Below are 144179 nucleotides of genomic sequence, written 5' to 3' on the forward strand. Positions count from 1 at the left end.
ATGCCTTAGACTCGTGGAAGCACTATTTATTGGGGACTCCTTTCATTCTGCGAACGGATCACCAAAGTCTTAAGTACTTCATGAAGCAGACCAAGCTCTCCGATAGAAAAATGAGGTGGGCAAATTTCCTTTCGCAATTTCATTTTCATATTGCTCACATTGCTGTCAAGCATAATCAAGTAGCAGATGCACTCTCAAGACGGCCGAGAGTGAATGCGGTTTCCATAGCAACTCACAATTATCTATCTTCAATGATAGATGAGTATGCTATTGATCCCGATTTTAGAGATGTGATTTCAGCCCTTGCATTAGGGAAGAAAGAAGAACCATTTACTTTACAAGATGGTTATCTTCTCTATGGCAATAGACTATGCGTTACTAACTCACTACGTGAGAAAGTAATGTATGAATCTCATGCTCCTCCTTATGCGGGGCATAGAGGGATTCAGTCTACCCTAAAGGTAATTGAAACATATTTCTATTAACCTACCATGAAAGTGAACATACAAGAGTATGTTTCTAAATGTGTGGTATGCCAAAAGACAAAATTTGATAGAGGGAAGCAACCTGGATTGCTTCAACCCTTGCCAATCCCTAATTCACCATGGGAGAGCATATCCATGGATTTTATCTTTGGATTGCCTAAGTCTATCCATGGGAATACGGGAATATGGACGATAGTAGACAGGTTCAGTAAACAAGCTCATTTTATACCTGTCAAAAAGACTATCAAAGCCCATCAAATGGCCACCCTCTTCATTGCACAAATTTTCAAGTACCATGGCTTGCCAATGTCCATAGTGTCGGATAGAGATCCTAGAATGACAAGTAATTTCTGGAAGGGTCTCTTTGAGAATTTAGGGACAAGGCTCAACTTCTCTTCGGCCTATCATCCACAAACCGATGGCCAAAGTGAAATAGCTAACCTAACAATTCTCGATCTACTAAAATCCTATGTAATGGAAGTAGATCAAAGATCCCAATGGGAGAAGTACTTACCCTTAGTGGAGTATGCTTACAATAACACTGTACATACTTCCACGGGATGTATGTACATACTTCCACAAGAAAAGCACCTTTCGAGGTAATTGAGGGAAGATCAAAAAGTCCCTTGCTACTTAAGGTACGTTGGAAGATCTTCGCTACAGATGAGTATAGCCGAGACCTACAAGAATCTTTTCAAAAGATTAAGGATGCTATCTCTATCTCACAACAAAGGCAAAAGGCTACTGCTGCTGACAATCACAGAAGAGCCCAAGCCTTTAAAGAAAATGATTGGGTCTTATTAAAATTTCCCAAGGCTCGATTAAGGCACACGACGGGCAAGAATCCTACGGGACACCAAAAGTACTATGCTAAACTAGCAAAAAGGTACTATTGTCCCTTCCAAATTCTTAGGCCAATCAACGAGATGGCCTATCAACTCAAGTTTCCCAATCATTGGCTCATACACAATGCTTTCCATGTGAGCCTATTAAAGCCTTACAAAGGAGAGCCACCTCAAGAACCAACTACTGAAGACCCACCGGAGATCGAGGACCAAGAAGAGGTGCTGCAGCCCGAGTCCAAACTCCGACATGAAGACAAGGTACTAAGAGGCGGTAAGACTATCCGACGATATCTTATTAAGTTTAAGAATTATCCTTTTGAAGATGCTAGATGGATGCAAGGCATACAATTAAAGGATAACCTAAACCTTGTCAATGCTTACAATGCTTCCCAAGAGTAAGAAAATGTACAAAATGTTAAAAATGAACAAATTTTTTGTCTTATAAGACTCTCTTTTTCTTTATTGTGCACAAAAATGAAGTAGTTTGCATGCTTAGATCAAGTTTGCGGAGACGACGTCTCCCAAACACCAAGTAGAGCTTGTCACTCTACTATGGAAGATTGATAGGACTAATGCGCAGACATGCTTGCGGCAGCCTCAAGCTCTCAAGCGCCAAATGGACTAGTCATCCATTGTGGAATGATGTCGTAGGGTAACATAGGGATCCTCTACCCGCTAAGAAAAGGACTAATGAATATGCTTCATCTTCTCTACCCCATAGTCGAGGACGACTATGATTTCAAGAGAGAGGTAATGTCATAATAATCAATATCTAATTCTCCTAAATGATGTTAAACTGATCATTTAATATGGGGAAGTGCCACGGGAGAAAAAGCTAGAATATTGGTTAAGCTAGGAGACCGGCCACAGTAGGGATCCAAAGGGGGGCCATCTGCAAAAGAGCCATGTGCAACAATGGGCTTAAAAGACCCTAAGGTTCAGCCCATTAAGACTTCCAAAATGCTAAGGTTCCAAAATTCAAATGTTGTGTCCAAAGGTCAAGCATGGGGGGAATTGGATGCTTTGTGTGTGTCCCCAAAAGTCTTTATCAATCCCTACATAGGAGGGGGTGAGCCTTGGGAGTAGGGGATGAGAGAGAAACTCACACACACACACACACACACACACACACACACACACAAGCTCCCTTTACACAAAGGGAATGAGGGACACATGTCAGCTCCCTAGCCCAGATGCCCACAAGGTGTACCCAAATCCTATTGGATGGCCTTGGAGGTGGACCAATGAGAATTAGGCTAGAGTAAATCTAGTTTAATTAAATTAAAAACACTTAATAAAAGAACCAATGAGAATTAAGCTCTCTAGAAGACTATTGGACAGTCTCCCAAGGGGTCCAATGAGCATTCAGCAGCCCAATGGCTTGCCTGATTCCTATTGGCTAGGAGGCAAAGGGGTCCAATGAGAGTTCAGTTGCATTTATTAATTACATAAAGCTCTCACAAAAAGGGAAAGGGGGACACATGTCAGAAGGCTATCACTTATACTGCTTAATTATCATTGGCTAGCCCTAGGGAGGTCCAATGAGAGTGGAGCATGAGCAAATAGCAAGAGGGGTCGACCAAGAGAGAGAGGGGGCTGATTTTTGCAAGGCATTATCACACACACACTCACACAATATCAGGTGTGAAGTAAAGAAGACTCCCTCTCCTTCTCAAGCTTCAATGGAAAGCTTACCATCTACTCCAAGCTTGTGAGAAAGGAGGCCTACACCAACAACTCTTGGCTTTGTGCTGCAAATCCAACCAAGAGACAAGCTTCAATGCATGCTCATATCCTCTACCATGCTAATTACTAAGCTAAGCTATGCTAATATGAGTGATTATGTGAGGAGATGTACATCTTTCTCGTAAGAATACTCCTTCCTCTCAATCTACTCTCATACCCTGCTAGCTCTCACCATCTTCGAAGGTGTGTGAGGTCTTGGGTGTGAGACCGGAGAGAATTGATGTTGTGTTTGATAAGTGTTTTACTTAGTGCATGAAGCTCTCATCTTCATTGCACTAGCTAGTCTTGAAGGAACACAAAGAATTGTATTGTACAATAGCTCTCTTGATGGGAGAAACCATAATACAAATCCTTTTGGAGGGGGGACCAGCTCCATGTAAATCCGGTCCTCAACTGTTGTCAATAGATTAATTTCTCTCTCTTTTGAAAGTATTGTTCATGCTATCTAACTAGGTGTTATGCTTATTGTTGCTCTCTCCACCCAAGCACTCTTGTAATTCTCATTAGGAATCTATTCTAATAAAATGCCCACTATGTTCATGCTAATTTCCGCTACACACAAGTTTTTAGGCCATTAAATGTTACAATAGAGATGTTTTCTTGCTTCTCTTTCATTGATGAAAGCTGAATATAATCTCCAGCAGTAGCCAAACAATCCGTCTCTCCCATCTCCAATAAAACGCAGTAGCTCAGTGAAATTACGAAAGGGCGGTGATGCATTGTTCATCGGAGTGCCATGGTAAATATGGCCATCAACCCATAAGTTGATTGCCTTGCACCCAAGGTTCCGTAGCCGATCTCGAGTAGTGGGATTCGATAGTGGTAGGGGAATGAATGACATTTGTGTTAGCTAATCAAGCAAATTAGAGAGAGAATGTGTAATGGTGACTGCTACAAGCAGGTGAAGGTGGTTATGGAAAAAATAAGTGGGGGGTACTCAGAGATAGGAAAAAAGGATTATGTTGTGTAGGGAAGAAAGAGAGGGAGTGCAACTCAATCTCCTTTGGATTCAAATTGTTGATCAGGAGTGTAGAGAGAGAAATGATGTTGCACATAGAGGTAATGCAGTTTTCCATTGCTCTCAGCTGGAGCTGGAGTGGGAGAAGCATGAGAGAGAGAGAGAGAGAGAGAGTGGGAGAAAGAAAGACAATAAAGGAAGAGAGAGTGGGAGAGAGGGCAGATCTTCTGCAACCTTTGAGGATCTGCACTCTGTCAGAAGTAGGCAGCAAAGAATGTTCCTCAATGATTGGGAGGGGAAATGACAAGCGAGAAAAGGGGGGAAAGAAAGAGAGAGAGTTGGCTCACACTTTAGAGAGAGAATACAGTGAGAGAATGTGGAAAATCTGTTTTTCTAGCAAGGGGGGGCTGAAAAGTGCCTCCTTTAATGAGACTTAAGTGAGAGAGTGTTTTATATATTAGAGAGAGAAGAGGGGTGGGAAAAAGACATTTCAAAATTCATTTACCACCTCTCTTTTGGGTTACTAAATAGACTATTTTCAAATATAAAATATGGAAATGGTTTTTTTTTAAATCTCAGCATAGACCTTTTTGCCCTCTCTTTTAGGCTTGGTTTTCAAACACAAATTATGGAAATAGCTTTTTTTTAAATCTCAAAATAGACCTTTTTGCCCTCTCTTTTAGGCTTTAAGCATTCCCTTAAACTGCCAAATAAAGAGGCCCTCCTATACCCCATTCACTTCCTGATGGCTTCCAACTTCTTTCACATTTAGTTTGACTATTTATTTGCTCGCTTTCCATAGCTCATATATTTTTTTATTTATTTTTTGCAAAACTCACTCACAAAGTATATTTATATTAACAACAACCTACATCCCTCCATGCTCAACATGAGCCATGGAGTTCAAAAAGAATACACCAATTCAAAGATCACTTAAGAGACCATAAGAGACCGGGTTTTTTAAATGGAAGCCGGAAACCCATACAAACATACCCAAATAAAACCAAACTGGACTAGAGAGGTTTCCACCACACAGGATCCCCTCACATAGAATCAGGAATGCTCAAACTAGCTAGCAAAACAGAAACTGAGTGTACCTAGAGCCGAAAGGAGAAGACATTGCCAACTAAGGGGAACATGTCTGGAGAGTGCCACCAAGGGGTCTCCCTTGCCACTGGAGACCCACTTGCAGCCCAGACATACCCGCCACCATCACCGAATGATTACTAGAAAATTCCATAGCATCCGAAAGGAGAAAATGATAGATCTTTACAGTCTAGACGTACATGCCACCAAGCGCAGATGAAAACCGGTCCATAACACCCGAGTAGATGGAACAACAAATATTCGCACACCTTTGGCCAAAACCACCCAACATCCGTCGGTACCACATAGCAAGACTTCCAATCCAACTTGGCAGGGTGAGCACTTAATCTCCGAGGAGGAGATGGACAGCCACCAAGCCCTTAAGACAAAAATATACCTTCATTTGGTCCACCAAGTACCACCAAGGAGGGTAAGGACAACCAGAAGCTCCATCCTAGGAGCACCCCTGTCCCCTAGAACTCGCCAAATCTTGGCAATAATCGAGCCTAAAACACACTCATATCCATGCACCAATAGCCCCGTGAATCCCCAGGCAACCCCCTTGAAGGGCCCCCCAACCCAGTGTGGCATCGATGAGGCTATCTAGAGAGCTGCCCGTGTAGAGCTTGGCAAATTCTACGCACAGGTTTTTTGCATAGTAGGAAACATTGCTCGTATATTCTGCTAGCTAGTTGTCACCCAATGTATTGACTGCCTCACCCCACCCCAAGATTGGTATAACCCAAGTTACCTTTCTATCACCCAATTTGACCACTCGTGGTAGATTGGTTACCCCAATTCCCTCTTATCAAAACTTGAGTTCAAGACTCATCAAATAGATCTTTGAGGTCTCTTGAAATTGTTCTACGACATCAAAAAATTATATCCTCTCTCTCTCTCTCTCTCTCTCTCTCTCATTCATATAATAAAGTACAATAGTCAAAAGATTCTCTAAGAAGATTCTATCTTTTGACTCATCGCCCTGATAATTTCCTTGATGCCCTCTACCTTGCCTCCTCTTACCCTTGTCACCTCGCCCCCTTTGCCCCTTTTGCCTCCCCTTCTCCCATCCCCCACCGGGCCCCCACCCCACCCACCCATCACCCCCCCCCCCCCCCCCCGCCCCACCCCACAAAATGGCACTCACAGATATATATATATATGTATGTAAAACATTGACAAGCACAACACATTTCTCAGTGGAATTGATATTTTGGTGAATTAATGGAGCGGACAAGTGGAAAAGTTTGACCAAGCTATGGACTAGGCAAAAGAATATAACTTTTAGGGACATCTTATTATTCAAGTGCTCTTTATGAGAAATGTTATGAGCTATGGCCATTTAATTTCTGGCCACCACTATGTATTCACTTTGAGCCTTCAAGAAATCTATAAATAAATACGTGCAAGAGGGAAATGATCACCCTTGCACGGGGGGAGATTGGACCCAGTGTCTGCGTCAATTCTTCTCCCTCCTCCTCTCTTGTCTCTTGTTGTGCCTGTGTACCACTCTGTTTTAGGAGGTGCACTTGCACGTGCATGTTCCTCTCTCTCTCACCCTCTCTATCTTTCACATTTGTGCAGTGTATGTGTGATTGCCAGGTATGCAAATTCGTGTATTTTGTTGTATGTAGCATGTTATTGGTATATGTTGCAGGCCCGTCCAAGTCTCTGTTTGTAGCAGTGGTATCAAAGCCAGATTCTACATTCTCAGGCTTGCCACAACCATGGCTATGGAATTTACCATGATAATGATAAGTTGTGCTTACCTCGAACTTAAATTTTATTTATTTTTGTTTACAGTTGTATGTCAGTGATTATTTTTCATTTCCTATGATTGTAAATGCACTTGGATTGTTTAAAAATTATAATTTCTCATCACTCAACACAAATCTTCTTCATGATTGTAAATTACCACATGACTAGTATAATTAAGGATCTAATTATGATAAATTGGAGAATAATAATCAATAACAGCGACTCTTGCGATTGCTCTTGTATAGGAAGAAAAAGATTTGCATGGTTGTAATTGCACTGATTAGTGAGATGTACGACACCTAAAAGAATAAGCAGAAGAAGACAAGAATTTGAACGTCTTACGAAGCTATCCCAAGCGACCTCAAGCACTCCCTACATGTGTTGATGTCTAGTCAACCACCCCACTCCGTGGGATCCACCTCCAAATTTTTCTTTTATATATCTTTATATATATAATTGCACATGCGTGTGAGACCCCGCCTGCATGGGGACGACACTTCCTTTTCCCCCCTGCACGGATCTGCCATGCCTCCAGTCTAGACTTAACAATGCACCACCATGGGGGCCTATCCGCAACTGCATCTCCCTCCCTCCACTTTCGTGGGTTTCACACGAACCACAGCCGCCCAAGCTCGGCTTGTCGACGCTTGACAGATTCCATGCATGGTGCACCCTCCTCACCATGCATGGTCCACCCACTCACCGAATTTGGAGTGGAGTGTTGTCGACGGCATGGACTGCGAGCGACCGGCGGCAAGAGCCGATGCTCATCAAGCACCCACTACAACCCCCTAACCCGGTGCGCATGCAAACTAGCAAATTGCACGTCGCCTGGCCACATATCGACCAAACCAAAGACAAACACACACACAAACTAAAAAAAAGAGGGCCACGCCAGCTTTCGGCTCACCAACTATAGAGCTACCAGTACTTTCATTGTAGCTTGCACCTGCATGTAACCCACCATAACCACTGCCTCTTGCATATCCCCATGGCCATCGCTTTTCCCATGCCTCAATAGCACCAACTAAAGACTCCCACAAAAAGCGGCGCCACCAACCTTTACTATTACTTGCTTGCATAATTTGTTATATTTCTAAATTTTTTTCATCATGAATTATTGGGCTGACTCACCGCGCTTCCCTCATGCAACTCCACAACCACACCCTCATGGCCTTACCTGCTTTGCATGGGTGATACACACAACACACCTCTTTTTCAAAAACCAAGAACTACATCCACACACCCACGCTACCTCTCACCCTCCTTCTCTCACACCCTTTTTGAGTTCACCCCTTGCAGCCTCCATCCCCACCCACCACCCTCACTTTCAGTCATCGCTCGCCCATACCCTTGCAAGAGACACTACACCTTTGTACTCTCTCCTATGCTCCATCAATGCGGCATGCCATGCCATCTTTCTCATGAGACTACTCATATCACCACACTCCTATTGATGGCGTTCCCTAGACCTCCATCCCCACCTACCACCCTCGCTTTCAATCATCACTCGCCCATACCCTTGCAAGAGACACTACACTTTTGTACTCTCTCCTATGCTCCATCACTGCAGCATGTCATGCCCTCTTTCTCGTGAGACTACTCATATCACCACACTCCTATAGATGGCGTTCCCTAGACCTACAACGACAACCATCGCGCACCACCACTAAGAAGTTGCTGCTCTCATCACTTCAGTTACCCTCTCCAATTGCCACGACAACACACCGCAAGGGATCCCATGGTGCTAAATACATCCATACCTCAATCTTGAAGAAATACGTGGTTGGAACCAACATTTTCTAGGGCATTCAAGTTGTTCGCACGTTTTTTTGACAGTCACACCACCACGGACTATCTTGTCCCTAATACCCTACGCGCATGGCATGAGTACGTTGAAGGCCAACCCAAATTCCACGGTGTTTCATATTTGGACACCCCCCGCCCAAGCAACATCGAGTGGGCTCATGCGAAGCTTCACACTGGGGCGAAATCTGCGTCCCTTGGTACCATACTTTACATTAATGCCTACGATCTTTAGCGTTCACCTTTCGTCGAAACCACCCGTGCACGTAAGGTAATACTCTTGAAATAAGCTTGGGGATGTTTTTCGATCACTATGCTTTGCGTGTGGGACCACACGATAAAAAAGAATGTCTTCTATACTTTTTGATATGGACCCCCTGATCTTTTCCACCTAGTTTTTGGCACATTATTCATAATTCCGACCACAATGTTGTTATGTGTGACACATTCCATAAACCTCACATGACCTTCGATTTTCGGGACATTTTTCTCGACACCGACTGGGATTACCACTCCCCATACTACTCCGATGACCTCACCAAAGAGAAAGTTGAAATCCACAACCGTGAACATGTTCCTCCCACCAAACTCACCTTGTCTAACCAATGGTAAGGTAATCACAAACCCTATTTCTCCCTCCTAGAATACGGCCCTTGGCTCTCACGCAACCCTCAAAACACCCGACCCGAATGGAAGGCCATGACCCCCCTCGCCGCGGATACAATTGGGAAGCTCATCCCCAATGCATTTATGGTGAATCCAAACCTGTGTCAAATCAACCTATGTAAATAGTTGGTAGCCTCCTCGCAATTTTTTTTGTTATTTGTTTTCAACACGCTGAGCATATCGCTTTATTTGTTTTTAATGTGTCCTTACTTTAACCAAACACTAGCATCTTTTAAATTGTTTACTTTGAGTCATGTTTCTTCTCAAAACATTTGTCTCCTCCCCCCCCCCCCCCCCCCCCCCAAAATCACGACCACTTGCCACAACTAACTTAATAGACATACTCTCCAATTGCAACTCCCCCCACCCCACCCCCCCAACCCCTTCCCCTCTAACTTAGTTAAACAACACACAATTGATCACAATAATAATTTATTTTGATTACAATTAACAAGCTAACTTACAAGGGATAAATAAACTTTTTTTACCAACTCTTTTATTTTGTTTATCTCAAATCAGTATGCTTGTAGCTTGCCATCATGCCCATGCCATATACGTAATTACATCACATTTTAAACACACACATACCCGTAAATGTTTCACTTCAGAGAGCTGCACCAAGATGATCTAAATTGTCTTTGTAAATCAAATCCCACTCAGATTATCATGTTTTAGCACCCCATGTGCCTAGCCCACACAAGTAGAATCCCAACGCATTTGATATGACACCCACCTACAACCAATAAACATAATTATTTTTATGTAGTAACAACACGTACAGAACACCCCGTGATAACCACAATTTAATACAAGTTTACCTTAGGAGTCTTGCCATTTTTATTAGAATTCTCATATAGCTATGCGAGCAATTCCCTACTGACAACAAGCAACAACATTTCATAATTATCTCTTTTCAGTGATGTACTTTAATGGACTTTGCAGTTTGTAGTTGTCTTCCATGTTATAGTATTGAAGTCATTACTGTATCTTGCTTAATCTAGCTTTTGTATGACCTGTCTCCTCTTACTTTTATTACTCCTTTGCAAATAGCTACATTTTAGTGCAGGATACTTGTTCCTTTGCATGATTTTGATGCCAGCCCCTTTTGCATTATGTGCTTAATTTTAACGTGTTTGAATATGTCCTCATTAACCGTGTCATCAAATATCTAATATCTAACCAACCCAAATGATTTTCTCATATTAAACTGATCATTTAATATGGGATAATAAACGGGAACAAGGGTTAGAATATAGACATATGCTTACGGATCTATCTCAACACGGAGCCAATGGTAAAGGGGCCCAAATGAGAGATGGTCTGCCAAAGAGAAAGGTTAACTAATGAAGCTTAAAAGACCTTAGGGTTAGCTTCACTAAAGACCTCCAATGGTTAGTGTTAAAAGTCCTTTTGACCTTAAGCAAGCTAGCGTTGTGCTTGAGGTAAGAACCTTAGGCAAGCTAGGGCTGTGCTTGAGGTGGGAACCCGATCTAAACTTAGGCAAGCTAGGGTTGTGCTTGAGGTGGGAAGCCAACTTAAACTTAGGCAAGCTAGGGTTGTGCTTGAGGTGGGAACTCCACCTAAGGTGTTTGTCATGCTTGATGACTAAGGTACTTGAGGTACTTGTCACATTTAATGAGGAAGTTGCTTGAGAAGCTTCCTATGCATGGGGGGTAAGATGCTTGATTCAAAAAGAGAACCTACTCACACTTAATGAGGAAGTTGCTTGAGAAACTTCCTATGCATAAAAATCTCAAAGTTAGGGGGATTCTAAAAGAGCACATGGGACACATGTCAGACTCTCACTAAGCTTAACCACATCGGTGCTTGAATGGTATTGGTTGGGCTAAAGAGGGGTCCAATGGGCTTTTACTTTCACCTAACAAATATCGAGATATTTTCAAGCTCTCTCTCTCTCTAAGGGGTAAGGAGGACACTTGTCAAAAGACTACCCATATGCTTGACTGCATGGTGGATGTGATTGGCTAAGGGGAGAGGGGTCCAATGAGCTTGTATCAAGTAGAATTTTCACCCAAAGCAAGAAAGGGGGGTGCTAGGGGGATATAAACCATCACACACACTCATTGGAGACACCATTCTCACTTGGTGAAAGTTGAGGAACACCACCTCCTTCTCCAAGCTTGTGAGAGTGAAAGCCTACACCAACACTCTTGGCTATGGAATGCAAATCCAACCAAGAGTCATGCTTCAATGCTTAAGCTTGCCATCTTCTCCATCTCCATTACTATGCTATTATGTATGCTAGCAAGAAGAGTAATGATAAGTGAGGAACTACTTCTTTCTCCTATGGAATGTTTCTTCTTCCTCTTCCCTATCCTCATTCCCCGCTAGCTCTCTCCACCTTCGAAGGTGTTTGAGGCCTTGGGACTGAGGCTTGGGATAGTTAACGCTTTCTTCAAGTTTATGTTATGTTATGTTTGTGATGCATGAAGCTTTCCATCTTCATTGCATCACCAAGTTCACAAGGCCTATTGAAGGGGGGACCGGCTCCATATGAATCCGGTCCTCAACTATTGTCATGTTCTCTAAACTATCTCTCTTGAAAAAGTATTGTTCATGCCAAGTTAACTAAGTACCATGTTTATATTGCTACCATCAATTAAGTTCACCCACTATGCTCACAAAGTAATCTCTTAAAAGTGCTTCACCTACTTTCCTAATTCCGCTACTCTCAAAGTTCATAGGCCATTTCCATTACAAACCGTCATATATATGTGTCCTTATTCACGTAATCCATTGACTTTGTGCCCTAATTTTGCGCTTACATTTTTGGTCTTCTAACTCCTTACCAACGGTTGTGTAGGTAAATCATCATATTTAGAAATGGCCCTCACTATTCCCTACATACACCACCATAATGAGGCTATTTGTCTAATATCCATTACTCATCCTGGTTTATATTATTCTATACAATTTTTGCTTTCACATTATCAACTCATATTATAGGTAAATATTTGCTTCTATCACATAGAAATTTGTCTCAAATGTTGAGAAATACACTGCAAGAAAATCTAACTCAAACAATGTAAGAACTGAAAGAGCTTCACGGTATGGATTTTGTAATGATTGTTCTCTTTCTCATCGCATTTCTCTATTTCTCACTTTGGTTACTAATTGAATACCAATGCTTCCTCTTCGCGCACTTTACTTATTAGAGGATGCTTCCCATTTTCTTTGAAACTGTTCTCATTGCTCACAAGACTTTCCTATGACCTACTTACTTAATAGTCTATCTCCACTGGCTGCCGCTCAAACAACCTCTATATTTCCTAGTTTATCGATCATCCTAAGTATGTATATTTCACTAATAAGTATGATAATTTTCCATGAAGCTCACTAATCACACCATAAATCCCCTTCTTTTATTTTCACAGTATACTTATCACATTCATGTGATATTCCACTAACACTATTCTAAAAGATTCTCGTCTTACATTCTTTGTATATTGATCCACTACCTAACCTAATCTCTTACTCAGCACTTCATTTGTTAAGTATGCTAACTCTCTTGTCTACAACTGCAACAACCTCTGGAGGTGTCTACTGCTCCCATTCAAAAAGAGGACAACACAGTTACAACCCCCTCCAACTTGTACAAGCATTCTATTTTTGTGCGACCCCCTGATCCAAATTGTCATTCTTTCAGTTATAGCTCTCTATGCACGCACGCACAGGTACATACATTTTCAGATGCAGAATATCCTCTAGGTATGTCCCTCCAGTACGTCACTCTTTTTTTTCCTACTTTATTTATCTGCATTGTCTTGTCAACTAAATACTCCAGAATTGCTACAGTCATGACTTACTACTCGTATTGTATGAAATTTTTATTGACATGATTATTCATTAGCTATGCAACTCCTCATATGAGCTAGGGTGCTTTGGGATATCGAGCCACAGTTTGTAAGTGCTTTGCTACTGGAACATACTCTAATTTGGTGTCAAATAGGTGGAAAATGTTTTCTTTCTATGCCTTGCTTGGTCCATTGGTCACAAGCACACAGATTTACCGATTTAGGTAGTGTGTAAACATTCATCCTGTGTAGATTCGCAAGTTTAGGCAGCACTAGTGCAGATTCGCCGATTTAGGTAGCACACAACACACAACAGATTCAGAAGTTTACATAATATCAGTGTAGATTCGCCCGTTTAGGCAGCACAAGTGCAAATCCTCCGCTTTAGGCAGCATGAAAAATTGGTGTCAATTCGCCGATTTAGGCAACACCGATTACAAAATCATGCTGCAATGGCTGGCCACCATTGCACCTAGTGTGATTTTATACCCGGGTATGGAACTGAAAGTGGTTTGGATGTGAGTTTGGATTTGGATTTGGATATGGTCTATGATGATTGATGTCAACAATATTTGTGGGATTGGACTTAAACTTTATGAGGATTGATTGTTCAATGATGGCTGTGACCAATGATATCCTGATAGACCAGGGTATGACACATACTGCCTATTCTCGTCATGGTATGGGACATTAGAATATGCAGTATGTGGATGACGATAGGCATAAGCAAACTTTTCTATTCAAATCTATAAATTTTAATTTTGATACCAACCTTTGCATATTTTTATCTTCACAACTGAGGACAATTGCTTTCTAACGGGAGAGGTATGTAGTGGAATTGATATTTTGGTAAATTAATGCAGTTCACACGTGGAAACGCATGACCAAGCTATGGACTAGGCAAAAGAATATCACGTTTAGGGACATCTTATTATTCAAGTGCTCTTTATGAGCTATGTTATGAGTTATGGTCATTTAATGTCCGGCCACCAGTATGTATTCACTTTGAGCATTCAAGAAATCTATAAATAAATACGTGCAAGAGGGAAATTCTCACTCTTGCATGGGGGGAGATTGCACCCAGTGTCTGCGTCGATTCTTCTCCCTCCTCCTCTCTTCTCTCTTGATGTGCATGTGTGGCTCTTTATTTTAGGAGGTGCCCTCTCTATCTTTCAGATTTGTGCAATGTATGTGCCATTGCCAGGTATACATATTCGTGTATTTCGTTGTATGTAGCATATTATTGGTATATTTTGCAGGCACATCCACATCTCTGTTGGCAGCATCTGCGATGGCCTATAACTAGCAATCTCTTCATGGATTCTATCACCCATGTCTGTTTGGTAAAACAACCTTTCCTTCACATCTTTGTGAAATAGCCTTCCCTTGATTTGTCAACGGATGTGCCACTGCTTATAGGGTACTCATCAATCATGAAAAATTGAGGTTCTTGCATTGACTCTGTGTGTGTGTGTGTGTGTGTGTGTGCGCGCGCGCGTACACGTGAGTAAGGGGGAGAGGAGGTTATTGCGATGGGAGAGGCAAGGGGACTAGTTGCAGCATGCAAAGAGGCAAAAAGGGGGAAGGGAAGTTACTACGATGGGAGAGGCAAGGGGACTAGTTGTGGCATGCAAAGAGTAGAGAGAGAGAGAGAGAGAGAGAGAGAGAGAGAGAGAGAGAGAGAGAGAGAGAGAGAGAGAGAGAGAGCAAGAGCAACTCCATGTAGCCAAAACCCTCTGTGCAAGGAAAGAGAAAGAGAGAATCTTCCTTGATTCGCCTCTTTCATATTTTCTTTTCAAAAACGACTCGCTCTGTGTGTGTGTGTGTGTGTGTGTGTGTGTGTGTGTGTGTGTGTGTGTGTGTGTGTGTGTGTGCGTGCTGAGATTAAATGAGCTGACAAAAGAGAAATTATGCCATCATGTCATGTGCTCATTGTTCAAAAAGAGAACACATTTTTGGATCCACAAGAAAATAGTCCAGCTCCCCATCCCCTAGGAAATCCTCTTTTTTCACTTACTTTGTTGTAAGTTGTGTGGAGTACGCAGATTGACTACACATGCCTTCGCCTTTTATGAATAAGGGGAGAGGTAGCATAGGCAAAGTGGAGCTTTGGTCGTGCCTTAGATGGGCTCAAACGGCACAGTGGTAGATATAATTATAAGTGTGTGTGTCCCCATTTGCGAACACAAATTGGGGGGGGGGGGGGGGGGGGGGGATTTGCTTGCTTCTAGACTCACCTCAAATGAGCTCTCTCTCTCTGTGTGTGTGTGTGTGTGTGTGTGTGTGTGACTAAGCTGAAACAACACATTTTCAAGACCCACAAGAAAATGGGCGAGTCCTCGTCCTCGCTTGAAAATCCTCTTTTTCCACCTTCTTTTGCAGTGGCTTTTGCAAAAAATGGAGATTGAGGAAAAATCAATGGCCTAAGTTGAAGAGCTCAACTACCAAGTATTAATCATTAGATCTACATTCCCCTTGTTACAAGACCGGGCATTATCTTATTGTATGTGGTTAACTACAATTGAGATAGCTGGAGCATAATGGGTAATTAATGTGCTATCTTTCTATATTTTTACTAACGGTGAGTTGATGACTTGTAGATTGGAGTTCTGGAGTTGAGGAGAAGGCGTTGGCAATAAATAAATTCATCGACCATTTTATATTTGCACAGTGTTTTAGGTCTTTTATCAATAAGCCACTATGGTTGCTTTGTAAATAGAATAGTGAGAACTCACCCTAAGAGGGTCATGCAATAAGTGATATGCTCCACAAGGGGTGCTGTGGAGTTTGGGGAAAATTTTAAAGAGCATCTACACAAGAAAGGCAAACTGAAGCTTTTGCTGCCGCTTTAGGTGGGCTTCATACAACATGATGGTAGAGATAGCTACAAAAGCCTACACCCCTACTTGCGAACAAGATTGGAGCAAAAAAAACAGCTTTGCTTCTGGACCCCACCTTCAATTGAGTGAGCCCCTTTCCCTCTCAGTCAAAAGCCTTACTTTGCCGTGCACTTTATCAACCCAAGACACGGAGAGAAGCCTTCAACCTCCTTTGCTCGTCTATACTAATATATAAAGGAGGAGGGGATTCCGGCTCCCCCCCTGACATGCATCAACAGGAGATCAATTCGACAGTGTCGCCTGCAGGTCCGAGTAACACAGTGACGCATGGAGAGGGAGATGTCTATACTAATATATAAAGGGGGAGGGGATTCCGGCTCCCCCCCTGACATGCATCAACAGGAGATCAATTCGACAGTGTCGCCTGCAGGTCCGAGTAACACAGTGACGCATGGAGAGAGAGAGAGAGAGAGAGAGAGAGAGAGAGGCGACGAAGCTGCCGGCTACCCTAGTCACACTAATAGTCTCATGCTCCACCATAAGGGTAGACTTGATTGACTGACATTAATTCATTGAACCCGCCCTTAGCAAAGCTAGAAGCAAAACATAATTAGGTTTCCTAGCTACATTGTAAGAAACTTCATAGATGACTTCCTTTTCATAGGTTAGTTATTTTGTATGTCTTGTCTAGTTCTATATGAGTCATGATTAAAAGGTCCTTCAATAGTTCAATAGGCATAAACAAGACGTGTCAACAACTAGTTGGCTTTACAAGTTCCAAGGAGTTGATTTAGTTTTCTTTAATTACTAGTTGCTTTTAGACGGGATACTTCACACTAAGTTACCTACAACACTTGGAGCTAAGAGCACATATAAGCTTTGTGGAGCAAGTGAATGTCTACTTTACTTATACCAACCACAAGGGATATAGGTCAATTGGTAGAGCACTCCAACGATCGATTGCAACACTACCTATGCACGGAGATTTTAAAAAAAGAAACAAAGAGGAGAATCAACAGCGATGCTATGTCAACATTGAAAGAAAAAGAAATGAAGGGGGAAAGGGGGACAAATAAGGAGGCGGAGGAGGTGACGTGCATAACAAGGGGAGCCATGTGCTTTTTTTTTAATTTGGCAAATCCCTCCTACTGTCAGCGTCATACGTTAAGGCATATGGTTACGTGAGTTCATCGGATCGAGTTTGAACGCCTTTCTTCCCCCTTTAAAGGAAAATTGAAAAAGTAAGGTCCTTAAGAAGAAATGACGGGATTTGAAGGAATTTAATGAAGAAATGAATAAAATAGAGAAGCTCCTAGTATGTGCTAACGATTTTAAGAAAAGAAAATAAAGTAGAATCGAAAGAGATTTGGGCTATATAGAATAAAAGAACTAAGAGTTGTTAATACTAAGCCTAATTATAGCAGCTCGTTTTCCAGCATTTGCATGGTATGCATAACTACCATGCAAACAATGTTTGCGTGATGCAGACTGTCGCGACAAATTCAGCACAAGCCTACACCTCTAACCAAGAGAGGCATGAGAGAGAGAGAGAGAGAGAGAGAGGTGTATCTTGCTTCCAGGCTTGCAAAGAGCATGAGGAATGTATGCTCTCCTCGACCATCAGAAAAACCTACCGAGATGTATGCTTGTCGTGGTGTTCTCAATTATGGAACATAGCAAGGTGGACAGAAGGATAGAATCCTTGGAAGGGACTTTTAGATCCCTCCACAGAGACTCCAATTTCTGACAAGTGAGAGGATTCTTGCTTACAAGAGTTGCTAACAAGCAAGAGAAGGGTATGAAATAGAGGGGAGTAGGGGAGAAGGCAGAGGAGGGAAGCAAGGTAGGCAGTAGAAGGAGGCAAAACAGGTGCATGCATTCGAGGCCAAGAAGGCTTAGGGGGCAGAATAATTGATACTAATCGATTTTTTAAAAAGACGAGCCGATATGTATATGCTACATATTTTGAAAAAGAAATTGAGAGTAGAATCCACTGAGATTCTCTCTCTCTCTCTCTCTCTCTCTCTCTCTCTCTCAGCTTGAGTTTTGCATGACAATATCTCTCTCTGTCTTCTGTTTTTCATAAGGATATCTCTCTCTCTCTCTCTCTCTCTCTCTCTCTCTCTCTCTCTCTCTCTCTCTCTCTCTCTCTCTCTCTCTCTCTCTCTCTCTCTCTCTCTCTCTCTCACACACACACACACACACACACACACACATTCACAAGAGGGAATGCAATGACATTTGGATACGATTGCACACATTTGCTAGTGATAGCGGCTTATCGGTGAACCTTGGCAAAACCAAGGTTATGGTGCTCAACACCACACCACAGTGGGTTAGGCGGTCTGCACCTACCTTTGCATATGGTCAGGAGACGGTGGAGTATACAGATGCATACACTTACCTTGGTGTGATATTTAGTGGCCCAATGTTATTCTTTGAGGAGAGCAATAGAGACTAGGCTAATGAGGGCTTTAGGGAAGATGGAGAGGATGTGTTCGCAAGTTTAGTTTCAGGAAACTCGAACAAAACTATGGCCTTTTGACACTTTGGTCACATCAGCTATGCTTTATGGGGTGCAGATTTGGGGGCCATCAGTGGACCGCCATAGCCGGGCTGGCAGTACTGATGGATGGAAGTGCATGGAGAGGCCTCTGGTCTCTATGATTTCTCAGATGATTATGGCCAAGCCCTCTTTAGCACATGAGATTATTCGCGTAGAGCTCACTGCTCCACCATTGGTCATCGAGGCACTCACCAGATCCGTTTCTTTCATGCACAATATCTGGGATCTCCCCAGAGACAGATATGCCCATCTAGCTTTGGAGTCTTCTCGACAGATTGCCTCATAGGGAGACACCTATTGTTGGTATGCACAAATGACAACTTGGTTCAAGCTGCATGGTTTGGACATGGATAGACTACCCCCTTTCCTGGACGCATCCTCCTTGTCTCTCACATGGATCGAGATCACTCAGCTCATCAGAAATGACTTGATTCAGTTAGACACTAGGAGGACATGGATACAGCCTATGCGTGTGCTTGACACGAAGATGGATTTCTACAGAGAGCATCTCCTTGAGCCTACAGAGGATGGTTTTGTGATCATACTTGCCTACATGGACAATCGTCTATCCCATGGATTGAGATGTGCTATTGGACACATGCGCACATCGTCACATCAGTTAGAGATTGAGATGGTAGATTTAGAGGAGTACCAACAAAGGCCAGGATTTGTCAGCGATGCCATATAGAGCCAGAGACAAAGTTACATCACATCTGTTCACTGCCGAGTCTAATATGAGATACGAGGCCGTTTACATTGCCTATTCAGAGAGGGTTTTAGACCACTGGCCAAAGTTATGAGATATCAAGAGCAGAGATGCCTTGGGCTATTTTTATTAGAGTTGCGCAGACATAGGGAGAGCCTCTTGAGGAGACCAAATAGTAGGAGACACTCACAGAGGGAGATTACTTATTTTTACAGACTACATGCACGACATTCAAATCAGCAGGCATCACAACAGACTTCAGACTCCACCTGTACCAGAGGTACACTGACTGACAGGGCCACTGAGCTTGGGAGATCCAGATGCCCACGATTGCGAGGGTCATCGGGACATCGGTGGAAGCTGCATCGGAGGATCCGGACTATTCTGGCACGACATGGGAGACTCCCAGTTGAGGAGGACATGATGAGCTCCACCAAAGACCGATGCTGGATATCATAGGATAGGATCTCAATTCCAACATCTCAGCCTTTCATTTCATTTTGTTCTATTTCACTTAAGCCGAGCTCAGTTTCAGTTTTTCACTCTTTTACACAGACATTGTATCAGATTCACCATTTGTAAACTCTTTTGTCTCATAGGTCACTCTGGCCTTTTGAAGAGATTAATATATCATCTCATTTCTCTCTCTCTCTCTCTCTCTCTCTCTCTCACTCTCTCTCTCTCTCTCTCTCTCTCTCTCTCTCTCTCTCTTCGTGGAGCAATACTTGCTAGACAGGATGGTCGTGATGGGAAGGCCCTTCTCTCCATGCAATCACCTATAGTTTCACCTTACCTGTGGCGTTCCATCCCACTTCACAACAGAGATTCCCTTCTCTACAGCACATTGATTGTGCCTTCCTTGTTACGTTCTTGCATAGGGTAGTGCTTGGGTGTAGGCAGAGGGAGGCAAACAGAGGAGCTGCATGGTGAGAGCGCCAATTTCCATTGCTGAGAAAGTAGAAGAACCGTGAGAGGGGTGGGAAAGAGAGTGAGGCAGACACACAAGTAAGAGGAGAGGAAGGGGGGATATGAAGGGAATCTTAGGACATAATGAAATTTATTTAGCATGAGCCAGTAGGTAGTATAAAAAGACAAACTAGTAGGGTTGCACACATTTCTTATAAATGGAAATCAACAAATATCCCTCTAGTTGAGTTCAAGAGCAAAAGGCAAGCCTTGCCAATTGGCGGGGCACGCAGAGACAAGAAGTGGCAAGCCAACAAACGCAGACGATACAGTCAAGCCGCTCTTTTTCTTTAGAGGAGCAGGTCACACATGTTGCAGGCATCCACTTGTGGTGGGATGGCTTAGGAGAAACGCCGTTTCTGATTGTCAAGTAGCCCGGTTCGATTGCGTCTGACTGAGCGAAGGTTTATGTGCAGATTATGTGGCTTGGAAAGGAATCTTATTAGATTCCATCTAATGAGAATGAAAAGGAGCGAGTAAAATCTTTTCTTTTTATTTTTGAAACCCCCCTTCCCCCGCGGTCGATTTTTTAGTCATCTATATGTGCATTGTGCATTCAAGTTAGTTATAAGATTCCCAAAGTATTTCAAGATTCCAAAATGTGAGCCTTGGCCCTTGAGAATATTATTAACCAGTAAATGTTTGTTGAAGATCTACGGCGTATCTAGGGTGAACTGGCAGCTACAGGTTCCATGGACCATGGTGGAATGCGCTCTTGTCCTCTCCCGCACTGTATGATGGTCAAAAGGTATTTTTTTTGGTTTCAACATCCCCATCATCACCATCGCCGTCGTGAATCGTCAGCGCACGTCAATCCATAATTTGGAAAAACTGGAGTCTGGAAGGCAAGCGAGGCAGCTTTCATGGCAGATGCTTAACTCTTTGTTGGCGTGTAGCGTGCATTTGCAGGCGATGGTGTGTGGGAGAGAGTGAAAAAGCAAGCTTGTGTAGCAGGAGCGACTTGGTGGCTTATCGGAACAGGTGGGGGCGCTGGGGGGAGCCTCAGGGCTTGAGGACAATGAGGAGAGGTGGAAGAAGAGAGGGGTAAAAAGCAGAGGGAAAACGTGTGGAAAGCTGAAGGAGACAAGATGCAGGAGAGGCAGAGAGAGAGAGGAATCAGGATTATGTGTGCGTGTAAAACTGTAGTATCATGTATGTGTGTGTGTGTGTGTGTGTGTGTGTGTGTGTGTGTGTGTGTGTGAGAGAGAGATGCAGGCATTAGGCGATGGTGACTTTATGACATTCTTCCTTGCGGACGCTACTTCCCGAGAGCATATTAACCAGGATACCAGAGCGCAATAGTTTTCGGTGGGAAAATCTTGATTCTTCATCTCTCCGGGAGGCTCTCTCTCTTCTGCGCAGTCATAGAGTTTAACCCTCTCCCGACTCCTGAGTCCTACTTGTACTTCGCCTCAGAATCAGGACATCTCATCGCTTGTGCCCAAGGTACGCCTCACAACGAAAAGAGAAAGGTCTTCAAGGGCCTCGTCCCTCTGATGTGCGCGTTCTTGAATATCTATTTATAATGGAATGATGATGATTTCACTCTGCGGGGCATGGTTTTCTCTGCATGTTTGTCAGCACCCTTCCTTGGAATCCGTTTCTGCAGGTTAACCTCTTCCTCCTCCGCCTTCTCCCCACACAAATACACTCACACACATACCGCTACCACATTCCAATTTCCCACCATTGCGCCCATTCACATCAATGCACAGTGCACATTCTCCCTTAGCTTCCCTATCAACGGTCTACATATCCATAAACCATTTACTGCAAGCTAATCCTTTCCCTTTCCCTCGCACACCCACACAACTACATTTATACACACGCTTACACCACCACCACACTCATTCTTCTTATCCTTTCTGGCAGGCTATTCACTGTATGCTCCGTTGTTTTGCCGTTACCCTCGCGACGCGCAATTCGTCCTCTTCCTCGGGCTTAGCTTTATCTCTCCCCTTTGCCATGGGGAAAAGCCACAAGAAAAAGCACCACAAGCATCGTCCAGAGCTAGCCTCTTGTGCTGCTTCTTATATTGCCCAATGGGCCTCTCTTCGGAAGAGGAGTGATCTCTCCGTTGCACTCATGAATTCTTCAAGCTCTTTGCATGATTGGATCCCAGGGGATGCCTCCTTGTTATCAAGTAAGGCTCCGGTTATTGAGTTGCACACACATTCTACGTGCAGCGATGGAATGCTATCTCCTAATCAATTGGTTGAGAAGGCTGCTGCAAGTGGGGTATGTACTATAGTCTCCTAACCTCTACTCTTTGAGTTTATGCTTGCGTTGTTTACCAGGTGCATTTATTATGTGATTGTATCTATACTTGATTAGCAAAGCTACTGAACTTTTAGATCTGTCAGTCTTGGAGGATGTCTTCATCTGTATGCTGGGTAGCTTTGGAGGAAGAAGCTGTGAGGATGTTTCACTTATGGGTTTTTGTAGCATCAATATAACTATTGCCATCAGCTAATCAGGCTTATTCTATGTGCAACTTGTCTTTGTTTTCTGACGAAGTAAAAATCTTTTGAACAGGTTCAGGTGCTTGCCTTAACAGATCATGATACGATGGCTGGCGTACCAGCAGCATTGGAAACAGCGAACAAATTTGGTATTCGGTTGATTCCTGGAGTTGAAATAAGTGCTAAGGTCACAGCAAAGTATGTAGCTTTTGGTGCTTCTGTCCCTATCAACTTCTTGACAAGCCTTTCCTCTCAACTATGTTTATATAATTTGCTGCCTACATCCATATGTATTCACTTCTTTGGCCAGGACGAAGAATGGCTTCGAAGAGCCGGTTCATATTTTGGGTTACTATAGCTGTTGTGGGCCAACAAGGTGGCTTGAGTTGGAAACTGTTTTGGCACGGATACGTGAAGGGCGGCATCATCGGGCACAAAATATGATAAGCAAGTTGAAACTTCTGAAGAAACCGGTAACTTGGGAAAGTGTTGTTACAATGGCTGGCGATGGGGTTGCGCCAGGAAGATTGCACATTGCTCGAGCTCTCTTGGAGGCTGGCCATGTCTGCAATTTGAGAGAAGCTTTCAACAAGTACCTGTATGATGGAGGGCCTGCCTACTCACCGTAAGCAACTTTGAGCCTTTCCAGTTATCGAAGGGCTGTGATAGTTACTATGAGTTCCATACACCTAAGCTTGACTTTCTGGGTAGGGGTTGTGAACTGGCTGCTGAAGATGCAGTTCGCTTGATTCGTGATACAGGAGGAGTTGCTGCTCTTGCCCATCCTTGGTCCTTGAAGGATGCACTTCCTGTCGTGAAAAGGCTGAAAGAGGTTGGTCTCCATGCCATGGAAGTGTACAGAGGTGACGGCAAAGCTAATGGTAAAGTTAACTAGACTTCATATCTACGTATTTAGCACCGGTCAATTTTCTGCTCTCAAATGTTGGAATGTATGATAGCACTTGATTGCAAATGGGCCTCAAGCTGATGGTTTGGTCAAGTTTTGCTGATAAGTATGATTTGGGATAGGTAGAAGGACGATTGAATTAATCTTGATATGCAGTAGTACTGTGTATAGAGAAAGATAGAGAGGGTTAGGGGACGGGCTTTGGGCACGTATTGATGCTAAGTTTTAAATCCTCCATCAGGTACTGATGTCATTAGCAGGGATTTTTGTATCTAATTGCACATTTTCAGTATGGAATGGATGTTTGTATATCACAATTTTCACCTTGCTGCATCTATGTATGTTTGCAATACATATTTTCGCTTTTCTCAGGTTTTCTTAAGTTATTGGGGTGTCGTGGGCATTGTAGGATTTGTGGCTTTGGCAGATACCTTTCAACTCTTGAAACTTGGAGGTTCCGACTTCCATGGGAGAGGAGATCCTGATGAGACGAAATTGGGAAAGGTTCCTCTTCCATTGCTAGCTATACGGGAGTTCCTACGTGTTGCAGAGCCAATTTGGATAGCTTCTATTGAGGAGCTCTTACAAAACTTTGCTGAGGAGAGTTTTCAAGTCCATGCCGGGAATGCTGTTGGATCAAAATTTTTCACTGAATTGGAAGGCTTGAAGGGGGATATAGCGCTCGAGTACTCTATTGAGGAGGAGCATTCCAGAGCTTTCCTTAGGCTCTCTGCATGGTTAACAGATGAAGATAGGCAAGCTGTACACAATGCTGTGATGCAGCTGAAACTTGGGTTTGAGGTTGTATCAGAGGATGGGAGGACAACGTGCATTGTTAGTCGGCAACTTCATTAAACGCTTGTGCAGCCTTTCTGAGAAATATGAGAATACTAGAGTATGCTTTTGAAAATCTGGAGCAGGCATCTGTTTTCTTGAAGCTTCTTTCTGTCTTGCGGCATATTTCAGTGAGTTTATTAGTAAAAAGAGTCATTATTATTGAAGAAGCCAAGGATTATATTCATATAGTCAGCTGTTTCGGTTGGCTTTTGGTTTCCCTTTCTATTTTTCTGTGATTGAGGTTTGCCACTGGTTGCAATGAAAATTGGGATCCGATGATGTCGGAAAGGTCAAATATCGTAACCATTTGATGTTGGTTACTTTTGTGTATCGTCATTCATCTACATATAGTCTAGCTAAAGACGCTCATGCAGTCGAAGATACAAGGTGCATAGATTCTGCAACCATGCTGCTTTATAGAGAGCTCTGAACATTTGTTTTACTAGTCCGACATTTAGGGTCTTGTGAGTGTTTCTTATTTTGTGGCATAAATATCCGGAATCCCATGTGCCCACCGCAGAACCTTTTTGCAAGCATATTCCAATTCCAAGTTGAAATGTCCCATGCTGCGACAGCTCACTGATTTTAGATGTACTAGAGAGTTGCCATTGTTTTCATGTCCTCTGGTATATATTTTGTGGGGTACCACTGTTGTCAAGTAATGAATATCAACCCTCTACATGCTCCTAATGAGTTCCTTGACATAGAACATGGAGGCATCTTAAACTTAACATCAGCGTGGGGAAAGGAAGTAGGGAAAAAACTTCCTGTATTTACAACTGCACAGTGCTGTATATCACACCCTCAAGGTGCAACCATGGGAACAACCTTCCCAATGGGGAAGGAAAATACCATGTAGCTTGTGAGCCTCAAACCCTCACCCTTGGAGTAACATCACTAAGGTGTCACCAATTGAGCCACGCTTCTTGAGTAATATTTGAAATCTTCCGAGTGACTGCTTTTAGAAGAGACTTATGTAAAATCAGCTAATTATCATGCCTTCTACAAAAAAGGTTATCATAAGGATATCGATGTGCACAATTATGCCTGTGGCGTGGATTAGTGTTCTTAATGTAAGTGATGGAGGAGCCAGAGGCCTTGAAATGATAGGTGGAATGTCTTATCACATTCATGCACATGAAAGCATAAGTTTAGACCTCTTCTGATATCATGGAGCCCATTTTTATCAGCGGAACTAAATTGGGAACTTTTCCCAAGCATGTACCCAATGCATAGTCAAAATTTGGAGAATGTTACCAACGGCAGTTTTATGAAAATTTCAAATTTCTAGTCTATGGGTAGAGGCTAATAAGGAGAAGTCCTTGGCCCATTTGCTTTCAATTTTCTTAAAGAATGGTAAAAGAAAGGCTTGTAGTTTAGAATATTTGGTATCTGTTAAAAAATGGAGAGTTTCGGTAACTTAAAATTCTTAAAGTTACTTACAGGTTTTATTCCAATTTTTTTCTATGATTTCAAGTATGATTGTAACACAGCTGTCCTTGAAATACTAGCTACCATTTTGTAATCTAAAGCTACCATATGGTCATTTTTTGTTTAAACTAGATCATATTTTGGAACTTAATATGGGATTGGTTGCCATTGTTTTATTGTGATTTCAAGTGATTGTAATAGTTGTCCCTGAAAATTCAGCAATTAGTGCAACACATTGATAGGTTAATTAGGATATAGTTACGAGCGAAGAATTCGTTGAAGCAAAGAGTGTACTTGCATAGATACCTTCCGAGCACCTAGTTTGAAACTACCTAATAGGTACTTTCAAATCACCTAGATGGAAACTACCTTTACCTAGGTACTTTGAAGGTGCCTACATAGGTACTTGCAAAGAACCTAGGTGGAAACTACCTATATCTAGATGCTTTGATGGTATCTCCATTGAAACTATACATAATACATCTATGTTCTTTGAAGGTACCTATGTCGAGCGCGTAGGCCTCTAAAGTACCTATAGTAGGTTTTCAAAATAACTCACATGTTCCAAAGGCAAGATAGGTACTTATCATATCTAATTCTACGTGTCATTGGTACCTATAGATGTCATAGGTACTTGTTTATCGAGTACTTATGATAAAGGTTCAATGTCACGCTTAGCGATCAAGGTACAAATAGAATGCTTGACAAGCCACACTAGTGAGGAACACTCCGGAATTCCTCACTAGGGAATTGCAAGTTAGAAAATCAATAACTGCATAGTCAAATAGAAAAGGCTTTTTAAACTATCAAAGGATCCTTGTTTGAGAATCACCTGCATTCCAATCATTGAGTTAACAAAAACCCAGAATACAAAAACTGAGGAACTGCTAAAAAACCTCCAAGCAGACAAAATTAATTGTTTGCAGGATTGCAGAGAAAAGAAACCAACTCAATGGTCAAATGTGCTTGGCGATTGCATGTACAAGCATTATTGTATTAGTTTCTGGAAGTAGAATTTCCACTGAGCCAAATTGCATAACTCCATGTATCATTAACAGTCGCAGTGAATTTCTCTAAGGGTTGCAAAATATAATACCCGTGTAAAATGCCCACCTCAAAAGGATGTTACAGAAGTTTGAATACAAAATGTTGTTAGTAGCATTGCCAATTAAACTCGTAGATATCAACATACTGTACATATCAGACAAACTGTATAACCATTATTGGTGTGATAAAAACTTTCATAGAATTGGACTATGTCCTGTATGTAAATCGCTTTCCTGTCTTGTGTGTAAGTCACTTTCTTTGATATGCTGAAGAGATATACACAAGTATAATCTATACATCATAATTGAGATTACCCCTGAGAAGGTAAATCTGAAAAGAATCAAAGAAATCGTTTACTGCGCTACGAACATGCTTTTGCATCCAGTATCTTTTGTCCATGCTTAATAAACTCCTTCTTTTTTATGCACCATGTTTCCTCAAAACAGCTTACCTGCAGAGACTTTCACTAGATAATTAGCCACTGCATAACAGAACTTAATATGCACATGAGGAAACTCATTCATTGAAGATGATCATTACATTGCTTAGAAGCTTAGCACCAGACCATGCTAACTCTGCTCCATTTGTTGGAGAAATAACGGTCAGATTTTGCGATATTTGATGTGGAAGCATCTTGCGGAGCTCTTTCTTCAGCCTTTCTGCTATAAACAGAGTTATTATATGGAGAAATGGGCTAGCATATCAAGTACATACATGCTCATTAAAAGCATAGGTTACCTTTACTAGCTGTGGCACATTGTGCTTAAAGCTAGCTAGTAAGGTTGCATTCCAAACCCATACTTATTGATCTTACCATATTATACAATAAATACCGTACCGGTATTCAGTACTTTACGTACTGCTTGTTCTTTATATGCACACACAAATACACATACATGCGTGCATGCATGCATGTATCTAGGGTTGTGTACATACGATACAACATTTTTTTCATACCGTACCTATTGTACCTATCCACCTTGAAACATATGAGGCAACATACCTCCCAAACCAGGTAAAGAAGACGAGCCACCAGCCAGCACTATGGTATTGAACCATGGAATGTCGACGTCATCAGTGATTTGCACACAATGTTCAATGCATAATGCTACTGCTTGCTGAAGGCTCATAGTCCTCCTGTAAAGAAACCATCATCAGATAAAGACTTTGAATTAACCTTAGGATTAGCAAACTGAAAGCAAGGTAAAGGAAAAGCTGGAACAATGTCTCAAGTTTGTAAAAGCATACAGTCCCCCTAGGTAGGGCTGGAACATGATCTCGCAAGCCATGAATCTTTCATGACTGAGCTTGAATTCGCCTTGATTGTTTAAAATGCAGGTTGCTTCAGTATTTCTGGACAGTTCTGCATCATAATCTTGAGCCACATAGCAAAGCCTCTGCTCAAAGCCACAAGACTTTCTTACACATGCCTTACTCCTGAAGGTAATCAACATTGCCAAGGAAAAAAGGGTGCTTTAATTTCAAACCTCTTTCAATGCCTTGACTATTGTAATGTTATCAAAGGAAATGCCATTCTGCTGCATTAATTCACAGAGATGGGCAGTCAATTGTAAAGCACCTTGACCTATCACTTCTACTCCAGCATTCCGCATAATTTTTCCATGACGAACTGCATGGTTGAGAGAAAAACATTAGGACTGTTTTCTGTGCATGCCACATCTGACAGACAGGTAAGCTTTTCCTACTAACAACAAAGACCAAATAATATCACTACAAAAACACTACATGCAAACAGGTATTGACAAGAGAAAATATTTGAGCTACCACAATGTGGGGTGTTTACAGCTTTGTGACGTGCAGCTTTCTTACTTGGAACCACTGAAGTCAATTGGAACCCTATGTTGACAACAATGCCAGATGTCTGCTTGGCAGCAATAAGAGCCAAGACTGCCTACAAGCATCACAACCACCCAAATGAGGCTCTTTCATAGCAAGTAACATTGTTAATTCTGACTTGCTTTGATATTTGTCCTTCCAAAATGCATTTGTAACATTGCAAGTCGTGACAATGTGAAAAGGGGGAAGGGAAAGACGCGAGGGAGGGGGCGAGGGGGGGGGGGGGGCTATTACCTGATCCACTGCACAAATAGCCTTCACACCCATACTGAATAAAACCTTGTGGGTAACGTGCCGCAAGTTTCTTCTAGCAGCTGTGGCAACTTCCGTCTCTGACAACACAATCAGTTGAGAAATAAACACTTGCATAATTAAAGTGGCAATAAATTTTGTATGCCACAACGTGTATACCATCATAGTGACAAATGGGGGTTGATATAACCACAGGCTGCAGACTCGGCTTTGCTGCTAGGCTGAAATATTTAATTTACAAAATAGATCAAGCTACTTAAACCAGATATAGCTCCATGCTTAAATTCAAATTTAAAAAGGAAAATCTATTCTGGAAAGATTACATAGCATAAAATACATATCCATGATAAAATCCTATTCCAATGAGAAATGCTGTTAATTGTTCTAGTATACGATAAAAGTCAAAAAATCTCCAGACATGCATATATAAACAAGCAATAAACATACTTATCAAAAACAATGTTGCGTACTTACCGCTCATATATAGTTGTGAAGAAATCCATCAAAGAATTGTACATTGGGTTCTCAATATTCCCATATGCCTAATCAAGAAAAGGTTCCCAACTGTTAACGAAAACTGAACCAAGGCCAGAATAATAGGCATTTCAATTATACCAAATGGCAATGCCAACTACTAATCAATCGTCTTTTCAAAAATCCCTCAACGGAAGCAAAATGTACAATACAATAGTAGACTTCCTTGCTAGCCATATACTTAAGCAGAACATATGCTCATTGAACTTGTTTGTGCGAGCTTCTTTTTTTGAAGGGAACTGCTGTAACTACTAAGCCATAGAAACATTTTCTTCCTTGAAAAACTCAGCAGACTGCAACAAATTCTTACCAGAAATGTTGGGAATCTTCCAGAAGGTCTATCAAAATTGCTCCAACCATACTTGCAATAACCCGAACCTCCTATACCTTGAAAAATCTTAGTCAATGCACTGTTAAATGCCAGATAACATTAAAATATCAGTGATGGTAGTGAAAACTTACCATCTATAATTACAGAGCATGGTAATTGCTGCCTTGCACCATAGATGTGCTGAAAGGAATGCAATCCATCTTCACATGTTCTGCAATTGCAAAATCTTATGTAACCATCTCAAATGAAAAATTCTATCAATATCATTTAAAGAATTTACTTACAAAATCCTAGAGCAAAATAAATAGAGTATTTTTTAGGGTTAAAGAAATCGATGGACGGCAAATCTTCCAACTATTAGAATAGAAATGGTTCAAGTAGGGCAAATGTTCCCAATGCGAGGAAGTTGTAGCACCCTATATATAGGTGAGGGGCGGTCTTGCACCTCTCTCCTCCCCCATGCATGTGTATGAGGGACATACTGGCAGCTTCGAAATGATATTGCACGCGAATCTCCCCTGATGCCTTTCCTGGCTATCTCTGGCGCACACGGAGCAGCAAAACCAAGGGATCACCGTGGTTTTGAACGCGGACGGACTCAACTCCCTTTCACTGCTCTAACCGCCTGAGCACCAGCTTTCACTGAGTCCTACACCACACCTGTAATTAGAATAGAAAACATTTGACCCCCTCCCAGCCCCTTCTCCATCTCAAGCGCTGGGTGACCTTGCATCCCACGTGCGCGCGTCGGCGTCTGTTGCTCGAGGCATCCACCCGTAATTTTTTTTTTAAAATCTCATTTTCCTCCATCCACGTCACCTGCTTCCACCCATTTCTTTTCAAGGCATCTCATGAGATTCTTACATCTTTTCTTTTTATTAAATCGTAGTCACATACTGGTCCCCTCTGCTGCACTATGATTGAATATTCCCTAATATGCTTGGAAATTGGAGTCAAGGACGATGTCACAAACTGCTTACGTGGCATGACCATTAATAAAGAAACCCCTAATAAGTTGTTCCAACTCATGGGGTAGGTGGAACAACTTATTGCGTAAAAAAAAGAGCACAAAAAATTGTGTAATAATTGTTGACGTGGCTGGCTGTACGGACGCCCGTGATGTGCGCTGCTGATGTGGCAGGTGTACAAAATTTCGCGAATTGCTATGACTGCTTTGGGCGGCAGCTTTTGGCACCGATTGTTTTTTGAACTGAAGTTTTTCATGTAAACTGCTTTTCCACGGCCATGGGCCTTTAAATAAGACCCTTGGGCCTCTCTCTGACTCATTCGGAGTTGATGAGCCGGTCCGGTGAGCAGAGGAGAGCGCAGGGCTGTACTTGCCCGATTATTTTAATACAAAAAGAAATACCGAAAGGGGCGCCAGTCTTTGGGGCCAATCTCTCTTGGAACGGAACTACGCCGGGCCGTGTCGTCTCGAATTGAACTGCGATTTTAAAGTTTTGAAGTATTTAAAGTGAATCTCTCTCTCGTGTCGCGACAGATTTTAGACTTAGGGGTGTCCAAGTTTGTTACAGTGGTATCAGAGCACGGCCAATTTCTCTTCTACCGGAAAACCCGATCCTCTTACCGCGACACACATGGATTCAAACGACGAATCCCGCAAGAATCAGACAAACCCCTTGACACTTCTGAAATGGGAGGCGGTACGGAAAATTCGAATGGATTAGCAGATCACGAATACGGGCCACCTCGGCCTACGGAGTATCAACTAATGGAGATGCAACGGCAACAGCAGGTTGATGAGTGTGCAAAGCAAATGCTCAAGTTTGCAAAGGATCCACTATGCAAATTTTTTTGACCCGACACCCGATTGATGAAGGGCACCCATTGGTAGCAAGCCATTGATACACCAATAAAACCAGCCCTCAAGGAACCCCCTGTTCCACAGATGTTTACTGAAGATGAACTCGAGGACGTGGTCGAAAAACGAGTCAACCAATTGTTGGGGTCAAAGGAGAAGCAACTGAAGAAACGCAACAAAAGAACCGACTTCCCTGGTTACTTGGGCCGAGAATCCTCTTTTGAGAATGCAAGAAAACAAAAGAAGCGTGTACATTTCGAAGGATTGTCCAGTTCGTCATCTTCTTCCGACAACTCGGATAGCTCATCCTCTTCTATCCTCTTCTGACTCGAGTGATGAGTATAGAAAGGGTAAGAAACAACAAAAGAACCATACGTTTTATTCAAAGGAAGCACTTTTACAAAGCCAATCAATATGATTTTCTCGACGACAAGGGCAAAAAGGCCAAGGAATTCAAAGAGGGTGGACAAGCAGTAAAATTTGAATACTTTTCAGGGTTTCAAGATGCTCCCAAGGCTTTAGCCTTTATCCAACAGTTTGACATAGCATTTTCTGGAGGCCACTATATAGAGCACTCCAAGATTAGACGGACAACATCCTTTTTGAAAGGTAATGCACGGAACTATGCCGGGCCGTGTCGACTCAAGTTTTAAAGTTGTGAAGTATTTTAAATGATTCTCTCATGTCTCGTGTCCGATTTCCGACTAGGGGTGCCCAAGCCATATGAATGAGATGACTGGATACTGTGGTGAGCGCATCAAGAGTTCCTGCGGGATGAGATGGCCACACAAGGATCTAGGTGCATCAAGACTTATGGACGGATGAGATGACTAGATGATTGAAACACAGTGGTATCAGAGAATCAAGATTACTATATGAATGAGATGACTAGATACTGTGGTGAGCCCATCAACAGTTCCTGCGGGATAAGATGGCCACACAAGGATCTAGGTGCATCAAGACTTCTAGACGGATGAGATGACTAGATGATTGAAACACTGTGTTCAGTATGAACTAAGAGTGTGAATGAAGAACTTTGAAATGCAATTTTCGAAATTGAACATAAATGATTGTACTCTCCATGTGACTTGCTTGAGTGCAGGAACTGAAAAGACGAAATGACTGCAACATTTCTGTCTCGACAATCTCTATAGACATGATCGCAATAAGGATTAGTTAATCTGACATCAGTGAGGTCCGGGATGGATCTAGATGTGATTACTAAATACGTTGCTGGCAGTCATGGTCTGAGATTGAGAGTGAACTTTTATGTGATTGATTTGAGTGTCGTCTATGTGCAAGTGCTAGATTTGTGTGGGTCTAGTATGTCTGTACGTAGAGTTAGTGTCTACTGAATTGGTTTATAGCCTTTGTCTCTTTTGCAGTAGTAATCGAGGGCGATTATCATTCTTTCAAGAGGGGGTTATGTCACAAATTGCTTACGTGGATGACCATTAATAAAGAAACCCCTAATAAGTTGTTCCAACTTATGGGGTAAGTGACGAGGAGCCAAAGGGACACAAAGAAGCATAAAAAATTGCGTAATAACTGATGACGTGGCTCGTTGTACGGACGCCCGCGATATGCATACGAGAGCCCAGGGCACCTGTACTTGCTCGATTATTTTAATACAAAAAGAAATATTGAAAGGGGCGTCAATCTTTGGGGCCAATCTCTCTTGGCACAGAATTACGTCGGGCCGTGTCATCTCAAATTGAACTGTGATTTTAAAGTTTTGAAGTGTTTAAAGTGAATCTACCTCTCGGTCGCGACAGATTTTAGACTTGGGGTGTCAAAGTTTGTTATAGACGAGGATGTGTTTTCAGAGCCTGGGAAAAGGCCAAGCATCGAGAGGGACTCATTTTCTTTGACAATGGGAAAAGGACCAATTTTATTCACCCAAAGTTGAAGTACATTCGGCCTCAAGCTTGACGAGATGAGACAACATATGGATGCCCTTCACAAGGAGGTACAATGCAAGCGGCATTCATCTATGCCTCTCCAGTTACCCAAAGCATTAAGGCTCCAGACAGGTATTCAGCTTTGTTTACCAAGTATGAGCACCTCTTTTTGCAGGATGATCTTCCACCCCGTCTCCCTCCCGAGCGGAAGGAGGACCATCGCATCGAACTCACGGAGGGGGCACAACCAGTCAGTAAGGCTCCCTACCGTTTGAACAAAACTCAAGAAAAAGAGTTAAAGAGCAGCAACTCACAGAGTTGGTGGCCAGAGGATTCATACGCCCTAGTGCAAGCCCTTTTGCTGGTCCTATCTTATTTGTCCGCAAGAAGGATGGTTCGTCTCGTTTGTGTGTTGATTACAGGGTTTTGAACAAGATGACCGTCAAGAACAAGTTTCCGATGCCTCGCATTGAGTATATCCTCCATAGGCTCAATGGGGCAAAGGTTTTCAGTAAGGTCGATCTCAAAAGTGGGATACCATCATGTAAGGGTATTCAAAGGAGACATCTACAAGACCGCCTTTCGCACAGAGCGAGGGCAATGGGAGTCTGTGGTTATGCCTTTTGGATTGACGGGTGTCGTGGGTACATTTAACCATCTCATGGTAGGCCGTTTTGGCAATATAATTGGCGTGTGTGATTATCTTTTCTTGATGATATTCTCATTTTTTCTGCATCGTGGGAACAACATGAAAAGGATGTAAAAAGGGTTTTAGACCATTTGGATGAGTGTCAGTTGTACATTGAAGCTAAGAAATCTGAGTTTTTTCTCACTCAAGTTACTTATTTGGACTATATCATTTTTGCAGAAGGCGTCAAGCTCGATCCCACAAAGGTAGAACAGGTTCGTAATTGGAATTTACCCAAAACTGCATATGATGTGTGTTCCTTTCTTGGTTTATGTCAAGCATATAGTTCGCACATAGAGAATTTTGCACGCATTGCCGTACCCATGACAAATGTTTTGAAAGAGGTAAAAACTCGCCAACAGCGCGTGGTTTTGTCCGAGGCAGCCACTGAGGCTTTCGTAGCTCTCAAGGTTGCAGTGACAGAAGCGCCGTGTCTCATCCTTGCCTCTTGGGATGACCCCTTTGAGGTATGGACGGATGCGAACAATGTCGCCATGGGAGCTGTGCTTCAGCAGCATGGCCGTCCAGTTGCATTTCTTAGTTGGATGTTAAATAGTGCAAAAAAGAACTATTCAGTGTTACCATATACATGTGGTAGTGATGTGTGTGAACACACTAGGACCGCCGGGGCATTTTTTCCCTCTTTAGGAGGTTTTTTCCCCCAAGCATTGTATATACGCCCATCACTCTGGGGCTATCTATCCTTCCATTGCACACTAAGTAATACACTCGCTATTGTGTGCCTTGAGCTTCCTTCCTCTTCTCCAAGCTGTGTACGTGTCTCTGCAACCCTAATTCCAACAATTGGTATCAGAGCAGGTTGCGTCCTCCCGGGCTTAGTCGCCACCTGCTCCAACACACGCCTGCTCACTTTCTCCGATTTCAGTGAGCTTTGGCAAGCGTTCGCAGGTCGACAAATATTTCGGGAAAGTGAGCAGAGCTTAGTCTGCTCAGATTTCTGATTCGGGCTCATTTCGGCCTCCGTTGCCACTACAAGCAAGTCTGCACAGGCTATTTCGTTGTTTTGTGCATAATTTCTGTCAGTGTCATTTTCTGCATAACAGATGCTTTACAGTCTTCTACGGTTTGTGCTATATAGCACGTGTTGTTCCCGCTCCGTTTCTCCTATTTTCGGACAGTTTTCACGTCAGGCTGACAGCAACACAGATGTGTTCAAGATGTTCGCTGCTGAGGACAGGTTGGATGGTGACAACTACCCTATGTGGGCTTATATGATGCAACATGTTCTTGTGTCAAAGGGCGTCTGGAACATTATGCAGGGCATTGATGTACGTCCTGGTTCTGAGGATGTAGGCGATGTTGCAGGTCTTGCTGCAAGGATTGCTGCTATTCGAGTTGTTTTGCCTACGGCAGAACAAGCTCATTGGGATGTAAAGGATGCGCAAGCTCATACACTGATTGCGTTGTCTCTGAAGCGCACCATTGTTCCTCACATCCGTTCAACAAAATCTGCAAAAAAGTCTTGGGATATTCTAGCGGGTCTTTATGCAAGCCGCAATGAGGCTAAAATTGTTTTGCTGCGTAAAGAGCTGGAGTCGAAGATTATGCATGAGGAAGATGATATGGACACTTTTCTTACTGGTGTCAAGGATATCAATGAGTAACTTATTTCTGCAGGTCAAGTCATTTCAGACAGTTCCCTTGTGCAGACTGTTCTTGATGCCTTACCAGATTCTTACCAAACTTTTGCTAGTACTTGGAGACTTATGACCCAAGGAAATCCTGAAGTTGTCAAGTTTGATGCATTATGCACATTGCTGTTGCAAGAGTCACTTTCCAGAAAAAACAGGACTAGGCAGCGTGCAGTTGAACAGGCTTTTATTGCTTCTCAAAGAAAGGGTGGTAACAGCAATGCAACCACTTCTTATGGTTCTACTGCGAGTGGCAAAACTTCTGTTCCTAATGCTTCTGTTGGCAGCACTTCGTCTGGCATTTCTGGTGATAAGGGCAAAAAGAAGATGCGTTGCCATTATTGTAAAGCTAATGATCATTTGATCAAGTCGTGTCCTAAGTTGAAGGCCAAAGAGGCTAAGAAGAAAGAGGGTGGTTCCATTGCAAATGTTAGTTCCACTACAAACGCAACCATTGTTGAGTCTTCTGTGAAAGGAGACTGTGTTGCTGATGTCGATGCAGAATGGGCTTTTAGCGAAGAGTGCACTTACAATCCTGTTGTCCATGATGCATGCTTGTTAGTTGCTGCAAATTCACATGTGTGGTATTTCGACAGTGGTGCTACAAAGCACATTACCTCACATCCTGAAATGTTCACCTCTCTCGAGTCTGTCCCTCATGGGAATTCAGTCACTTGTGCCAACAATGCCTCTTATCCGGTTCACGGAGTTGGAAAGATTGTGCTTACTGCTGCAAATGACAGTTCCTTCACACTTGTTGATGCACTTTATGTACCTGGGATCAAGAAGAATCTCTTGTCTGTATCCACACTTGCTAGACTTGGACTTGTAGTCAAATTTGTGGATGACAGATGTACAGTTCATGATCTCAGTTTTGGTGATGAAATTGTTGCATCTGGCCTTTTGTGCAGTGGGCTGTATAAGCTCACTTTGTATGACAAGTGTAGACAAAATTTTGCAAATGCTGTTGCAGATTCAAAGGCTATTTCAGATGCAAAACTTTGGCATGCACGTTTTGGTCATCTGAATTTTTCCAGTTTGCTACGTTTGCAGAAATCTTATATGGTTACTTCTTTGCCGCCTCTTGAAGCACCTGTCAAACATGTTTGTGAAGGATGTATTTTGGGTAAGATGCAGCGTTCTAAGTTTCCAAAGGATGGTTCAGTTTGGGCCACATGCAGGTTGCAGCTTGTGCATACAGATGTTTGTGAGCCCATGCAAACTCCGTCCTTGGGCAATTATCTTTATGTGATTTGCCTCCTGGCAAAAAGGCCATTGGTACGAAGTGGGTTTACAAGTTGAAACGCAAGCCGGATGGTGAGATCGATCGCAATAAGGCTCAACTTGTTGCAAAGGGTTATGCACAGCAAAAAGGCATAGATTATGAAGAGACTTTTGCTCCCACTTGTCGTATGACTACTGTGCGTTTTCTATGTGCATTGGCAGCTCATTTTGGTTGGGATGTACATCAATCAGACATTGTTACTGCTTTCTTGAATGGTGAAATATTTGAGGAAGTTTATGTAACGCAACCTCGCGGTTTTGTCATAAAAGGACAAGAGGACAAAGTGTGAAGATGTAAGAAGGCTTTGTATGGGTTGAAGCAATCTCCGCATGCTTGGTATGAGAAAGCTGACACTCATTTGGTTAAACGAGGCTTTCGTAAGTCCAACAGAAAGCACATTGTATGTAAAGCGTGAGGGTGATGTACTCCTCATTGTGGTTCTTTATGTCGATGATTTGCTGGTCTCACTGGACCAAATGAGAGACATTGCTGAATTTAAGGCTGATTTGAATGCTACTTTCAAGCTGAAAGATTTGGGGCTGTTGCATCATTACTTGGGTATATAGTTTAAGCAGTGTGATGGTGGTATTGCCTTGTGTCAGAAAAGTTACATAGAGACATTGCTATGTAAGTTTGGACTTGAGGATTGCAAACCTATTGCCACTCCCATGGAAACAGGTTTGAATTTGAGTCTACATGATGTTGGCGATCCTGCTGATGTCACTCTTTACCAAACTGCTGTTGGCTGCCTCATTTATGTATGCAACACGAGGCCGGATATTCAGTTTGCAATCTCACAGGTCAGCAGATTTATGCATAGCCCAGGGTCTAAGCATTGGCAGGCTGTCAAGAGGCTTTTCCGCTACCTTAGTGGCACTTTACATCTTGGCGTGTTTTATCCCAAGGGGGGATCATTGCCGCCAGACTTACATGCTTTTTCGGACTCAGATTGGGCTGGTTGTTTTGACACGCGAGTGTCCACAAGTGGTTTTTGTTTCATGCTTGGCAGTTCATGTATATCATGGTTGAGCAAGAAGCAACCTACTGTGGCCACTTCGAGTTGTGAGGCTGAGTACAGGGCAGTCTTCACAGCTACGGTTGAGTGTGTATGGCTCAGACGCCTTATGGTTGATTTGGGTGTTGGACAAGACACTGCCAACACTATCTACACTGTCAGTCAGAGCGCATTGGCAGTTGCGAGGAACCCAGCTTTTCATGCTCGCACAAAGCACATTGAGGTGCATTACCACTATGTCAGGGAGAGGCTCTCAGCAGGAGAGATCAGCTTGGCTTATGTGCCAACACAGGACAACCTTGCAGATCTTTTCACAAAGGTATTGTCTCGTGAGAAGCTTGAAGCTTTCCGCAAAGCTTTGGGCTTACTCCCCTTTGTGGACTGATCATGTCCTTAGGGCATGGCACTTCCCTTTACTCATGTGCCAGCTCTCGTTCACCGCATCACTCAAGGGGAGATTTGTTACCATATACATGTGGTAGTGATGTGTGTGAACACGCTAGGACCGCCAGGGCATTTTTTCCCTCTTCAGGAGGTTTTTTCCCGCGAGCATTGTATATACGCCCATCACTCTAGGGCTATCTATCTTTCCATTGCACACTAAGTAATACACTCTCTATTGTGTGCCTTGAGCTTCCTTCGTCTTCTCCAAGCTGTGTGCGTGTCTCTGCAACCCTAATTCCAACATTCAGTTTATGACAAAGAACTTCTGATTGTCATTCACTCTCTCAAGCGTTGAAAGCATTTTTTGTATGGTAGAGAGTTCAGAGTTCGCACAGATCATCAAGCCCTCAAGTGGATCCAGTCTATGCCTAGTGCACATTGGAGTGATCGCCAAGCACGGTGGTTATAATTTTTTGAACAATTTAGTGGTTTGATTGAGTATGTGCCTGGTAAAGCTAACCCTGTTGCAGATGCATAAGTCGCAAAGGACATATCCTGGCTCTTGAGTCAAGATCCACAGTTTCCTTTCAGGGTGTGTCTTTCAACAGCATGAAGAACCAATATGCAGATACCAAGTTTGGTAAGCAATGGTTGCATGCTCTTGCTTCCCAAGGACCCAGCAACTATCTCATTCGTGAAGGTTTGTTGTATTTTCGTCATCACCGTCTATGTGTGTTGCCCTCTCTCAAGACAGCCATATTACACGATGCTCATTACTCTCTCACGGGTGGACACAGCGGAAGGACCACCACTTTGGAAAAGATAGAAAGATTCTTTTATTGGCCTAAAATACGAAAAGATGTTCGTTATGCACAATTTGCCAAACGGAAAAAGCTCCTCGGGGTAAGCAGCAAGGCCTCTTGCTATCGTTGCCTATTCATGGAGGGCCTTTTCAGGATATTTCTATGGATTTTGTGACTAACCTTCCACCTAGTTTGCATTCAAGGAACACTCAATGGACAATTGTTGGCCGTTTCAGCAAATTTTGCATGTTGATTCCTTGTAAGGCCACACTCACTACACAAGATGTAGCACGGTTGTTCATAAAGCACTGGTACTGTCACAAACGGGAGCGCATAGCAATATAACATATATACGGATAAATAGAATTTATCACTTAATACTGAAGCACAGGATATAGAGAGAAATAGATCGAGAAAGAGAGAGAGATAGAGAGTGAGAAGATCGACAAAGTACTGGGGACCAGAAGATGGGCTGGTCCCCCCGTAATAGTATCTTTATTACTAAGAAGAAGTCTATACAAGCACTTGAACCGAATGTATTACCACGTTCATTCTACAATAAGACTTGATGGTTCCCGGAAGCCTCGACTTCCTATTCCTAGGGCAAAGCCCTATTCCAAGGAACTTCCGTTCCTTATTCCAAATCCTCGAGAATCAAGGACCTTCCAGACTCAGGGCATGGCATCCTTGCAACTCTCTTTTCCATCTCTGTTTCAAGAGTCCTCTTCCCACAGAATAACTCCGCTTTCCCGGACACGAAGTCCTTACTTGAGAATCCGAGCTTCCAAATCAAAACTTGAGAGACTACCCCTCTCCGATCCGTGGATCTACTTCCCAAACTTGGGTACAAAACCCTTGGGCTGATCTGGCTCTAGTTCCTCAGAGTGCTTTCTCTTGCAGAGGCTCATGCCTTCCTCTGCTCCTACTCCCTCACTAAGAGGAAGTACACCTGCAAACAAATACTTAAGAGTTCATAACATGAAAATCGTTACCTTCAAAGTCTCGACGCCCGAAACGCAACTTGGTTCTCGAAAAGCAATTCCCCGGAAGAGATCTCTACATAGAATATCCTCTCTTCCAATCCTACACACGAAAAGAGGTGTGTTCTCGAGTTCCTTCTCGTAAATCAGCCCCGTCTACGACGTTTATGGGCTGAAAACAGAGAAAAACGGCAACTTGTCGCGATGGAAACACGCTCCATAGACACTTCTTCGCGAGAGAACTCGCGCACGGGTACACTTGGGATAGTCATGGGCATCATCGCAAACGTCTTCTTTGCGGGTGAACCCTACAGCAACATCTCCTTCTTGCAAAAACTGATCCTCCTCTCTAAGTGAGGGCATGTGATGATTTTATAGCTCCTAGCCACGGGCACAATAGCTGCTCACGTAGGGATCACGGCCGTTTTTTTCTTTTTCTTTTTTCTTTTTTCTTTTTTTTTTTGCGCTGTTCTGCCAAAAAAAGGGAGAGAGAAAACGTTGGCTGATCTGTTGCCTTATTTATCAGATGGCTGCCCACTTATTAAGTGGGCGGCCGGCGTATTTTAAAACAGTCTGAATCTGCCCAAAAACTCAATAAAACCTTATAAGTTAAAAACAATGCTTTTACAGCACTTCCGAGGCGTCCTTGGATGCAATCACATACACAGTTGCAATGCAGACATACACTTCCTCGAGGGAAAGCATCTGCTTTCCCGAAAAGCAATTCCGCTTCCTTAGAAAGCATCTATTTTTCCTCAAAGTTTCCTCTGAACCCATCTTCATTAAAGTGCTTGCTTTTCCTTGTGCACAATTCTAACACAGTTCGGAATTTCCTCTCGACTATGGATATCCCCTTTCCGATGCACTCGTCACCCACCTTGTGACGCATCAGGAATACCCATCACCTAGTCCTTTCCTACCGAACTTACGGTACAATCTCCTTCACGATACTCTATGTCACCCTTCCTATAACGCATCAAAGATGTCCGTTCCCGGATGGTCGGATACTTCTTTCCGATGCTCCATGTCACCCATCCGATGTGACGCATCAGAAGTACCTGTTCTTGGTGGCCTTACAAATATTCCCTTTCTCAATGCTCCCGTCATTACTTTGAATGACGCACTAACTCGGATGTCTCCAGTGAGAAAAACCCTCTCACTTAAATTCCAATAATTCATTTAGAATTATTTTTCCTTTGTGTTCCAAGCGAGAAAACCCTCACTTATAAATCCAATACTTCATTTAGAATTATTTTTCTGTCAGATAAAGCCAATTTAGCAACATCCCTCTCACTTATAAACAGTTGTCCTCAACTGTAGAGATCCAACTGAATTGCCGGGGAGAAACCGGAAAAATTCCAAATCTTGCTCAATGGTGAGTTGAGCTGGTCCTTTCTCAAAAGAGAACTTTAAAATTAAATTAAACAGAAATTCAAAAATTTAATACGTACCTTACCGGTTCATATCCTTCCTCTAGTACCTCGAGGATATCCTTCACCAATCATCAAACTTACGAGCCATGTAAGAACTCGTCATTCGCGTCTTTCCAACAGATCGGAAGTTTCCTCATCCGAGAATCTGTTAACTCACTTTCGCCTTCTCAACCTTGAGAAGAATATTCCTCCTAGAAATCAATCTAGGTATCTGTCCTTGCGCATAATCCTGGGCTGTTAGTCCTGAGGGTATTAAACCTCGTGTCCTCCCACATAGGGTATGTTGTAACCAACCCGTGGGGCGGTAGGCGTTGGCTTTCACCCGAAACTTTAGACACACATAGAGAGAACGTGCAAAGGAAACCTGCGACGGGAATTAACACTTGAATACACACACGGCTCGGAAGCTAGAATGCCCCTGAGAGGGTTTATCTCACTGGAGACATCCGAGTACAGAGTATTCCTAGTGCGTCATTCAAAGTAATGACGGGAGCACTGAGAACGGGAATATCTAGAAGGCCACCAAGAACGGGTACTTCTGATGCGTCACATCGGATGGATGACAAGGAGCATCGGAAAGAAGTATCTGACCATCCGGGAACGGACATCTCTAATGCGTCATAGGATGGGTGACATAGAGCATCGTGAAGGAGATTGTACCGTAAGTTCGATAGGAAAGGACTAGGTGATGTGTATTCCTGATGTATCACAAGGTGGGTGACGAGTGCATTGGAAAGGGGATATCCATAGTCGAGAGGAAATTCCGAACTGTGTTAGAATTGTGCACAAGGAAAAGCAAGCACTTGAATGAAGATTGGTTCAGAGGAAACTTTGAGGAAAAATAGATGCTTTCTAAGGAAGCGGAATTGCTTTTCGGGAAAGCAGATGCTTTCTCACGAGGAAGTATATGTCTGCATTGCAACTGTGCATGTGATTGTATCCAGGGACGCCTGAGAAGTGCTGTGAAAGCATTGTTTTTAACTTATAAGGTTTAATTGAGTTTTTGGGCAGATTCAGACTATTTTAAAATACGCCGGTCGCCCACTTAATAAGTGGGCAGCCATCTGATAAATAAGGCAACAGATCAGCTAGCGTTTTCTCTCCCTTTTTCGCGCAAAAAAAAAAAAAGGGGCCGCGATCTCTATGTGAGCAGCTATTCGTGCCCGTGGCTAGGAGCTATAAAAGCATCACATGCCCTCACTGAGAGGGGAGGATCAGTTTTTGCAAGAGGGAGATGCTGCTGCAGAGTTCACCCGCAAAGAAGACGTTTGCCGGTGATGCCCATGACTGTCCCAAGTGTACCCGATGTTGCCAAGACCCAGTGCGCGAGTTCTCTCGCGAAGAAGTGTCTACGGAGCGTGTTTCCATCGTGACAAGTTGCTGTTTTTCTTTGTTTTCAGCCCATAAATGTCGTAGACGGTGTTGATTTACAAGAAGGAACTCGATCGAGCACACACCCTTTTTGTGTGTAGGATTGAAAGAGAGGATTTTCTATGTAGAAATGTCTTCCGGGGAATTGCTTTTTGAGAACCGAGTTGCGTTTCGGGCGTCGAGACTTTGAAGGTAACGATTTTCATGTTATGAACTCTGAGTATTTGTTTGCAGGTGTACTTCCTCTTAGTGAGGGAGTAGGAGCAGAGGCAGACATGAGCCTCTGCAGGAGAAAGCGCTTTGAGGAACTAGAGCCAGATCAGCCCAAGGGTTTCATACCCAAGTTTCGGAAGTAGATCCATGGATCGGAGAGAGGTAGTCTCTCAAGTTTTGATCCGGAAGTTGAGATTCCCAAGTAAGGACTTCGTGTCCGGGAAAGCGGAGTTATTCTGTGGGAAGAGGACTCTTGAAACAGAGATGGAAAAGAGAGTTGCAGGGATGCCATGCCCTGAGTCTGGAAGGTGAGATTCAAAGGTGAGAACCTTGATTCTCGAGGATTTGGAATAAGGAACGGAAGTTCCTTGGAATAGGGCTTTGCCCTAGGAATAGGAAGCCGAGGCTTCCGGGAACCATCAAGTCTTATTCTAGAACGGATGTGGTAATACGTTCGGTTCAAGTGCTTGTATATACTTCTCCTCAGTAATAAAGATACTATTACGGGGGGACTAGCCCATCTTCTGGTCCCTTGTACTTTGTCGATCTTTTCTCTCTCTCTCTCTCTCTCTCTCTCTCTCTCTCTCTCTCTCTCTCTCTCTCTCTCTCTCTCTCTCTATCTATGTATTTCTCTCTATATCCTCTGGCTTCAATATTAAGTGATAAATTCTATTTATCCAAATATATTTTATATTGCTATGTGCTCCCGTTTGTGACAGTGGTATCAGAGCATGGTTTCGTCTCTTTCTCTGTAAAGGAGGACGACTCTAGGAAGATACGGTAAGAAGCCATGACAAGCCAAGAGAGAAGTAAGCAGGGGGAACCCTAAGCCCTGCAGGAAAAGCTCGTAGAGTTGGGAAAATTTTTCTTTCTGCAAGAAGTCGACACAAGACTTGAGATTCTCTGAGAAGGCGACCAGAGCATGATGCTCAAGAACCTAGAGAATCCAAGGAGCGGAATGCTCAAGATCCTTCAGAACCCGAAAGATATCCATGAACATCAATCCAGAACCATAGCCAAGAAATCCCGTCATTTTGGGAAGGATATGAAGAAGGTCTCTAGGCCTAGGAACACTCTAGTCAAGTTTGGTACTTTTGACGGAAGGGAAGATGTCCCGAAAGCAACCGCATTAATTCGACAGTTTGAAGTTGCCTTTGCAAATGGCAATTTCTTAGAAGCGTCGAAGGTGAGGCATGTGACCAAACACCTCAAGGGGATTGCAAGTACTTGGTGGTATACCAAAGCTTTGCAAGGAACTTACACTAAGACTTGGATTCAATTCAAGGCTAAATTTTCGGACAATTTTTTTTTTCTTTCTACGCTTTGAGGAAGGCATCCAAGAAGATTGGGATCAGTTTGCCCCACAGGAACACGAGCGAGTCAAAGCAAGTAGTGGTTCACTCTTGCCAAGGTAGCTGCACTCTTGATCCTCTTTGAGGAAGAAAAGATAAAGAAATTTGAAGGACTTTTGCCCGAATTTTGTAGACGCATCTGCAAGATACTTTGCAGCAGATGGTGGAGTCAGCAATAAAAGTTGAAAGTGTACACCTTAGTGTACATAGAATCTTCCCCGCAGTGGGACGAGAACCAGTTAACACAGAAACAACGAATTTTTGTTACCTCTTCTCGAAGGATACGTTGCTATCCGGAGAAAGTTTGGAGTAAGGGAAATTCAATCCAAACAACAGACCCTCGAACTTTAAGTGAGAGGGTAGGTCTTTGATCAACGATAAATCTTTGAGGGATTTGAAAACTGCATATTACTTTTATGCACGAGATATGCATGTGTCTAACGAGAACAATCACTCTCGAGTGTTTATGAGAGTAGAATTGAGTTGAAACATTGCTTTATGCGATGGATTGGTTTGCTCAAATATCCGGAAGGTCAATTATTGATCTTGTATCCAGTAGTTCACCAACAAATTACTTGCTATTGCGGATAGGACGACAGAAAGAAAGCAACCATTCCGAGATTTCAACCAAGAAAAGCTTTCACTAAGCTTGAGTACCTTATGAACCAACACCCCCTACCCGGTCAAGGAAGACATGTAGTGCTTTTCGCACAAGTGAATGAACACTCTCTTTACGAGGGAAGGAACAAGTGACGACTACGGCCTGTGCTCGAGGAATCCAAGGCTTAAAATCCTAGTTTATTTGACGATCAGGTTTTGCTCTAAGATCGAGCCAAGGGATCGTCAGGTTGAGCGTCTTCGCTCTAAGGATCTTACGAAGGGAAGGTAATTTCCCAGGTTCACCAAAACTCTAACATAGCTTAAGAATTATGTACACATTTGGGTACATGGTTAACACACGAAGATGCAGACCTATGCCAAGGTGGGTCGTCATCAGTCGATTTTTTTTTATGTTAAACGGAATGAGATGAACCAACTTCCTTTTAAGGAATTGGACGGGAGTTTGTTTTACTCTCTTGAGCGCCTTTTTGCGCGCAAGGATATTCAGACACGAGAATCTCTATTTGAGATGTGTTCGGTAGAAGGAATTTGAGTTTCTCTACGAAGAAGAGGTTTTGTGATGGTCGTTGATCATTGAGTATGCTCTGTGCTTTTACCATTACAGTAGCAGCTTTTGGTTGCGGTATATGTTTCTCCTTCAGCAGGTCAAGTAGCATTTACACGCTGTTGGAATAAATTCGAACTATTATGTTCGTAAGAATGTAATTCGCCAACCGTTTCAAAATGGTAAGAACTACATATGGGAGAACATCCCTGAGAATCAAAGAGGGTTTGCTCTATTGTGAACCGGGTTTGAACGTACATTCAGAAAATGCTATGGCTAGAATCTATCTGCCTGAGATTTTGCAAGTGGTCATTGATGATTGCAAGGAGAAAAAGATTGGAAAGGAGTGCCGTCGTGCACAAGGGATCTTCAGATCAGAACAATTGGCCTACCCCAAGCAAGGGGACTGAACAAGAACCTTCTTTAATGTGATCACAGACTCTGTTTTTGAAAGAAAGACATCAAGATTAATGCTCTATGATTTGGGCATTTGTCACAAGAATGTGGCAGTTGTTAATTATGTCATGAGGACGTGGCAACTGCTAACTTTAGTTGTTGGTTTCTTTCCAATGGGTTTTGTTTTATTTTTGAGACCCTCTTTTTGAAGTAGCAAACGGTCGGACGTTGTATGGCCAATGTGAACGGTAGCTTCATCCGCAGACGGGAAGTGGTCGGCACTGGAATTCGTATAGTAAGAGGATGTCTAGGCTTAGAGCAAGATCATATAGGTCCCCCCGTCGCACTTAGCAAGTTGGTGAATACTAGGAAGTGAACTCAATAAAGGCATAAAGTCAAGGTGGGACTACCGGCAGAAAATATCCGACAGTTGGGCCACATTCACTTTTGGATGCGGTCCCAATGAGGATAGATGGTCAGATGACCACAGGGAGCCCAACGGAATCATTTCCTAAAATTTAGGGAACAGCAATTTTGGGCCGCAAAATGTGTTCGCGTCATTATCTCCCGTATGACTAGGGGAACACTTTACAACTCTGCCGCGAAGTCAACTGGGTGATCAGTCGGGAGATTTTTAGGCGGCAACCCTGAAACGGGCAAAAGCTTTTAAATGTGCCAAGTGTCACTTTTTTATGCACTTGCCCCATCCAGAAAAGTTGGCGTTGAATTTTTAAGCTGGGAAGAGCCTCACTCTGCTTTCTATCACAGGTTAAGTAAGAGCTATGGAGTGCTTTCTTTCCCTCCCATGTATAGTGTGGTGCTAGGAGTGATGCCCTGTACACTACACACTGCTCTCTCTCTCTCCCCTACGTGCAGTTATGTGATGCCCCACAAGAGGGCTCTTCATTTGATTGATGTATAGCTATGTGGGTTCATGCTTTTGTGCTGAGGCAAGAGCCTCCTTGAGCAGGAACCGGGGTAGCTAGCTGCTACTCCAAAGCAGGCACCGGTGAGGGTCATAACCTCACCGTACAGGTGCAAATTCAGCGCTGTGTATGCGCAGAAAATTGACTGTTTTTCAGCCATACGGACGCCAAAACACTTGGGAATCGTGCCCCACTGGCAGAGGACAGCTAGGGGACTGTTTGGGGCTGAAAACAGGGCAAAAACCAGTAAATACAGCGAGCTGAATTTACTGTTTTTGGGCAGGAATCAAAGGGTTTACGCTAGTGCAAGTGAGATCCTGCAGAGGAATTGATTTCGCGCAAGTTTTGGGGTTGTTATGCTGTCGAAATTTGGCCAAATCAGGTAGTATCTAGTGTGATACAGGTAAAAGATTCCGAGGACCTTACTTTGTAATCTACCCTCTCAAAGAATAAAGAAATACCGAAAGGGGTGCCAATTTTGGGGCCTACAGGTTGTCGGGGTTTGCTCGGGGCATTCTAGCTTCCGAGCCGTGTGTGTATTCAAGTGTTAATTCCCGTTGCAGGTTTCCTTTGCACGTTCTCTCTTTGTGTGTCTAAAGTAAAGAATTTCGGGTGAAAGCCAACGCCTACCGCCCCACGGGCCGGTTACATGGTTCCATTGCCAGGATATCAATCACTTTTTCCTCAAAGAGTGAGCCTCGGTTGTTTTGGGTAAAGACAGAGTGCAGGAACGCGGGATTACACTATGGCCGACAAAAGGAAGGGCATTATGGAAGAGGGTCCTCTTCAAAGGATTGACAGGAATTCCTTATGGTTTTCAAGATTGGCGAGAGCTCACGGCCACGTCAATCTGTACCACCTGTCAATGTGAATGTCCCTCCAGTAGTACAGGGCTTTATGACTGGGCAACTTGAGGATGATGCGTTCAGGACTCAGTTAGTTGCCGCGGTGAATGTCTTTTCGCAGCTGGTGCAGAATCCAAGGTTCATGGGGTTCTTGCAAGCGCCACTAGTTGAACAGCAATATAGGCAACCTACGCCGTGTACGGAGCTTGTTGAGGCTCAAGCCCAGGTACTTCATGCGGCTCATGAGGATAGGGAACACTTGCATGTTGCGGAGTCAGGGGCTCCAAAACAGGTTCCTCCCATGCTTGAACAGGTGGCTAGAATGCCTATTCCACAGGTTATGCCAGTTCAGCCCGCCACCTTTCAGAGCCAGCATGCTGCATGCTGTCTTGAATGGACAGGGAACTGGATACCAGGCTCTGCACCCAGTTTTTCCACCACCCACGGTACATCCTGGGTATTTCGGGGGTGGATCAGTGTTCCAAAGTATGGCTGGTTATGCGCCTGGAAGTCAGCCGTACATGCCAGGAACAGTGTTTGGGGGTATGCAAGGCTTGATGCCAAACCCCATGTATGGTAGTATCGGCATGCAGCAGGGTTTTCAGAGCAACCACGGCCAGTTTGGGGTGCCACAGGGTCATTTTGGCATGGCTGGTTTTTCTGGACAGCAGCCAGATATTGCACCTCTGACGCAAAATGTGAATGGCCAAGATGTGCCAATCATGCCTACTATAGTGCCCATGTTGCAAACCATTCCTTTTGACAATTTGGGGGCACTGGAGAAGCCGAAAGCTTACAAAGAAGGTGGTGCAACTGTAAAGTTCAGTACCTTTAGTGGCTTCGAGGATAAGACAAAGGCTCTCACTTTCCTCCAGCAGTTTGATACAGCTTATGTAGGAGGGAATTTCACAGAGGTCTCTAAGGTTAGGAAAGCTGCCACTTTCTTAAAGGACAATGCACTTACATGGTGGACGACATTGTTAATGCAAGGACAGGCACCCGCCACTTGGGTTTACTACTTACATGGTGGACGACATTGTTAATGCAAGGACAGGCACCCGCCACTTGGGTTTACTTCAAGCAAATGTTTGCATCTGCTTGGCTGTCAAATGAATTTGAAGCCGACGTCATGACAGATTGTCACCAACTTACTTCAGCTTTATGCAAGAGCTTGCTGGAGTACAATAGGAGGTTTTGTAAAGCGTTACTCTTAGTGACCTCCTACAGATTTGTGCCATTGACAGAGCATATAACCGGCCCGTACAACGTAGAGGGCGGTACTATTTCAATTACCTGTTAACTTTACACAGAGCACTGAGAAGGGAAGAGAACAAAGTTGCATCCAGCGACTAGAATGTCACTGCGCACACGAGACCGACACCCTGTAGGCCCCAAAGACTGGCGCCCCTTTCGGTATTTCTTTATTCAAATTAAGGTAGACGATCCGACCACTTAGCACAAGCTTTCACAAAGCTGTCCAAACCTGGCGAGGGCTGAAAACGCAGGTTTTCGACCGGATTTCGACAGCATAACGGCGCAAAAACCCCTGTAGGTCAAAAACACCTGTCTAGGACGGATTCCCTCGATATCTGGAAGCTTTCTGGTGAGCTGTCACAGAAATTCAACGGGCTGTAATTCTCTGTTTTTCACTGCCGGGAGCCCAAAAGCCTGTACACGCATCCCAAGGCTCTCACGAGGCTCCCCCGATGTTCCCTTGCAGTTTAGGTGCGAAACCCTAAACCTGCAGAAAAACACAGCAGGCTGTAATTCCCTGTTTCGGATCGTTTTTAGCGGAGCGAACACGCCTACGCGTGTCCCAAGGGCTCCCGCACCCAATGGGACAGTTCCCCTGTGAATTGGACGAGTTTTCACGCGAGAAAACTCTCCAAACTCGCAATCTTTCGTGATGGAATTGTGCGTACCTGTGGGGGATTAGCAATTAGCTAATCCGGTTCCTGTTCAGAAGGCTCTTGCCTTGGCAAACGCGCATAAACCCCCAGAACTGTACATAGGTCAAATGAGAAGCCCACTAGTGGGGCATAACATACTGTACGTAGGGAAGAAAGAGAGCAGTATGTAGCGTGCGGGGCATCACTCCCGTCACCATACTGTGCATAGAGGGCAAGGTAAGCATTCCATAGCTTCTGTACCTGCTACAATCCACCTGAGGCTGAAAATGGCGCCCCCTTTGTTGATATGCAGCTCGTTTTTGCCTCCCAGAGTGGCAGAATCGCTCACAGGCTGACACGTCGCCCAGTTTTCGAGTTTGGGCTTTCCCTGCTAAAAATATCTCAACTTGTGCGTCAGTTGACTTGGCAGCAGAGCAATAAAATGTTCCCCTTGTCATTCCAGAGCTAATGACGTGAACACATTTTCCGGTCAAAAATAGCAGTTCCCTAAATTTTAGGAGATGCTTCCATGGCGTCCCTATCGGTCTCTTGACCATCATTGAAGACTACCATTTGACCAACATCTACAATGTGGGTTAATTGACTGGCCCCTTCCAACTTATAATGTTGCAGTGACTTGACGAGTGGCCCAAATTCCAGTTTGGCGCACACGAGCTTCCATACTCATCAGAATTCAGTGCTAACTGGCTCGGGCAGTCCCTGTCTGACCGACTTAGATCCCCGATGTGAGAAACCCATTTGGCTGCAGCCGTTTCACACTGGCCATGCAATGTCCACTTGCACCTTTTCAAGGGTTTTGGGACAAACAAGTAAAAATAGAATAAATATATCTAATACTTATTTACGGAAGGCAATAGGAAAAATACACCTCCTGGTGACACACCCCACCCTTGAAATATTGCAAGCGACCTCGCTTGCATGCCAATAATACATGCAGATATCTCTTGATATCACATATATTCTATGATGGGAATCCAAGATATACATGCTTCCGGAAATGTAGCGTTGGACGATTAAACAATCCCACCAACCTGGCTACGACACATATATCAAGCATAGAAGTCTTCTAGTGTACTCTTGAGCACAAACTTCTCTAGCTAAATTCTGTATGGAAAGAGTAGATACAATTGCTTAACTACTCTCTTGAGCATCATGAACCATGCTCTTGCCTTGCTCCAAAAAGGTTGCATCAAGTCACTGTGGATTCCATGTGAAAGGCTTCAAGATACAATTGCAATAGCTGAGGTGAATCAAGCAATTCAGACTCTTCCATCCATTTGGCATCTAATGATGGATAGTTCTTGAACTTCACCAAATAGCGTCTTGCAACTTTTCCTCTAACCTTTCTTTCTTTATGTGCCAATATCTGTTCAGGAACAAGGATTTCATCCAATTCTTCCACTTCGGGTTGTTCCTCATCAAGCATATTCTCTGGCACATCACCAACAAAGGGCCTTAGAAGGTTGACATGAAAAGCATTATGTATTTTCTAGCCTTCTGGTAGCTTTAACCTGTAATCTACATCGCTGATCTTTTCTGAAATCTGAAAAGGACCATAATATCGCATACTGAGCTTAGGAAACAAGCGTTCCTTGCCTTTCCTTTTCCTTAACCTGGCCTTTTCAAAGCGCAAAAGTACCCAATCACCAAGTGAAAATACAAGTTCACGACGGTGACGCTCAACAGCTTTCTTTTGCTTAGCCTGAGTCTTCTCAAGAGCAATCTTTATCTTCCTATATGTTTCATCCATATCTTGCACATACTTATCTGCCTCAAATATCTTGTCCTTAGTCTGCAAAATGGGTGGGACTTTCTTTCCTCCTTCCACTATCTCAAATGGTGTCTTACCTGTTGATGTATGCACAGTGTTATTATAAGCATATTCAACCAATGGGAGATGGTGTTCCCAAGTTGCCTTGTGCTCTGAGACATAACATTTGAGTAGGTCCAAGACAATAGAATTTGCCTCTTCTGACTGTCCATCAGTTTGCGGATGAAACGAAGAAGAGAACTTGAGCGTAGTGCCCATGTTCTCAAACAATGCCTTCCAGAAAAGACTCGTCATACGTGGATCCCTGTCACTGACAATTGACTGAGGCATCCCATGATATTTAAAGATATTGCTCATGAATATCTTGACCATGTGTTCTGGCTTTATCTTCTTCCTAACAGGAATGAAATGGGCTTGCTTACTGAACCTACAAATGATAGTCCAAATCCCATCATTTCCTGTTTGCGTCCTTGGAAGATCAAAGATAAAGTCCATTGCTATACTTTCCCATGGCCTATCAGGGATCGGCAATGGCTGCAACAATCCCGGTTGCTTTTGTCTGTCAAATTTGACTTTTTGGCATACTAAGCATGATCTTACAAATGTGTCAACATCTTGACGCAAAGCTGGCCAATAGAAGAATGCCTCAACCCCTTTCACTGTTGCATCAATTCCACGATGCCCAGAATAAGGTGGAGCATGACTTTCCATCAAAATCTTTGGCCGTAACTGTTTAGTAACGCGTAACTTTCCATGCATCATGAGAAAGTCATTCTTAAGCATATAGTGCTCATGATGTTGCGCATCAACAAGCTGGTCATAGATCCTTGCAAAATCTGAATCTTCAGCATATTGTGTCTTCATTTTGTCTAGTTCACAATGGTATGGAATTGACACTGCTGAAATTTGGGGCTTTCGTGACAACGCATCAGCCACCACGTTCTTTTTCCCTTGCACATGCACAATCTGAAAATGGAACATTGACAAGATGTTTGCCCATCGCATGTGCTTCTCAGACAACTTCGTCTGTGTAAGAAAATATCGCAAGGTTTGATGATCCGTTTGGACAACAAAATCAGCCGCTAGCAAATAGTGTTTCCAACTAGTGAGAGCATGAATTACTGCCAGCAATTCTTTCTCATAGACTTGCAAGTTCCTTTCAGTCTTCAAAAGAATTCTGCTCTCATATGCGACTACTCGGCCATTCTGCTTTAGAACTGCACCAAGACTATGGCCACACGCATCACATTGAACCACAAAAGGTTTCGAAAGATCTGGCAAAATGATTACCGGATCTGAAGTCAGCTTCTCTTTCAAGTGTTTGAACGCTAAAATTTCCTTGGCTGTCCACTTGAAAGTAACTCCTTTTCCTTGTAGTGCATGGAGTGGAGAAGCAATCTCAGCAAAATTTCGGATGAACCTCCTGTAATAGGAACATAAGCCTAGAAAGCTTCGAATGTCATGTACTGACTTCAAGTCTAGCCATGACCTAATTGCTTCCACTTTAGCGGGATCCATGCGTACCCCATCCTTTGAAACAATGTGCCCAAGGAAGTGAATTTCTTGCAAAAAGAACTCACTTTTCTTCGCATTGATGAGTAGCCTATTCTTGCGTAGCTCATTGAAAACTGCGGTCAAGTGGCTTAAAGATCATCCCTCCTTACGAGCTCGCTGCTGCTGTACTCTCCCGCTACGCCATCGCCATCGCCTCCTTCCCCCCCCCCCCCCCCCCCCCCCCCCCCCCCCCCCCCCCCCCTCCCCCCCTCCCTCCCTCACGTGCTGCCCGCTGTCCTCCTCGTGCTGCCCTCAACCCCCGCTGCCCCCCGCCTGCTGTCCCTCCCGCCTGCCCTCTGCCCCCGTTGCCCCCCCCCTCGCGCTGCCCTGTTCCAGCCTTTCTGCCCGCCCTCAGCCTCATCCCTTGCTGCCGCCACCCGCCCTCAGCCTCATCCCTTGCTGCCGCCTCACGCCCTCATCCCTTAGCCCAAACCCGCTTTATCCCCCCCCGTCTCGGCCCGTTCACCCATCAGTTTGGCCCCCCTGCCTCGGTTGCTCCCTGCAGTTTCGGCACTCTCGGCATCTGTTCCAACTCCTTGGAGCAATGTTTGCGCGCCCTTCTGCAGCATCCTCCCGTCGTCCTCTTCTTACGCCACAGCAGTAGACACAGATGGAGGCTCCAGCTTCGCCACAAAGGGACTCGCTTGAAGCCCCCTCGCCCGACCCCGCTGAGCCCACCATTCGACTTGCTCTTTCGCCGATAGAGCAAGCGAGCCTTGCCGCAGAGGTAGAGCGCTTGCAGGCGACTTCGGTCATCTGCAAGGTTCTCGGCACTCGACCTAGCAGAGGAGAGCTGCGAGACCTTCTCCAGGCCCGCCTTCTCGCAGAGGTGGGCAAGATCTTGGATGTCCAGATTCTCGGACGGGGGTACTACCAGATTGAGTTCGAGACTTCCGAGATGGCCTCCAAGGTCATTGCTATGAGTCCACTGGCCATCCGAGCATCACGCGCCCACTTTCGACAGTGGCGACATGGTTTTGACCCGACTTCGGATGTGCTAGTAGAGGAGGCAGATATCCCCATCTCAGTCTGCTTTCCGGGTTTACGGAGGGAGTACCTTCCACTTCTCTCCAGGATTGGCTCCGCCATCGGGACAGTCCTGGAGACACCTCGTACGGCAGCATCAGTAGCTGCCAAGGCGGCTGGCATCCCTTCAGTTCGAGTTTTGGTCAGAGATACCCACACGCTCCCGAAGGTCATCCTTTTGCCTCGGGTGAGTGGGGGTTGGTTTCAACAGAGTGTGGAGTACTCGGGTCTCCCGAACCAGTGCTTCATTTGCAGACAGATGGGCCACCTAGCGAAGGCCTGTCCACGGAGGAGACCACGACCCGCACCCCAGCCTCAGCCCCAACCTGCCAAGGCTGGGCTGCAGCCACAGCCCGCGACACAGAGCACAGATTCAGCGCCACCCTCCGAGCCTGGGGCTCCAGCGGAGGAGGGGTGGCAGCAGGCCCGTGGCCGTCGACGCCAGGGGCCACAGCGACAGCCTGGCACTCAGAGTGGCCCCCAGGTGCCTACTCAGCAGCAGTGGGTTCCCACGGGGAACCGCTTTGGGCCTCTTGAGCAGGAGGAGCCTCCTTCGCCAGCCTCCACCTCTGCTTCACCCTCGCCAGCCGCTCCGCCTTCCGATCTCCCCTCCTCCTCCTCATGCCCTCCCCCGCCCTCTGCTACCGCTCACCCCCCACCTCGCCCCCCCCATTTCTCTGCCGCCCCACCCCGCTTCTCCTCTCCCCCGCCCCCCCCAGCCCCTTCTCCCCCTCCTCCTGCTTCAGTACCTCAGTCGGCTCAGGAGACTGGACCCTCGCCGGCGGCTAGGAGATCTCTTGGCAACGCCTTTGCCACGAGTCGCCTAGCGAGAGAGGGTCAGCCCTTCATGCGGCCCCCTCTGCAGATTCAGACATCTTCTCTTGCAGCTATCCCGCGTGGTTTGACGAGCATTGACCTCCGACGCCGCTGGGATTTCTTCGATTACGGGTTTACTCGTTTTCTTGGCGACTCCGCAACAGACCACGAGGCAGCCTGCTTCAGAGTCCACGCTTTGTTCCTCGCCGCTAGGGGGACAGAGGCCTTGGACTCAGCAGTTGGTTTCTCCTTCCCCCTCTGTGGCAGGACTGAGACAGAGTGGTCCCTCGACTCAGTGGTGGGATGGTTGCATACACAGGTTCTCGAGTTCTCTCACCACATGGGAGAACTTGGCGTTACAGATTTGCTGCAGATGTTGTGGCCACTGGCCAAGTTTGCGGTGACACCCCCAGACTCAGCAGGATGTAGACACATTGTGGTGTACTTTTTTGCTGATACGCAGTGTTTACCTTGCTATGTATTCATTCATGAGGACTCCTGGACAGAGGAGGTTGCTTTACTCACGGCTCGCTCTGCTTGGGCTTGGACCAGGCACTCACTGCAGTCTCGCCTATCTAGAGGACGCTCCGATGCGGATTACTCCCCATCCAAGCCTGCTTCGAAGATAGCTCGTCTTGCTGCTGCGGCAGCATCTGTTCTCTCTCGCTCCCCATGAGGATCGTCTCGTGGAACGTGCAGGGACTAGGTGGGCCCCAGTTTCAGCGACAGCGGGGCCGATTGCGTCAGGAGCTTCAGCGTTGCCTTGTGGGAGGAGAGATTGATCTCCTTATGCTTCAGGAGCACCATTTGTCTAAGTGCCGCATTCGGCGATGTGGTCAGATTTTGCGTGGACGCTATGATACCTTTTGGTCAGCTGCTTTTGGACCTGGAGGCATCCAGGGTGGGGTATGTATGACTATTGCGGACTCACTACAGCAGGCCATTGTGGGCAGAGGGATTATTGTACCAGGCAAGGCTCAGTGGATTACTATGCAGGTTCAGGGTAGCCTTGTGGGTTTCCTGAACATCTATGCGCCCAATGTGGCGAGTGCTCGTGCAGAGTTTTGGTCACAGATTGTTGAGTCTTTGCCACACGTTGACCAGTGGTGTGTAGGAGGGGACTTCAACATGTTGGAGGACCCTTCTGACAGGATCGGAGGCAGCCATGCTACTGTGCATGGAGTCGAGTTAGCAGCTTGGGAGAGGTTTTGTATGACTCTGAGGGTCTCGGATACATGGCAGCATTCTGGCTTTGTGAGGCCTCCAGAGTCTTGCCTTCTCTAGATCGGACCGCAGAGTGGGAGGAGTGAATCTATCGCGCATAGATCGCTTCTACACTAGTGACCACTTCAGTGACTTGGGGGGATCAGTGGGCATCCTGGCAGGGACATCCTTCTCGGACCATGCACCAGTGATTCTCACAGTGGCAAATAGGCAGAGGAGTGGGAGCACGATGCTTCGCATCCCAGAGCGGGTCTTGTTGGACTCAGCACTCAGAGAGAGGGTCGAGGCTCTATGGACAGAGGGCATGGACAGCCAGGCTCCACCTGCAGACAGAGTGGCCTCAGGCCTAGCTCAGCTTAGCCACTTCTTTCTCCAGGAGTCTCTGGCTCGACGGGCTGCAGCGAGAGAGGAGGAGCAGCGTCTCAGACGAGGCATTGCTTCACTACAGAGGATGCAGGAGCAGCATCCAGACAGTCCATGGTTGGAGGAGCAGTTACAGCAGGCTCGACAGGAGCTTGCTTGCACAGAGGAGAGGCGCCATGAGTTTGCCTTTCATCGACAGGCATCTCAGTGGACTCAGGTGGGTGACAGGGTGACAGGTGGTTTTTTTGAGATAGTGGGACCTCGGCACTCGCATGCCAAGGTCAATCAGTTGAGGAGACCCAATGGGTCAGTTGTTTGTGAGCCTGAGGATATGCGTGCAGTCGCTACTGACTTTTACCGTGAGCTACTGTCGGCTGAGCCCGAGTCAGAGAGACAGGATGCATGCAGGGAGCAGGTTTGGGCACAGATGCCCTGTCTTGTGACTAAGGAGATGCGGCAGAGGCTTGAGTTACCTCTTCAGCTTGAGGAGCTGCACACGGCTCTTAGGGCCCTCCCTCGTGGTAGCTGTCCAGGTGAGGATGGGCTGACTCCCAGCTTCTTCTTGGAGTACTGGGACCTGCTTGGCCCAGATCTTTGTAGTGCCTTTCAGTACATTCTGCACACAGGAGTGATGCCGGATAGCATGAGTGAGGGCCTGATTTACCTCATTCCAAAGGAGGGTGGCTCCTTGGATGAGATTCGACAGTGGCGCCCCATCACCATTCTCAACTCAGCCTACAAAATTCTTGCCAAGGCTCTGAGTTTGAGGATTCAGCCACTTTTGGAGAGCCTTATACATGGGACTCAGACAGGTTTTGTCAAGGAACGCAGTATCCTTGACAACATCTTCACTTTTTGGGAGGCTTCTGCCCTTGCACGGCTCCGTGGGGAGGACCTTGTGATTCTTCTTCTCGATTTTGAGAAGGCATACGACAGAGTCGACTGGGACTTTCTAGAGGGCACGCTACGCAGGATGGGCTTCTCAGAGGCTTGGATTAGAGGGGTGTCAGCTTTGTACAGACAGGCTCACAGTCAGGTGCTTTTGGCAGGAGGTAGAGGTGAGCGCTTCATGCTCACACGATCGGTCAGACAGGGTTGTCCTCTTGCCCCCTTTCTCTTTCTGTTCTATGCAGAGGCGATGAGCAGATTTTTGGTGTCACAGCAGGTTGGTTTGAGGGGCTTAGCACTCCCTCTACGGGGAGATGAGCTTCTGGACGCTGAGTTTGCCGACGACTCAGCCTTGTACTTAGAGGGCCAGGAGGCCAATTTACACAGATGTGGGCAGGCTTTGGAGACCTTCTGCTGTGCATCGGGCGCACTGATCAACTGGAGAAAGACAGTGGCTTTCTCGGTTGGTAGTGCTCCTGTGCCAGATTGGATGCCAGGAGAGGGTTTCAGGTGGATTCCTCCAGGGACTGCAGTTCGGTTCGTTACATTGGAGCTCAGCCCGACTTTCGCTGGCTGGTAGAGTAGTAGTTGCCAACCAGGTGTTGTTGGCGACTATGTGGTACATCACTTCTTGCTGGATCTTCTCGAGTTCTTGCATCAGCCAGGTACAGAGGCTGATCAGGAACTTCCTTTGGTCAGGTCGCGACACTCAGATTGCCCGAGCCAAGGTGGCTTGGTCGGTCATCACTCTTCCTTGTTCTCAAGGAGGGCTTGGGATCATTGATCCAGCACAGCACAGCAGAGCCCTTCTTGGGAAGTTCGTCGTCAGAGGACTTCTTCCAGGCGAGGAGCCCTGGAAGGAGTTCTTGTTGCAGAGGCTTCGTGCCAGGGTGCCTCAGTCAGGAGGCCCTTGGCAACCTTCGACCAGATGGATCTTTACAGAGTTGCGTCGAGTTGGTTTGAGCAGGAGACTGGAGGACCGATTCGCTGTGAGTCTGCTTCGTTCTTGGGAGCTATTACGGCGTGGCCTAGAGCAGAGACAGCCGACGTGCACGGAGGAGCGCCTACGGCAGCCCCTCGTCTGGAACCCCATGGTTAGCACTCAGCGAGGCCACTTGGTTGGGAGTAGGCCTCATGTTTCTTGGGGTCCCATGGCAGCAGGTCCAGCGCGCTCTCTAGGTGACTGGCTAGAGTTCACAGGTTTGTCAGAGGAGGTGCAGGTTGTCCAGCTACAGGGCATGAGAGGGGTTCAGAGCATGTGTCAGGACATCTCAGAGTCAGTTCCAGCTGACTGGCTCACGCCTCTCAAGCCAGTAGCACCCCGGTGGATGGGAGCCTTCACACGACTGGAGGTTCTCATTTCAGTCAGGGCTTGCTCAGAGACTGTCCCAGCCCTGTTCTTCGAGCTTCAGGGTGGGGGACGACTACAGAGAGTTGCAGTAGAGGCCCCGCAGGTAGCAGAGTGTTGTTTCCAGAGGATCCGAGTTGTGGGCATCTGTGGGAGGACTTGCGTCATAGACCCTGACCCAGCAGCTCTTGAGACAAGACACTGGAGGCTATGGGCTTGGGAGTGCTGTCCACTGGCACGAGTACAGTGGGATCCTGGTGAGTGGCTATGGAGGGACCCATTCTCTTCTGCAGACCGCCCAGGAGTCCCTTTCTTTCAGTACACTGTTCGGCTTGGACGTCATATACTTGCAGCACAGAGTGAGGCCCGCCCCGCTGCAGCACGTCATTGGCAGGAGGAGGGTCTCACAGTTGAGTTCTTGGCAGCTTTTTGGCAGAGGCTGTGGGACTCCAAACAGCCGAGGCGCGTCACCTTGTTCCAGTGGTTGGTTGCACACAGAGCCACAGCAGTAGGGAGCTGGCTTGTACATAGTGGTCTCTCGGCCGCATGTACAGCCTGTGACCAGTTGGTGGAGAGTCAGCGTCACTGTCTTTGGGACTGTCCTTCGGCCCAACAGGTGTGGCTACGAGTTCTTCGGCTGATGCCTGCCCTCTCCACGGCTCCACAGTACACTTGGGGGGCAGCGGCTTGGTCCACCCTCACGGGCCCGGCACTTCAGTTTGAGCTATCTTCCACCAGCAGGATGATAGTGATACAGGGGGGTCGACCTACACTCCAGCCTGCTACAGACCTTACTCCATAGGAGTGGAGCAGTGAGAGAGCGGAGTGTTGGGAGCTCATCAGCGGCCTAGCTCTCTGGTTCATCTGGCGGGCCCGTTGTTTCCGCATCTTTGAGGCTCGCCTTGTACCACCAGCAGAGACTGTTCGTGACTTTTGGCTAGAGCTGATCCATACTCTCAGAGGACAGCTTGAGGGACTACAAGGCAGCTCCGACCGCATGCGGGAGCGCCGCGAGGCTTTCCTTCGACTCTGGCGCCCTGGGCCGTTCTACTCCATGGTCCAGGGGGTGCTCAGATGGCACTACTGTCCACCTGTGTGGCTTTTCCCTCCTCCCATCTCTTGATTTAGCCCCATTGTACATATGCTGTTTTTTCATTGGGAGAGTCTCCCCACCATGCTTGTTGTAGCCCTCTCTTGCAGAGGTGGATGTAGCCCTATGGGCAGTTTTCATTAACTAATAGAAGGATCTTTTTCTCAAAAAAAAAAAAAAAACTGCGGTCAAGTGATCCCTATGCTCCTCTTCAGACTTTGAGTAGACAATCATGTCATCAAAGAAGGTACCCACGAAGTTTCTATGTGGTCTAAAAATTCTGTCCATCATTCTATTAAATGTGGCAGGAGCATTTGTGAGACCAAATGGCATGACAAGAAACTCATAGAGACCAAATGTTGTCCTGAACGCAGTCTTATGGACATCTTCTGGTCTAATGCGTATCTGATGATACCCGCTCTTTAGGTCTATTCTTGTAAACAATGACGCTCCCTCAAGCCGATCAAGAATGTCATCTATCCTCGATATGGGGAACCTGTTCTTGATAGTATTCTTATTCAAGGCGCGATAGTCAATGCACATGCGCCATGAACCATCCTTCTTTTGCACTAAGAGTACAGGCGAACAAAAAGGGGATGAACTGGGCTGAATCAGCCCCTTCTCTAAAAGCTCGTTGACCTGACCCATAATCTCTTTTTGCTGGGCTGCACTAACCCTGTATGGTGGTCTATTCGGTGGACTAGAACCTGGCACAAGATCTATAGTATGATCCTCAGGTCTCTCAGGAGGTAACTCCCCTGGCAAAGAGTCCGAAAAACAATCACTGAAACCACTCAAAAAAGTTGACCTGTCTTTATCTAAGGTAGACAAATTAGATACAACTTGAGGTACTTCTTTTGCAAAGATCAAGTACGTAGAAAGATGATTCTTTATTACAGATGAAATAGCAGAAGCAGAAACAACTGGAACAGACTCGCCTTTAAGCTTTACATCAAGGACATGAGTCTTTCCTCTATGTAGAAGGGTAATCTTTTTGTTGTAAGTATCCACCATAGCATGCAACCTGTAACACCATGGAATACCCAATAACACATCACAGCCCTCAAGCGGCATAATATGAAATTCTTCCGCATCCACATAGCTCTGAATGTGCAGACGAAGCTTTCCCAGAATGGGAGTAACAGGCTCTGAATGTCCTGGGCATGCCAAACCTGCTTCGCCTGTCATACCCATCTCCTCTGCACGAATGCCCAACTTTGATGCCAATTCTGGTGATATGAAATTTGCACGGGCTCGTGGATCAAAGAAAACCAGCATTGTCTGGTCTCTAACTTTGCCCCAAGCTCTGCACAGCTCTGTGGCATCTGTGTTTGGCTGATCTCCAACCAAATCTAGAACAAGTCCTGCACTCGGCTTTGGCTTCTTCCCTTTATGGTCTGACTTGTCATCCTTATCCTGTGACTTCTTCTGTGGGCACTCATTTGCAAAGTGTCCTTCCTGTTCACAAATGTAGCATTTCTTGGCCTCCCTAAGAGCTTTCCTTTCTTGAAAAGTTTTGCCAGAAAAATGCCTTTTTTGTCCTTGTCCTCGTTTCGAAGAAGATTTAGACTACTTCTTGGACGTATCAGCTTCTTGAGTGGAGGGCTTCTTTGCAGGAGACTCAGAAGGCTTTGTTGCAACATTGCCCTTGGCTGAAAACTGTTTGCCCTGGGCCCCTTTCTTGTGGCTATTAAATCCATCGGAATCTCCCTTGGACAGATTGTTGGCCACTCTTGCATTCTCTATCAATTGAAACATATTCATGACAGTAGTCTTTGTGCAGTAGTCCCTGATTTTCTTGGGCAATCCGCAACAGTACTTCTCAATTTGTTCTGACAAAGGCACAAACCTGTAAGAGGTGACTGGCAACAGTGCGGCCCAAAACCGTTTACTGTACTCTTCCAGATCCGCACACTGTTGAGCATTCAACTCGTGCCATTCCGTCATTACATCCACTTCAAAAGTGTTTGTCAACCATGCAGGCGCAAAAAGTTGTTTGAATTGGACCCACGTTGTTGGGGCTTGACCCTGGTTCAACAATGCGGTCCACCATTGAAGCGCATTCCCTTTCAAGAAAGTGGCAGCCTTGCGTATCTTTGAAGATTCCGTGAAGTTGCCTCCAGCATAAGTTGCATCGAATTGCTGTATGAAGGTCAAAGCCTTTAATTGGTCCTCAGTTCCTCTGAAAGTTTCAAACTTCACTCCCTACCCACCTTCCTTGTAATCCTTAGGCTGACTCAAAGGAGCCACATTATCATAAACAGGTGCCTGTAGCAGTGGTGCTCCATGAGTGTTCATTCCAGCACTCGCATCAACAGTTTTCCCTGTCATATCTCCATTTTGTACGTATGGCTGCGAAAAACCAGCCATACCAAATTGTGTTCCAGGCACTCGAAACTGGCCATAGGCACCCTGAAAACCAGGTTGGACACCCATGTTCGCGAACATAGGGTTACCCATGCCTGTTTGCATTGTCCCGAACACATTCCCTGGCATATAACCTGTGGAAGGTCCAGCCATAGCTTGAAACACTGAACCACCTCCAAAATAACCAGGATAAGTATTAGGTAATGGACGGGTCTGACGCATAGCCTGTTCATTGCTCCCTTGACCATTCACAAACGGTTCCTGTCCAGCTAAAGCAAGTTGCTTTGGATCATTGGACACCGCTAGTTGCTCAACCACATGGGCTTTCCCTCGAGCATCATGAGTCCTCTGCGCATTGGAAATCTCCTTTTCTTGCAACGGCTCAGTCATGCCGTGTGTAGGAGGTTGAAAACCCTGTGTCGGAGCCTGTAAGAATTCCCGCATCCTTGGGTTGTTAGCCAACTGCTGAAACATGTCCATGCAACAACGCAGTTGAGTTCTAAACAACCTGTCCTCTTCTTGAAGAGTTGAAGGAATTTTCTCTGTGCCATGTGAGGAAGATCCCTCTTCAGGTACTTGGTCTCTCTTCTCTGCCATATCGACAAGCTCTGTGTTGCTTTCACCCACAACAATCCACGCTGCACTTTTTGAAGAAAAAGTGACTATCCCGTCGATGGAACCATATAACCGGCCCGTACAACGTAGAGGGCGGTACTATTTCAATTACCTGTTAACTTTACACAGAGCACGGAGAAGGGAAGAGAACACAGTTGCGTCCAGCGACTAGAATGTCACTGCGCACACGAGACCGACACCCTGTAGGCCCCAAAGACTGGCGCCCCTTTCGGTATTTCTTTATTCAAATTAAGGTAGACGATCCGACCACTTAGCACAAGCTTTCACAAAGCTGTCCAAACCTGGCGAGGGCTGAAAACGCAGGTTTTCGACCGGATTTCGACAGCATAACGACGCAAAAACCCCTGTAGGTCAAAAACACCTGTCTAGGACGGATTCCCTCGATATCTGGAAGCTTTCTGGTGAGCTGTCACAGAAATTCAGCGGGCTGTAATTCTCTGTTTTTCACTGCCGGGAGCCCAAAAGCCTGTACACGCATCCCAAGGCTCTCACGAGGCTCCCCCGATGTTCCCTTGCAGTTTAGGTGCGAAACCCTAAACCTGCAGAAAAACACAGCAGGCTGTAATTCCCTGTTTCGGATCGTTTTTAGCGGAGCGAACACGCCTATGCGTGTCCCAAGGGCTCCCGCACCCAATGGGACAGTTCCCCTGTGAATTGGACGAGTTTTCACGCGAGAAAACTCTCCAAACTCGCAATCTTTCGTGATGGAATTGTGCGTACTTGTGGGGGATTAGCAATTAGCTAATCCGGTTCTTGTTCAGAAGGCTCTTGCCTTGGCAAACGCACATAAACCCCCAGAACTGTACATAGGTCAAATGAGAAGCCCACTAGTGGGGCATAACATACTGTACGTAGGGAAGAAAGAGAGCAGTATGTAGCGTGCGGGGCATCACTCCCGTCACCATACTGTGCTTAGAGGGCAAGGTAAGCATTCCATAGCTTCTGTACCTGCTACAATCCACCTGAGGCTGAAAATGGCGCCCCCTTTGTTGATATGCAGCTCGTTTTTGCCTCCTAGAGTGGCAGAATCGTTCGCAGGCTGACATGTCGCCCAGTTTCCAAGTTTGGGCTTTCCCTGCTAAAAATATCTCAACTGGTGCGTCAGTTGACTTGGCAGCAGAGCAATAAAATGTTCCCCTTGTCATTCCAGAGCTAATGACGTGAACACATTTTCCGGTCAAAAATAGCAGTTCCCTAAATTTTAGGAGATGCTTCCATGGCGTCCCTATCGGTCTCTTGACCATCATTGAAGACTACCATTTGACCAACATCTACAATGTGGGTTAATTTACTGGCCCCTTCCAACTTATAAAGTTGCAGTGACTTGACGAGTGGCCCAAATTCCAGTTTGGCGCACACGAGCTTCCATACTCATCAGAATTCACTGCTAACTGGCCCGAGCAGTCCCTGTCTGACCGACCTAGATCCCCGATGTGAGAAACCCATTTGGCTGCAGCCGTTTCACACTGGCCATGCAATGTCCACTTGCACCTTTTCAAGGGTTTTGGGACAAACAAGTAAAAATAAAATAAATATATCTAATACTTATTTACGGAAGGCAACAGGAAAAATACACCTCCTGGTGACAGAGCAGATAGAGAGGTATTGTTGTGGGCTGCCTAAAGGGCTTCGTGATTACTGTACCAAGAACAGAGTGGCTACCCTCACTCAGCTTATGGAAGTTGCGAACACTGGTCTTGCCCTGTTGAAAGGAGAGGACAGTGGGTTTCCGAGCAACGAGAAAGGAGGGCAGCAAAAGAAAAATTCAGCGAAGAAGCGCTTTGTGAAAACGGCTCCTGATGCGTCACAGGGGTCAGAAAAGGCCACCAAAGATAAGGATTCAGCCGGGACTTCTGGAGCGTAGGCAAAGAAAGAGAAAAGGAAGCCTTTTGTGCGCAAGTCGCTCGAGGAAAAGAAGGTCCTAATGGCTGAAAACAAATGCTTTATATGCGAGCAGCCTGGTCACTATGCTACGAATTGTCCACAAAGGAAAAGACCAGCTGACTCAGATGACAAGGAGGACCAAAAAGGCAAGAAGCCTAAACCCACGGTAGGTTTAGTGCCAGACATGGTGGGTGACAGGCCCAGTACAGATGCCAGTGAGTTATGCAGGACATGGGGTAAAGTTAGGGATCAGATGGCACTCATCTTTTTTGATCCAAGAACCAAAGCCAACTTTATCTCACCAGAGTTGGCTATGAAGCTGGGCATTAGAGCTGAAGAGATGGGGTACAGAGCGCAGGCAGGGTTGGCATGTCCTGGCTACTCAGAGTGTGTTACTCCCATCATTGGAAAGCTGCGTCTGCATATTCAGTCGTATGTGAACACAGAAGAGTTCTACATCATGCCGCTGGAAGGATGTGACGCCTTGTTGGGGATCCCGTGGATGTTTCGAGTGCATGGAGTCTTGGATGCCTACAACAAAAAAATCACTGTACAGCATAGGGGCAAAACTCACATCTTGGATGTAAAGCTTAAAGGAGAGTCAGTCCCTATTGTATCTGCTTCTGCTATCACTTCTGTAATAAAGAATCATCTTTCTGTATACTTGATTTTTGCACGTGATGTCTTAGATAGTGATCAGTCAAATTTATCTGTGTTAGATAAAGAAAGGTCAGCATTTTTGCAAAAGTTCAGTGACTGTTTTTCTGATTCATTACCGTCGCAATTGCCGCCAGAGAGACCTGAGGACCATCGGATAGATTTGGTGCCAGGGTGTAGCCCACCAAATAGACCTCCCTACAGGGTTAGCGCGGCGCAGCAGAAAGAGATTATGGGCCAGGTTGAGGAGTTATTAGAGAAGGGGCTGATTCAGCCTAGTTCTTCACCCTTTTGCTCCCCAGTGCTCCTAGTGCAGAAGAAGGATGGCTCATGGCGCATGTGTATTGATTACCGTGCGTTGAATAAGAATACCATCAAGAATAGGTTTCCTATTCCTAGAATTGATGATATTCTCCATCGTTTAGAGGGTGCTGCAATTCAGCAGGATAGAGCTTAAGAGTGGGTACCATCAGATTCGTATAAGGCCAGAGGATGTGCACAAGACTGCGTTTAGAACGACATTTGGTCTTTATGAGTTCCTAGTGATGCCGTTTGGGCTAACAAATGCTCTTGCCACGTTCAACAGAATGATGGACCGGATTTTCCACTCGCATCAACAGTTTGTTGGGACCTTCTTCGATGACATGATAGTGTATTCAAAGAATGAAGAGGAGCATAGGCGTCACTCGACCATTGTGTTCGAAGAGCTGCGCAGTTCACAGGCTACTTATCAATCCTAAGAAAAGTGAATTCTTCTTGGAAGAGATCCACTTTCTTGGCCACATAGTCTCAAAGGATGGTGTTAGAATGGATCCTGCACAGGTCGAAGCTATCTAGACATGGCCAGACTTGAAGACTGTGCACAATGTCAGAAGCTTCTTGGGATTGTGCTCCTACTATTGAAGGTTTATCAGGAATTTTGCAGAGATAGCATCGCCTCTTCACGCTTTGCAAAAGAAAGAGGTCACTTTCAGATGGACCCAAAAAGAGATTTCAACTTTTAGTCTCTTAAAGGAAAAGTTGACTTCAGATCCAGTTATTGTTTTGCCAGATCTCAGGAAGTCGTTTGTGGTCTAGTGTGACGCGTGTGGCAGTAGCATCGGAGCAGTGCTAATGCAAGATGGACGAGTAGTAGCTTATGAAAGCCGAATTTTGCAAGGGCCAGAGAGGACTATGTAAGTCTATGAGAAAGAGCTCTTGGCCGTGATTCATGCGCTTTCTAGCTGGAAGCACTACCTTTTAGGTGCTGATTTTGTTGTCCAAACAGATCACTAGACCTTGCGATACTTCTTGACACAGTCAAAGTTATCCAAAAAGCATATGCGATGGGCAACCATTCTTTCTATGTTCCACTTCCAGATTATGCATGTGGAAGGCAAGAAGAATGTTGTGGCTGATGCGTTATCAAGAAAGCCACCAATTTCAGCTATGTCAATTCCTTATCATCATGAGCTAGATGACATGAAGGAATAGTATACTGTTGAGGAAGATTTTGCAAGGATTTTTGAACATTTACAAGAGGGGCAACATCATGAGCACTACCTCCTCAGAGATGGTTTTATGATGATGCATGGCAGATTTGTGTCACAAGGCCAATGCGACATAAGGTCATAGAAGAGAGTCATGTCCCACCGTATGCACGGCATCGCGGCATTGATGCGACAGTTAAAGCGGTAGAGACATTCTTCTATCGGCCTACCTTGAGGAGAGATGTGGATGCCTTTGTGCGAGCATTCATAGTTTGCCAAAAGGTCAAGTTTGACAGGCAAAAGGCACCAGGGCTGTTACAACCACTGCCGATTCCGGATAAGCCATGGGAAAGCATTGCTGTGGACTTTTATCTTTGACAAGGTTGTACCGTACGTACGTACGGATTGGATCCGTACGGTATGTCCGTACCGTACAGATCCGTACCGTACGAATTCAATCCGTACAATTTTTATTTTTATTTTTTTTTGTGTGGGTGGGGTGGGTTGTTGTGGATGGTTTTTTGTTTTTTTTGGGGTGGTGGTGGTGGTTTCTCCCTCCTCTTAAGTTCCATTGCTATTATTGACATGTGGTATTGTGTCTCAAGTTCGTATAATGGACCATGGTAGGTCACTTCATTGATGTTTAATGCGATATAGACATATAGAGTGATATATTTGTAGGCTTCTCTCATGAAATTCCTATTTTCTTTCTAATTTTTAAGGGATTTTTACCAATAGTGCGTATTTTTACGTACCTTAAACCTCAATCCATACAGGACTGCGTACCTTACGTATCGAATACGTACACAATTTTACGTTTGGTTCCACCCTGATCTTTGATCTTCCAAGAACGCCAACAGGGAATGATGGTATATGGACCATTATCTGCAAGTTCAACAAGCAGGCCCATTTTATCCCTATCAGGAAGAAGATAAAATATGATCAGATGGCACGCTTGTTCATGTACAATGTGTTTAAGTACCATGGTATGCCACAATCGATTATCAGTGATCGTGATCCTCGCATGACCAGTTTGTTTTGGAGAGGATTGTTTGAGAACATGGGCACTACGCTCAAGTTCTCGTCTTCGTTTCATCCACAAACTGATGGACAGTCGGAAGAGGCTAATTGTACTGTCTTAGATCTGCTGAAATGTTGTGTGTCAGATAATAAAGGCAAGTGGGAACAGTATTTGCCTATGCTTGAGTATGGGTACAACAATATGGTGCATTCGTCCACAGGCAAGGCGCCATTTGAGATTGTTGAAGGCGGCAAAAAGGTTCCTCCCATTTTGCATACAAAGGACAAGATTTTTGAGGCAGATCGATATGTTGAGAACATGGATGAGATGTATAAGAAGATTAAAGTTGCCTTGGAGAAGACTCAGGCAAAGCAGAAAAAGGTTGCTGGTCGTCACCGTCGTGAATTGCTGTTATCACCTGGTGATTGGGTTCTGTTAAGGTTCAAAAAGGCAAGGTTAAAGAAGATGAAGGGCAAGGAACGGCTGTTTCCTAAGCTCAGCATGCGTTACTATGGGCCTTTTCAAGTGCTTGACAAGATCAGCGATGTAGCTTACAGGCTGAAATTGCCTGATGCGTGGAAGATTCATAATGCGTTTCACGTGAGTCTTCTAAGACCCTTCGTGGGTGATGTGCCAGAAGATATGCCAGATAAAAATCAGCCAGAAGTTGAGGAACTTGATGAGATCCTGGTACCTGAGCAAGTTTTGGCACATAAGGACTGAAAAGTTAAAGGACAAGTTGTAAGACGTTATTTGGTGAAGTTCAAGAACTATCCGCCTATGGATGCAAAGTGGATGGAAGAGCATGAACTGTCAGAGTCACCAAATGTATTGCAGCTTTACCTTGAAGCCTTTGGGTTACAGCCTACTTATGCCCCAACCCAACGTGTGCAAAGGAGGGGTAATGATAGAGCTAGCACATCAATGTACATATGAATTCAATGTAATAGATGGAAATGACAAAAGTATGAAGGTCTCATTAAGTCATTTGTATCTATGTGTTACACGACCTTTCTTGCGGATACATGCGATGATAAAAGAGTGTTAATGGCACAAGATCATTAGTGGCGTGTATTTATGGTATGCAATCGAGGACGTTTGCGATTTCAAGAGGGGGGTATGTCACGAAGACGTGGCAGCTGTTAACTATGTCACGAGGACGTGGCAACTGCTAATTTTAGTTGTTGGTTTCTTTCTAATGGGTTTTGTTTTATTTTTGAGACCCTCGTTTTGAAGTTGCAAACGGTCGGACATTGTATGGCCAATGTGAACGGTAGCTTCACCCGCAGACGGGAAGTGGTCGGCACTGGAATTCGTATAGTAAGAGGATGTCTAGGCTCAGAGCAAGATCATATAGGTTCCCCGTCGCACTTAGCAAGTTGGTGGATACTAGGAAGTGAACTCAATAAAGGCATAAAGTCAAGGTGGGACTATCAGCAGAAAATATCCGACAATTGGGCCACATTCACTTTTGGATGCGGTCCCAATGAGGATAGATGGTTAGATGACCACAGGGAGCCCAACGGAATCATTTCCTAAAATTTTTGGAACTGCAATTTTGGGCCGCCAAATGTGTTCACGTCATTACCTTAGGTATGACTAGGGGAACACTTTACAACTCTACCGCGAAGTCAACTGGGCGACCAGTCGGGAGATTTTTAGGCGGCAACCCTGAAACGGGCAAAAGCTTGTAAATGCGCCCAAGTGTCACTTTTTTATGCACTTGCCCCATCCAGAAAAGTTGGCGCTGAATTTTTAAGCTGGGAAGAGCCTCACTTTGCTTTCTGTCATAGGTTAAGAGCTATGGAGTGCTTTCTTTCCCTCCCATGTACAGTGTGGTGTTAGGAGTGATGCCCTGCACACTACACACTGGTCTCTCCCCCCCCTACGTGCAGTTATGTGATGCCCCACAAGAGGGCTCTTCATTTGATTGATGTACAACTGTGTGGGTTCATGCTTTTGTGTTGAGGCAAGAGCCTCCTTGAGCAGGAACAGGGGTAGCTAGCTACTACTCCAAAGCAGGCACCGGTGAGGGTCATAACCGCACCGTATAGGTGCAAATTCAGCGCTGTGTATGCGCAGAAAATTGACTGTTTTTCAGCCATACGGACGCCAGAACACTTGGGAATCGTGCCCCACTGGCAGAGGACAGCTAGGGGACTGTTTGGGGCTGAAAACAGGGCAAAAACCAGTAAATACAGTGAGCTGAATTTACTGTTTTTGGGCAGGAATCCTCCAATACTTCATTTAGAATTATTTTTCTGTCAGATAAAGCCAATTTAGCAACAGGTACCCCCTTTGTGGTTTGCCAAAGTCAATCGTTTCAGATAGCGATGTTAAGTTCACGTCCAATTTTTGGCGCGCTCTCTTTGAAAATTTTGGCACTAAGTTGAATTTTTCATCTGCTTTTCATCCACAGTCAGATGGTTAAACAGATCAGTTGGTTTTTTATGTTTTCAAGTCATATGTGCATGATCAACAGTCTCATTGGGAGCTCTATCTCCGTTTGGTCCAAGCAATTTTGAATGACTCTTATTCCCCTGCCATTGGTAGAACTCTGTATGAAGCAACTTTTGGTCCTCTGTTCTAGTCACTTTTGACTCGCTCGGTTAGTCAAATGTCTAATGCCAATGTTGAAAGTCAATCGTTGGATGAGATTTCTGAGAGTGTGAAGCTTCGGCTAAGCAAGGCTTAGGAATCTTACTCACGCCAGGCTAACAAGCATCATCAAGATGTTTCTATCAAGGAAGGGGATTGGGTTTATTTGAGAATCATGAAGCAACGTCTTAAGCAAGACGGAAAGAAGTGTCCTAAGTTGTCTTTCAAAATGTATGGTCCCTTTCCTGTCATTAAAAAGATCAATGAGGTTTCTATGAAATTACAATTGCCTAACTCATGGTCAATGCACAACATTTTCCATGTTTCTTGGTTGAAAGTGTTTCAAGATACACCTCCGAAGGATATTTCCAAGGAAGAAGAGTCCGAGATCATCGATGAAGCTGAAGTCATGGAGCCGGAGCAAGTGTTGTTGCATCAGTTTCGCCATGGCTCAAAGAAGCAAGTTCGACAGTACTTTTTGCTCAAGGATCGAGGAACCTACGAGGCAGTGTCGATCGATGGAGAATTTTTTAGAGATTATCCAGAGTCGTTGGCCGACTACAAGGAAGCCATGCAACTCGGTACCAGTACCTCACTTTGAAAAGGAGAGGATGTCACGTGCACATCTAACCCTATGTGCACGTGGACAAGCTATCTCAGGTCTAGGGTTCAAGTCAGCCTAGGAAGTGTTCTAGCACCTTTGCGAGCCTGTGAACAAGCCGTGCATGTCCAAGGACTTAGATTAGTTGCATATCCTCTGATTGCACACATCATGGGCATTTTATAGAGCATAGAACCCTTTTTCCCAAAATACACATTTTTCACTTATTTATTAATAAGTGACTTTTGTTGGGAAAGTGAGTAGGGCAAATTGCTAAGGAAATATAAAAGAAAACTGACAGTCACTCAATAGAAGCAGGAGAAACAAAGAGAGCACAGGCAATCACTTGCAACAGGCTCTCTAGCGTTCTTCCTCAACAAGACTCCCTCATCAATTCAGCGTTTTCAGCAATTCAGCGCCAGCATTTTCAGCAGCCCTCTCAGCGTTTTCAGCAAGCTTCTGCAGTAGCATTTTTCAGCCAGCCAGTCATAGAGTCTTTCAGCCGGATAGCCCAGCGTTTTCAGCCCTACAGCGACAGCGTTTTCAGCCTAACAGCAGCAGTGTTTTCAGCTAGATAGCATCACTTTTCAGCCCTAGTCGTCACCGCCGTCGTCGCCGTCAACATCGACTTTGCTTTCCCTTGCATCATAGTATCAAGTTCATTGCATCAACAGCATTGTACCAAATTTAGCATAGACCTCTCTCGCCATCGAGAGAGGGGCCCTTGGAGGAGGGTTTGAGAACCGCCTGGTGTCATATTCTTCTCTCAGTCTCAGCACTTCCACTCACAGTAGCATTCACTTTGTTTTGTGATCATTGCACTCTCTCTCTCTCTCTCTCTAAAGGACGGAAGGCTCTCGCTTCCATAAGTAAAAGGAACCCTTGAGCACAGTTTGGAGCACTCATCTTGGGCAATATCAACATTCACTTCCGCTGCACCTAACAGGGGTAGTCCCACAGACTGAACAAACTTACAGTGCTAAAAGTCTGTTCAGTCTGCTCTTTTCTATTGGCACGTGGTGCCCGTCTTGTGACAATCTTCCTCCGGTTGATCAGTGCGCCTGATGCACAACAAAACGTCTCAAGAGCATGCTCTCACCTGTGTAGGTTGGCCTCTTGGCCCTCCAAGTACAAAGCTGAGTTGTTTGCAAACTCAGCATCCAGTAGCTCATCACCCCGAATAGGGAGCGCTAAGCAACATAGACCAACCTACTGTGAAACCAAAAATCTGCTCATCACCTCAGCATAGAACAGAAAGAGGAAGGGGGCAAGAGGGCAGCCTTGTCTGACCGAACGTGTGAGCATGAAACGGTCTCCTCTACCTCCTGCCAAAAGCACCCGACTGTGTGCACGTCTTTAAAGAGCTGACACATCTCTGATCCAAGCATCCAAGAAGCCCATCCTTCGTAGAGTGCCCTCCAAAAAGTCCCGGTCAACTCTATCATAGGCCTTCTCAAAATCGAGAGGATGTACCACCAGATCCTCACCACAGAGGCGCGCGGGGGCAGATGCCTCCCAAAAAGTAAAGATGTTGTCAAGGATACTACGCTCCTTGACAAAACCTGTCTGGGTCCCATGTATCATGCTCTCTAGAAGTGGCTGAATCCTCAAACTCAGAGCCTTGGCAAAAATTTTGTAGGCTGAGTTGAGGATGGTGATAGGCCGCCACTGCCGAATCTCATCCAAGGAGCCACCCTCCTTGAGAATGAGGTCGATCAAGCCCTCACTCATGCTATCAGGCATCTCTTTTGTGTGTAAGATGTACTGAAAAGCGTCGCAGAGGTCTGAGCCAAGCAACTCCCGGTACTCTAAGAAAAAAATGAGAGTCAAACCATCCTCACCAGGACAGCTACCACGGGGAAGTGTGTCACAAAGTGATGACGTGGCGGACAGTAAAAACCCTAATTTCTGCCAGAAACCCTAATTTCCGGAAATCGCGGAGGCGAAAAAAAAATGCGACGCAAATACGCAAGGATTTTGGATGAGAGAAAGAGTTGAATTGCTTTACTTTAACTCTCATTGAGAGAGAGAGAGAGAATTTGCTTTTGCTTTCAAGCTTTTGGGGCTCTGCTTTTGGGCATCCCTTGTAACCTTTAAATTAGTGGTGAGGGCCTCACTTCTCAAAGCATCTGGACGCAGAGTCTGAAAGTGAATCCCAACCCACTCTCTTGTACTTCGAACTGATTAATATAAAAAGAAATACCCAAAGGGGGGCCAGTCTTTGGGGCCAATATCTCTAGGCACGGAACTCCGCCGGGCCAGTGCAAATCTATTGTGATCTGTGAATTGTTTTGAAGTGGTTATTTGGTGCTGTCGCGGTTGATTCTTGACTTGGAGTGTCCCAGTCTATTACAGTGGTATCAGAGCACGGCCGATTTCTCTTCTACGGGAAATCCGATCCCCCAATTTTTTTTCCGCGACACCTATGGCTTCACGCAAGGATCAATCGACTCCCTATGCATCTGGAGATGCGGGCAGGGATCACAACGAAGATTCCGGCAGAGAGTACGGCCCGCCTCAGCCCACTCATGCGGAGCAAAGAGAGATGAAGCGTCGTCAATTGATCGGCGATGCAACAAAGATGATGCTCAGTTTGCGAAGTATCCGAAATTGGCAAAATATATGAGCGAGACTTCTTTTCAGGAAGTGCATGCGAAGTGGTAGAAAACCACTACACCACCCCTGAAACCCGCTCTCAAGAAACCTTCTGATCACAAACAGTACTCAGAGAAGGAATTACAAGAGGTGGTTGATGCACGGATTGCTCAGCTTTTTGACGCGCAAAAGAAAGCGAAAAAGCACGGCAAAAAAGCAGAAGAAAAGCACTGACTTCCCGGGATATTTGGGTCGTCAGTCAACTTTTGATAAGGCAAAGAAACGGAAGAAGCATGTTCGATTTGAAGGAGTACCCAGTTCTTCTTCTTCTTATGACAGTTCTTCTAGCTCTTCAGATTCGAGCGAAGAAGACAGAAAAGGTAAAAAAGCGAAGCAAGAAACAAAGCTTCGGAAAGGGCAAGAAAAAGGCAAAGAAGGCTAAATCTCGCCCAGAGACTGACAGTTCTACTGAGGACTCGTCTACAAACAGCTCAGATTCTGATGATGGAAACTTTTATGCGAACAAGAAGAATTTTTACAAAGCTAACTAGTATGACTTTCTCGAAGATAAAAGCAAGAAAGTCCAAGAGTTTAAGGAAGGTGGCCACTCGATCAAGTTTGATACTTTTTCAAGATACTCAAATGCTTCGAAGGCTTTGTCTTTTATACAACAGTTTGACATCGCTTTCGTGGGAGGACGCTATTCAGAGCACTCCAAGATTCGGAGAGCCCTTAAGGGGAATGCTCATACTTGGTGGTCCACGCTTCTTTTAAACAAGATTGCGCCAGTTAAATGGCTGAAATTGAAGAAGCTTTTTATTTCTTCTTGGTTGACGCAAGAATATGAACGAGATATACGAGTTGCTTGGAACCATCTTCGGATGACCAAGAAAGATACAATCAATGCTTACTGTGAAAGATTCTGGAGCTCTTTTCTACCCGCCTCTTCATTCAAGAAGATCTCGTTCAGAGAACACATTGAGCGCTTTACCTTGGGTCTACCTACAGAGATCCGAGATCACTGCTTGGAACAGCAATCAGCTTCTATTCAGGAGTTGATAAGTCATGCGAAGCGGGGCTTTGCCATTCACTCTGGCAGTCTGACCTACCCCACAGATGAGGCCATGACACAACGAGCCAAACAGACTTCTGGGAATGAAAGTAGAAAGAAAAAGAGCAACCCAGAGAAAAAGGATGCACGACCCAAGCTTACTCTTGAGGAGAGAGCTCGCTTCATCAAAGAGGGGAAGTGTTTTGGATGCGGGGAACATGGACATATCTCCACGAAGTGCCCTAAAAAGGCACAGAAAGAACAGAATGATAAAGACGACAACAGGCCTAAGCGTTCGAGAGCAGCTGACGAATGTGGCAGAAAAGGCAGATAGAAAAGCAGAACTGGTACCACATGGCGTGGGATCTGCACCGAATCTAATGAATGAAAGTACAAACTTTGCCACTTTTGGGGCAAAGTGAAGGATCGGGAAGCTCTTTTGAAGGAGCCAAGGCCAACTTCTTTTCACTTGGAATTGCCGGCTCGATTTGGAACTACGCCCAACAGACTGACGCCACAGGCGGAGGTAGTTCGACTGGCACCCGGATGGGATGTTGCCATGACACCGAGCATTGGCAAACTTCGTTTGCAATGACAGGGGTGTTCAGGGCACACGAGTGACATTCTACTCAAGATCCCTTGGTACCACAAGAACTGCGCCGTGGTTGACTACCGGGCCGAGAAAGCGACTTTGACAAATGAAGGGCTCAGAGATTGTACTTGATGAACTTCAATTTTCTTTACTCATTCTTATGGGAGAGACCTGAACGATGGATAAAGGTTGAATATGTTTTGACCTGAACAAAAGAACGCCAAGATTTTTCTCCACACTCATGCCGATTGCTTTTTAGAGGGCCTGAAGATCATACCATTGATCTGATACCTGGAAGCACGCCACCGAACCGGCCACCTTACCGTGTGAGCCGAGTACAGAATGAAAAGATTATGAACCCAGTGAAAGACCTCTTGGAAAAGGGTCTTGTCCAGCATAGTACTTCACTGTATTGCTCTCCACTGTTGTTGGATTTGAAGAAAGACGGATCTTGGAGAATGTGTATCGATTATAGCGCTCTCAACAAAATCACCATCAAGAACAGATTTCCGATTCCTAGGATCGATGATATACTCGATAGGTTACAATGATTCTCGTGCTTTAGCAGGATTGACTTGAAGAGTGGATATCATCAGATCCGAATCGCGTCGGGAGACGTCTACAAGACAGCCTTTCGAGCGACGTTTGGGTTATTTGAGTTTTTGGTGATGCCTTTTGGCTTAACCAATGCTCCTGCGACATTTAACCGGATGATGGACAGGATTTTTCAGGAGTACAAGCTATTTGTTGGCACTTTCTTTGATGATATCATTGTTTTCTCCACACTCCTGATCATTTGGATTGCTACCTTCAGAGTTTTGCTTACACTCACCCTCGGTAACCTTACAGGAGACTAATCCCCCAACCTGGGCAGTAGGCCGCTCCCAGCTCATTCACATTGAGAGCCACACCGAGTTGCGGTTTGGTGGCACTATTGGCACGGATTCTGTTTTGGTTGACACCGGAGGATTGGAGGCAGGAGATACAAACAAGACGGCGCAGACAGAATCCAGATTGGTTTGGCCTTTCCTCTTCTCAGAGGTTATTCACAGCACAGATTGCTCAGTCTGCTCAATTTGTTGGCTTCCCTACTCGTACAGGATGATCACGATGCACACAGCTTGGTCTGACCACACCTCTTCTCAAAGACCCTTCATAGCGCAGACTCTTGAATCTAGCTTTCCCCTCATCTTGGATTACCCTACCTACTGATAGGACACCATCCCATGGTGGTCCATGCGGTCTATCGATGGCTGCTACAGCTTATGGTAGCTTCTACAGTGCAGACTCTTTAGTTTAGCTTTCCTCAATTCGCAGGAGTTTACGGCACAGATTGCTACATCTGGCCTTCCTGGAGTTTTACACAGCTTAGCCACCAAGCCACCTTGGGTTGCAGTTTCATGCATTGACAGGCTTCCGGTCATTCTCATGACGGTTCCTGGGTTTCACCATTTTCTCTGGACGGTTTGACTACAAACACCACAGATCCTATTGGGCAAGACACTTGCAGGTTTTTTGGCACTTCTTTCACGACAAGGAGTTGTTTTTCACACTCAGTTCGGGACCTTCACGCAGTATCTTCACACTGCATTAGCGAGGTACATCGGTTTGCTACATTGCTTGTGACTGCATCACATCATGGAGATTTCTTAGCGGTTGGGATACCCCACACTGCTACTACACTCGCGACGTATTGTCCTTCAGTAAACAACAGCATGCATCTTCATCATTTGCTTCACGTCTTCAGCTTCATGCGGTTTGTTCAGCATCTGAAAGGGGGTGTTAAACTTACACCACTCTGCTGCTTCACAAGTCTAGGACATACATATACGGCTAGTGTGCCTCCGGGCTGGCCACCCTTTGCATATGCATTTAGACTACCTCATTGTCCGACAGCCCACTTTTGTCCCGGTGCCCTCATATATTTCCATATATCATTTTTCTATTGGGTCGTGGGGATTTTTATCAGGCCTTGCCCTACCTCCCGTTGGGCACCTATTTATAGGGGCAGGGGGGTACCCACTTCCATATCAACTATTGTACGGAGGTTCTCTTGCTCTGGTAGTCAATGGGGGAGGGGCTGATCGCCCCCTTACCTACACATAGCGTTTGTGATCTACTCTCTCTCTCTCTCTCTCTCTCTCTCTCTCTCTCTCTCTCTCTCTCTCTCTCTCTCTCTCTCTCTCTCTCTCTCTCTCTTCCGCACGCGCGCACACGCGCACCCTCAAAGGTATTAAAGTTATAGCATCTCAAGTGAATAACCCAATGTGATCCCAATATTTATTTTGGCTTTAGGTATTTATTTTACTTATTCGTCAAAGTCTTGGGTAGGGCAATTTACTGAGGGGAGTACTAAGAGCCCCCAGGCTAGTATATAAGCAACATCTAGCCCCCGTTGAATAATCACTAATTCATTGCCGAGTTGGTTGGTTTAGGAGTCTCTCTCTCTCTCTCTCTCTCTCTCTCTCTCTCTCTCTCTCTCTCACATTACGCTTCCACATTGTCGAATTTGACAATTTAGCGATTCTTATATAACCCTCGAGTGAATTGTCCAACCCAATTCTCATGTCAAATATTTTGAAAACGCCTAAAAATGAGAAAATAATCACATTGGGCATTCACTTGAGATGCATAATCTTAACATTATACAGCCATAATTTGCTAAAATCGTCTTTAAACTCGTCCATGTCGTTCTCATGATCAGTATTTGAAAACAATTGACTCCTGCCCTATGGCAAAAAAGAATTCAAGGAACCTTGTTAGGGATTGATTTTTCTTTAGCGTGTGGTTTGTGACTGTTGTTATATTGAGATGGAAGTGCTCCTAGCATCATTGCAACTTATCTTCTTCTTTTGATTTCAAATTTTATGTAGGTGAGTTATGCGACTAGGCTAAAAGTCTATTAGTTAAGACTTGCAATGTCCTCCCCACTCTCCATCGTGAGCCTATAGAACTGTCTCTTGAGATTGACTCTACTCTTCTTTGCCCTTGCCTCAAATTTTTCTTCAAAATATCCCAAGCATCAAGGGCACTTCTGCATTCACCAATAAAGTGTACATAATTGGCATGCAAAGTTGTGATAATGATTCTAATGCTTGTTCATCTTTAGCTTGAATCTGTGCATCAATTTGTGAAGATAAATCCCAAATATATGTGGGGCCAAGCTCGGTTTACTTATTATCGAGGGACAAATTGACACTCCACAAACTTTTCTTCATGAGGTAGCCACGCATTTTAGTTTGCCATGTGTGGATTGAAATGCCATCCTATATTCAACATGGAAGCAGCCCGCCTCTTTCCCATCAACCCACAAGAGGCATGAACTCTCTAGTCTCATAAATGCTGGTCATCTTCAAATTGACTTCGCCAATTTCCAGGAAGTTTGCAGACTATGCTATTTAATGTGATGTATGACCTTATGCAATGGAAACAAGTCTCTATTCCTGGAAAAGACAAACAGCAAAACTCAGAAGCTGTAAACTTACATGAAGGGGGGAAGGGCGCGAAGAGAGGTTTCAGCAAAGAGAACAAGGGGCCAGGCAGACCCGGCTTTGGTGACGAGGAGGTCGTGCCAGAGAGCGTCAGAGCTGGAAATAATGGAAAACCAGGCCTTGCAAACGAGGGACGCGGCCACAAGATCGTGCGCAGGCAGCAGCTTGAAGATGGAGTAGATGATGTCGGGAGAAAGGCGGTCGAAAGGGCCACCCTGCCCTGGTTGCCATTCTGCTGCTGCATCATTGTAGAGGGATGCAGAGGGCGAGCGCGCTACCACTGATCCCCACACTCTCCGGAGTAACCGAGACATTTCTACGACCACAGTAAAGTGTCGCAGACTCGCCGATCCGTACTACGTTTAGAATGAGCACGCATTTCGCACCACGTGCTCATCTCAAGTGGAGTCCCACAGCACTAAGTAACACCTATATTTAAAAGGGGGGACGAGGAGATCGCAGCTACAAGTGTCAAATAAAAAATTAAACCTAGATACATCCTAAACCTGGACAATGCATGTCAACTTACAATATAATGTCGTAAAAGCATTTGCGGATACATGATGTGCGTGCGGGTGAGGTGGCTAGCCTATGTGATTCTAAACCTAGATTGTGATGTCACAAGGTTAAACCTTGACGGCGCATCTCGTTTTTCCCGTTGGTCAGGTTTAGTGTGCGTCTCGAGATCTCACCCCCCAACCCCGACCATCAATCCCATTATTCTCCCCCGCATTAAATATAGGTGTTACTTAGTGCCAAGGTCCGGAGTTCGAGCATAGTTGCTTTTTGCCGGGCATTTAGCCATTTTGGGGTATTTTACTCGTTTTCTACGGGTGAAAATATGAGTTACCCTACTCTAAGCCATATTGGTAGGTTTCATAGTTTATTGCACAAAATCTTCCCAGATTCGTTCATCGCCTCTTCTTGACAGTACCGCACATTAAAGGAAACCCTTTGAGATTCGAACTCAAACCTAGCATGAATCAAGGACGTCGAGCTAACCAACTTGTCATGCTCGTTTGATTGTCTACATCGTACCTGTATACTTTTATAAAAAAAAGAACTCCCACAACCTGCTTCCAGTTGCGTGTAAGTGTTTCTGTCAATGCTGAACACAGGCAACTCTGTCGTCCTGCTGCTCGTCCTCACGTTGTTGTCCTTGCGTTAACATCTAACAGCTTTGCGCGACAATTTTAACAAATCCTCAATCATCACATCTCACAAGATTTGCCTAATACTTTCTTTTCTAAAAATTGTAGGCACGTACTCCCACATTGTCTGCCAACTCGGTCCACAATTGGAACATTAATTAATTTTTCTTCTTGATTCGGTGTGAATCTATCAAATTGGAAAGGAAAAGAAGCCTTCTTATCGCTATCATCCTGCTTCGCACCTCGTCCCCGCCATCACTAGCTCTGCACATTGCTCTCCCCTCGCTTCTCTCGTTGTGCACAGAGTGCTATCCCATCTACGTTGCGTCTTTGTTATGACCACACCTAGCAACTCTCTCTCTCTCTCTCTCTCTCTCTCTCTCTCTCTCTCTCTCTCTCTCTCTATGTGCCTTCTCCTCTCATTTTCGCCTCCAAGGGATGCAAGAATCTCTCTAGATTCCACTTCATTAGGTCCTCAAAAAAAAATTTGAGCACACCTATTGGCAAATTTCGATTTATATTAGGAGGAATCCCTAGGGATTCCTTCCCAAGGTTAGGCACGTGCCCTAAAATTGTGCCATCGGTTTTGAACTAACACCCATTCTACGAACGACCACTCAAGTTTTTCTATACAAATTGTGCACAGGCCTCGACTGCTCGCCACATCACCCGCTGCATATATAAAAAAAGGCACAACCCTCCCCCCTCCACTCTCTCTCCCCCTTCGCAATTGGCTTGGCGATGAAGCATAGCGTCTCCTCATATGAAATCACCTACACTTGTGCCTGCATTCGGTTGCTTGAAAACGCATCATCCCCCCCCCCCCCCCCCCAAATCGTCAGCTTTCCCTTGCTTCTCCTTCATCATCCTTTCTATTTTCATTTAAGAGGAGAGCATCTCCATAAATGCTCATACAATTTCTTTTTTGAAAAACGTAGGCACACACTCCCACATTTCTTAATGGCTTCAAAAAAAAAAAACCACCTTACACTTACATAGTACAACGAAACCAAATGCTAAAGAAAATGTAAGGAAGAAGAATTGGATACTCCAATCTAGAATTGTAGCCACATGCTCGACCACTTCTATATCTATACTATATATGATGGAGCTTAAAACTTTCAAGGAAGGAGAGGGCATCCACATGTCACGAATTGGTTGATTTCAAGTCTAATTTGAAATGCAAAAGTGAAAGATAAGTAGTAAGATTGTAAAAAGTGAAAAGACTTCTTAGTTCTGCAATGTAAAGTCAAAAAACTTTGTACTCTATCAATATTGACTCACGCGACCCACCTACGGTGGGTCTCGCTCGCTCTTACCAACGATACAACGGTAAGGCCTTGGATGGCAGTAATGCTTTCGATGGTGCTTATGTAATGGAAATGGCCTATGAACTTTGAGAATAACGGAATTAAGAGAATTAGAGATAACATTTTTGTGAGACTACTTTGAGAGCATAGAAGGTGAACTTAATTGGTGGTAGCAATATAAACATAGTACTTAATTAACTTGGCATGAACAATAATTTTGTAAGAGAGACACTTTAGAGAACTTGACAATAGTTGAGGACCGGATTTATGTGGAGCCGATCCCCCCTTCAATAGGCATTTGTATTCTATATTCTCCCATTAAGAGAGACTTGGTACAATACAATCTTTGTGTTCCTTGTGACCTAGGTGATGCGATGAAGATGGCGAAGATGGCAAGCTTAAGCATTGAGTATGGCTCTCGGTTGGATTTGCATTCTATAGCCAAGAGTGTTGGTGTAGGCTCTCAACTTCTCTACTAGCTTGGAGAGGAGATGGAGCTATTGCACTTTGCACTTCACACAATGAGAGTGTGTGTGAGTGTGTGTGAGAGAGTATACCCCCCAAGTAACCTCCCTTCTTGCTTTGGTCGACCCCTCCTTCTAGCTCATGCTTGAAGCTCATTGGAACCCTTCAGGCCTAGCCAATCACATGCAAGAGGCATATCAAGCAACAAGGGTAGGCTTGGGACAAGTGTCCCCCTTTCCCCTTTGAGAGAGAGGACTTGATAAATGCAAAACAATTAATTAAATAAACTAAATTATCATTGGACCCCTTGGAAGGCTAACCAGTAGGCTTTAGACACACCATGAGGGCAACATGGATAGGGACTTGACATGTGTCCTTGCTGCCTCTTGAGGCTTGGGCTTACCTTATGTGTGTGTGTTCTTCCTCAACCCCCTAGCTTTAGGGCTCACCCCCTCATGAGTAGGGAGTATGTTGACTTTTGGAACACAAGCACCTTAGTCAACAAGCATGACAAAGCACCTCAAGCTTGGGTAGTGTTCCCACAAGCACTTAAAAACTCCCTAGTCGGCAAGCACGACAAGCACCTCAAGCTTGGGCCGTGTTTCAACCTCAAGCACAACCCTAGCTTACCTAAGGTCAAAGGACTTTGAACACTAACCTTTGGAGGTCTTCAATGAAGCTAACCCTAAGGTCTTCAAGTTCCATTGGCTAGCCTTGCTCTTTGACAAATCATCTCTCATTTGGACCCCTTTACCATTGGCTCGTGTCAAGATAGACCCGTATGCACATGTCTATACTCTAACCCTTATTCTCGTCTATTCCCCCACATTAAATGGTCAATTTAATATGAGAAAATCATTTGAGTTGGTTAGATATTAGATTTTATGACATTGCCTCTCTCTTGAAATCATAGTCGTCCTCGACTATGAGGTAGAAGAGATAAGGCCTTAGTTATTAGTCAATGTTTCTTAGCGGGTAGAGGATCCCTTTTTACCATACGACATCTTTCGAAGATGGATGACTAATCCATTTGGTGCTTGGGAGATATAGCTACCGCAAGCATGTCTGCTCTTTAGTCTATGTCAAATTTGTGCACAATAAAAAGAGAATTAGTCTTATAAGGAAAAAACATTGGTCATTTGAAAGAAATTTGTACATTTTCTTACTCTAATGTAGCATTGTAAGCATTGACAAGGTTCATATTATCCTTAAGCTCTATTCCTTGCATCCATCTAGCATCTTCAAAAGGATAATTTTTGAACTTAATAAGATACTGTCGGATAATCTTACCATGTCGTAGTACCTTGGCTTCATGCCGAAGAATAGCTTCAGGTTGTAGCACCTCTTCTTGGTCTTCAATTTCATAAGGGTCTTCAATAATTGGTTCACTCGGTGGCTCTCCTTTGTAGGGCTTAAGTAGGCTCACATGAAAAGCATTGTGTAAAAGCCAATGGTTGGGCAACTTGAGTTGATAAGCCATCTCATTGATTGGCTTCAAATTTTGAAAAGGACCATAATATCTTTTTGCTAATTTAGCATAATACATTTGATGGCCCATAGGATTTTTGCCCGTTGTTTGCCTCAATTGAGCCTTGGGAAACTTAAGTAAGACCCAATCATTTTGTTTGAATGTTAAGCCTTCTGTGCTTGTCAAATTAGCAGCATCTTTTTTCCTTTGTTGAGAGATGGATATAGCCTCCTTAATCTTTTGAAAAGATTCTTGTAGATCACGGCTATACTCATTGGCAGCGAAGATCTTCCCATGTACTTTAAGTAGAAAGGGACTTTTAGGTCTTCCCTCAATGATTTCAAAAGGTGCTTTTCCCGTAGAAGTATGGACAATATTATCATACACATACTCTACACGAGGTAAGTACTTTTTCCATTGTGAGCGTTGATCTACTTCTGTAACATAAGCCTTTAGTAAATCGAGTATCGTAAGATTGGCTATCTCACTTTGGCCATCCGTTTGTGGGTGATAGGCCGAAGACAAATTCAATCTTAGACCTAGATTTTCAAAGAGACCTTTCCAAAAATTACTGGTCATTCTAGGATCTCTATCTGACACGATGGATGTTGGCAATCCATGGTGTTTGAAAATCTGAGATGCGAAGAGAGTTGCCATTTGGTGTGCCTTAATACCCTTTTTGAGAGGAATAAAGTGTGCTTGCTTGCTAAACCTGTTGACTATTGTCCATATTCCTGTATTCCCATGGATATACTTGGGTAATCCAGAGATAAAATCCATGGATATACTCTCCCATGGTGATTTAGGGATTGACAATGGCTAAGAGTAACCCAGGTTGCTTCCCTCTATCATACTTGGTCTTTTGGCATACCACACATTTTGAAACATACTCTTGTATGTCCACTTTCATGGTAGGCCAATAGAAATACATCTCTACTCCTCAGAGAGTAGGCTGAATGCCTCTATGCCCCATGTAGGGAGGAGCATGGGATATATACATAACTTTCTCACGAAGGGAATGGGTAACACATAGCCTATTGCCATGGAGAAGATAAACATCCTGCAATGCCAATGGTTCCTCTTTCTTCCCCAAAGCAAGGGCTGATATTATGTCTTTAAAGTCAGGGTCAATGGCATACTCATATGTCATAGAAGATAGATCATTGTGAGTTGATATAGACACCGCATTAACTTTTGGTCGTCGTGAAAATGCATCGGCCACTTGATTGTGCTTACCAGCAATGTGAGCAATATGAAAATAAAATTGTTAAAGAAAATTTGCGCACCTCATTTGTTTGCTTGTCATGAAGTACTTGAGATTTTGATGGTCAGTTCGTAGAATAAATGGAGCCCCCAATAAATAGTGCTCCCATGTGTCTAGAACATGTAGAACAGCTAAAAGCTCTTTTTCATAAATGCCTAAGACCCGTTCATCCGTATTGAGCCTTCGACTCTCATATGCTATGGCATGCCCTTCTTGAAGCAAGACTGGTCCAAGGCAATCCACAAGCATCACATTGGACCTCAAATGGCTTTGAGAGATGCGGAAGCATGAGGATTGGTTGGGAGGTAAGCTTCTCTTTGAGATTGTCAAAAGCATTTTTCTCCTTAACAGTCCATGAATACTTAACGTTCTTCTTGGTTAAGTCATGTAATGGTCCCCAAGTATTTGAGAGATTTTTTCTATGAAGCATCTATAGCATGCACACATACCAATAAAGCTTCTTAGCTCATGTAGATTCCTTGGATTAGGCCATGCTTTTATTACCTCCAACTTTGATGGATCCATACAGATACCATCTTGAGAGATAATATGACCTAAGCATTGAATCTCTTGAAGGAAAAATTTGCTTTTCTTTTGATTGAGAAAAAGCTTGTTCTCCCTCAATGCTTGTACAAAACGAGGTCTTTAGGATATCTTCATCCACTATCCTTATTTGATGATAGCCACTTTTAAGGTCAATCGTATTGAAGTAGGTAGATTTGTAGCTTATCAAACAGATCTTCTACCCGAGGCACAGGAAGTGCGGTTTTGATAGTGATATGGTTTAGTGCTCGATAGTCCACACACATACGGTATGTACCATCTTTCTTTTGCACTAAAAGAACTCAGCATCCCTTTGTCTACTTGCCTCATGATCTCCTCTTGTTGAGCTTGGGAAACTCGATAAGGAGGCTTGTTAGGCGGTGAGTTTCTTGGTAGGAGCTCAATTGGATGGTCATCATTCCCTCATTTTGGAGGTAAGTCCATAGGGATATCATCGTTAAACACATCTTGAAATCCTTTTAGAAAAATAGCCAAGTCTAACTCTCCTTGATTCCTACCATTTACATTTGATAAAACATTAGGATCTTTTAGGGACTCTTTGACAAAAATCATGTACGCAAAAATTGAGCTCTACATTGATTTATCAAAAGCAGGAGGATTCACAAGTGGTATAGTACGACCAGACTCACTAGCATCTTTATACATGTTCTTTCCCCCGTAGGAGAAGTAGATTCTCCTTTCAGGGAACTTCATGTTGGCAGCTATGAGATTGAACCATGGTGCCCCTAGGATAGCTTCCTCATGTTGGAGAGGAGAGATGAAAAAGTCTTCTTTATCGACGTAGCTTTGGACATGAAGCCTCAACTTCCCAATCAAGGGAGTAATGTAGGCTTGTTGTCTCTTAAAAGTGGTGTTGACCGTTACAATATCTCCCATCTCAAAAGCTTGAATGTCCAACATGGTGGCCAACTCCGTTGATATGACGTTGTGAGTAGAGCCAGGGTCAAACAAGATGAAGGCATCATGCTCCCTTACCTTTTCCCAAGCATAGGAGAGAGGTGATCCTTTGTAATGAGCATCCTCTTTTGGAGCTTCGATGGTGGAAGCTCTAGGAGTCTCATTGCAGGCATTTCTCTTGGGCCAAGAACGATAGCCATGTCCTTGCTACCCATAGAACATTTGCGGTCCTTGATGCAAAAAGGTTCAAGCTCTTCGGGAGAGAGTTTATTTTTACCTTTCTAGAGTCCTTTCTCCTTGGACCGATTGTTGTTGTTGTTTTTATTGTTGGAATTGTTACCATATACATGTGGTAGTGATGTGTGTGAACACACTACAACCGCCAGGGCATTTTTTCCCTCTTTAGGAGGTTTTTCCCCCCGTGCATTATATATACACCCATCACTCTAGGGCTATCTATCTTTTCATTGCACACTAAGTAACACACTTTCTATTGTGTGCCTTGAGCTTCCTTTGTCTTCTCCAAGCTGTGTGCGTTTCTCTGCAACCCTAATTCCAACAATTGGTATCAGAGCAGGTCACGTCCTCCCGGGCTTAGTCGCCAGCTGCTCCAGCACACGCATGATCACTTTCTCCGATTTCAGTGAGCTTTGGCAAGCATTCGCAGGTCGACAAATATTTTGAGACAGCTCGTAGAGCTGGGTCTGCTCAGAATTTTGATTTGGGCTCATTTCGGCCTCCGTTTCCACTACAGGCAGTACTGCATAGGCTATTTTGTCATTTTGCGCAAAATTTCTGTCAGTGCCGTTTTCTGCATAACAGGTGCCTTATAGTCTTCTACGGTTTGTGCTATATAGCACAGGTTGTTCCCGTTCCGTTTCTCCTATTTTCGGGCAGTTTTCACATCAGGTGCAGCATTTACCATGGCTGACAACAACAACATAGATATGTTCAAGATGTTTGCTGTCGAGGACAGGTTGGATGGGGACAACTACCCTATGTGGGCTTATATGATGCAACATGTTCTTGTGTCAAAGGGTGTCTCGAACATTGTGCAGGGCATTGATGTTCGTCCTGGTTCTGAGGATGTAGGCGATGTTGAGGATGTTGCAGGTCTTGCTGCAAGGATTGCAGCTATTAGAGTTGTTTTACCTATGGTAGAACAAGTTCGTTGGGATGTTAAGGATGCGCAGGCTCATGCATTGATCGTGCTGTCTATGAAGCGCACCATTGTTCCTCACATCCGTTCAGTAAAATCTGCAAAATAGGCTTGGGATATTCTAGCAGGTCTTTATGCAAGCCGCAATGAGGCTAAAATTTCTTTGCTGCATAAAGAGCTGGAGTCGAAGATTATGCATGAGGAAGATGATATGGGCACTTTCCTTGCTAGTGTCAAGGATATCAATGAGCAACTTATTTCTGCAGGTAAAGTTATTTCAGACAGTTCCCTTGTGCAGAATGTTCTTGATGCCTTACCAGATTCTTACCAGACTTTTGCTAGTACTTGGAGACTTATGACCCAAGGAAATCCTGAAGTTGTCAAGTTTGATGCATTATGCACATTGCTGTTGCAAGAGTCACTTTCCAGAAAAAACAGGACTAGACAGTGTGCAGTTGAACAGGCTTTTATTGCTTCTCAAAGAAAGGGTGGTAACAACAATGCAGCCACTTCTTATGGTTCTGCTGCGAGTGGCAAAAATTCTATTCCTAATGCTTCTACTAGCAGCAATTCGTCTGGCATTTCTGGTGATAAGGGCAAAAAGAAGATGCGTTGCCATTATTGTAAAGCCAATGATCACTTGATCAAGTCGTGTCCTAAGTTGAAGGCCAAAGACGCTAAGAAGAAAGAGGGTGGCTCCACTACAAATGTTGGTTCCACTACAAATGCAGCCATTGTTGAGTCTTCTGTGAAAGGAGACTGTGATGCTGATGTCGATGCAGAATTGTGCAGGAATTTTAGCACAAAGTGCACTTACAATCCTGCTGTCCATGATGCATGCTTGTCGGTTGCTGCAGATTCACATGTGTGGTATTTCGACAGTGGTGCTACAAAGCACATTATCTCACATCGTGAATTGTTCACCTCTCTCGAGTCTATCCCTCATGGGAATTCAGTCACTTGTGCCAACAACCCCGCTTATCCAGTTCAGGGAGTTGGAAAGATTGTGCTCACTGCTGCTAATGGCAGTTCCTTCACACTTGTTGATGCACTTTATGTACCTGGGATCAAGAAGAATCTCTTGTCTATATCCGCACTTGCTAGACTTGGACTTGTAGTCAAATTTGTGGATGAGAGATGTACAGTTCATGATCTCAGTTTTGGTGATGAAATTGTTGCATCTGGCCTTTTGTGCCGTGGGTTGTATAAGCTCACTTTATATGACAAGTGTGGACAAAATTTTGCAAATGCTGTTGCAGATTTAAGGGTTATTTCAGATGCAAAACTTTGTCATGCACGTTTTGGTCATCTGAATTTTGCAAGTTTGCTGCATTTGCAGAAATTTGATATGGTTGCTTCTTTGCCGCCTCTTGAAGCACTTGTCAAACATGTTTGTGAAGGCTGTATTTTGGGTAAGATGCAGCGTTCTAAATTTTCAAAGGATGGTTCAGTTTGGGCCACATGCAGGTTGCAGCCTGTGCATAGTGATGTTTTTGTGGGCCCATGCAAATTCCGTCCTTGGGCAATTACCTGTACTTCGTGACTTTCATTGATGATAACTCCAGGCATGCATGGGTATTTCCGCTTAAAGAGAAGTCCGAAGTTTTTATGTGCTTCAAACAATTTCTGGCTATGGCTGAAAATGTCTCGAAATGTACTATGGGCACCCTCCGTTCCGATCGAGGGGGGGGAGTATATGTCTCATGAATTTAATGCATTTCTAGCTAGTCGTGGGATAAAACACCAATGTACAGTGCCGTATACACCTCAGCAAAATGGTGTTGCTGAGAGGAAAAACAGGTCACTGACGGAAATGGCGCGATGTATGGTCAAAAGTCAAGCTTTGCCGCATTCTTTTTGGCTTGAGGCCATCATGTGTGCCACTTATGTACTTAACAGGTGTCCTACGAAAGCTTTGTAGTCTACTACTCCATATGAAGCATGGCATGATAGAAAGCCTTCTATTGAGCACATGCGTGTTTTCGGCTGTTTGGCATATGCTTTGGTGCCACAAGTGCAGCGCAGAAAATTGGATGATAAGGCTGTCAAATGTATTTTTGTTGGTTATAGTGCTGAAATCAAAGGTTATAGGTTGTATCATCCGCAAACAAAACGTATTCTGGTTTCTCGATGTAGTGTTTGTGGAAGATTCTGTTCAGCCCTTGCTGTCATGTACTAGAGACAGTAATGTAAGCTCACAGGACATTTATGACACTTTGTTGCCTCTTTTCAGTGGTGGAAATACGAATGTAAGTTCCAATGAGGCAAATGTATAGCCTATGGGGGTTTCTGAAAATGTTTTAGATCAGCCTATTACTGATGCAGATGTACATGATGTACTTGATGAGGAAAGGGCTGAAAATGAGCACGCTAGAGGTATGCCAAAATGGCTGGTGCACACTTTGCGTGACAGTAAATTGGATGCACCTTTGTCTAGTCGTACTCATTCAGGCTCTCACCATGCATCTTATGCATCAGATTGTTATGCTTTGGCTGTGTCTATCTTACATGATGTTGAGGAGCCTCTATCTTTTGATGAAGCACAAAATTCAAAAAATTGGATGGCTGCCATGCAATCAGAATATGATGCACTTATAGAAAATGACACATGGACTTTATGTGATTTGCCTCCTGGAAAAAAGGCCATTGGTACAAAGTGGGTTTACAAGTTGAAACACAAGCCGGATGGTGAGATCGATCGCCATAAGGCTCGACTTGTTGCAAAAGGTTATGCACAATAAAAAGGCATAGATTATGAAGAGACTTTTGCTCCCACTTGTCGTATGACTACTGTACATTTTCTATGTGCATTGGCAGCTCATTTTGGTTGGGATGTACATCAATCAAACATTGTTACTGCTTTCTTGAATGGTGACATATTTGAGGAAGTTTATGTAACGCAGCCTCGCGGTTTTGTCATAAAAGGACAAGAGGACAAAGTGTGCAGATGTAAGAAGGCTTTGTATGGGTTGAAGCAATCTCCTCGTGCTTGGTATGAGAAAGCTGACACTCATTTGGTTGAACGAGGCGTTCGTAACATTCCAACAGAAAGCACATTGTATGTACAACGTGAGGGTGATGTACTTCTCATTGTGGTTCTTTATGTTGATGATTTGCTGATCACTGGACCAAATGAGAGACATATTGCTGAATTTAAGGCTGATTTGAATGCTACTTTCAAGATGAAAGATTTGGGGTTGTTGCATCATTACTTGGGTATACAGTATAAGCAGTGTGATGGTGGTATTGCCTTGTGTCAGAAAAGTTACATAGAGACATTGCTATGTAAGTTTGGACTTGAGGATTGCAAACCTATTGCCACTCCCATGGAAACAGGTTTGAAGTTGAGTCTACATGATGTTGGCGATCCTGCTGATGTCACTCTTTACCAAACTGCTGTTGGCTGCCTCATTTATGTATGCAACACGAGGCTGGATATGCAGTTTGCAGTCTCACAGGTCAGCAGATTTATGCATAGCCCAGGGTCTAAGCATTGGCAGGCTGTCAAGAGGATTTTTTGCTACCTTAGTGGTACTTTACATCTTGGCTTGTTTTATCCCAAGGGGGAATCATTGCCGCCAGACTTACATGCTTTTTCGGACTCAGATTGGGCTGGTTGTTTTGACATGCGAGTGTCCACAAGTGGTTTTTGTTTCATGCTTGGCAGTTCATGTTTATCATGGTTGAGCAAGAAGCAACCTACTATGGCCACTTCGAGTTGTGAGGCTGAGTACAGGGCAATCTTCACAGCTACGGTTGAATGTGTATGGCTAAGACGCCTTATGGCTGATTTGGGTGTTGGACAGGACACTGCCAACACTATCTACACTGATAGTCAGAGCGCATTGGCAGTTGCGAGGAACCCAGTTTTTCATGCTCGCACAAAGCATATTGAGGTGCATTACCACTATGTCAAGGAGAGGCTCTCAGCAGGAGAGATCAGCTTGGCTTATGTGCCAACACAGGACAACCTTGCAGATCTTTTCACAAAGGCATTGTCTCGTGAGAAGCTTGAAGCTTTCCGCAAAGCTTTGGGCTTACTCCCCTTTGTGGACTGATCCTGTCCTCAAGGCATGGCACTTCCCTTTACTCATGTGCCAGCTCTCGTTCACTGCATCACTCCAGGGGGGATTTTTTACCATATACATGTGGTAGTGATGTGTGTGAACACACTAGGACCGCCAGGGCATTTTTTCCCTCTTTAGGAGGTTTTTTCCCCCGTGCATTGTATATATGCCCATCACTCTAGGGCTATCTATCTTTTCATTGCATACTAAGTAACACACTCCCTATTGTGTGCCTTGAGCTTCCTTCGTCTTCTCCAAGCTGTGTGCATTTCTCTGCAACCCTAATTCCAACAGGAATTGTCTTGCGAAGAATTTTGGGCATTGGTTTTTCCCTTTGCATCACTCTTGTCCTTGTTTTCCATGGGCTTGACATTCCATCTAGCCCCTGGTTGGAAATTGATGCGCAAGGCAACCATGGTGTGGTGGATTACTTCGGTGATAGAACTAGGCCGTTGAGAGTTGACATACTCGGCAATCTCTTTTCAGGTAATCCCGCATAAATTTTTTGCTTTTGCTCAGCAAAGTCTATCTTTTGAAAGACAGTAGCCTTGAGATGTAAATCCCAAATCTTGTCCACGTATTTGTGAATAGACTCATGGGAGAGACCTTCAAACTTCTCCATTCGGTAAGCACTTTGTCCTTTGCATTGCTTGCAAGGAATTGCTTCATGATGGAAACTCGTAGAGTTTTCCATATCTTTGGGGCTTTGGCATTGCCACAAAGGCTAGCTCACCTTCTTTGACGAGCCGATTTCTGGAAGTGCATAGCTACATGGCGTAGCTTGGAGGACTCCATGAAGCCCTCGTCTCCAAAGGCCACATCAAATTTTTGGATGAAGGCCAATACTTTGTCGATAGCACCAAAGGTACCATCATAAGTGAAAAAAGAGATACTCTTTCCTCCCTCTTTGAACTTCTTGAGCTTTTGTGACCTTCGCCATGCAGGGTAAGATTTGCGATGTCCTCACCTCTTGTATTCTATAGGAGAATAGCCATAGATTTCATCGGAAGAGGAGGAAGGTGAAGAAGAAGGAGAAGAGGGTGACCTCTTTCCTACCCTTTTCTTCCTTTGTTTCCTCTCTTCCCTTTGGAAGTGATGAGGAGAAGGATTGTGGGTTGACCGTTTCCTCTTGGGAGGAGTTGGCGATCATTTAGACCCTTGTCTTCGTGGAGCCACATCAACAGAGGAACTTAGGGATTCATTACTTTCCCGTTCTTTGAATTCCTCCTCTCATATGGAAGAGAATCTTCTTTTGGGGGTCTCATCAAGAGGCCTCCTAATCTCTTTCTCCTCTTGGAGAGAAATGGAAATCCCATAAGCACATAGTTGTTGAGTAACTTCGGCTTGCAATGCAGGGATGCCCATAACTTGATGCAGATAATTGACAAACATGGGGGCATCATCATTAGCACCTTCATGTACAAAATCAAAATTATCAATGTTCATTCTACTCTCTTGGTTATTGTCAGCCATGTTAATTAAACTTATGTGTTTATATAGTGTATTCCTTGGCAATTCAAAACCTTAGTTGCTACTCCTCTTAGCCTTTGCAAAACAACACTTAAGTATCCACACCGACCGCTCGAATTGGTCAATGATAGAGAGTAGTCGAGTCGGTCTAATATTGTAGAGTTGCCGAGGAATAGCTCCTTTTGAACTTCTTATGGATCAATAATGATAAAGCCATAGGCAAGTATGAAAAGACCCCATTATTAAGACCAAAGCTCCTCAGGTGTGCACCATATCCCACATAGTGGGCTCAACAAAATCGATAATAGATACCAGTCACACTTACCCTAATATAATTAACAAAATTAACCATTAATAGGCTACTTAAGGACCTTTCTTTTGAAACAATAAAAGAGAAACCAAATGCTCTAATACCAATGTAATGGAAATGGCCTATGAACTTTGAGAATAGCGGAATTAAGAGAATTAGAGAGAACATTTTTGTGAGACTACTTTGAGACCATAGAGGGTGAACTTAGTTGGTGGTAGTAACATAAACATAGTACTTAATTAACTTGGCATGAACAATAATTTTGCAAGAGAGAGTGTTTAGAGAACTTGACAACAGTTGAGGACCGGATTTATGTGGAGCCGGTCCCCCCTCAAATAGGCATTTGTATTATAGATTCTCCCATTGTTAAGAGAGACTTGGTACAATACAATCTTTGTGTTCCATGTGACCTAAGTGATGCAATGAAGATGGAAAGCTTCATGCATCACGAGCATAACATAAACTTTGAAAAAAGCATTAACTATCCCAAGACTTAGTCCTAAGGCCTCAAATACCTTCGAAGGTGGAGAGAGCTAGCGGGGAATGAGGGTAGGGAAGAGGAAGAAGAAACATTCATAGGAGAAAGAAATAGTTCCTCACTTATCATCACTCTTCTTTCTATTATATATAATAGCATAGTAATGAAGATGGAGAAGATGAAAAGCTGAAGCATTGAAGTATGGCTCTTGGTTGGATTTGCATTCCCTAGCGAACAGAGTTGGTGTAGGCTCTCAACTTCTTTACTAGCTTGGACAAGGAGATGGAGCTCTTGCACTTTGCACTTCACACAATGAGAGTGTGTGTGAGTGTGTGTGGGAGAGTATACCCCCCAAGCAACCTCCCTTCTTGCTTTGGTCGACCCCTCCTTGTAGCTCATGCTTGAAGCTCATTGGACCCCTCCAGGCTTAGCCAATCACATGCAAGAGGCAGATCAAGCAACAAGGGTAGGCTTAAGACAAGTGTCCCCCTTTCCCCTTTGAGAGAGAGGACTTGATATATGCAAAAAAAAATAATTAAATCAACTAAATTATCATTGGACCCCTTGGAAGGCTAACCAATAGGCTATAGACACACTATGAGGGCAATATGGGTAGGGACTTGACATGTGTCCTTCCTCAACCCTCTAGCTTTTGGGCTCGCCCACTCACGAGTAGGGAGTATGTTGACTTTTGGAACACAAGCACCTTAGTCAGCAAGCATGACAAAGCACCTCAAGCTTGAGTAGTGTTCCCACAAGCCCTTCAAGCTCCCTAGTCGACAAGCACGACAAGCACCTCAAGCATCTTAGTCAGCAAGCACGACAAGCACCTCAAAGCCTGGGCCGCGTTCCAACCTCACGCACAGCCCTAGCTTACCGAAGGTCAAAGGACTTTGAACACTAACCTTTGGAGGTCTTCAATGAAGCTAACCCTAAGGTCTTCAAGTTCCATTGGCTAGCCTTGCTCTTGGACAAATCATCTCTCATTTGGACCCCTTTACCATTGGCCCGTGTCGAGATAGACCCGTAAGTACATGTCTATACTCTAACCCTTGTTCTTGTCTATTCTCCCACATTAAATGGTCAGTTTAAAATGAGAAAATCATTTGGGTTGGTTAGATATTAGATTTTATGACATTACCTCTCTCTTGAAATCATAGTCGTCCTTGACTATGAGGTAGAAGAGATAAGGCCTTAGCTATTAGTCAATGTTTCTTAGCGGGTAGAGGATCCCTTTTTACCCTATGACATCTTTCGAAGATGGATGACTAATCCATTTGGTGCTTGGGAGACATAGCTGCCGCAAGCATGTCTTCTCTTTAGTCTATTTCATTCTCCCAAAGTAGAGCGATAAATACTACTTGGTGTTTGAGAGACATCGTCATCACAAACATGATTCTAAGCATGTATACTACTTAAATTTGTGCACAATAAAAAGAGAATTAGTTTTATAAGGAAAAAACATTGGTCATTTGAAAGAAATTTGTACATTTTCTTACTCTAATGTAGCATTGTAAGCATTGACAAGGTTCATATTATCCTTAAGCTCTATTCCTTGCATCCATCTAGCATCTTCAAAAGGATAATTTTTGAACTTAATAAGATATTGTCGGATAATCTTACCATGTCGTAGTACCTTGTCTTCATGCCGAAGAATAGCTTCAGGTTGTAGCACCTCTTCTTGGTCTTTAATTTCATAAGGGTCTTCAATAATTGGTTCACTTGGTGGCTCTCCTTTGTAGGGCTTAAGTAGGCTCACATGAAAAGCATTGTGTAAAAGCCAATGGTTGGGCAACTTGAGTTGATAAGCTGTCTCATTGATTGGCTTCAAATTTTGAAAAGGACCATAATATCTTTTTGCTAATTTAGCATAATACATTTGATGGCCCGTAGGATTTTTGCGCGTCGTTTGCCTCAATCGAGCCTTGGGAAGCTTAAGTAAGACCCAATCATTTTGTTTGAACGTTAAGCCTTTTGTGCTTGTCAAATCAGCAACATCTTGTTTCCTTTGTTGAGAGATGGATATAGCCTCCTTAATCTTTTGAAAAGATTCTTGTAGATCACGGCTATACTCATCGACAACGAAGATCTTCCCATGTACTTTAAGTAGCAAGGGACTTTTAGGTCTTCCCTCAATGATTTCGAAAGGTGCTTTTCCCATAGAAGTATGGACAATATTATCACACACATACTCTACACGAGGTAACTACATTTCCCATTGTGAGCGTTGATCTACTTATGTAACATAAGTCTTTAGTAAATCGAGTATCGTAAGATTGGCTATCTCACTTTGGCCATCCGTTTGTGGGTGATAGGCCGAAGACAAATTCAATCTTAGACCTAGATTTTCAAAGAGACCTTTCCAAGAATTACTGGTCATTCTAGGATCTCTATCTGACACGATGGACGTTGACAATCACTTGTGTTCTTGGTTAAGTCATGTAATTGTCCTGCTATTTGAGAGAATTTTTCTATGAAGCATCTATAGCATGCACACATACTAATAAAGCTTCTTAGCTCATGTAGATTCCTTGGATTAGGCCATGCTTTTATTACCTCCAACTTTGATGGATCCATACAGATACCATCTTGAGAGATAATATGACCTAAGCATTGAATCTCTTGAATGAAAAATTCGCTTTTCTTTTGATTGAGAAAAAGCTTATTCTCCCTCAATGCTTTTACAAAACGCGGTCTTTAGGATATCTTCATCCACTATCCTTATTTGATGATAGCCACTTTTAAGGGCAATCCTACTGAAGTAGGTAGAGCCTTGTAGCTTATCAAACAAATCTTCTACCCGAGGCATGGGATATTTGGTTTTGATAGTGATATAGTTTAGTGCTCGATAGTCCACACAGATACGATATGTACCATCTTTCTTTATGTTAACCCTCACGCACATTCCTATCACCTAAGACGGACATTGTATTATTTATTTGGTAGAGTCAGGTGCCAGGATTGTCGGTCTAGTAGGAAAAGGGTAAGAGTGATCGTCGATGAGAGGCGCACTCTAATTGGAACATTCAAGGGATTAGTTGGCTAAGCATGGGCGCCCAAGTGTGAATGGGGCAAGTTCATATAAAAGTCAACTAAACTTAAAATTCACTTATTCTCTCATTTGTGCAATTAAAGAGTGCTCTTGCTCCATCTCCATCTTCTTTTTCTTCATCTCCTTGTGTGTGTGTGTGTGTGTGTGTGTGTGTGTGTGTGTGTGTGTGTGTGTGTGTGTGTGTGTGTGTGTGTGTGTGTGCACGTGAGAGAGAGAGAGAGTGTGTGCGATCGAGTATTACGGCGGCACAACGGCGGGGAGGTGGTTGAGCGTGGCGTAGCGGCGTCTCTCCCTTCTTCACAGCAAGGAATCCTCCACGACAGCACGTGTAGAGCGGTGAGTGACACACCATCGCCATCTTTGAGCTTACTAGTTTAGGCTTGTTGTGTGCTTGGAGCCATTTGTGGCTCGCACACAGTGTATCGGCAAGTTCCTTGCATTGACACATGCGACATACGTGCACATTTTCGGCGCCGTTGCCGGGGAATGACATACACTAAGCTTGAATGGCACTCTGTGCTTCTTTTGTGGTGCAATTTCAATTGTAGGAAGGGTAGGGAAGGAAGGTGTGTGTGTTGAGAAGAAGGCTTTTGTGTTGCTACTGTGTATTTCTTTGTTAATGAAGTTTTGAAAGGTTACTGTGTTTTCTCTGTGATAAGGTCTTAGTATTAAGGTTGTTAGTTCTGTGTAATGCAAAGTACAGTAAGTAGGAAGTAGATCTGTGAGAGCTAATGAAGTGTGTTAGTGTGTAACAATAGGTGTATTAGTTATAAGTAGGTAGGTAGAGTGTGTGTGTGCTCGCGTGCAGGCCGCGGCGAACTTATCCCAAAAAAAAACTAAAAAAAACTAAAAATAAAAAAAATTTAAAGGTAGGACCGAGATCGGGAATATCTCCTAGACCCAAGCCCAGACCCAAGCCCAAGCTCACGCTTAGGCTCAGGCCTCAGTCGCCCTTTGAAATTATGTATTTTAGCTTCACACGTAGCTAAAAATTGACTTTTTTGAGGACCAACGGAGCTTCAGGTGACCGAACGTTGTGCTGTAAAGCACACCGCAATCCTTTGAGTAATACATTTGTGTTGAGCTATCACAAACTTTAATAAAAAAACCGATCATTAAAAAACATTAAAAAACATTAAAAAACGAGTGAAAACGGACGTCTAAAAAAGTAAGCGGTTAACCTTCAAGGTTATTCGCCGACACTTGTAGGGTGTCAAAGGCACATGCATCTGTGCTCGTGTGCTAGAGACGGAGCAACTAGAGAGAATTTTGACTTACGCGAGTTCTCATTATCCACATACCTTAGGTTCCGGGCCCTCGGCGGGGACCCAAGGTAGTACAAACCAAGACCCTAACATAGCGGGCTAGTGACTCTTTCTCTGACTACGACGTAATGGAGGGTTTCCCAATGCCTAATCTTAATAGCTTAAGCCAAGACATGCATTCCATGGGCCCACGGTCCGGGCCGAGCGTGCTTAGCCGCTTGAAGGAAACCTTTAGTAGAGCCACTCAATCTAAAGATGGAGCTAACGATGTAAATGAGGGGGGGTGGGGAAGTAAATTCTCCATTCATGACCAACGTAGACCCTATGCCTTTAGAGAATGTGCACGTGAATACTTCATTCATTGCACCTCCTGACTCTTCAGAGCTATTCCTCTCTGGGGTCATATTACCCGATGGTAGAAGCCTTGCCGAAGTGCAAGAGTTTGAGCGATATATCCTTGCAGCAAGGGAAAAGGAAACCGACAGCTTACGCAAGGCGAAGAAACGAAGAGAGTTAAAAGCGAAAGCCCCTATGTCAATATCCTTGCTAAGAGAGCAATCAAGTGCTCCTGACTTAGCAGCCGCTAAGGCCCAACCCCTAGAAAGCAACATTGCATCTAGCTCAAAGGACATCCCTAGCACCTCAATCCTAGATGGAGCGTTCTTAAATGAGAACTGGGAGTACGAACTACAAACGGAAACTCTAACCGACCTATACACAGGTCACACCTATCACGTGGGTTGGTTAGATGTCCTACAATCCACAATGGCTGCTACTAGTGTGGAGGATCAACAACAAAGATTTTGTGAGGTCATCCATAGGGTCATTGAGTTAGAGAGACAGAACAAGGGGATCAACATGCCTTCAACGGGTCTCATGAGATTCTTGGATACAGGAAAGGCTAAACAACCAACCTTATCGCAAATGGAGACTCCCTCGGTAAGTCCGATGGATCCCCCATATGTTGTTTTGCCAGGGGTTTCGGTGCAATCTGAGCCCACAAGTGAAAGCTTTACCTTTCTAAGTCTAGCTCATCTTTCCCTTGATGACACCACGACTACCATGCCTACCCCAATGATGGGCATGCCGAGAAACACGCCATGGACCTCATTTGTTAGTAAAGCACGACTACATGGTAGCTCAATGCCTACAACAGTACCTACAAGTGTGTACCAATCGTATGCACCTATGGGTCATCGCACTCATGTTGTCCCTACCCCTCACATTGTTTCAACAACCTATGCTCCACAAACACAACACCCAAGTTCTTATTTCCATGGGACCATACCGGCTAGTGTTAGCATGTCACATCCGACGTCTGCTATGCCTAGGGCCACACAAATGAACTGTGGGCCACCACATGACACAACATCGTACCCAACGTGGAGCCCAAGGGCTTCCTATGCGCCAAGCCCAATGCCAATACCTACTCCACATGTAGTCTCTGGAGCGCCTTCACCCACGGTTCCTGCTCACTTAGGTGACTTGGCAACATTTGCTCAAGCTATTGGTCGATCTATTGTTGCTGAGAATATGAGTAACACGCCTGATAGAGAGCCTAGAAGTAAGGCAGTACAAATAGCCAAGCTCACACAAAAATTTAGTGGAGGCGTGGATGTGAGAAAGCATATCGAAGTGTTTGAACAAATATGTGATTCTCTAGGAGAACACAATGACCTGCATAAGAGTAATACTTTAAGCCTAATCTTAACTGGGAAGGCTGGGGATTGGTATAGAACCCTCAAGGTGGAAGAAAAAACGATTTACTCTACTCTTAGGAGATTGTTCTTGAAAGAATACATACGAGAGGGAGTGCTTTGGGGAGTAGCCTCTCAACTCCAGAAAGCCGAATGAGAGGAAGGAGAGTCGATGAGAGACTTTATTAGTCGCTTGAAGCATTTGAATTCTCGTTGTAATCCAAATGAGTGCTTCAATAATAATCAATTGCTTGATAGATTCATTAGGGGATTACGACATGAGGATATCTACAATGGCTTAGTCATTAAAGGTATCACCACTTGGGAAACATTCACCACCAATGTGATCTAATTGGAGGATAATTTAATGATTCAAGGAGAAAGAGTGTCTGTTGAGCCTAAATCTATTAGCTCGCAAGCATCAGGGCATCATCCAATAACCCTAAAGCCTATTGCTAAGGAGCCAAAGATATCTAAGATGAGTTTAGCATATCTCACCAAGGCTATTCAAGAGAGTCTTAGAGACAATCATGCTCCGCAAAACAATCGTATGTATTCAAGAAGGGAGCAACAATGGTGCTTAGTATGCTATGGACCGCATAGTACCAGTGAATGCCCTACTTTTAGAGTAAAATTCAATGGGAACTGCAATGCCTGTGGGAGGTATGGTCATCAAGCTAAGGATTGCATAGTATGTAACGGCACGATGGCCAATAGACCAACCTTAGCATGGATAGACACACCTCGAGTGCCTGCATTGATGCCGGCCCCACCTCTTGAACAAACAGCACAACACATGGTCCCTAGGGCCCAAAATGTTGTTCAAACAACACCTTTACCACCTCCAGTGCTAGGACCGCAACCACCACATCCGAGAATCACTTTTGTGAATCAAGTAGGTTGTGAGTCATCTATTGCTTGTGTGGAAGGCTGTGAGGAAGATATAGATCCTAATATTCCCTATGGGATGGATGTGCTTGAAGAAAGTCCACAATACTACATGGAGGACTATTGGGGACAAGTCAAACCTGTCTATCAAGTAGCTGCTCTTGCGGCAAGAGGCCAAAATATCAATTACACTGCTAAGAGACCACCTCTTCAATGCTATGAGTGTGGAGGTCCACATCGTGTAGCCGAGTGTCCTATTAGACTATAGAAGAATGCCACACTAATGCAAACCAATCAAGCGAGCACGTCTACAATGCCAATACTCATGTGTAATCGATGTGGCATAGATCATTTGATTGCCCAATGTCCAAATAATCCAAATGCACCGAAGATCATGCCATTAAACTTGATTGAAGTTACCGAGGAGCCATCACAAAGTACACCTGTGGTACTAGTAAATGTACTCACACGATCGATGCTCCAAAAAAAAATAATTATATTCTTGAGGAAAGAGACACGGCATCAATTGCCCAATCTCAGAAAAAGAAGAAAACACGAAGGAAGAGATCGCAAAAAGCAGCGAAGTCAGACCCCAGTTCAAAGACCAACATAGGGACTATTGACAACCACGTATATATGAACGACGCTGAAGAGGATTCGGATTCAGGTGAAACCATGGAGACCAAAACGACCACTAAGATAGAAACCAACAAGGAAGATCTTCATGAGCCACAATGGCCAGGATCCAAGAAGAAGATAGGAACTTATCCAAACCCTACAGAGGAGATTGAGCGAGTCAAGCAATTAAGGAGTTTGGTAGAAGATACCCAAAGGGATCTAGAACCAACACCTAGGCAGATCGAGATTACAGACACCGTGTTCCCTACGCAACAACAACCTCACCAAGTCCATAGACCCTTAGCCATACCTAGTGTCATCCAAGAAGAAAGTGACTTAAAGTCATGGGAAAGTGGACGTACTCACTTCCTGATGGAAACAATGTTTACAGAGGGACTACTTGATCCTATCGAAGAAATGGAGATCCCATCTTCCCCACTTGAAGGGACTGAAGTCCAAAAGGTGCTGTTAAACATTGCCAAATTGATGGATTTCATGTCTTCAGAAGTTAGAACCACCATCATGTCCAAACTATATAAAGACCCTGAGCTAGTCTCAGCTCTTCGAGCCTTCCTCAATGGAGAACTAAAGTTTGGGCTACCACAATTTGCACAGATGGATGGAGTTGGGGAGATGCCAATAGAGGAGGAACACTTAGATCCACAACCCAACCTAGATGAGAACCTTGTTATAGAAATATATGTTAAACAAGTTGGGACAATACTTTGAGGGTGATGAATCCGATGTGACCATACCTATCACTACTAAGGGATTAACTGTGAAGGGAATCCTTGATGGTGACGCTGGGGTTAGCATTGTGACTAAAAATTTCTGGGAAACTATGGGAAGACCTCACCTTGCGACCACAACCATTGTAGTGAAGATGGCCAATGGGTCTATCATTAAACCTATTGGGATGCTAAAAGATCTCAAGATCAAGGTCTTTGGACATAAAATAAGGATTACCTTCATTGTTATGGATTTCTCCAAACACACTATGGCATCGAAGATAATCTTAGGACGTCCTTTCATGAGGGAAGCAAAAATGGTGCATGACTGGTCTAAAAACCATGTCTACTTGCAGTTCCAAGATTCTATCATTCGAGTGGATCTTGTGACTGGTTGAGCACATCCTCTAGGAAACAGGTTTATAATTGATCATAGATTTGACACCACAGTTCCCTCGGTCCCATTGCAGTATTGTTACACGTGTAAAGCGAACTTTGATGTTGGGGAAGATTCTGCTTATATGGATGTACTACCTGGGATGACTGAGTCGGACAATGTGGATTGGGTCCACCTAGCAGCAACCATAGACACTTGGGGAAATAGGGGAACGACATGGGTAACACATGAGGGGGATAAAATGCCACCATTCATACCCTTAAATATGCTAGAAGCAATGCATATAGCTTCCAATGACCTACAAGATGAAGGTTTGATTGGCGTTGGAACCAGTAGCGCCTCACAAGACTATAGCCCACACGATTTGGGGTCAGAATCATCAATTGAAATTGACTCCAAGGACGAAGAATGTGAGTTAAATCTTAGTGCAAATGTGGGGACAAACCATTCAGGGCCTAGTGGTACCCTAGATGACAATCTATCCAAGGGAGCAGAAGACACAAGTAGTGATTCATCTAGTGACTCTTCAATAGAGATCGGCCGTAATCGAAAATTAAACAAGAAGAGTAAGAGATATAAGAGGCGACGATATCGAGCAAATGTGCATGCTAGAATAAATGAAAAGAAATCTACCGCAGAATGGCTTAATTATATAGGGGCATGTGATGCTCATCGAAAGTTGGTAGATAACTGGGGTGAATACCTTCAAAGCGTTATGTGGTGTAGCCCACAACCCATTGACATTGCACAACTAGAGGCTACAGAGAAGCCAAAGTTGGGCCGTACTGTAAGGAGACGACAAAATTGAGAGTTAGCTCAACAACAAAAGGAATCATAAGTGAAATCACAGTCCACAGAACAACATGACCCCACAAACGTACACCTGCACCTGAACATTTCAAATCCTATACCACAGAGGAACGTAAGGTTTTGTATACAAAGGCTCAAAGAAAACCTATCGATGGGAGCAATGGAGTCTATGATGGTCCAGTGATAGTTAAGGAAATAGAGTTAGCAGACACAGGAGAAGAGTCCAAACCTATTTTCATTGCCCAAGCTCTGAAAGAGACTGAGGAGTGTGTAATTAAAGAACTTCTCAAGGAATTCAGGGATACGTTTGCCTGGACATATCATGATATGAAAGGTATTCCACCTTTCGTGGTGCAATACACAATCCCCATGAATAGCATGGCTAAACCAGTTCAGCAATGACCCTACCCAATGAATCCTAAATATACAAAAATCGTTCAAGAAGAGATTGAAAATCTTGTGGAATGCGGATTCATATATCCTATTGAGCACTCAGAATGGGTGTCTCCAATAGTGATTGTGCCAAAAAAGAATGGAAAACTCAGAGTGTGCGTGGATCTCAATAAGGTCAATGCCGCCACTAGGAGGGACCATTACCCCTTGCCATATTCAGAACATATGCTTGAACGAGTTGCAGGGAAGGAAGCTTATAGCTTTTTAGATGGGTACTCTGGCTACAATCAAATCACAATTGCGTTAGAGGACCAAGCTAAAACAACCTTTATAACCGAATTTGGAGTGTTCGCATTTGGTGTTATGGCTTTTGGCTTAACCAATGCCCCTGATACCTTTCAAAGATTAATAAACACTGCTTTTAGAGAATATTTGAGGGAGTTTTGTGAAGCTTTCTTAGATGACCTTTGTGTTTATTCCTCTTGGAAAGAACATCTATCATGCTTATGAAAAGTGTTTGAGAAGTGTAGATTGTATTGCATCTCCTTAAACCCTTTCAAATGCCAATTTTGGGTTAAACATCTGAGTCATTTTAGGGCATATAGTGTCCAAAAATGGGATTTCCACAGATGAGAGCAAAATTAAAGCCATTGTTGAATTGCCACCACCTACAAACTATAAAGGATTTCAAAGGTTCATGGAACATATTGGTTATTACCGACGGTTTATTTTAAACTTTGCCGAGATAGCTCGTCCTTTGTACAAGCTTCTTATTGAGTTCCAATGGATTGCGGAGTGTGACCATGCTTATGAGTCATTGAAAAAGACCTTGCCTAGCGCTCCTATTCTACGAGTTCCCGACTGGAATGTAATTTTGCATATGCATATTGATGCATCAAACTTTGCTATTGGGTGTGTTCTAGCTCAACCAGGAGAACATAAACTGGACTACCCCATTAGCTTTGCAAGTCTTGAATGATGCCGAGAGAAACTACACCACTACAAAGCGAGAAGGTTTAGGTATGATTTATGCAGTGAAGAAATTTCGCTACTACCTTCTGGCCAACAAGTTTGTGTTCTATGTTGATCATCAAGCCTTGTTGTATCTAGTAAATAAACCTTGTTCCATGGGAAGAACTACACGATGGTTGTTAATTCTCCTTGAGTTTGATTTTATCGTTGTGGTGAGACCTGGTAAAAGACGTGTCATGGCGGATCATTTGTCTCGCATACCCAATGGTGAAGCCCCTACTGGAGTCGATGATGAGTTGCCCGATACTTCTCTATTCCTAGTCGAAACCATACCTGAATGGAGTGAGAAGATTGTGAACTTTCTAGTTAATGGTTTTCCACCCAAAGAGCTTTGCAAAGACATAGCTCGAAAATGTTAAAAGAATGTGAACCTTACTCTCTCATTGCAGGAACTCTCTACAGGCTAGGGAAGGATGATATTCTTAGACGTTGTGCCTGTGAGGATGAGTATTTATACATACTGCAAGAAGCCCACATGGTATAGCCGGAGGACATTTCTCAGGGGAACTAACAGCTAGAAAGGTGTTGCAATCAGGCTATTGGTGGCCTACCTTATTCAAGGATGCATCACTTTTTGCAAAAGGATGTGATGAATGCCAACATTACAAGATCACACAACGAAAGGATAGGATGCCCTTACATCCTGTTAAAGTGACTCAACCATTTGAAAAATGGGGTTTGGACTTTGTAGGCCCAATCAGTTCGGCAGCTCGTAGCACTCAATCTCCATATATTATCGTTGCCACTGACTATGTGACAAAGTGGGCGGAAGCCAGGGCGACACGTAGGCTAATGCGAGGTCAACTGCCAAGTTTACCTTTGAGAACATTATTACAAGATTTGGTTGTCCCTTTGAGATTGTGAGTGACAATGGTACTCATTTTATAAATGGAGTAATAAAAGAACTCACTACCAACTTTATGATAGCTCACCATACGTCCACACCTTATTATCCAAAAGCAAATGGCCAAGCTGAGAGCACCAATAAGACCTTAATGTCTATCTTAACCAAAACGGTGGAAGCTCATCGCACAAATTGGGATTTAAAGCTTTCATCAGTTCTATGGGCTTATCGTACCCGTACAAAGTTGCCATTAACTGCACACCATTTAAGATGGTGTATGGCCAAGAAGCGGTTATTCCATGGGAGTTTGTCATTCCTAGTCTTCAAGTAGCTTCTCAAGAAGGTTGGGATGGTAACCCCTTAGTTGAGCGATTATATATCCTTGAAAGGCTAGATGAAGAGAAGCAATTAGCTGTGCAAAATGCACTTGTGGAGAAAGATAGGAGGAAGAAATGGTTTGACCGTCATCTAAAGAACAAAGATATCGACGTTGGTGATAAAGTCCTTATGTATGGAGTGTGTAACAAAAAGAAAAAGTTAAAATATGCGGGAAAAGGACCATAGGAACCATTCGTGTGGAGACTCTTGATGGAGTTGAAACCATTGGATTCCTCAATGGGAGCAAATTTAAAAGATACGATGATCCTTTAAGACAAGAGGAGCTACGTGTCATCCATACAAAAAAGGTAGCCAAGGCACAAATAGAATTGAAGAAGATTCAAGTTCAAGCTGAGGCTAAGGAGCGACAACAACACATAAGACGAAAACGAGAGGCTAACCTTGGAGTCACACATGCATTCCACGTTGAAATCGATGAGGATTGGTTGGACTCTGACACACCTCTACGATACCCTATTGAGCTAAACATCACCTATGAAAAAGTGCTATATAACGCCTTATTGGACACGGGTGCTAAATATAATTTGCTATCATATGGGGTGTGGTGTCAATTAGGGAAGCCCCCTCTATCTGAGAGTATTATCCAAGTCAAGGGTGTCAACAAGAAAAAAACTTCGGTTTTTGGAATCTGGCACACTTCTGTCAGTTATGACAATGGGGTTGTAGCTCAAGACTTTTTGGTCATGCCTGTTGGAACTATGGAGGGTAATATAAGCCTAGGATGCACGTGGATGATAGCGACCAAATGCACTATTGATTGGGGGACAGGGGGTGTCACAACACAGAAACCAACTCTTAGCCCTGCCACTCAAGCCATAGTCCCTGAGATATTGCCTCTTAAGGAAATAAAACCCAAAACATTGCATGTCCAAGAGGTTGAACCATATGTCCCCATAGCCCAACTCTCTAGAGCTTCAACTGATGTAGTTGAAATAAAGCTTGAGACACACAAGACCCATCCCAATATAACAAAGAAAACACACAAGTGGGTCCCTAAAACTTTTATAGCGACCATAGCCAGTGCTAAAAGATAGGAGCCTAGTAAGAGATGTCCCATTCGCCCCAAGAAATGTAAAGAAACGTTGCGCTGGATTCCTAAAAAACTATTGGAAGCCCAAGGCTACTATGAAGGAAATGATCAAATCTGGGTGCCAAAACGTAAATTGTGCTCTTACTTGTCACCGGGCCCATGTGAGCTCAATCCTGTGGCTCCAAAACAAATTGAAGATCGCGAAAAGGAAAAAATCACGGAATGCTACATACCTGCTCCAGAGCTAGTTTGGGTACCAAAGAAAGAACAATTTGTTCCACCTAGCTCAGGAACAGGGAAATCAAATGAATCTTCTTGCTCTTTGTGTAGTTCCTATATAGAAATAGAATCTTCGACACAACCTCCACCTACCACTGTACATATCCATACAAGCAAGAAAGAGTTTGTACCTCCCGTTGTAAGTTCACCACCTACAACAATGTTGCAAATAAAGTCATGGGAGAGTACCTTACCACCCTTGTAACTAGATGAAACGCATAGGGCGGTCGAAAACTATTGGTTAAAGCCTTCACCTATAACAACTTGGAACAATTGGTTTCAAAGGGTGACGACATCATTCCAAAAGGTATGATCTACCCAAGGAAGGGGGGAGTGTTTGCTGACATCCATCATTCACTTGCTTCCCTCTCAACCTTCCTCCCTGACCTCTTAATCTCCAATCTTAAGGAATGTATATATAAAGCCTTATACTCACAAAAACAAGATAAAAAAGTAAAAGAGCAAGAGCCATAACACAAAATCATAAAAACACATTATGCACAAGAACACGACCCTTGTAATATTTGCACTCTAACCATCATCTATTTGTGTGTACAGATGTGGCTAGTACGTTAGAGTTGTCCACTCCTACCTTGGGTGAGAGGTACCCTCGTTACTTTTTCACAAATGTTTCACATGGTCTTTCCGATGCTTGCTTGTGAATGGGATTTGGTAGGTATACTAGCATGTGAGAGGAATTTGGAGGAGTTAGAATGGCTGATATGTCTCTTGACCATGACTGATCCATACTTAGTAGAGAGTGTATCTCCCATTGCACAAGCCTATCCTTTTGACCAAGATGACTATAGGCGTATAGTGACCTTCTTAGTAAACATTGGTGCCTCTGATGATGAAGAAGATTTACATGATTATACGGATGGCACATATGGTCTCATGGATGATGACTTTGTTTTTCTCGATGACGAGGATAGGGGTTTAGCCTTAGGGTTTCCCCCCAATCTCTACAATATCCTATTCCCTTGACTCTCTAGGGAGAGTGCAAATAATTAGGTTAGGGTTCCTTATGTTTTTTAATTGTGTTCAATAAGTGTTGGTATCTTTTCCCACTGATGTGCCTCCTAGAGGTATTCTTTGTGTTTCTTAGTGTGTATAGGAATGTGTTGCTGTTGTTAGGATTTGGACCTTCATGGGATCTTTCTCTCATTCACACTTCAAATCAAGCACGACCATCAACACAAACAGGTGTTTCTTGTCCATTAGCATTGCCCCTTATCTTTTTGCATCCATGTTTGTCTGCTTTAATTGTGATTGATAGCATAATATCCAGCACATTTGCTTTGTATCAAACATTTAATTCCTTGTAATTTTTTGTCATAATCGCTTGTCTAGGTTTAAAAATCAAGCAGTCCGACTAAGTTAGTTTAACCAAGCTAGGTGTTAGAGATCTTCTCTTAATACCATGGGGAATGTCTTCCTAATAATCAATGGTCACTTAGGTTCTTAATCCAATTTAGGCAGCGTTGTGTGAAATGTACTAGGGCTGTCTAGTGGGCTTAGTCCCTATTGACCTTTAGCTTAAGTATTATAAAGGGAGTTTACTAGTGTGATGAGCTTAGGGAGGTGTAACAGTGTTATATGACCCCCCAAAGTTACAAAATTAAAATGCTAAAAACGAACAAAATAAAATAAAATCAAAGTGCCACAATGTAAAATCTTAAGCTGGAAGAGAAATCTCAGCTTGATTGGGTACTTCACTCACATGTATCGCCTATGGTACTAGAGCCCTAGAGGTTCCCAATGTGGGCGCTTTTCCTTGAAAAGCAAAAACCCAAGGCATACAAAATAAGCACACACATCAAAATTGAATCACTGTGAAAAGACTTTGGGGGGTCAAAGAAAAGGTAATCCATTAGGCAATGATTTCATGAGAAATTCCTTTTATCGTAGCTTAACTACAAAGTCTTCTAGGTATAGCCTCTAGTCAGCCCTCGAACATGAAATACTTGGCTCTCGCGATTAAACAACTTAATTGACTAGAGAAAATTAAGAAGCTTACCCATGGTATTAATAGTCGATCTTTAGTGCCTTTCGACCGTTGAATTAGCGACCCCGAACTTGTTTATTTTTTTACCTTCCCAACTGTTTATGCGTTTGATTATATTGCAATTTAATGTTTATTGCTGACAAATGGTTTAGAATTATGCTACCAATCAATTTGTCTACCTAAAACTGCATATGCTTTTTAATTGTATATGAGAATGCAATTATTGTGCCAATGTTGTTTGATTTTGCAGTGACTGAAGAAGGCTAAGGACATTCATCTCAAATGCTCTTCCACCTCGATGAACGAGCTTCAACTCAATAGCTTTCGAGGACGGAATCTACATCAGGAAGGGGGGCATGTTAACCCTCACGCACATTCCTATCACCTAAGACGGACGTCGTATCATTTATTTCATAGAGTCAGGTATCGAGCTTGTCGGTCCAATAGGAAAAGGGTAAGAGTGATCACCGATGAGAGGCGCACTCTAACTGGAACACATTCAAGGGATTAGTTCGCTAAGCATGGGTGCCCAAGTGTGAATGGGGCAAGCTCATATAAAAGTCAACTAAACCTAAAATTCACTCATTCTCTCATTTGTGCAATTGAAGAGTGCTCTTGCTCCATCTCCATCTTCTTCTTCTTCGTCTCCTTGTGCGTGTGTGTGTGTGTATGCGTGAGAGAGAGAGAGAGAGAGAGAGAGAGAGAGAGAGAGAGAGAGAGAGAGAGAGAGATCGAGCATTGCGGCGGCACGACAGCGGCGAGGTGGTTGAGCGTGGGGTAGCAGCGTCTCCCTCTTCTTCGCGGCGAGGAATCCTCCACGACAGCACGCGTAGAGCGGTGAGTGACACACCATCGCCATCTTTGAGCTTACTTGTTTAGGCTTGTTGTGTGCTTGGAGCCATTTGTGGCTTGCACACAGTGTATCAGCAAGTTCCTTGCATTGACACGTGCGACATACGCGCACACTTTAGCACTAAAAGGACTGGAGAATAGAAGGGAGAGGAGCTAGGCCTCACCATCCCTTTGTCTACCAATTCTTGTACTTGCCTCATAATCTCCTCTTGTTGAGGTTGGGAAACTCGATAAGGAGGCTTGTTAGGCGGTGAGCTTCCTGGTAGGAGCTCAATTTGATGGTCATCATTCCCTCATTTTGGAGGTAAGTCCATAGGGATATCATCCAGGAACACATCTTGGAATCCTTTTAGAAAATTAGACAAGTCTAACTCTTCTTGATTCCTACCATTTACATTTGATAAAACATTAGGATCTTTTAGGGACTCTGTGACAAAAATCATGTATGGGTAAGCACTTTGTTCTTTGCATTTCTTGCAAGGAATTCCTTCATGATGGAAACTCGCAGAGTTTTCCATATCTTTGGGGCTTCGTCATTGCTACAAAGGCTATCCCACCATTGACGAGCTGATTTTTGGAAGTGCATAGCTACATGGCATAGCTTGGAGGACTCCGTGAAGCCCTCGTCTCTAAAGGCCACATCAAATTGCTAGATGAAGGCCAATACTTTGTCGGTAGCACCAAATGTGCCATCATAGGTCAGAAAAGAGATACTCTTTCCTCCCTCTTTAAACTTCTTGATCTTTTGTGACCTTCGCCATGTAGGGTAAGATTTCCTATGTCCTCCCCTCTTGTATTCTATAGGAGAATAGCCATAGCTTTCGTCGAAAGAGGAGGAAGGTGAAGAAGAAGGAGAAGAGGGTGACCTCTTTCTTGCCCTTTTCTTCCTTTGTTTCCTCTCTTCCCTTTTGAAGTGACAAGGAGAAGGACTGTGGGTTGACCGTTTCCTCTTGGGAGGAGTTGGCAATCGTCTAGACCACCGCCTTTGTGGAGCCACATCTTCAGAGGAACTTAGGGATTCATTACTTTCCCGTTCTTTGAATTCCTCCTCTCATATGGGAGAGAATCTTATTTTGGGGGTCTCATCAAGAGGCCTCCTAAGCTCTCTCTCCCCTCTTGGAGAGGAAGAGAAATCCCATAAGCACAAAGTTGTTGAGTAACTTTGGCTTGATGCAGATTATTGACAAACATGGGGGCATCATCATTAGCACCTTCATGTGCAAAATCAAAGTTATCAATGTTCATTCTACTCTCTTGGTTATTGTCAGCCATGCTATTTAAACTTATGTGTTTACTTACTTATTTAAACTTGTGTGTTTACTTATGTGTATGGCACGGTGGCATATTTTTAAGTGTCTTTGAGACCTCCCCGCACGCCATTCGGACAATTGGCAATGATTCAACCATACTTCTCTCTCTCTCTCTCTCTCTCTCTCTCTCTCTCTCTCTCTTAAATTTAGGATATAGATATATGGCACGATGGCGCATTTCTACGTTTCCTTAAGACCTCCCCATGCGCCATTCAAACAATTGGCAATAATGCATCTATATTTTTCTCTCTCTCACACTTTCTCTCTCTCTCTCTCTCTATTTGAGTTTCTCTCTCTGCCTCTCTCTCTACACATTCATTGAGATAGACACCCTATGCTTAGAAATGCTTAAATCTAGTTTCTTCTGAAGAAATACACTATGGTACGGGCACATGGCCTTAAATTTGAAGTTAGAACTAATTGCTAGTCAAGTTAGTTCTACTAGTTAGGCTAACTTGAATATTTGAATAATTTAGTGGGCTAACTGCCACTACCTGGCTGAGACTACCTGGGTGAGACCTAACTAACTCATACCATAGCTAGACCACAAAGGAAACCTAACTAGGTTAGGCCAAGGTTACACCCTAAACATGGATTGAACTAGGCCCTAATGTCTTTTTGACTTTCTTTTTGACTTAAGGACTTGTGTTGGAGGCTCGCCATAGCATAGGCAATCTTCCACAAAATCTATCAATTCGGAGAGAGAGAGAGAGAGAGCATGACCCGGCTAGGGCTTGGAGGCATCACACAAAGAATGTGCGAGAGCATCATCGGATGCAAAGATTGAGAGGATTCAAGAGCGTGCATCCTCCAATGCAAATAGAAATCATCCCAAATCAACTAATGCTAATTGCACATCAAGCATCAATACAAGCAATCATCTACACACATCAAGCAACGAAGTGAAACACACTAATCTTGGAGTCTCTCAAGCACAACTCTAATTACATGCATTGACGATTAAGCACACAAGATCGCATTCAAGTCGGCCACCCCAACCATGCCAATCATGGTGTCCAAATCAAGTCACACATAATCAAATTAAGCTCAAGGCTTCTTAAACCTACACACACACACACAAGCACACCATTAGAGAACAACTCTAATCCCTCAATCACGAGTACGCCCACTCCACTTAATCGAGAGAGTTAGATAAGGACTCCACTAATCGGAGTAGCTTAGCATAAGTAAGAGTTAGATTAGAGAAGATCAACACTTCAAAACAATGAAGGAAAATAGAGAAACATGATTGACAACATAATGAAGACTAGATTAATTAAGAGAGGATTACACTAATTACATGTGATTAGCACTAGCCTTCTAAGCATGAGCATTAAGCTCAAAGGCTAGGCCATCAAGAGCTACTCTAGGGAGAGAGTTCTCAAAAGGACCAGTCTAGAATGACCTCTCATTAAGCATAGGGCTCTTTTATAGCTTTGGGCCTCAAACCCTTCAACTATGGGATAAAGTGAGCTCTCTAGCGTAGACTCATACAACTTTGGAACTCCTAAATGAGCCCAAGCCCTATACAATGAAAAGTAAATATTGTGCACTATGGCACATCCACAGCTTGGTGCATAATTGGTGTAGCCGTTAGCCGCTGCTAACAACTTGGGATGCAATAAACCCAAGGGCCTATACCCTGAGACAACTTAAAGATAGAATCCTTTTTGCAGGGGTGGTGACCTGGGCTGTTAAAGATAGGCGGACGACATAGTTATAAACGGCTTTATTATAATTGAAATCGATGACAAACACCTCAAAATTTGTGAGGCAATCCACCTTCGTTGCATAGTTCGCAGGCCTGATCTACGACATCTTTGATGCAGAGTAAGATCCTCTTAGCAAGAGGAGCAGTACTTAAAGGTGAGCTCATTACTTTGAGCTCACTTAGTTTCCATTTTAGTATTTCCTAAACAACAACTGCTTAACATGTGAGCATGGCAAGGGCTTTCTTTGTGTTAAAGCTTTGTTGAATAAGAGATAAAGTAAGAGTAAATCATTAGCCTTACACCTCCTTCTTCTTTGAGTGAGAGGGTAAGTAGCATCTACCAACACTGAACTTGGAAGTTTCAAACCACGATGCCAAGGCGTTGAACAAAGTGAGTGGACTATATGAGGTACCTGAACATTTAAATTATGCTTAACTTCTTCACTAAGGTATGGAGTAGTGACTAATCTCAGGAGATAGGCATGCATGGTCTATGCATGGTAACTATTAGTACAAGAGTACCATGTTAGATGCATGGTTAGCTAGGATGAATGTAGTTATCAAAGAAATATGGTGAGATTAACCTATCTCAAAAATACTAATAGCCTCATCCTTGATATATTCTTCCACTTTTTTCAGCATTCTCCTCTTTTAATAGAAGTTAGGGTGACATGGATGACAACTAGAGTCACCCTAGTTACCTATCATGCTATTTGGAAACTAATCCATTGATTGTTTTCTTACTATGGATGCAGGTAAGGGTGCTCTCTCTCTGGCTTTGCTAATAGAAGGATGTGATGTCACTTTCTCCTTTTCTCTAGCAGGACCCAGGGTAACTAGGATCTGGCCTACAAATTTGATAAATGTATCTTTTAGAATGAATGACTGAATAGGATGTGGTCGTATGGCGCTATGGCTTCTCTTTAATTTTTTGAAAGACTCCCCCCGTGTGCTATGCAGACAATCTGCAATGATGCAACTTTACTTCTCTCTCCCTCTCTCTCTCTCTCTCTCTCTCTCTCTCTCTATATATATATATATATATATATATATATATATATATATATATATATATGTATGTATATATATTCACAATGAAATATTTTCATAACCTCCACCCTCTCCATTCTCTCTCTCTCTCTCTCTCTCTCTCTCTCTCTCTTTCTCTCTCCTACATGCATTTCATAAACTTGTAGGATGTGGCTGTATGGTGCTTTGGCGTGTTTATGAGGTTCTCTAGAACTTTCATTGCACCCATTAGGACAATTGACAAGGATGTAACTTTCTTCTCTCTCTCTCTCTCTCTCTCTCTCTCTCTCTCTCTCTCTCACACATGAAGTAGCACATGAAAAGATTAACAACGAAGTACAAGCAGCCTTACAAGAATGCTGGCTCCAAGAATCCCTTGCTCTCAAGATTAGGATTGGAGGGCTCTCCCCACCATGGTGCATCGAAGGGGACACACTCCAAGAAGCCATCACCAAGCTCAATGACATTCTTCAACCAATTAACATTGAGCCGGATACTGTCTCTTGGATCAACGACACACATAGGCATGTGCCACCTGGTCAATGCATCCTTAGTTTCAAGAACAAAGAAGAACAAACGATTCTGCTACGACAATCCCACCGCTTCAAGGTGACAAAGCTTTGGATCGTCGAGGAACTGACCACAAATCAACTCAAGCTTAAAGCAAGAGAGCTCAAGGAGATGTATGAAGCCCGTAAACAAGGTAAATGGGCAGTCTACCGTGGCGGTAAAGCCATCATCCAAGAGTTTCAAACTCCCAAGTAAAATCCCCCTCCACCTAACCCCCCTTAGATTTTGTTTCTTGTTCTTTCCCTTTTTCCCTTTACCCCCTGATGCACCCTCAGTCCCTAACTGATACGTATCTAACACCTTCACCTCATAAGAATGAATGTAATGTTTTGTTTTGGTCCCATGGATCATATATGACCTCCATGGATGAGAATTAAATCTATCTATCTATCTCTCCCTTTTCTCTAGCAGCAGGACCCCAGAGAGACTAAGATATGGCCTGCACAGTAGATAGATATATCTTTTAATGTGAATGACTAAATAGATATGTCTACTTGAAATGGATGTTGTGGTCTATGGTTCTTGAATTTTTGATGAAGTCTCATGTGCTATTTTAACCTATGTATATAAAAAAATCTCTCTCCTACGTACATGGGTAGACAATGGCACCTAGTGCACGTGAACACCAGAACCTGGGTTACAATACTTATTGTGTAGATATCTAGTTTATCTAGATATCCTTGGATGAGGGGATGCCACACAACCATTATGACTCTGTTTAGGTTGGTTTAAGGATGGCCTCCCTTCCAAATTTACTTACCCTTTTTAGTTACTAGCTTCAGATGGCCTTGATATCTATTGGACTTGAAGTTTCAACCTAGCCCCTCTCACTTGCCTTCCTTATTGTGATGAAAATGATCTCTAAACCCGAGGCAATACTCCTCTTGAATGATAGCTCAAATTTTTTGGAGAATTCCTCACATGACTCTATCACACGCTTGCTTTCCTTCAATGACTGGGTCGTGGTGCTGGCCAATCTCTATGCAAAAGAGAAAGAAGGTCTCAAATACCTACAAAGCAGGATTGACAACCTGGCAAAGATGACTTTGTGCAGTTTTCTTCCTTAGGTGCTCAGCTTTCCAACTACCTTATGAAGCTATGCGGGCTTACAATAGCTTTTGCCCCTTCTCAAAACCCCGTATCAAAGAAAACCCCCAAAGGATTGTTCTTTCGCAATCCAACAGAAGTGGAAGCAGTCAAAGGGTTTCAAGCAGGACTTTTCTCTCCCAGTAAAGAGTCTTTGATGGACCTAGTCCCTAGGGTCTCTAAGATCTTCCCCTTTTTGCCACCCAGACAGATTGAAATAGAAGGCATGTCACATCAACACCAATTGCGGGAACTTCAGAATGAAGCCTTTGTGGCCCCTATTTTCATAAAGATTTAGATTTACCTTGCTGGACCCCCAGCTTCCATTAGTGAAGATTAGAAGATGGACATTTATCAAAGGAGAGCAATACTTGGACTAAGGAGAATTGATCAAGGCTCCTTTCAGTATGAATTTTTTGAACTCTACAAGATGTGCAATAATGGTGGTCATCTATGCTCGTATAAAAGGTACCATGACCTTTGACAAACAAAACAATGATTTCTACTACAAAGCAATTTGGAACATTTATAGGCCATACATCAAGTGTGTTTGCAAAGCACTAGATCTCAAGGCAAACTGTGAAAGCAACATTTTTTGGTTTGACCACTCAATGTGGTACATCTTGAACCACCTCTTTGACCTCTTTCCAACTCAAATAGAGGAATACTACCTCCCCTTGATTTGCTCTTGGATAGGTGGACAGGCCCGAGAGATTGGCAGGGCATAGATAGCATATTTACACTTCAGGACTTGTATGTATAACGCTTCCAATGAGCTAAAAAATGATGAGCTTGGGCTCTTTCTCTAAAATCTCAGAAGAGCAGAAGGGATAAAACATAAAATTTCACTTCTCAAGCCCTCCTTAGACCTTGAAGACTCGCCCCCTTTGAAGAGACCACTATTGTCTAGTGTAGGATCTCAATCTGTCACTTCCTTATGACTCCCTCTCCTCTTCCTGACTTCTTAGAGGGAAAAGGGAAATCTAGAAGCTTTCTAACAGGAAGAGGAAAAAGCCTCTCAGCTCACCAAATGTTTAACTTTTGATCCTTTGTAATTTTCAGCTGAGTGTTACACCTACTGGAAAGCGGGTTTTGCTAAGAATGGACAAGAATGTAGCAAGGCTTGTTCACTGCCTTTTTGTTAACAAAATTTTGGATTTCTTTCCTCCCAAATAAATTTTCAAACCTGTTTTTAAATCTATCTTTGGAAGTGACAGTATGCTACAGTACATCATGATTGGATGGAAGTATGATCCACCACTGAAGAACTTCGTCTACTGTACTGAATCCCTCACTTCTGAGCTTACCCCTAGATGTATGTGCTTTGAATTCAACCAGTTTTGTAAAGACTTTGATGAATTTGGATGGCATGTATGCACTAACAATTTGAATATTGTCTCTGATAAGGAGGTGAAAGAACTGCTTAGTTGTGGGTTGAACCATATGCCCACTCAACCATTGAATCAACACTTGGCCTTTGCCTCACTACTTGATTGCTTGATTGACATAGCCAATGTCTTAACATTGGACAAGCTAACCTTTAACAAATTTTTTGATAGTTTGTTTTCACATTTTTAGACGTGGCATTGGAACAATTCCACCAGCTTGGTTGAGTAATGAAACTTCATGGCCCTCACCCTCTGTTTCACAAAGGCTTTTTAACTTGAAACGGGACTGGTTCATTGTCGGATTAGACAAAGCACCACACATCCCTACTATCTCCCAAAGGTCTATCCTTCAACACTCAGAATTGAGCCTACCATGCTGGAAAGTATGCCCTTCTTAGGAGATTTGAAAGTAGCAAAGACAAACTTCCTGAATATTGAACATTCTCTTTTATCTCCTTTCACAGGGCTCTTTTAGGCTAAATTCTCGTGGAAATGAGATAAACTCAACCTCATCCACACCTAATTTTTGAAGAAAAAAGCAACAGACCTCACAAATGTGCTTTGAGTCTTGTTTGGGGATGGTGTATCTCATCATGTACTCTTCATCTGACTCATTCACTGCCATCTAGGAGATCTATCACTTGATGAAGAATTCCAGTTCTAATGGCTTCTTGTAAAATGAGCTTGTGGCTACCATCAAACACTTTTTTGAAAGACGTATTTTTTTAGCGAGCATTTTTCGGCGAGCGCTATCTTTTCTATCTTCTCAACTTTATTCTCTCTTGATCCTCCGTCGGCCTCTCTCTCTCTCTCTCAGGTGTGTGTGTGTGTGTGTGTGTGTGTGTGTGTGTGTGTGTGTGTGTGTGCGCTTTGTCGATGGTTGTTTGTGTGTAAAAAAAGGGGTAAATGGTTCAACAATTATATCACGCAAGCTTGGTAGATGGGTTTAAGATATTTCCATCATGAATAACCTATCTTGAGTTCAACTCTTGTGGTTGAATAGATCTCCAAGGTCTCTTCAGTTAGTTTCCTACAACGTTTGAGCAATCTGCTTCTTCTTCTCCATCATCATATGCTTCTTCCTCTCATCATCATCATCTTCTTCTTCTCTCTCTCTCTCTCTCTCTCTCTCTCTCTCTCTCTCTCACACACACACACACACACACACACACACACACACACACACACACACACATTGGCAAACACTCCTCTATCAAACATTCATAATTTATAAATTCTCTCTCTGACTAGCCTCTCTCATGTGCACTCATACAAGCACATAGTCTTCTCAAATGTTGTGATATGTGTTGGGCAACAAGCTTAACCACCAACCTGATAAGTGTCCTTCTAGTTTTTCACACTTATGTGATGAGATGTCGAGCTCTACACCTTGAGCTGGCATCCACTACGGGTCTTGGCCGCTTATGGCATTTACTCACTGGCGCGTTAGGTGACCGACACGGAGGATCTCTGCCAGTGATTCTACAGCTGGACTACACTTATAGTGCCAGCCTAGTACGCTTCTAGCGAGTTGACACTTAGTGACCGCATGTACATATGTGCTACTTTTCAGCTTTAGCACTTAGTCATTTTTGTACTCTCTTTTTCTGAGGAGAAGAAGAAGAAGCTTTCCATCTCTGTGTGCTTTGTGCTTGTCTTGTGTAGCTCTCTTGCATCCTCATTCTTTACATGGTATCAGAGCCTGGTGCAGGCAAGAGAGGCTAAGAGAGCAAGAGCATCACAATCCCTTCGTTCGCAATCCACGACAGGTCTCCAAAGTGCAGTATACAGAGATTTACTGTACAAGTACAGTGGTTGTGAAACGCTTGATTGTGAACACTCGTTGAGTGTAGAAAGCGTTACAGGAACCACGATAGCAGGTTCAGCAGATTTGCAGGTTTTTGCAGATTGCAGCTATTTTGTCTTAGTGCTTCAAGATGTCTGACGGTTTCAGTCAGATTGTTACTGAGAAGCTTGAGAAAAATAACTACCCTGCATGGAAGTTCAGAATAACAAATTTCCTAAAAGGAAAAGGTTATTGGGACTATGTAGAAGGAGACAATGAAAAGGAACCAGAGATTCCCGAGGCAAATGCTACAGCAGAACAAAGGAAAGCTTTGAGGGACTGGCAACAAGGCCAGAGCAAAGTGATGTATTGGCTGTCTATGAGCATCACAGATGGCATGATGGGCTATCTACAGGATGCTGAAACCCCCGCCATTGCATGGAGAAACTTAGGAAGAGTGTTCGAGGTGAACACCAAGGCCAGGAAGCTTCAACTAAAGTCGGAGCTAAATCAGGTTAAGAGGAACAACCTCTCAATCAATGATTATGCCTTGAAGATCAAGAGTATCATTGAGGCTCTTGGATCTATTAAAGTCTCAGTGGAAGACGATGACATTGTCCGTGCATGCTTGGATGGTCTAGGAGATGAGTATGTACATTTTAGGTCTTCCATGAATACAAGAGACGACATCCCCGTGTTCCAAGATTTGATTTCTATGCTTATTCTTGAGGAGAAGAACCTCGACACATCTTCTTCTCATGGCAGAAATAATTCTGAACAGGCCTTCTATTCTAACTCCAACAGAGGTAGAGGTAGAGGTCGTGGTCGAGGCCCAAGGGGTTGCATGGGCCAATTTCTGAAAGGTCAATCAAATCAAAACAATACAGGTGGCAGGGGAAACCAGTCTCAAGGCAGGGGGAGTCAAAGAGGTCGTGGTGCAGGATCAAGCAGGCAGCAACATACTCCAGATAGTAGAGAATGTTGGACTTATGGTGAAAGAGGTCACATGTCACGTGACTGTCCAAAGGGAAAAGCAAGTAGAAAGAGAGAACAGGGCAACTATGCATCTACTAGCAGAGATGCAGATGACAACAAAAACGAGCGCATGTTTGTTATGCAACATGTAATGAATACAATGACTGCAGAGAATTCCCTTCAAGATGATGTTTGGTATGTGGATTCAGGTGCCTCTAATCACATGACGTCTCGTGGAGAGTGGTTTAGTGATATGCGCAAACCAGATGTGTCAGGCTATGTGCAGACAGGAGATGACACAGCTCACCCCATTGCTCATGTAGGGGACATACCTCTAAATACGAAGAGTGGGAAATCAAAGTACTTAGCAGATGTACTTCATGTCCCAAACATTACAAAGAATCTTGTTTCTGTTGGACAAATGGTTGAGCAGGGTTTGCAGGTTCGCTTCAATCCAAATGGCTGTTATGTAGAAGATTTCCAGAATGGCTGTAAGCTGATCACAGAGGGCAAATGTGTGGGCAGAATGTTTACGCTGAATGTAGACATGCCTGAGGTAAAAGCTGCATTATTTGCACAGGGCACAGGTGTTGTGGCTGATGTTGACATTTGGCACAAACGCATTGGCCATGTCAATGAGCAGAGATTGCGCAGCATGCAATCAAAACAGATTGTAAAAGGTTTGCCCAAATTCAAGGTGGATGGTATGCATAAAGTGTGTGCAGCATGCCAGTTTGGAAAACAGTCAAAGGGCTCATTTCCACATGAGCGCAATGTATGTAAAAGGCCACTTGAGGTGGTGCACACAGATGTTTGGGGTCCAACCGATACTGCAAGTATACATGGTTGCAGGTATTATGTCTCTTTCATTGATGACCATACAAGGAAAGTATGGGTCTACTTCATGCGTAACAAAAGTGAAGTGTTTGGTCACTTTCAAGACTTCAAAGTCATGATTGAGAAGGAGACAGATATGCAAATCAAGACATTGAGGTCAGATGGAGGGGGAGAGTACTTCTCCAATGATTTTTCAGATTTTCTATGAATGCATGGTATACACAGGCAGTTTACATGCAGATATACTCCACAGCAGAATGGGGTCGCAGAAAGGAAAAACAGGCACATTGCAGAGGTTGCACATGCATTGATGAATGAGAAGAACATGCCTCATCATTTCTGGGCTGAAGCTGTAAATACAGCTGTGTACATTATGAACAGGACACCTACAGCTGCGGTGCATGATGTAACACCTGAGGAAAAGTTTACAGGTACAAAGCCTGATTTGGCACACTTGAAAGTGTTTGGTTGCATAGCTTACGTGCATGTACCAGATGAGTTGCGTAGGAAATTGGATCCTAAAGCAGAGAAATGTATTCTTGTGGGATATTCCCTTGAACAAAAGGGGTACAGGTGCTACAATCCTACTACACGAGAATTAGGAGTGAGCAGAGATGTAGTCTTTGATGAGATGAGCAGCTGGTACAGTAATGCACATGGCACTATTGGGGCTGATGTAAAAGATGATGTGGTTGTACAAAATGTGAGGCCACAGTCACAGGTTTTGAGTGGACCACAAGAGTCCTCTTCTCGTGGCTCTGTTGAGAAACCATGGAATGGTAGACTACGTACGCAGGTTACTCCACCAACAGGTACAGGGAATGTATCACGAAAAGGAAAGGAAAAGGTTGATGAACCTCCCTTTATGGTTGATCCATCATCAGGTTTTTCACATGTAGACATGGATTCAGATGGTTCTGAACAAAGTCTTGATGAGGAATTTGGAATTCCGGCTGTCAGGACACCTGGTGTAAGGAAAGTACAAGAAGATGCTAGAGGGCAAAGGAGTGACCCAGGACCGCGCAGATCTAAAAGAGTCAGAAATCCATTTCAAAAATTGACTTATGATGGGTATCTAGCGCATCACCAAGCCTACATGGCTAAGGTGATACAGGATGTGGAGCCCACATGTTTTGAGGATGCAGTTGGAAATGTGCATTGGGATGATACAATGAATGAAGAGATGGCTGCATTGGAAGCAAATGACACATGGGAGTTGGTGCCATTGCCAAGTGGCAAGAAAGCTATTGGCTGTAAATGGGTGTATAAAACCAAGCATAAGGCTGATGGTAACATTGAGCGTCACAAGGCAAGGCTGGTCGCAAAGGGTTATGCACAGACGTATGGCATAGACTATGAGGAGACCTTTGCTCCAGTGGCAAAGATGACGACAGTGAGAGCTGTCATAGCAGTGGCTGCATCTAGAGGATGGATTATGCATCAAATGGATGTAAAGAATGCCTTCTTGAATGGTGAGTTGCAAGAGGAAGTGTATATGGATCAGCCACCTAGTTATGTCGATCCAGGTTACCCAGATTATGTATGCAGACTTCTCAAAGCTTTGTATGGTTTGAAGCAGGGCTCTAGAGCATGGTATGACAGGATTGCCAAGTATCTTGTCAGTATTGGTTTTAGGAGAGCTCATGCTGATCATTCACTCTATGTACGTGAGAGTGATGTGGGGATTGTGGTCATTACCATATATGTAGATGACCTTATTATTGTTGGTGACAATGCTATGGAGATTGACCATGTGAAGGGTCTTCTCAAAGAGGAGTTTGAAATGAAAGATTTGGGCGAGTTGCGCTACTTTCTTGGCATTGAGGTGATCAGGACTCCAGAGGGTGTATGGCTGTCATAGAGACAATATGCTTTGGACATGTTGTCAATGTATGGTATGGTTGATTGTAAGCCGATTTCCATTCCCTTGGATGTGAATGCAAAGCTGAGTGCAGAGAAGGGTGATGTTGTTGAGGATGTCAACATGTACAGGAAGATTGTGGGTAGTCTAATCTACTTGACTATCACGAGGCTAGACTTGAGCTACACAGTAGGCTTGGAGAGTCAGTTCATGCAACTTCCGAGGAAGCCACATTTGGATGGAGTACGACGCACACTTAGGTATGTGCAAGGGACTCTTGACTACGCATTGTTCTATGCAGCAGATGCACCATTAGCATTGTATGGGTATACAGATGCAGATTGGGCAGGTAGCATTGTTGATAGGAGATCTACGAGTGGCTTCATGTTCTCTTTTGAGAGTGCTGCTGTTACTTGGAGCAGCAAAAAGCACCCTACGGTTGCTTTATCGAGCACAGAGGCCGAGTACAGAGGTGCAGCAGTTGCGGCGTGCGAGGTAGCTTGGCTACGCACATTACTTGAGGACTTGGGAGTGCAGGTGGACCAGCAGATTTTCATCCATTGTGACAACCTCAGCAGCATGCAGTTGGCTAGGAACCCAGTGTTCCATGCTAGGACCAAACACATAGAGGTCCATTACCACTACGTTCGAGAGCGAGTGTTGGCGGGCGACATCGACTTGGTCTACGTCAGCACAGAGGAGCAGATAGTGGATATCTTTACCAAGGCCCTCGGAGCTGAGAAGCTTCGACGTTTCCAGACTATGCTTGGACTCTACGACATGCAGAGCTCGAGGGGGAGTGTTGAGATGTCGAGCTCTACACCTTGAGCTGGCATCCACTACGGGTCTTGGCCGCTTACGGCATTTACTCACTGGCGCGTTAGGTGACCGACACGGAGGATCTCTGCCAGTGATTCTACAGCTGGACTACACTTATAGTGCCAGCCTAGTACGCTTCTAGCGAGTTCACACTTAGTGACCGCATGTACATATGTGCTACTTTTCAGCTTTAGCACTTAGTCATTTTTGTACTCTCTTTTTCTGAGGAGAAGAAGAAGAAGCTTTCCATCTCTGTGTGCTTTGTGCTTGTCTTGTGTAGCTCTCTTGCATCCTCATTCTTTACATTATGTGCACTAATACACATGCACATTTCTATAGAAACACGAAAAATATACCCATAGCAGAGCACACACATTCATTTCAAACATTATGATATACACCGTGCAACATGATAAGCCATCAACCGGACAATGAAACATGCACAAAAAACGTTTGCAATAATGAAACTTGATTTTGAACACATTCAAAGACTGTAATAACAAAACCACGTATTAATATTAAAAGGGTTTAAAGTACACAACTTAAAACAACAACTATAATAAGATAGATGTGGACCAAAACAAAACAAAACAAAACAATATGCTAATATGGTGTCAAGGTCTTATTTCTCTAACATTAGCGAGGCAAGGTGAGATCTAGTTGTTGTTGTTGTTGTTGTTACCATATACATGTGGTAGTGATGTGTGTGAACACACTAGAACCGACGGGGAATTTTTTCCCTATTTAGGAGGTTTTATCCCCCGTGCATTGTATATACGCCCATCACTCTAGGGCTATCTATCTTTCCATTGCACACTAAGTAACACACTCTCTATTGTGTGCCTTGAGCTTCCTTCGTCTTCTCCAAGCTGTGTGTGTTTCTCTTCAAACCTAATTCCAACAATTGGTATCAAAGCAGGTTACGTTTTCCCGGGCTTAGTCGCCAGCTGCTCCAGCACACGCCTGCTCACTTTCTCCGATTACAGTGAGTTTTGGCGAGCGTTCGCAGGTCGACAAATATTTTGGGAATGCTTGTAGAGCTCAGTCTGCTCAGATTTTTTATTCGAGCTAATTTCGGTCTCCGTTTCCACTACAGGCATGTCCGCACATGCAATTTGTCATTTTGTGCAGAATTTCTGTCAGTGCCAATTTCTGCATAACAGGTGCCTTATAGTGTTCTACGGTTTGTGCTATATAGCACGTGTTGTTCCTGCTCTGCTTCTCCTATTTTCGGGCAATTTTCACATCAGGTGCAACATTTACCATGGTTGACAACAACACAAATGTCTTCAAGATGTTTGCTCCTGAGGACAAGTTGGATGGGGACAATTACCCTATGTGGGCTTATATGATGCAACACGTTCCTGTGTCAAAGGGCGTCTCGAATATTGTGTAGGGCATTGATGTACGTCCTGGTTCTGAGGATGTTGAAGGTCTTGTTGTAAGGATTGCTGCTATTAGAGTTGTTTTGCCTACGGCAGAACAAGCTCCTTGGGATGTAAAGGATGCGCAGGCTCGTGCATTAATTGCGTTGTGTGTGAAGTGCACCATTGTTCCTCACATCCGTTCAGCAAAATCTACAAAACAGGCTTGGGATATATTGGCTGATCTTTATGCAAGTCGCAATGAGGCTAAAATTGCTTTGCTGCGTAAAGAGCTGGAAGATGATATGGACACTTTCCTTGCTAGTGTCAAGGATATCAATGAGCAAGTTATTTCTGCAGGTGAAGTTATTTCAGACAGTTCCCTTGTGCAGACTGTTCTTGATGCCTTACGAGATTCTTACCAGACTTTTGCTAGTACTTGGAGACTTTTTTTTTTCCGACTTTTGCTAGTACTTGGAGACTTATGACCCAAGGAAATCCAGAAGTTGTCAAGTTTGATGCATTATGCACATTGCTGTTGCAAGAGTAACTTTCCAGAAAAAATAGGACTAGACAACGTGCAGTTGGACAGGCTTTCATTGCTTCTCAAAGAAAGGGTGGTAACAACAATGCAGCCACTTCTTATGGTTCTGCTGCGAGTGGCAAAACTTATGTTTCTAATGCTTCTGCCGGCAACACTTCGTCTGGCAATTTTGGTGATAAGGGCAAAAAGATGATGCATTGCCATTATTGTAAAGCTAATGATCACTTGATCAAGCAGTGTCCTAAGTTGAAGGCCAAAGACGCTAAGAAGAAAGAGGGTGGCTCCACTACAAATGTTGGTTCCACTACAAATGCAGCCATTGTTGAGTCTTCTGTGAAAGGAGACTGTGATGCTGATGTCGATGCAGAATGGGCTTTTAGTGCAGAGTACACTTACAATCCTGCTGTCCATGATGCATGCTTGTTAGTTGCTGCAAATTCACATGTGTGGTATTTCGACAGTGGTGCTACAAAGCACATTACCTCACATCTTGAATTGTTCACCTCTCCCGAGTCTATCCCTCATGGGAATTCAGTCACTTGTGCCAACAATGCCTCTTATCCGGTTCGAGGAGTTGGAAAGATTGTGCTTACTGCTGCAAATGGCAGTTCCTTCACACTTGTTGATGCACTTTATGTACCTGGGATCAAGAAGAATTTCTTATCTGTATCCGCACTTGCTTGACTTGGACTTGTAATCAAATTTGTGGATGACAGATGTACAGTTCATGATCTCAGTTTTGGTGATGAAATTGTTGCATCTGGCCTTTTGTGCCGTGGGCTGTATAAGCTCACTTTGTATGACAAGTGTGGACCAAGTTTTGCAATTGCTATTGCAGATTCAAGGGCTATTTCAGATGCAAAACTTTGGCATTCACGTTTTGGTCATCTGAATTTTGCCAGTTTGCTGCATTTGCAAAAATCTGATATGGTTGCTTCTTTGCCACCTCTTGAAGCACCTGTCAATGTTTGTGAAGGCTGTATTTTGGGTAAGATGCAGCGTTCTAAGTTTCCCAAGGATGGTTCCGTTCGGGCCACATGCAGGTTGCAGCTTGTGCATAGTGATGTTTGTGGGCCCATGAAACTCCGTCCTTGGGCAATTACCTTTACTTTGTGACTTTCATTGATTATTACTCCAGGCATGCATGGTTATTTCCGCTTAAAGAGAAGTCCGAAGTTTTTATGTGCTTCAAACAATTTCTGGCTATGAAAATGTCTCGAAATGTACTGTGGCACCCTCCGTTCCGATCGAGGGGGGGAGTATATGTCTCATGAATCCAATGCATTTATGGCTAGTCGTGGGATAAAACACCAATACCGTGCCTTATACACCTCAGCAAAATGGTGTTGCTGAGAGGAAAAATAGGTCAATTACGGAAAAGGCACGATGTATGGTCAAAAGTCAAGCTTTGCCGCATTCTTTTTGGCTCGAGGCCATCATGTGTGCCACTTATGTACTAAACAGGTGTCCTACGAAAGCTTTGCAGTCTATTACTCCATCTGAAGCATGGCATGATAGAAAGCCTTCTATTAAGCACATGCGTGTTTTTGGTTGTTTGGCATATGCTTTGGTGCCACAAACACAGCACATCAAATTGGATGATAAGGCTGTCAAATGTATTTTTGTTGGTTATAGTGCTGAAAGCAAAGGTTACAGGTTGTATCATCCGCAAACAAAACATATTTTGGTTTCACGGGATGTAGTGTTTGTGGAAGATTCTGTTCAGCCCTTGCTGTCATGTACTAGAGACAATAATGTAAGGTCACAGGACATTTATGACACTTTGTTGCCTCTTTTCAGTGGTGGAAATATGAATGTAAGTTCCAATGAGGCAAATGTACAGCCTATGTGGGTTTCTAAAAATGTTACAGATCAGCCTATTACTGATGCAGATGTGCATGATGTACTTGATGAGGAAAGGGCTGAAAATGAGCAGGCTAGAGGTATGCCAAAATGGCTGGTGCACACTTTGCGTGACAGTAAATTGGATGTACCTTTGTCTAGTCGCACTCGTTCAGGCTCTCACCATGCATCTTATGCATTAGATTGTTATGCTTTGGTTGTGTCTAGGTTACATGATGTTGAGGAGCCTCTGTCTTTTGATGAAGCAAAGAATTCAGAAAGCTGGATGGCTGCCATGCAATCAGAATATGATGCACTTATAGAAAATGACACATGGACTTTATGTGATTTGCCTCCTGGCAAAAAGGCCATTGGTACGAAGTGGGTTTACAAGTTGAAACGCAAGCCAGATGGTGAGATCGATCGCCATAAGGCTCGACTTGTTGCAAAGGGTTATGCACAGCAAAAAGGCATAGATTATGAAGAGACTTTTGCTCCCACTTGGCATATGACTACTGTGCGTTTTCTATGTGCATTGGCAGCTCATTTTGGTTGGGATGTACATCAATCAGACATTGTTACTACTTTCTTGAATGGTGACATATTTTAGGAAGTTTACATAACGCAGCCTCGGACAAGAGGACAAAGTGTGCAGATGTAAGAAGGCTTTGTATGGGTTGAAGCAATCTCCTCGTTCTTGGTATGAGAACGCTGACACTCATTTGGTCAAACGAGGCTTTCGTAACAGTGCAACAGAAAGTACATTGTATGTAAAGCGTGAGGGTGAGGTACTTCTCATTGTGGTTATTTATGTCAATGACTTGCTGATCACTGGACCAAATGAGAGACATATTGTTGAATTTAAGGCTAATTTGGATGCCACTTTCAAGATGAAAGATTTGGGGCTGTTGCATCATTACTTGGGTATACAGTTTAAGCAGTGTGATGATGGTATTGCCTTGTGTCAAAAAAGTTACATAGACACATTGCTATGTAAGTTTGGACTTAAGGATTGCAAACCTATTGCCACTCCCATGGAAACAGGTTTGAAGTTGAGTCCATGATGCTGGCAATCTTGCTGGTGTCACTCTTTTTTAAACCGCTGTTGGCTGCCTCATTTATGTATGCAACACGAGGCTGGATATTCAGTTTGCAGTCTCACAGGTCAGCAGATTTATGCATAGCCCAGGGTCTAAGCATTGGCAGGCTGTCAAGAGGATTTTCCACTACCTTAGTGGCACTTTACATCTTGGCTTGTTTTATCCCAAGGGGGGATCATTGCCGCCAGACTTACATGCTTTTTCGAACTCAGATTGGGCTCCTTGTTTTGACACACGAGTGTCCACAAGTGGTTTTTGTTTCATGCTTGGAAGTTCATGTATATCATGGTTGAGCAAGAAGCAACCTACTGTGGCCACTTCGAGTTGTGAGGCTGAGTACATGGCAGTCTTCACAACTACGGTTGAGTGTGTATGGCTCAGATGCCTTATGGTTGATTTGGGTGTTAGACCGGACACTGCCAACACTATCTACACTGACAGTCAGATTGCATTGGGAGTTGCGAGAAACCTAGTTTTTCATGCTTGCACAAAGCACATTGAGGTGCATTACCAGTATGTCAGGGAGAGGTTCTCAGTAGGAGATATCAGCTTGGCTTATGTGCCAACACAGGACAACCTTGCAGATCTTTTCACAAAGGCATTGTCTCATGAGAAGCTTGAAGATTTCCACAAAGCTTTGGGCTTACTCCCCTTTGTGGACTGATCATGTCCTTAGGGCATGGCACTTCCCTTTACTCATGTGCCAGCTCTCGTTCACCGCATCACTCCAAGGGGGATTTTTTACCATATACATGTGGTAGTGATGTGTGTGAACACACTAGAACCGCTAGGGCATTTTTTCCCTCTTTAGGAGGTTTTTCCCCCTGTGCATTGTAAATACGCCCATCACTCTAGGGCTATCTATCTTTCCATTGCACACTAAATAACACTCTCTCTATTGTGTGCCTTGAGCTTCCTTCGTCTTCTCCAAGCTGTGTGCGTTTCTCTGCAACCCTAATTGCAACAATTGTTGTTGCTATCTCCATTGGCTTGTCCTTGCACAAGAATGTATGCCATCCACACTTCTACCCAAGCCTCCACATGTCATTTGAAGGATGCACACTCCCGTGAGGATGCGAAAACCATGTTCCCCCAAATCATGTTTGCATTGTTGGCTATTGTGGCAAGTTGCTCGATATCCCCTTAACTTGGATATGCATTGCAATCAACGTCTTGCATGGCATTGAATATGGAGCTTTTGGCCTTGTTAACTGCATGGAGAGCGTCCCATGCAATTGTGTGTACTCTATGATATGCATCCAACATTTATAGCATATACATTGTTGAGAATGTAATTGGCGTGCACATTTTTGATGGTGTCAACACGGGGGGGGGGGGGTGGTTGAACACGCTGATCGCGTTGTTTTCGATTTTCCCTAGGCATGGTTAATATGTAAATGACAGAAATCTAAAAGAATAACGTTAGAAAATAAATACTTTATTAGAGAAAATTGTGCATGAATGAAGGAATGAATGAAAATAGTGTCCTTTTGGCTATTTATTAGAAAACCCAAGCGTTTTTAATTCAAACATCATTCGCACCATGTCCTCCATAATATTCACATAAAATATTACGAAGAGAAAAATCTCACTAAAAGATTAACCACCATCCATTGACTTGCCTTTTAAAATTAAACATAGTTACAAAAAAACAAAACATAGTGGAAAACATATAGCACATGGTGGTCATAAAAAATTAAAACATAGTATGACCAACCAATAAGTTTTGTTGTGCCATTACATAGAGAATAAGTTCATTTAGAGTAATCAATACACGTCGGGATTTAGGTTCCCGATGACCGCAAATCCTGTGGGGGTTGTGCTATTGGGTTGTGTGTAGGTGGGGGGCAAATCATGGGCAATGTGGAAAATAGTGGCCGATATAGCGGTTGACCATGGCTTGGCCGACCTGGATCTATATCTAGAGGTCTACTCGGAGGAGGAGTATATGGCACAATCAACTCTTGGTGATTTCATAAAGGAGACTGGGATGGCTATGACTGTTCTCTACGTGATATCTCGCCCACCTGAAGAGTCAATCCTAGACCACTAGGAAGCCGCTATTGCGGTTGAATACGTGCCAAAAACAGTTTCTTATCCCAGTCAATGTTGATGCAATGTCGTTGTAGATGCTCGCACTCCATTGCCAAGCCACCACAACGTGCAAGACAATCCAAAAATGCATCCCCAACCTTTGTGAAGGTACCCAACAACCACCTATTTACAATAGCACAAACATTAGTGGACGTTTCAATGGCACATTAGCGGACTAGTTTAATGGAAAAAATCGAGCATAAAAGTGCCCTTCTCGACTTATCGAGCAAAGAACTTGCTCTTCTCCACTCCAGGCCGAAATGGTGCTCCGAGGGCATCTAGCGTCCATGGAAAGTCCAATAGTGGCTCTTGGATCATGTCACTATCAAACTCAAACCCATCGTTGTCAATTGCCACATCTCCTGCTTGACGATCATATAGTGGAATCACTGGAAGGCCTTCAATTTTACGTGTAAACATGACTAGCAATAAGGTCTCGACCTACAATATGGGTATTGTTTTAAACAAAAAACACACCAATGTCTACCAACCATGAAATTTGTGGAGAAATGGTTGAGAAGTTACAAGAGCCGTGAAGTCATCTATCACAGCATATGCGTGTAACACCTTTTGGAGAAAAATGGTGCGAAGATGGCAAAAATTGTGCAAGCGGGCCTCCTTGCTAATGAGTACCAAGTGGTCTTCTTGGCATGCCATGACTATTGTGCCATTCAAGAGTAGAAACTCAGCAGCTAGGGTGAATACACTGGCAACAAGCTCGATAGAGAATGCATTCCATTGGGGTATGCCTCCAATGCCGGCATCAAGTTTGCAATGTGTGGGAAGGTCTACCCACACAAGTCACACCCCTCCAAGCCGCTGATTAGGCTCCATTTTGTCGGAGTGTGAGAGAGACCCAATCAAATGTTGGATCACTTGAAGGCTCTTGCCATACAAAATACGATGCGAAAGAAGATTGAGTGAGTGCTTATAAAGTTCAAAATTAAAATTGGATGCCAAAGTGCCATAAACTCACTCAAAAGATTTTTCGGATCCATGAAAGCCTTTCATAGATGGTTTAGATTAGCAAGTAATGCGAGATGTACTAGGACTACCCCAACACTTATAATTTCTGCCATTTTTGCATCAGAGTGAGCCAAAACTGTGTCAAACACAAAAGTTAATCAAATGTTAGGTACCTTTTTTTAAAAAAAAAAAACATTTATTTGTGGTGGCATTTCTTACCTAGTGGAAAGGAGGCAAGTGGTTTGAGTGGCCAAACAAAAACTGGGTGGTTGCCCTCGCTTTGTCCAATAGCAATGGATATGGCTCGCTTGAGACCTCGGGATCTCAAAGCCTATAGTCCGTGACTCCAAGTGACATTCGGAATCACCATACTCATAATCTGACCCGCCACCTTCATGCTCGCTCCTTTCACTCTGAAACTCCTCCAAGAACTCTGAAAAATCACTAATGACTGGTTGTCCTCTATTCTTACCTTGTTTAGGTCTGTCCATTGCAGTTTTTGGGCTTTGACGTCCCTTGGTCATGCTAGGAAAAATGGCATAAGTGGGAGCCTGATTAATGGTGACACTTTCGCTTTTGCCCTTACCCCTTCTTGTGCAATGCTGCAAGTCCAAAAAAAGTGAGGATACTATAGCAAACCAAACACATTAGTTGAATAAGAAAAACATTACTTACCATTGTATGCTTCAGCTTCATCTTCGGAAAATTTGCCATCCGCATAGTCCAAAAACCATTGGCAGTCTCTCCACGCTTCCTTATTATGGAGCTTCTCTATCCAATCTTTGGGATAGAGACCGCTCTCCTCTCTCTGAGACTCCACCCACGCATCACTAGGATGCTCGGGGTATGGGCTGCAAAGACCTATCTTAAGGGCGCCCAACCACCATCTACAAATAACAAGAGGAATAACGCCATCATTCAAAATGCACTATTTTAATATTGCATCCTGATAAAACTGTATAGTTCATTACCTGTATAGCAAGCATCAGATAGTACATGCAAAATGCAGTTGCTCCTCTATGCTATGTGAGGCTCGTATAGCTTGCTTCCACCGCACAAAAGCCTTGCCAAAGTGCTTTTGTTGAAAAGCTTGCACTGCCTCGCAAAGAGACATGCCACAACCACGTGTGACATGTGCACATAGCTTCTTCAATGTGGAGTTCTCGGCCTCTATCTTCTTCACCACACTCAATACACCCCTGCACTCTTAAGTATTAGTAATGTGGAATTCTTAGATTAGACCTCATACTCTAATTTTACTACGCTCACCTTTCAAGCTTCCACCAATACTCATGCATTCTCAACCATTGCGAGAATGGCTTCTCCTATGTCGGAATAGATGCCTCCACCAGTGACACATTACCCTTGGCCAATATATCGATTAGGTGACATATTATGCAATTTATCATAGGATATATATTTTTTAATAGATTAAGGAGAATAAATAGTGCTTTCAAAACCAGATAGTACTTACTTTGTGGGACTAATGCGCGCCTGTGTAACCTCGGAGACTTTGAAGGCGGTCATTTTGCAAACCTTCTCTTTCCAACCCACAAAAGAGATGCATTTCTGAAAAAATATATGTCATTCTCAAGATTGGCTATGACCGCTATCTCTAGCTCCTTACGTACAAAAAAGTTCTCAATCTCTTTCACAACCAAATCATAGCTTGCCTTGTAATCTTCTTCATGCATGTGGTACTCTCTACTCCCCTTGGATGGAAATTTTGTGTCTTCAACCAATACATTGCATCGAACTCTTCTTGCAATACAAATCGCCAAAACAAAGTGATTTTCAAGAAAAAGCTACTGACCTAATGCATGTGTATTATAAATTTATAAATACCTTCCACAGTAGTTGTGCTAGAAAAGACATAGGTAGTCTAAGCTATTTTGAACGGTTCATTGCAATTCCCTCACGAAGCGACTTCTCGGCTTTTGACCTATCTTCTTCATTGAATTTGTCCAATAAGGATTGTGGGTTGGCAAGCGCTAATTTTTCCATCATAAATATGTCGTGGGCAATGGTGTGAGGCACATGAACTCGTGTCACCCTATTTTTAAATGTAAAATTACATTAAAATTAATAACGCAAGTGCAAAAATAGAAGTTTGATGAAACTTACTTGTTGATCATGCATGCCGAGCACCAACAAAAATTCTGTCTTCTCTGCAGGGTCACACTTCACAATCATGCACTCAACCTTTGGTGTAGAGAATACTGCAATGCCTAATCTTCCATGCATGGAGCAGATGGTTACCATCCCATACAATGAGCATTTTCTCCTCCCTATGAGAAAGCTTGAGAATGTCTCTACTTTGGTCATCAAATGTGGCCAACATTAGTATACCTCTCCCATAAGTGGGATCTTGTCCGGAAAAGCTTCGGACACAATGAAATGAGCCGTCGTGGGTTGGTAACCTCTTTTGGATATAGAGGATGTTATTATGGCCACACAGTCATCATTCATCCTAATGGCAGATTGGCCAAAAGACAACATAAAGGGATGCGTGGCAATAGGTGATTGTATGGCACAACATGAGCATCAATCCAACCTGACGAGATGTGGCTATCAACGACAAATCCAAAGAGATCGGTAAGAGATTCATTGTGTGTTTTCCGCTTCTATGGTCGTCGATGTGACTACACTCATTGAGGGAGGCGGGCATTTCCATCAATACGAGCGCTCCAACCGTACATGTCGTCGTGAGAGAGGAACCGCTCTCTTGAGTGGTGTGCACATGAATTTCTTCTTGAGTTGTGTGGATCGTCATCTCCTCTTGGCGGTCCACTCCTTTGGATTGTTTTCTTGTTAGGATTGGCCTTTTCGTTGTGATTGTGGTGCTTATGGCTTTCAAAACAAAGGTGGAGAGTGAAAGTGAGAGGACACAATAGAAAATTTGAGAGTGGGGGGAGAAGGTTTGAGTCAAATTTAAAATAAGAAATGATGGAAAGAAAGCGCAAAGGTTCAAACAAAGAGATAAGATAGGGGTAAATAAATAAGAAAGGTGGTATGGATGGAGGTCGTTAACGCTTAACAACAAAATGGTAGGAATGCAGAGAGTGAGAGTGGGAATAAGAAATAAAAAAAAGGAAGAAGGGATCCTTTTATAGGCAAATAAGAGAGGGGGCAGGGTTAGAGAGAGAGAGAGAGAGAGAGAGAGAGAGAGAGAGAGAGAGAGAGAGAGAGAGAGAGAGAGAGAGAGAGAGAGAGAGAGAGAGAGAGGGGGGGGGGGGGCACGGGGGATGCTTTCAATGGGGGAAGAGAGAGAGAGAGGGGGGGGAGAGAGGGTGAGCGGGGCCCACGAAGGAAGGGAAGGGAGGTAAGAGAGAGAGAGAGAGAGAGAGAGAGAGAGAGAGAGAGAGAGAGAGAGAGAGAGAGAGAGAGAGAGAGAGAGAGAGATAGTTTTTATTATCATCCTCGGAGATCAAATATGACCTATGGGACCAAAGTTACATGTGATGTAGTATGTGTATGGCTAATGAGTGACTTTTGATGCTCCAAAATTGTGGTGATGAAGTCGCAATGGAGAGACCACACTGTGGTTGGGAGAGGAAAATGTGTAGGTTTAAGTCATGGCTGAAAATTTGAAGGATGCAAGTTTGGATGTGACCAAAAGCTGAGCAATCTAGTAGTGTGTGGTACCCATACGCTTGAACTTGTAGTGAGCATAATGTGCACAATCGATTTGACTCTTCTCATTGCCCCAATGCCCGTCTCACATCAAAGGAAATGGGAGCTAAGTCAAATGGCTCCGATAGTGCGTGTCGCCGACAAGGGGATAGGCTCAAGCATGTAAGTGTGAGTACAATTTCCTCTTTTAGCAAAGAACATGGTTTTTTAGTTGGGGGCAATGTGGGTGATGTAATGTATGAAGCCTGACCCACCGGATTTCTCCCAAGCCGTAATACATTGGCGTTGTAGAAAAGCTTCATTCACTTGGGAATCAATTGAAGCATCATGTACCAAGTGTAATGCATCCCATCTCCCAAACCACTTCTTTATGGCTTGCATCCATCTCGTGCTCAAGATATTGCTTTTATGCATCTTTTGAACTTTTTTGCTTGCTTCCCATGCAATTGTAGGGAGTCAATGTGAGGGGTTTTGATGCATCTTTATCATGTACTCCCAACCCTTTCCATGCCCATAACCTCAATTGGAAGAGATCCCGACTCAAGAAGTAGGAGCATATATGGTGTTTGTGTCTTAACTTGGAGAAAGTTTGTAAGAAAACGCTTTTGGACATTCTCAAACTCTGTCCAAGTAGACTTTGAGATGCTCCCGCTCCACACTTCAACTCCATAAAGAAGAACCGCTGTCACCAATGCATCAAAAAGATACTTCTTGAGAACCCAACACTTGATGTTTCCCGCATTACACATGTTCTCAAATGCATAATATGCCGCTTCCAAATGATGCATAGCACATTCATGCCACTTGTGATTGTAGGAACTAAAGCTCTCAACAACTTCAAGTGTCTCATTGTTGTACACAATGCATGGCTTCTCCTTATGGTTGGTTTTCACAAGCATAACCTTTGTTGTGGTTTCATTCACAATCAGCCCACTATGCAAGCAAAAGTTCTCAAGGACATTTGTGCATTTTCTAAAGTGTGTGCTAGAAGCACTACATCATCCGCACACAACAAAAGCGTGATTACCACATTGCAAATAGTGACCTCTTCAATGCCTTCTTCTTGCATAAACTCAAGTACCATTTGTTCCAATCGATTGATGCATAGACCAAAGAGAGTTGCTGACAACAGGCATCCTTGTTTAAACCCCAAAAGTGCTTATAAAAATTTCTAAAATTTCTCTTCCCATGCGCAATTGACAAATCACCTTCTCATAGATTCGAAAAACCGCAAGCATAAACTCACTTGGCACTTGGAGTTCTTTCATCCTTCTCCACAAATTGTTACGTGGAATCATATCAAAGGCTCTTTTAAAGTCCACAAAACAAGAATACAATTACTTGCCTTTCAACCGACTTTCCTCCATGAGAACATGAAGAGTGACAAGATGATCAATGGTGCTATGGCATCGACAAAAACCCGCTTGACCTTTTGCATGCTTGTCATTCTCTTCAACCCAATCACTCAATTTCATCTCCATTATGCACCCAAACAAATTTTCCTTCAGAGACCAATCATTATAGTCCGGTAGTTGTTTACATTCTTCACATCCCCTCCTTTATGCAAAGGCTTAAACCAATTAGTACTCCAATCATAAGGCACACCATGTTGAAGTACAAGGTTGAACATATCACACATCCACCCATGGGTAAAATCTCTCGTCCATTTGATCATCTCCGGCTTGATACCTTAAAGGTCTCCTGCTTTGCGAGTGGCCAACTTTTCAAGCCCACCACAAACATCCTCAATAGTAAAAAAAGAGGGCATACATGAGAGTGAACCATAAAATGGGATTTTTTCAGTATTTGCTTGCTCATATAATTGCCTACAATGTGTGTACATATCCACAAGGCTCAAGTTACCAAAATTCTCAACCCGCTTGCCTCTCAAGTTTCTCCAAAATAATCCACATGCATGTGCCTTTTCTTGGACTTGAAAAAGTTGTTGCTTTACTTCCATCTTCTTCTCTTTTTTTTGAATCAGTGCCTTGTATGTATTCAAATGACTTTGATAGTTGTCTTTGTCCATAGTTGCATCAAGATTTATCAAGGACTTTTGAGCATCTTGACATTATTTATCAAACCACCTTTTGCGTGATCTATCTTTGTTGATACCATGGAGATGCTTTATGGCAAAGCATTCTTCGGCACAAGAACAAATAAATTTCTTAAAAGCTTCCCATTAAGTTTCCAATGGTGCGTCATATTGAAGCTTTGTTATCCATAACTTTTGCTCAACCATTTCAATGTACATTGGTGCCCATTTGAAATCCATACATAGTGATAATTTCTCTTTCCTTTGGCTGAGATTATTATGCTTAGTTGCTTCTCCACATGAAAGGTCAATACATAAGGTCCGATGGTCGGATTCCGGGATCCATTGGCCAAACATAAAACTCTTTATGCAATACATGATGGCTTCAGAGAGTAGCATATAGTCAATCACATTGTCCCCAATATGCTACATACATAACATTTGTACTTGTCATCTTTCACAATTGATACAAATCTTCCAATCCTTTTTTAACCATACATGCTATCCCTCCTTGTCCTCTTCGTTGCTTGAGATTATTTGACCACAACAATGAATGTACATTGTAATCCTCCAAGCCGTTAATCCTTTGTGTATCATGCTCCCAAGTTTCAACAAGAAGTACAACATCGGCTTTGCTTGCTAGTCCATCAATGCCAACCCCCATATTCCATGGGTATCCATTACATTTCCAAAATCCTATTTTCAATTGTAACTCGGTCTCATAGGTCAAGCATCCCTATTTGCTAAGCGACTTGCCTCCTCCTTGGGCACATTTTTTTCGTGAAAGATCTCCTTGTTTTTTTTATTCTTTTCATCTTTTGCCTTTCGACACATATTTTGTTGCTTAATAGTGCAATCTTCACATACAAAACATTTTGATTCCTCAAATGTAAAGAATGAGGATGCAAGAGAGCTACACAAGGCAAGCACAAAGCACACAAAGATGGAAAGCTTCTTCTTCTTCTTCACAGAAAAGAGAGTACAAAATGACTAAGTGCTAAAGCTGAAAAGTAGCACATATGTACATGCGGTCACTAAGTGTGAACTCGCTAGAAGCGTACTAGGCTGGCACTATAAGTGTAGTCCAGCTGTAGAATCATTGGCAGAGATCCTCCGTGTCGGTCACCTAACGCGCCAGTGAGTAAATGCAGTAAGCGGCCAAGACCCGTAGTGGATGCCAGCTCAAGGTGTAGAGCTCGACATCTCAACACTCCCCCTCGAGCTCTGCATGTCGCAGAGTCCAAGCATAGTCCGAAAACGTCGAAGCTTCTCAGCTTCGAGGGCCTTGGTAAAGATATCCGCTATCTGCTCCTCTGTGTTGACGTAGACCAAGTCGATGTCGCTTGCCAACACTCGCTCTTGAACGTAGTGGTAATGGACCTCTATGTGTTTGGTCCTAGCATGGAACACTGGGTTCCTAGCCAACTGCATGCTGCTGAGGTTGTCACAATGAATGACAATCTGCTGGTCCACCTGCACTCCCAAGTCCTCAAGTAATGTGCGTAGCCAAGCTACCTCGCATGCCGCAACTGCTGCACCTCTGTACTCGGCCTCTGTGCTCGATAAAGCAACCGTAGGCTGCTTTTTGCTGCTCCAAGTAACAGCAGCACTCCCAAAAGAGAACATGAAGCCACTCGTAGATCTCCTATCAACAATGCTACCTGCCCAATCTGTATCTGTATACCCATACAATGCTAATGGTGCATCTGCTGCATAGAACAATGCGTAGTCAAGAGTCCCTTGCACATACCTAAGTGTGCGTCGTACTCCATCCAAATGTGGCTTCCTCGGAAGCTGCATGAACTGACTCTCCAAGCCTACTGTGTAGCTCAAGTCTGGCCTTGTGATAGTCAAGTAGATTAGACTACCCACCATCTTCCTGTACATATTGACATCCTCAACAACATCACCCTTCTCTGCACTCAGCTTTAAATTCACATCCAAGGGAATGGAAATCGGCTTACAATCAGCCATACCATACTTTGACAACATGTCCAAAGCATATTGTCTCTGTGATAGCCATACACCCTCTGGAGTCCTGATCACCTCAATGCCAAGAAAGTAGCGCAACTCGCCCAAATATTTCATTTCAAACTCCTGTTTGAGAAGACCCTTCACATGGTCAATCTCCATAGCATTGTCACCAACAATAATAAGGTCATCTACATATATGGTAATGACCACAATCCCCACATCACTCTCACGTACATAGAGTGAATGATCAGCATGAGCTCTCCTAAAACCAATACTGACAAGATACTTGGCAATCCTGTCATACCATGCTCTAGAGCCTTGCTTCAAACCATACAAAGCTTTGAGAAGTCTGCATACATAATCTGGGTAACCTGGATCGACATAACCAAGTGGCTGATCCATATACACTTCCTCTTGCAACTCACCATTCAAGAAGGCATTCTTTACATCCATTTGATGCATAATCCATCCTCTAGATGAAGCCACTGCTATGACAGCTCTCACAGTCGTCATCTTTGCCACTGGAGCAAAGGTCTCCTCATAGTCTATGCCATACGTCTGTGCATAACCCTTTGCGACCAGCCTTGCCTTGTGACGCTCAATGTTACCATCAGCCTTATGCTTGGTTTTATACACCCATTTACAGCCAATAGCTTTCTTGCCACTTGGCAATGGCACCAACTCCCATGTGTCATTTGCTTCCAATGCAGCCATCTCTTCATTCATTGCATCATCCCAATGCACATTTCCAACTGCATCCTCAAAACATGTGGGCTCCACATCCTGTATCACCTTAGCCATGTAGGCTTGGTGATGCGCTAGATACCCATCATAAGTCAATTTCTGAACTGGATTTCTGACTCTATTAGATCTGCGCGGTCCTTGGTCACTCCTTTGCCCTCTAGCATCTTCTTGTACTTTCCTTACACCAGGTGTCCTGACAGCCGAAATTCCAAATTCCTCATCAAGACTTTGTTCAGAACCATCTGAATCCATGTCTACATGTGAAAAACCTGATGATGCATCAACCATAAAGGGAGGTTCATCAACCTTTTCCTTTCCTTTTCGTGATACATTCCCTGTACCTGTTGGTGGAGTAACCTGCGTACGTAGTCTACCATTCCATGGTTTCTCAACAGAGCCACGAGAAGAGGACTCTTGTGGTCCACTCAAAACCTGTGACTGTGGCCTCACATTTTGTACAACCACATCATCTTTTACATCAGCCCCAATAGTGCCATGTGCATTACTGTACCAGCTGCTCATCTCATCAAAGACTACATCTCTGCTCACTCCTAATTCTCGTGTAGTAGGATTGTAGCACCTGTACCCCTTTTGTTCAAGGGAATATCCCACAAGAATACATTTCTCTGCTTTAGGATCCAATTTCCTACGCAACTCATCTGGTACATGCACGTAAGCTATGCAACCAAACACTTTCAAGTGTGCCAAATCAGGCTTTGTACCTGTAAACTTTTCCTCAGGTGTTACATCATGCACCGCAGCTGTAGGTGTCCTGTTCATAATGTACACAGCTGTATTTACAGCTTCAGCCCAGAAATGATGAGGCATGTTCTTCTCATTCATCAATGCACGTGCAACCTCTGCAATGTGCCTGTTTTTCCTTTCTGCGACCCCATTCTGCTGTGGAGTATATCTGCATGTAAACTGCCTGTGTATACCATGCATTCGTAGAAAATCTGAAAAATCATTGGAGAAGTACTCTCCCCCTCCATCTGACCTCAATGTCTTGATTTGCATATCTGTCTCCTTCTCAATCATGACTTTGAAGTCTTGAAAGTGACCAAACACTTCACTTTTGTTACGCATGAAGTAGACCCATACTTTCCTTGTATGGTCATCAATGAAAGAGACATAATACCTGCAACCATGTATACTTGCAGTATCGATTGGACCCCAAACATCTGTGTGCACCACCTCAAGTGGCCTTTTACATACATTGCGCTCATGTGGAAATGAGCCCTTTGACTGTTTTCCAAACTGGCATGCTGCACACACTTTATGCATACCATCCACCTTGAATTTGGGCAAACCTTTTACAATCTGTTTTGATTGCATGCTGCGCAATCTCTGCTCATTGACATGGCCAATGCGTTTGTGCCAAATGTCAACATCAGCCACAACACCTGTGCCCTGTGCAAATAATGCAGCTTTTACCTCAGGCATGTCTACATTCAGCGTAAACATTCTGCCCACACATTTGCCCTCTGTGATCAGCTTACAGCCATTCTGGAAATCTTCTACATAACAGCCATTTGGATTGAAGCGAACCTGCAAACCCTGCTCAACCATTTGTCCAACAGAAACAAGATTCTTTGTAATGTTTGGGACATGAAGTACATCTGCTAAGTACTTTGATTTCCCACTCTTCGTATTTAAAGGTATGTCCCCTACATGAGCAATGGGGTGAGCTGTATCATCTCCTGTCTGCACATAGCCTGACACATCTGGTTTGCGCATGTCTCTAAACCACTCTCCATGAGACGTCATGTGATTAGAGGCACTTGAATCCACATACCAAACATCATCTTGGGTGGAATTCTCTGCAGTCATTGTATTCATTACATGCTGCATAACAAACATGCGCTCGTTTTTGCTGTCATCTGCATCTCTGCTAGTAGATGCATAGTTTCCCTGTTCTCTCTTTCTACTTGCTTTTCCCTTTGGACAGTCACGTGACATGTGACCTCTTTCACCACAAGTCCAACATTCTCTACTATCTGGAGTATGTTGCTGCCTGCTTGATCCTGCACCACGACCTCTTTGACTCCCCCTGCCTTGAGACTGGTTTCCCCTGCCACCTGTATTGTTTTGATTTGATTGACCTTCCAGAAATTGGCCCCTGCAACCCCTTGGGCCTCGACCACGACCTCTACCTCTACCTCTGTTGGAGTTAGAATAGAAGGCCTGTTCAGAATTATTTCTGCCATGAGAAGAAGATGAGTCAAGGTTCTTCTCCTCAAGAATAAGCATAGAAATCAAATCTTGGAACACGGGGATGTCGTCTCTTGTATTCATGGAAGACCTAAAATGTACATACTCATCTCCTAGACCATCCAAGCATGCACGGACAATGTCATCGTCTTCCACTGACACTTTAATAGATCCAAGAGTCTCAATGATACTCTTGATCTTCAAGGCATAATCATTGATTGAGAGGTTGTTCCTCTTAACCTGATTTAGCTCCGACTTTAGTTGAAGCTTCTTGGCCTTGGTGTTCACCTCGAACACTCTGCCTATGTTTCTCCATTCAATGGCGGGGGTTTCAGCATCCTGTAGATAGCCCATCATGCCATCTGTGATGCTCATAGACAGCCAATACATCACTTTGCTCTGGCCTTGTTGCCAGTCCCTCAAAGCTTTCCTTTGTTCTGCTGTAGCATTTGCCTCGGGAATCTCTGGTTCCTTTTCATTGTCTCCTTCTACATAGTCCCAATAACCTTTTCCTTTTAGGAAATTTGTTATTCTGAACTTCCATGCAGGGTAGTTATTTTTCCTAAGCTTCTTAGTAACAATCTGACTGAAACCGTCAGACATCTTGAAGCACTAAGACAAAATAGCTGCAATCTACAAAAACCTGCAAATCTGCTGAACCTGCTATCGTGGATTGCGAACGAAGGGACTGTGATGCTCTTGCTCTCTTAGCCTCTCTTGCCTGCACCAGGCTCTGATACCATGTAAAGAATGAGGATGCAAGAGAGCTACACAAGGCAAGCACAAAGCACACAGAGATGGAAAGCTTCTTCTTCTTCTTCACAGAAAAGAGAGTACAAAATGACTAAGTGCTAAAGCTGAAAAGTAGCACATATGTACATGCGGTCACTAAGTGTGAACTCGCTAGAAGCGTACTAGGCTGGCACTATAACTGTAGTCCAGCTGTAGAATCATTGGCAGAGATCCTCTGTGTCGGTCACCTAACGCGCCAGTGAGTAAATGCAGTAAGCGGCCAAGACCCGTAGTGGATGCCAGCTCAAGGTGTAGAGCTCGACATCTCAACATCAAATGATCCAACTATTATCAAGGATAATCTTTCATTTGGTTTCATCCGGCATGGTGCTTACAATTGGCCGTTCTCCCAAGCGAGGAGCTCCTTGCTTCCCTACTCTATGTGCTCCATAGACCATAACTCCAGACATGCCAAAGTGGGTTTTGAAGAAATCTTTGATAACAACGGCAAGAGAAGGAGGTTTCTCTAACTTCTTTTCGGCAATTCCATGAATAACAATGTTCTTGCAACGTTGCTCCCATTCCTTCAACTCCTCCACATCCACATTCTCAACATTCTTTGTTTGAACCATAGCTTGCATGAGTAAGGAATTAGGAACCACATTGTTATCACATACATCAGCCCAAGACTTGTTTGTGCATACATTTTTCATATTGCATACATCCCGGCTCATGGTGTGAAATTTCTCCTCTTTCAATACATGGTCATGCTCTACTTTGCTCATGTGCTCCTTCAAAGCATTCAAGTCCATAAGAGAGCGTTTACATTCCTTGACTTCCTCTTCAAGTTGCATCAAACGTGTTTTTTGCATCTCAAGTTTCCTCTTGAGATTCTCATTCTCAACCACATGTACCCGTAGTGTGCCATTCTCCATTGTAAGTGCTCGTAAGTCTTCGCCTTGTTTGTTTACGGTCTCTTGCAATGATACCAATTATGCCATGATCATGGTTTTCAATGTCGTTGGTTGGGTGGTTGTGTTGCTATCTTTACACTTAGGAAATTTTGGATCATTTTCCACAATGGTTGTGGACCTTGTTGAAGAAGAAGAACCCTTGCGAGTGCCAGAAGACATTGTATGTAAAATAAAAGATGAGAGTCAACTTTCTTGAACCTGTTCACTTCGAAAATGCTGCTAGAGAAACGCCTTCCATAACTATGAAAATATATATCTTTACATCAATGTGTAGAGGGCATCGTCCTCTTCGATTGAGTCTAGAGAGAGAGAGAGAGAGAGAGAGAGAGAGAGAGAGAGAGAGAGAGAGAGTGTTTTCCACGGGGGAAGGGGAGGGGGAGAGAGAGAGGGGGGGGGGGGATGCTTCACATGGGTGAAGAGAGATAGATAGATAGATTGATTTATCGTCCGTGGAGGCCAGATATGTCCTATGGGACCAAAACAGAATTGTACAACAATTTCTTCTGAGTGAGAGCATGGAATACATATCAGTTAAGGTATGAGGGACCATCGGTAGGGAAAAACCAAAAGGAAAATAGAAAAGCCTAAGGGCGGTTAGGTGATGGGGAAGCCAACTCT

The 144179-nt window shown here is 43.9% G+C and overlaps 2 protein-coding genes across 5 annotated transcripts; one reads left to right on the top strand and one right to left on the bottom strand.

Annotated features, from left to right (window-relative positions):
- The first annotated feature begins 20976 nt into the window (after nt 1-20976).
- On the top strand, nt 20977-24572 carry LOC147437066 (Polymerase/histidinol phosphatase-like protein). Of its 3 annotated transcripts, none has more exons than XM_086486482.1 (6): nt 20977-21689; nt 22116-22481; nt 22779-22903; nt 23016-23330; nt 23417-23586; nt 24022-24572. In XM_086486482.1, the coding sequence occupies exons 2-6, from the start codon at nt 22128-22130 to the stop codon at nt 24465-24467; spliced, it is 1410 nt and encodes a 469-aa protein (XP_086342608.1). In that variant the 5' UTR covers nt 20977-21689; nt 22116-22127; the 3' UTR covers nt 24468-24572. The 3 variants fall into 3 exon arrangements, with proteins under 3 accessions (XP_086342608.1, XP_086342607.1, XP_086342606.1); XM_086486481.1 differs by lacking the exon at nt 20977-21689 and adding an exon at nt 21699-21852; XM_086486480.1 differs by lacking the exon at nt 20977-21689 and having other exon boundaries at nt 21859-22481; nt 24022-24522.
- Nucleotides 24573-26958: 2386 nt separating this feature from the next.
- On the bottom strand, nt 26959-79483 carry ARP8 (actin-related protein 8). Of its 2 annotated transcripts, none has more exons than XM_086486496.1 (12): nt 79079-79483; nt 30033-30112; nt 29881-29957; nt 29511-29578; nt 29196-29257; nt 29019-29116; nt 28758-28839; nt 28415-28557; nt 28176-28324; nt 27931-28064; nt 27468-27586; nt 26959-27378 (listed from the first exon to the last, which is right to left on the bottom strand). In XM_086486496.1, the coding sequence occupies exons 1-12, from the start codon at nt 79396-79398 to the stop codon at nt 27289-27291; spliced, it is 1422 nt and encodes a 473-aa protein (XP_086342622.1). In that variant the 5' UTR covers nt 79399-79483; the 3' UTR covers nt 26959-27288. The 2 variants fall into 2 exon arrangements, with proteins under 2 accessions (XP_086342622.1, XP_086342623.1); XM_086486497.1 differs by having other exon boundaries at nt 29881-29951; nt 79079-79482.
- Between the last annotated feature and the right edge of the window lie 64696 nt (nt 79484-144179).

Source organism: Adiantum capillus-veneris, chromosome 17 (genome assembly GCF_014529385.1).
Source record: "Adiantum capillus-veneris isolate H3 chromosome 17, ASM1452938v2, whole genome shotgun sequence".
NCBI lineage: Eukaryota > Viridiplantae > Streptophyta > Polypodiopsida > Polypodiales > Pteridaceae > Adiantum > Adiantum capillus-veneris.

What these genes read in the sequence shown, in the direction of transcription:
- LOC147437066 (XM_086486480.1), top strand. Translation starts at nt 21,951, where the DNA reads ATGCACAGTGCACATTCTCCCTTAGCTTCCCTATCAACGGTCTACATA. An exon ending in AGAAGGCTGCTGCAAGTGGG is followed by an intron (nt 22,482 to 22,778) that starts GTATGTACTATA and finishes TCTTTTGAACAG; the next exon opens with GTTCAGGTGCTTGCCTTAAC. An exon ending in AGTGCTAAGGTCACAGCAAA is followed by an intron (nt 22,904 to 23,015) that starts GTATGTAGCTTT and finishes TTCTTTGGCCAG; the next exon opens with GACGAAGAATGGCTTCGAAG.
- ARP8 (XM_086486496.1), bottom strand. Translation starts at nt 79,398, where the DNA reads ATGTCTCGGTTACTCCGGAGAGTGTGGGGATCAGTGGTAGCGCGCTCG. An exon ending in ATTGACTTCAGTGGTTCCAA is followed by an intron (nt 28,558 to 28,757) that starts GTAAGAAAGCTG and finishes TCAACCATGCAG; the next exon opens with TTCGTCATGGAAAAATTATG. An exon ending in TTCTTTACCTGGTTTGGGAG is followed by an intron (nt 27,587 to 27,930) that starts GTATGTTGCCTC and finishes TGTTTATAGCAG; the next exon opens with AAAGGCTGAAGAAAGAGCTC.